Below are 108,019 nucleotides of genomic sequence, written 5' to 3'. Positions count from 1 at the left end.
GACTAGTGTTCTGAGAGGGAATCTGTAATGTATAACGTCGCAAAGGTTATTGTGTCACGAGAAGGCATACGTCAATGAGAAGGTAACAATGTCATCGTATGTCGTTTCAAGCTTTTGAAATGACGATTTACGTCGACCGCATAGTATGTGTAGGTTTTAGAGCAAGAGATGACAAATTTAAATCTCCTTTAATAATAAGCTATTTTATACACAACATTCTAGTGGCCTGTCAAAATGAAGACGATGTTGATTTATATAAAATGAATTATATGAAAACATGACTTAAAAATCATTTCCTTATGAATAAAAGGGTGAGGAGGGACAACCGGTGTAAGTGACCCTCTCAGGGCATTTCCACGCCCCCTCGAGATGCTAGCGGGCCAGAGTGTCTCTCCATAAGAAGTATGTCACAACTACCCAACTTAACACGACGCGTTCGGTGACTTACTCACAACTCGATTCTCATCTCGTGGATGACAAGTAACTTCTTCACAATTAAGCCAACTGTCTCGATGGTCCACAACTCAACAGATTCACGAAAGGACAAGACCCTCCAACCTCGAAAGGCAAAATTAGGAAGTCCAAAAATTACCATGAACCGTTACTTGACAGCTTTGGGGATGCGTACCTAGTCACCGAGGCATTCAAATGCAAAGAACAGGCCAAACCCAGTCACCAAGGCATTCAAATGCAAAGAACCGGCCGTTGGCCCGTCGTTTCAGTGATGTGTACCAAGTCACCGGACAACTGTATTTACATCAGTCTTGAGTCCTTTCACTTGTTCATTGATGTCTCTAGCTTTTATCTCGTACAGGATGATTTAGGCTCAATTTGTGTTACGAAAAACGAACCATTTGAAAAGCATATTACTAAAAATGATCGCTTATATAACTTGAAATAGTTAGTCAATAAAGTATATTTTCATCATTAATAACAGTTTATATCTAAACATGTTTGTGCATGATGAAATATTTTCCGTTAATTCATTTTTGTAAACGATATAGGAAAATATTTTTTAAATTATTCATTTTTCGTAAAATGAACGCGCCTTTAATTGCTACGTTAACGTACCAAGCCAAGAGAAAATTGAAGAGAACGAAAATCTGTAAAGTTGCCCTGCGTTGTCATGCCAGTTCATCGGAAGTAATTCTCCTTTAAATTATGCAGGTCAAAATGAATTCACTGGTCATAAAACCAGAATGATCTGGCGCACGTATGTCAGAAGTTCACGTGAGAACCAAAACACAAGTTTAATTTCTATGGACTTCGTGGACGCGATGAAGTCCATGAAAATCACTCAGAATTTCCTGAGTTGTTGAATGCTGGCTTGATGAAGTGGGCATCATTGGTCGAATTCACTTGTCTGATTTCATTGGACCGTGTTGAGCAGGGAAATTGTCCAATAATCAGTACAAAATTACGGATGCCAATTCGATTCTATACTTTTTAAATTTATAGATTTAATTCTAAACCTTTATGTGAACTTCCAATGTAGTCATTCTGACTAATTTATGCAAGAAAATAACCGACGTGGTAGTGTGCCATATCGGACGGCCACCACGTCAACCATTTTCTGGCGAAAATTGGCTAGAAGAACTACATCGAAATTTAATCGACAAAATTAAAAAGTTTAGGAATTAATTGACATCCATACAGTAAGTTTAGGACCGATTGAGTAACTTTCTCGGCTGTTAAGTGCCCAGATTAAATAATTCACCCGACTAATCCAATCTGATCGCTACAGAAGGAGTCTCTTGTCTCGTTCGAATCGACAACTGTCGGGGCAAGATATCCCGAATATGCCGACTATAGTTCTGAAAGCGCAATACAATGTTACGTGCGAACCAACCCGGGTTGGTTAATTGAATTCATTAGCAGCAGGATGCTCTGTTTCGTTTGTGCATTATTGTTTCACTAGTTGCGTGACGAATTCTTGTGCACTTCTCAGTCCGCGCTATTCATGCCCAAATTACCACATGGGGGTCATAAAAGTCGATGACTTTCCACTGACTTTTAGGCACGACGTCAATTCGTGAGCTGGATGATTTCATCACTCCACTGACTTTCGGCCTCAATATTATCCCGAGCTTTTTTCTTTTTATCTCACGAGTATTAAATCTGCCCACAAATCCAAAAAGTCGCCATTAATTTACTCGAAATTCACGATCAAAACATACATTTTCATCGACACTCTCACCTTGTGATGTTAACAATATTGAAGAAGTCGATGGCAATTTTTGAACACGCCGGACTAGAGTTAAAGTTGGAAATTTTTTATGAGATAAAAAAAAAGTTCGGGAAAAAATTAGGACCAGACCTAAAGTTTAGGATTTTTTTTTAGGGAATTAACCCGTGTTCAAAGGGCATTGGCTTTAAGCCTACTATACGGCAAAAATTTCGATTTTCGATACTTCAATTATATATTTCAAGAGAATGATTGATGTATAGAGAATTGTAATAATTTTCTTAATTAGTCGCTTAATAAGTGTCCTGGAAATATCAGTCACAACGAATTCCAAAGTAGAGACGTGTCGGTCTCTTGAGCGTGCGATGACAATGCATGTTTCCCGAGTCATTCACCGCTAGCTCGACGAAGTGGGCATTGATGGGTGAATTCACTAGTACGATGTTACTGGAAGGCATCGAGTGTGCGGGACTAATCACATCACCTGAGTAATCCGATCCAATCACGACAACGCCTCTCGTCCCGTCTCAATCGATGATTTTACGGGGCAAGAGACTCTTGAAAAGATTGCGGATACATATTGCTGTTGTACCTCGACTAAACTTTTGAAAGCGCAATCCGATGGTATGCCTCAGACCGACCTGGAAGGGTTCAATGAATTCATCAGTTGCAGGCTGCTTTATTTCGTTTTGGCATTATTGTTTCACTAATTGCACGACGGAACCTAGTAGTGTACTACCATCGTTATTCATATGCCCAATTACCACAAGCGGCCCATAAAAGTTCAGTGACTTTCCATTTACCTCACCTCTTCCCTTGCGAATGCATGGCTTCAATTCACGTGCCCGATTGATTTCGTCACTCCCTTCTCGATCTGGCTCGGCGCCATCCATAAAACAAAAAGGGTCTAGTTAACGAGCAACTTTTAGGGTATTGTTAAGCATACTTTGTTGGATATTTTAGCAGTTATGAAATATTTGAAAATAACGATTTTGATAGTAATTATGACCGTCATGAAAGCCAATAATTTTTTAACGGTTTTGCCTTCTAATGGCTTTATAATGGTTTTTTGACATTTGATTTATTTCTTCATAAACTCTTCATTATTTTATAATGGTAATATAACGGCCATCTTCTCCTTCAATAATTACCAATTTATTTATGACGGTTTCCTAACGGTTCTCTCTTTCATCTGATATAAAATTAAAAATTTCAAACCACAATCAAAAGAGAGAAAAGAGAGAGACATCAAAATAAAATAGAATTTCCTTGTCTACTCATATCTTTTCTTTCATTGTTGGGTTATACACATAACATTGTGCTTGCTTTTTCTATTATTCTGTGCGGAGTATCTTATGAGGATAGCCACCAGAGTCCTATCGTACTGAGTTTCGTACTTTGAGGAGAAAATATTGTCCCTAAGGACAGTACTTGCACGCCTCAGATGTTTTGATCTTATTTTCTCATCTTTTCTAACAGATTTTCAACGATTCTTATTTTTTTCATATTATCTAATTTTTTTCAACAGTATTAAAGATAATTTTTTAGCGTGCTTTACAACGTGTGAGCCCCAACGCGATTCAGTGATGTCTCAACATGAGAAGTGATGCGGCGAGCTTGGGCATGGTTCGTGTTAGGTGGAGGTGAGGCTGAGCAATAGCATGTGGGCGACAGATTATGAGAGTTTACCGAATGGAGTTCAAGGCAGCCACCTCGATTCTCCGTGTAGTATCGGGATTATCAGTACTGCTTGGAAGATTTTCGATGAATTGTCTTAGAGAAGAACTAGTGATGGTGTCTCGTGGAATTTGATGGTGCTCAAGTAGGGATTATAGGAACATGCTCATCTCGCTTGAAGGATTTCGTCTCCAACAAATAAGCTAAGTCCAACATTTCGCTCTTTGGATTTTCAGTAACCTTACGTGTGTATATTTCTGGTTTACACCCATCATCCATTTTTTTATCGCAGTGGCATGGGCCGCTGAGACAGTCTAAGCACCATACATCGTCCCCGTTGATTTTCTCAGCAAAATATTTCAAGCTATGTTAATGTTGCAGTAAATTCTATTTGTGGTTGCTCTTTGCATTTATTGTCGCGTGAATGCCATGTGGAAATAAATATTCCGTAATTTCATTACAAAAGCACCTAAAAATAGACTAGAAATCACTCGTAAGGATTACGGGAGTAGTTAAGTTATTTCCAACCCAAACATTTGTAGTTCATTATGTTTCCCCCTTCTTCAGTTGGTTCGCTCGTTTTAAATTTTGCTATTATTGTCGAAGTAAGATTTCAACTATTTGTGTCTTGTTTGATTAGATTCATATGAGAGGAATTTGCCCTTCAATTTTTCTTTGGCTCCACCTCCACGTAATCTTATCTGAAAGTTAAGGGTGAGGAGAGCTTGTCCATGTTGGACCAGGCTATGTATAATTGTTTTCAGTGAAACAATGGATGCTGTCTATGTGTAATTTCGGTGTTTTACCACTGAAATTAACACAGAAATTGTCCTCTCTTTACCTTTCATTGTGCCTATAAATTCTGAAATAGGTGTTATTTGACTTTAGGAGTATACTGATAATTTGCTTGTTTCTTCTTGTTTACCTTCTGTTATTCTGCCTAAAATATCTAAAGTAGTCATTAATTTTTTAGAACTCTTTTGAAGGTGTGAATCAAGATTTTTTTACCGCATTTTTGGTAATGTATTGATATTGTGAATGAAACAATATGTTTTGACTTCTAAATTCGATACGAAGGACTTGGGAGAAGCTAATCTTATTTTGGGTCTTAAATTCATAAGAAGTGATAGTGGCCTAATACTTACTCGAGAGCATATGTGGAGAGGTTACTTTAAAAAAAAAAACTATAAATAGTGGATATCCCACTGTAATAGAAGGATATGGTGATGCGAACTAGATCTTAAATTCAAAAGAGACAAAATTCACTAGTGGATATGTGCTCAGTGGTGAATGTGTTGTAACTTGGAAATCAACCAACCAAAATTGTGGGGGAAATGGCAATCCTGCTAAATCAAAATTCGACATGGTTGAAGCATATGATTCTAAAGACATAATTGCTGTGGTCATTTCCCAAGTCAATATTGTGGCTAATGTGAAAGAATGGGCGGTAGACTCAAAAGTTACTAGACATACATGTACAGACAAAATGCTTTATCCTCCTACACTCTAGTAGGGGAAGGAGAAAGAAATATTTATCTTAATGATTGAGAACTGCTCAAGTTCTTAGGAAATAGAATGTCCTTATCAAACTCACATTTGAAAAAAGGCCGAGTAGTCGAGAAACTTCTTAGTAGATGTCCCTTTGGGAATGAAACTGACACCTTTCGTGTCTATGCATTGTGATTGTGAAGTGGTAATAGGCATTGTAAAGAATAAATTTTTTAATGGTAAAAAGAGACACGTCTGATTGAGATGTGATGTGGTAAAGCGATTGCTTAAAGATGGAATTATGGCCATTGATTATGTAAAGTCAGAAGTGATTTTAGCCGATCCTCTGACTATACATCGAGGGGAATGGGACTTAAGCCAGTTGAAGAAAATCAACAATAATGGTAACCCGACCCATGTGATCAGCAATCCCGTGAATTAGGTTCAAATGGGTAATAACAAGTCACTTGTTGATCTAGTGATGCACTATTAAAATTTTCTGTCTAATCTAAGGTGAGCATAGTGCAAGACTGCAAGGAAAAAGAGGCTGAGCTAAGCTCTTAATGAATTCCTTAGCTATTTGGTAGTGTCTTAAACTACAGAATATACTTGATGGAATCACCTATAAAAGTATGGAGTGGGGCCGCTCCTATGAGAATTACTAGCAATAATCTCTAAAGCACTTATGAATAAACTAAGCACATGCATGGCTTATTATCGCAAAACCGCGTTGAATTACAAAATTTATGGGAGTGTAATGTGATTGGTGAAAATTATAATTCACAAAAAGAAATTCTTGGTCCATAGAAGTTTCAAACGTCACCAATGATTTTGTGAATTATATTTTATTAATTCTAGGTTTGGTTCATAGTCTAACAAGCACCAATTACTATGCATCACACTCCAATAACCTAGTATTATTCTATTTTTTCTTTTCAAAACTTTTTTAAATATGTGGAGGATTGTTGCATATTTCAGCAATTTTAAAATATTTGAAAGTCTCGGCTTTGATAGTAGTTATGACCGTCATGAAAGCTAATATTTTGTAATGGTTTTGCAATGACCGTATATTGGCCTTCTAACGGCCATGTAACGGTTTTGTGACATTTGATTTATTTCTTCATAAACTCTTCATTATAAATGTAACATTTGATTTATTTCTTCATAAACTCTTCATTATTTTATAACTGCTATATAACGATCATCTTATCCTTCAATAATTCCCAATTTATTTATAACGGTTTCTATCGGCTCTCTTTTCTCATATCTTTCCTTTACTTGATGGGTTATACATATAAGGTTGTCTTGTTCCTTCTATTATTCTGTGCGGAATAAAGAAGAATGTCTATTGTATCTTGGGAGGATAGCAGCTGGAGCCTGTCACACCGAGTTTTGTACTCCGAGGGGCGGAATTATTCTTAAGGATAGTGCTTACACTCCTAAGATATTTTGATCTTGTTTTCTTATCTTTTCCAACAGATTTCCAATAATTCTTATTTTTTATAATATCTAATATTTTTCCAACATATTATACGACAAAAGTCAATGATCTCCATTGACCTATTATAAACGCTTCCCAGACGAGTGCATGACTTGAATTCACGAGCCTCATGATGTCGTCACCCCAATTTTACATCTCCTGCTCGGCACCACCATAAGATAAAAAAGGTCTTATCAACGAGTGCTCTTAGTGACAATGGTTAAGCATACAATACGACGAAAGTTCTGCTTTTCATTACACTGATTGTAAATTCGCCAGAACGACTAATGTGTCGAGAACCACAAAAAATTTCTTCGAATCGGTTGGTTAATAAGTGCTCCGGAAACACCCGGCCGTAGCAAGATCCCGAAATGGAAATGTGTCGATCTCTTAATTGCGAGATGACAATGCGTGCTTCCTCATACATGTGAAGACAAAAAACAAGAGACCTAAGGAGGAAGTGCCCACCACGTCGCGGGAGGGGTCACAATAAATTACATTGAACTCAATGATTTGAAAGAGCTCCAACGGCCCTTCTTCCCCCCTCTTTCCATCAACCACATGGGCTCCGACATGCATTGGAATTTAATATCTTTTGTTCCACACTTTTGGTTGCGCCGCACCGTCCGCACTCACTTTGAAAAATCTTGTACGATTTGATTCTTCTAGGGAAATGCAAGAACTCAAAATTTTGCTCATGCATCGAGATGACACTTCATAGTTTAAGCACCCAAAAACTATTGCGGAGGGGTGATTTTTTCACGTATTTTTAGCAAAAGAAAAAAAACAGATGCACTTGTTTGTTATTAAACTCCCGAAAAAAAAGAATTTGATATGGCATGAAATACTTCGCCGCAGATCGTGCACGTGACCCAGATCCAACTGTCCATCCAAACTAGAAGGTTAAGTGGATGTACTCGGAAAAGAGCCTTGCATAACGAGCCTAGCCAGAATTGACTTTTCTTGAGTTCGACTCGACCTGACAAAGCCCCCCGTATACACAAGTTTGTTATAGGGTGGGTTTGAATATAAGGAATAATTACCAAAACAGTCCTAAATCTATTGTATAGATATCAATTCAATCATAAACCAATCAATTTTGCCAATTGAGTCATAAAATTTTTTACCATTTACCAATGTAGTCCTTCTGGCCAATTTTGGCCGAAAATCGCTAATGTAGATGTTGACCGTCCTATGTTATGTGGTCGGCATTGACATATACTATTTTTATAAATTTTTAACATTTTTTTGGCTTTTTTATTTTTATTTTTCTTTCTTTTTTTTCCTTTTTTTTCCTACCAAGTCTGGTGAGGGTTGTTGGTAATTTCCGACCAAAATTGACCAGAAGGACTACGTTGGCCAAAAATAAAATGTTTAGGATTGAATTGACAACCGTATAATAGATTTAGAAATTGCACCATGATTCCATTGTCTGCTACACCGTCCTTGAGATTAACTTATAGTAAGATTTTTTTATTGGTCGAAAAGCTTATGGTAAGATGAGTCGGGTGTGTTTGTATTATTCAAACCGAGTAACAAGTCACTAGGGATAATTACCCAATCAGTCATAAGTCTATTGTACAGGAAAAATTGTCCAAAAAGTCTTCAACGTAATACACTTTTGCCAATTCAGTCTAAACCTTTCAATTTGCCAGTTAATTTCTAAACATTTTCACATTTTGTCAGTTTAGTCCATTCGGTCAATTTAGCTGGAAATTGCTGACTTGTATGCCGGCCGTCTTATGTGACACGACCTTACGTGGCATGACCGGCGCTAACGTTGCCATTTTTTTATAATATTTTTCAATTTTTTTATCATTTTTTTCTTTCTTTTCTTTTTCTTTTTCTTTTTCTTCTTCCAAGTCTAGCGCCGGACTTGGAAGAAGAAAAGGAAAAGAAAGGAAAACAAAATTTTAAAAAATTTTAAAAATCATCCACATCAGCGCCAACCGTCCTACGTGGCATTACTGGTGTCCACGTCAGTGATTTCCGGTTAAAATTAATCGGATGGATTCAGTTAGCAAAATGTGAAAATATTTAGGAATCAATTGGCAAAATTGAAATGTTTAGGACTGAATTGACAAAAGTGCAATGGGTTTATGACTTTTTGGACAATTTTTCCTTAATGTACAGATTCCGATTTAATTCTAAACTTTTCAATTTTTGCCAATGTAATATTAAACCTTTGCGCGAAATCCCTATGTAATGCTTTTGGCCAATTGCCTCTGGGAATTACTTACATGGTGTCAACGTCAGCGATTTTCAGCGGCAATTAGAAGACTGTATTGAAATTTCAAGTAAAAGCTTAAGACTACAATGGCAAAATTGAAAAATTTTAGAACTGAATTGATACTTATACAATAGATTTAGAATTGAATTGGTAATTTTCCCCATATCATTATCCGCTCATGATCCAATCTCCGTCTCCTACGCCCATCAAGTTCATCTTTCAATGGATGCAGCGTGTGCAACTTAAACCTAATCACGCCACACCTCTCTCACTTCTCTATATACTAGAATATCATCTTCAAACTCGACCATAGTAATTGTTGGATGGCCTCCGTTGCGCTCTTCTAGTAGCTACCATCATCTATCTATTTATCTATCTATCGATCTATCTCTCTCTCTCTCTCTCTCTAGACAACAATGGCGGTGAGTCTCTAATTCGAGATAGACTTCCAACTATTTAAAGAAATACAATAAAATTATACCATAAATCCTAAACGTTTTGAAAAAGTGTAATTAAGTCCCAAACATTTTAAATCCGATCCACTGAAGTTCCTTTGACAGTTATCAAACATTTTGCTGACATGACATTTTGAAAACGTGACGTGTTTATTTTTAATGTGACATTAGCGAGGTGGGGCCGCCCCTACCCCCCTTGGATTTCTGTCCAACTTTTTTTGTTAAGTTTTTTGTTTAATTTTGCTTTTTTTACACGGCCCCGCTTCAGACCACATCACCGTTGCACATTGTAAAAACTTACTTAAAAAGCCACACCGATTTTCAACATGTCACGTCAACAGAATTAATTAAATAATGTCGAAAGGATCTGATTGAGCTGGATTTAAATTATTTGGAATTTGATTGTACTTTTTCAAACGTTTACAACTTGATTATGCATTTCACCTAATGTTTTAGGTCTTCCGGTACAATTTCCTTTTAAAAAAGGGAAAAAATCATCAAAAACCCTAAACTTTACCATTTGTGACACATTTATCCCGAACTTTTTTTTGTGTCATGAAAAACCCCAAACTATGCAACTTGTGACACATTTACCCCAATATACTATAGCCTAGGGCATTTTAGTCTTTTCCCTTTTTCTATTTTTTTCTGCTTTTTTTTTTCTTTTTTCCGGTAGGGGCTGCCCTCGCCGTGCCCAAGCGAGGTTTGCCCTCGCCGGCGTTGGGCGAGGGCAGCCCTCGCCTCGCGGCGGCTGTCGGGCGAGGGACCCTCGCCCGCCCAGTGCAAGGCGAGGCGCCCTCGCCCGGGCGGGGCGAGGTCGCCGCCGGCGCCTGGGCGAGGGCTTCCCTCGCCCGGCCGAGCGAGGGCATCCTCGCCCGCCAGTGCGAGGCATCCTCGCCGGCGTCGGCGAGGGCTTCCTCGCCCGGGCGGGCGAGGTCCCTCGCCCTCGCCCGAGCGAGGCGAGGGCCGCCCTCGTCGGCGCTGCGGGCGAGGCTTCCTCGCCCGCCCAGCGAGGGCGAGGACCCTTGCCGACGCCGGCGAGGGCCCTCGCTCGGGCGGGGCAAGGGAAGCCTCGCCCGACGCCGGCGGCAACCCACTCCCGCCCAGGCGAGGGCGGCCATCGCCTCGCTCGGGCGTGGCGAGGGTCCTCGCCGACGCCGGCGAGGCGAGGGGCTGCCCTCGCCCCGCCCAAAGTGCGAGGGCGCCTCGCCCTCGCTGGGCGGGGCGAGGGTCCTCGCCTCGCCGGCGAGGTCGCCGGAGACCTCGCCGGCGACCTCAGCCCCCGCCGGAAAAAAGAAAAAAAAACAGAAAAAAATAGAAAAGGGGAAAAGACTAAAATGCCCTAGGTTACAGGATATTGGGGTAAATGTGTCACAAGTTGCATAGTTTGGGATTTTTCTTGGCACAAAAAAAAGTTCGGGGTAAATGTGTCACAAATGGTAAAGTTTGGGGTTTTTGGTGGTTTTTTCCCTTTAAAAAAAGAATCTAAACTAAGGCTTAAATTGTTGTCGATAATGGAAATATTTTCTATTGACTAATTATTTTAAGAGATATAAGTGATCATTTTTAAGAAAATATTTTCCAATTCGTTTTCGTTTCCTGAAACAAACGGATCATTAGTGGTTGCTCGATTTTTGTTGTTGTTGTTGTTAGAGATTGGGTTGACTTTATGTAGTCGAGATCGAAAGAGAAAGAGAGAGAAGTAGCTGGAGATGGCCATGGCGAGCGGCAATCCAAATGGGGTGGGAACGAGACATAGGTTCAAGTGGCGAGGGCGACGTTCAAGGGTCCTAACTTGGATATCTTCTTTACAAGTTACGCACATGCAATTATGTTGAGCAATGTAGTTACATAACCGACGTAGAGCTATCTGACAATTGCCATTGAAATTTACACCCTGTGCAAGAAAATATTACCCTAACAACCTTCGAGGAAAACCCGAAGTTACCAACGATCCCAGTCGCAATTCTTTGCACGCGCGACCGAAATGGAATCGCGATGCTATTCTGCAACTCGACGTGAACATTCCAAAAGCTTCTTCTTTAGTCCAGTAAGGACCCCTGAAATCGCCACTTTGACCCCTGAAACTGCCGTGATTTCCGATTTGATCCCGGAACTTAAGATTTCTTCTTAGTTGAGGAAGGACCTTAAACGGGAAAACATCGATAAAGTGCAAAGCGAATTGACTAACACGAAGTTTCCTCCACGCTGGTTCGAACACATTTTAAAGAGACAAACGCAAAAGAGACTATGACGTCGGGATTGGTATGGAAAGAGAGGAGAATGCTTTGTTTTGCTACATCCTTACTACTCCCGGATCCCGAAGAATGCGACCGACCCGATGGTGATTCCTCAATGTCTGCAACAAGCCTTCCAATTTGTCCTTCGATAAAATTGTCTTAAAGCGATATGATCCAAGATGCGAAATCGACTAATAATTCGCATTGGATCGCGACTCGTTACTCCCTGTCGAACCTACACTTCTCATAACAGCTAGAGATATAAATCATTGAGCCAACCTTTCTCATGATCCGACCAACATGATAAAAACAACACAATCCAAAAGCAAAATGGGGTCGACTGACGGAGAACTCCCTGTGCCCAAAAAGGGCCGCAGTTGCTACTATAAGTAAAGAAACGGTTAAGAGAGTCGAAGAGCGCATAAGAGAAATAACCCAAAATCTAAAGCTTCATCAATTGACCTAAACGTTAATGATGAAGCCATGACAAAAAACTAAAGCCCCGAGATGATAAAAGAGTTCAGAACATCCGGAAGTTGCGGTGGAATTTAATCGACTTCCTCCATCTTGCTGCCCTCAGCGTCAGCGTCAGCATCCGCATCCTCCAAAGGAGGCATGTCCGCATCACCATCACCTGCTTCCTCGTCGATGCTCAGGCCGAGCTTCAACATCCTGTGGATTCTGCTGCCGAATGTGTTGGGGTCGTCGAGGCTGAAGCCGGAGGTCAGGAGTGCGGTCTCAAAGAGCAAAAGGACGAGGTCCTTCACCGACTTGTCGTTCTTGTCCGCATCTGCCCTCTTCCTGAGCTCGTCCATGATGGCGTTCTCGGGGTTGATTTCCATGGTCTTCTTGCTCGACATGTAACCAGCCATGCTATTGTCTCTCAATGCTTGTGCCTTCATGATCCTCTCCATATTGGCAGTCCACCCGTACTCGCCAGTAACCAAGCAGCATGGTGAGTCGACCACACGATCGGAGACGACGACTTTCTCGACCCTGTCGCCCAAAACATCCTTGATAACCTTGCACAGGCCCTCAAACTTGGCCTTCAGCTCTTCCTTCTTCTTCATCTCGTCCTCACTCTCATCGAGCTTCAAACCTTCCTTGGTCGCTGAAACAAGCTTCTTACCCTCAAATTCCTTGAGCTGGCCAACAGCATACTCGTCAATGGCATCAACCATGAACAGCACCTCATAGCCCTTCTTCTTAAGCTTCTCCAAGAATGGGGAGTTCTCAACAGCCTTCTTGCTCTCACCAGTGATGTAGTAGATGTCACTCTGGCCCTCCTTCATTCTAGTCACATAGTCCTTGAGACTGGTCATCTCATCACCACTCTTGGTGGAGTGATAACGAAGCAACTCAGCTAGCTTTCCCTTGTTCTGAGAATCCTCGTGAATACCGAGCTTGAGGTTCTTCGAGAATGACTCGTAGAATTTGTTGTAGTCCTCCTTGTTCTCAGCAATCTCAAAGAAGAGTTCAACACATTTCTTGACAAGATTTTTCCTGATAACCTTCAGGATCTTATTCTGTTGGAGCATTTCTCTGGAAATGTTGAGAGGAAGGTCCTCAGAGTCTACGATACCCTTCACAAAGCTAAGATACTCAGGAATGATCTCCTCACAGTTGTCCATGATAAAGACACGGCGAACATAGAGCTTGATGTTGTTGGGTTTCTTGCGGGTATCGAAGAGATCAAAAGGAGCCCTCTTCGGAACAAAAAGGATGGCCTTGAATTCAAGCTGACCTTCAACTGAAAAATGCTTCACAGCCAGATGCTCCTCCCAATCGTTGGTCAGGCTCTTGTAGAAGGCACTGTACTCTTCCTTCGTGATCTCGTCAGGCTTCCTCATCCAGATGGGCTTCTGCTTGTTCACCAGAGACCACTCATTAGAAACTTCCTTGATCTTCTTCTTTTTCTTCTCTTCCTTCTCTTTTTCTTCATCAACATCCTCAACCTTTCCTTCCTCATCCTTCTTGTCTTCCTCATCATCTTCATCATCAGAAATTTCCTTCTCAGTGGTCTTCTCAACCCAGAGGGAAATAGGGTAGCTAATGAATTCAGAGTGCTTCTTGATTAGATCCTTCAGACGACGCTCTTCAAGGTACTCAAGCTGGTCTTCTTTAAGGTGAAGAGTGATCTTAGTTCCCCTGCCAAGATTCTCACCAGAAGTGTCCCTGGTGACAGTAAAAGATCCACCAGCTTGGGATTCCCACACATACTGCTCATCGTCATTGTGCTTAGTAGTGACGATCACCTTTTCAGCAACAAGGTAAGCGGAGTAGAAACCAACACCAAACTGCCCAATCATGCTCACATCAGCACCAGCAGCTAGTGCTTCCATAAATTCCTTGGTTCCTGATCTGGCAATGGTACCAAGATTGTTCACCAAATCTGAAGAAACAAATTCAACAATTAGCAAACAACTATACATTAGGTAAGGGTGAAATCAGGACTCTATGTCGGGAACCAAGCACCAAATTACTGACCTGCTTTGGTCATCCCAATCCCACTATCAATGATGGACAGTGTGTTGTTTGCTTTGTCAGGGATAATGTGGATAAAGAGCTCTGGTTGACCATCGAGCTTGCTCTTGTCAGTCAAGCTCTCAAAGCGGATTTTGTCAAGAGCCTGAAGAAATTTGAGTTTATATTCAGTTCCAAGAAAGAGACAGAGAACTAGATGAGCCACATCATTCTACTTACACCGTATTCTGTTGGCCCCAGTAAAGAATTTTCAAATATAAAATCAAATGAATACAATAAATCAACAGGTTCATACGAACAATCATCTTTACGTACAATTTAGATTTAGACAAGAGCAGACGATCCCCAAAAACCAGCATACAGAAGAACGATTTCTCAACCTTCAGTTTAATAAATCACTACGGTCATAAGAGGAATTCTCAGAAGCTAATCTTATTCCCACATGAAGACCTTCCCATCGTGTTCCACTACAAACTTACCACAAGCACCAACCTAAAAGTTTACCCCAATAACGAGCAGCAACATGTACAATAGATTTCATCAGCTTTCCAAACAAAGCACAAGCGGGCAATTCCACGCCATCCTCAACCATCACTATACCCTCGCGATCAAACCTTCGACACGCTACGATTTCCAAAACCACAGCGAAAAATGTATACTGACTTCCTACGCAGTCAACAGGACATGCTCTATCCAGCAGCAAGCATCGCAAACTAAAGCACACGTTTTCCACCGAAAGACCTCACGGAACACTAACACGCCCCTAAACGCGAGCGTCAGATCACATCACAATCACGACAACAGCGAGCGATCCTCGCTCGCGCGCACACTCCAACAGGCTAAATCCAAACACAAAGCGACGCGATCTCGCGAACGAAAAAGAAGGAAACACTCAAACACGAGCGGAGCTCCCCTTAAAAACGAAACGGAAACGGATCACGGGAGGAAGAAACAACTCACGTCGGAAGAGTTGCTGATGAGCTCGCGGAGGAAGATCTCCTTGTTGCTGTAGAAGGTGTTGATGATCAGGCTCAGGAGCTGGTTGATCTCGGCCTGGAAAGCGAACGTCTCCGTCTCCGCCATCGCCGCCCTCGATTCTTCGCCGGCGCAACGCAGGAAGCAGGGGTGCTCACGGCAGATCGGCAGGAGGAGATTAGGGTTTTTGGTGGGGGGGGGACTGAAGAGTTGCGGAGCGAGGACTGAGGAGGAGCTTATATAGTGGTGCTCGCCCTAGGGTTCTAGATCCTTCTTCGACCCGAGCTTTCGTCACCGGGGGTTTCATTTTGTCGAATTTTCAAAAAGAGGGGACGAGGATTTACGCTTTCGACCACTGCATTTTCGCGTGTTTTCTAGTTTTGGCGTGTCGTGGGTTTGCTTTTTTTCAATTTGGTCCCTGCACGAGCTTGTTTTGTTTCACTCTAGTCCAACTCAGGCTCCGTTTGCTTCGTAAAAATTAAAATGATTAACAATTATGGGCAACAGATTATGTTTCAATATTTTCGTGAACGGTAAAAATATTTTTCATCTCTTTATTTTTATACGCGATAGAAACGATTGTTTGTGATGGGGAGTGACGAATTTTCTTGCCACGCATGCAGTAGGGCCGGAGGTGGTCGGTCTGGCCCCCACGAATCCGCCCCGTCCTATGTTTAATTTTTGGAGATTTCTAGTATTACGCTAGTCTTTTTCTATATACGTCGTAATATTTTGGTAATATAAAGTTCCTTATTTTTCACATAGATTCCAATATTAATGTGGATACTTCCAATGATTTTTTTTTTCACTTTTCTCATCAATTGGTCATGGGAATTTTCTATACCATACTTTATGCTGATAGACCAAAGGATTCCAAATTCTACTTTTTTGCACATAATTTAAGTTATGTTTGCCGAATAATTTAACTTGAAACTTTTAAGTTTGAAATTATTATAGAGCGGGGGTAAGTGGGGCGGAAAAATTGGTCACATCCGCTAGGGTTGTGATGGATTACAGATCAAACATTGATCTAATTTTTATTATAGTATGACAAATCAACAACTGCGTTTAGATAGTCCTGTGATCTTAGTTCATCGGATTATCATATATGCCGGACTCACATTGGACGTCAAAGTATAATATTGAAATGCTAAGTATAAACAGACCGATTTGCAAAATAAGTATATCAAATGATGTCGCGATCTGTCGTTAGACGTTGAATATGCTTTACTCGTTAGAATACGAACTTGGAATCAATCACTTATCTCCATATACCGATTTTATAGACAAAAATACTTATCTAGCATTTTAAGAAGAGCATTCTCACATGTTTCATTGTGTCAATCCTATTCCTAACCTCTTTTTGGCATGTCCAACGAGATAGTAATATTTTCACTATACATTGCAAATCGGGATTCCACCATAAATACTCGTAGCTAGTAGACTAGATCATGGGTTGGATGACGCGACGGCCCGCCTAGAAAATGGTCGGACTTAGTCATGAATTTAGGATCTCTTGGGTGAGCCCGGTGCTTCCTTTAGGCCCGATCGATGTTTAAGCCGAGCCTAGGCATAGGGTTTGAGGCCCCGCCCAGCCCGGGCGGCCCATACAAGTTTTAGTTTAAATAAGGTTTTGTGTGGTTTCTGTAATGCTAGAATATTAGTTTGTAGTGTACTTTCATTGCTTGAAGGTTGCATCATTACTTCAAAAGAACAGAAATCCTTTTCGAGCGGCACTATCATCATGTGATGCGATTGGCATTGAGTAGCGCTATCATTACTTAAAAAAGAAACTGATTGTTTGCTAAGAAACAAGCTTTTGGTGCTTAGCAGCTCTGCTGTAGTAGTTTTTATATTTAAAGAGACCTTTAAAATTTGATAATGTCCTTCCAAACAAACATTTTCGTGGTGCAATGGCACACGTCACTATCCGTGAGGTCAGGCCCATGACCCTAGTGTCCGTGCCTTGGCCCCCAACACCCGTGCTTGGATCCATCAAGGCCGGGCATGAGGCCCTAATGCCCTGGCACTTGGGCCGGGGTCCATAAAGGTTGAGCGCAGGATCCAAGTACCTGTGCCTGTATCCCCGGCGCTCAGGTTCGCATCCTCAATGCCTAAGCCAGTTTCTATTGAGGTTGAGGACCCCGGTGCCCATGCCCCTATCCTAATGCTAGGTTCCCCGATGCCCAAACCAATGTCTATCAAGGCCGAAGCTTGAGACCCTCGTGCCTCGGTCCATCAAGGCCGAGCTTGGGACCCCGGCACCTGTACCCGTCTCCTCGACACCTACGCCAAGTCCCACTGAGGCCGGAATCGAGACTCCGGAGTCGGTGTCGAGGACACGAGGCCATCCTTGGGACCTGGGTCCAACCTCAAGGAACCCCGGTGGTGCCAAGGTCCTAGGCCCGAGTATTAGGGACTCGGGAACGTGCGCAGGGGATTCAGGCCGAGCCTTGGGGGACCCGAGACCAATTGCGGGCCATCCTTGCCCGACCTCAAGGGTCCTAGGTTCGAGCTCCAAAATCTACTCATAATTTTGAAAAATCACTTATTACTTTTAGAAACTAAACCATTTTCCTGAGTTTAAATATAAGGCTCCGTTCGTTTGGCGGAAAATATTCTCCCGGAAAATATTTTCCTTTCCGGTGTTCGGGGGGCAGAAAATGTTTTCCGTGGGAAAATATTTTCCTTCCCCCCCTCACAAAATAGCCTAAGTCTACGGAAAATGACTTCCGCTTCTTCAAAAGCGGAAATCATTTTCCTGAGCTTCTTCTTCTTCTTCTTCTTCTTCACTAAGGTCGCGGGCCGCCGCCATGCCGCCACCGAATCGGCCATTGCCGGCCGGTCAGCCGGCCGCCACCGGACGCCGGGCGTTGGTCGTCGATCGCCGCCGCCGCCGGGTCCACCGGCCGCCGCCGGTTGCCGGCCGCCGGACGCCGCCCTGATCGCTGCCGCCGACCGCCGCCGGTCGCGGCGAAAAATATTTTCCGAAATTTTTCATATTGATCGCCAAACACCGAAAAATTATGTTCCGGGAAAACATTTTCTAAGAAAATGACTTCCGGGAAAATATTTTCCAAAAGGAGAATATTTTCCGCCAAACGAACGGAGCCTAAGTTTCCCGTTAACTTATTTTTCTAAGCGGTCCAAATGCCAAAAAAATGAGACGAGTTTCTTCGAATAGTTAATTTTCCGCGAAGCAATTATGAAGCTTTGAGCGTGTTCTCTTATGGCACCGTCATGCTTGGGTCGGCATACAGAAAATTAGACTCAAGTGGACAAAGTAAAAGCTGTGGCGATATGCGAGGACGAGAAGCAAATTGCTTGCATATAGTTTTATAAATTAAAAATCAATATATTCAACAACAAAAAAATTGAACCGAACATTGAAAAAAAATTTATCTTAAAATCCAGACAAATGTTTGGGCCTTCTGCGCTTGTACATGGGGAACCACCACAGCAATCCGCAGGTGTTCCCGTGCGGCGTGGGCGGAAAGACTTACCATTCAACCGTTAACTACCAGTCTCCTCCTCCCGCTCTCCCAACACCCCCAACGAAAAGCAACACCAAACTCTCTGAGTTCGTCCCGGCGTCAACCTCCTCTGCAACCCCTCTTCCCCTGGGGACAAAGGAAAGAAAACCCTTCATCACACTCAAACCCTCCAATGCAAGTACAGAGAAGCCCCCACCGATCGTTCTGAAACTCAGTAACCGTCCTATTTTCAAGCCCTGTTGTCCACTCGGTCCCCCCCATGCTCAAGAACAAGCTCAAGATCCCCGACAAGACCCGGAAGCCGTTCCCCGACCGGCTGGGGAGCTTGGTCGCGGGTTTCGACGGCAGGGACGGCGAGAATGGGGTGTCCGATGCGGCCCTCGAGTTCGGGGAAGAGCTCGAGACGATCCAGCCCAATGGGTTCGGGTCGGATCGGGAGTTCGAGGAACCGGATGGCGGGGTGGAAGAGGAGTGTGCGCAGGGTGAGGACCCGACTGCCAGAGCTGGCGGCGGCGGCGGCGAGCCGGATTTTCGGGCCCGGCAGAGACCCGCGAGAGAAGGGTCGGGTCCTGTTTCGGTGTTGGAGGTGATTGCAGCTGATGAGAAGAGGTCTGATGTTGAGTACGAGGTATGACAGATTGATGTGAATTGATGACTTTTGTCTTCGGAGAAATGTGCGGTCATTTTGCATGCTTGAGGCTCACGTTGTTACTTTGTGTGAACTGATGCAGCATTGTGTGCGCAGTTGATTGGAAGTTCTTGATTTGTCGGTTCAGTTCTTGGATTCTTTATGCAGATATCGCAGGAAGAAATAAATTTGGAGAAGTTGCAGAGAATTGCGAGTAAGGGGCTTCCTGACAAGGGGGGTTTGCGTGCCACGACTTGGAAGGTTAGAACTTAATTTTCTTCCTTGTTCAAGCACTTTGCTGGTTCATAGTAATGATGTGTGTGCAGTAAGGAAACACGTTATAAAAAATCGAATTGCATCGTTTGAGGGAAGAAGGATAACTCATTTTTCAGCTTCTTGTGCGTACTTAAATTGCCTAAGTCTAGGGGAAGTGCTAGTTTTGTATATATGGTTTGTCACTGAGATTGTTATACTGCATACCCCATTCCCAACTGCTTTCTGGGTACATTATTCCAATTTTGCGTGCTTTTACATACGAGTTCACCAAAAGGGCAATTCGATGGACACTGCCTTGAATATGTGCGACAAAGGATATTGCCATCAATCTAATCTTGTTAACTTATTCTAAAACAATATAGGGCAAATCCATTACCTGATTTAGGCTTTTGAAATTATAGATACTAGCTTGGAGCCATAATCCTTTTACCCTATATGATTTTTTTTTTGGGTCAAAACCCTATATGATTGAAAGGTGATAATATTGCAGTTTGTTTGTGACCTTGAAACAAAGACTCTCAGCAAGGACTATTCCATTCTTATGGTTCATATATATAACTCAAAAGGAATGCCTTGAACTGTATCATAACCCAAATAAAGAACCAAGTAAGCCTACCCTAACATACACACTTTTCATAAGCAGCTCATCCGATTCTATTTACTTGTACCTGAGATTTTCAAGATCATCTGTGAACTCGATCTGTAATTGAGTGAGAACCTTTGGAAGGATAAACAAGGATAGGCACTCTGAAGATGTGCATTTTGTGAAATCTTTCGTTTAATCTGCTCTATTTTAAGCAGCTGCTCCTTGGCTATCTTCCCCCTTCTCGCAACTTGTGGGAAAAGGAGTTATCAGAGAACCGACTTAAGTATGCCAAGCTGAAGGCAGAGCTTCTTATAAGTCCTGTAAGCTGCTTTCTTCCTTTCTTCTCTTATCAACTTGTATCACCAGAATCATGATTCTGAAGTTCATGATGTATGAAAATCTTGACTCTAGGCAGTCAGAGTTTGCTAGAAGGAAAAATTTAGATTTCAGTCCTTGTGAATCGGAAGCGGGGAGTGATGTTGATGGGCCACTTCACCGGCACCAAATCTCTCAGGAGGATCACCCTCTGAGTCTTGGTAAAGCTAGCGTTTGGAATCAGTACTTTGAGGTGCATATCTTTTTGGTTATGTGGGGTTCACTTTGTCCTTCCTTGCCCTATTTTTGAGCTGATGTTTACCACAATAGAGATGTGTGTTTCTAGAATACAGAAGTTGCAGAGCAGATAGACCGTGATTTACAGCGTACCCACCCAGATATGAAGTTCTTTTCTGGGGAAACGGCGATCAGTAGAAGACGCAGGGTATGGTATCTTTTATGTTGTTCTATAGGAGATTACTGCTCCTTGCTTTTCTTGTGAAGGGGAGCTGAAGTTTTTTTTGTATGTCTACAGGAAGCAATGAGAAATATTCTCCTCCTGTTTGCAAAACTGAATCCTGCTATCCGCTATGTGCAAGGAATGAACGAGGTCTTGGCACCCATATATTACGTCTTCAGTACTGATCCTAATGAGCAAAATGCTGTAAGAGTTACTGAATCTTCTCGTCTTCGGAAGTATGTCATTTGCCCTTGGATGATCGTATTTTCATGTTTGCAAATTGTCCAAGTTTATGCTTACATGGCTTGGAATTTCTCAGATGTCATGTTATTCTAATGCTCAAGCTGTATATATGTTCAGATCACTTTTCAATCTTACATCAGCTGAGTTTTTGCAGAATCTCAATCTCTTATTGTGCTCCAATATGCAATGAAATGTGTAGAGGTCTTTGACGTGTTTTACTATGCATGTTTTCACATTAGTGTCTATCAAACTTGTGCTAATGAATTGAGATGGAAGATTCTTTTTCATTAGGGAAAAAGCTGCCAAAAACCCGAAATTATGCCCATCGTGACATATTTACCGTAAACTTTTTTCCGTGACACCAGAAATCTCAAAGTTGTACTTGTGTGACATATTTACCCTCCATCAAAGTTCTGTCAATGAGAACCGTTAAAAATCTGCCTACATGGATGCCAGAAAACAAACGGCGTTGACATGACACCCACGTGACTTAAGTGAAATAAAAATGACGTTGTTTTGGCTAAAAAATCATTTAACAGAATCTTGACGGAAGGTAAATGTGTCATAGGTACAAGTTTGGGGTTTTTTATGTCATAAGAAAAATTTTATGGTAACTGTGTCACAGTGGGTATAACTTTTGGGGTTTTTGATGTTACAAAAAAAAGTTCAGGGTAAGTAAATAGTTTGAAGTTTTTTGTAACTTTTTCCCTTTTGTTAACATGGTATTGTAAAGATAATTTCAAATCCAGTTTTTCCCCACTAGTAAGCTATAATTTCATTCTATAAATGGTCTCTCTCTGATCTGATTCTTGCTCATACACTGCTGCTTGTATTCTTACTATTGTTTTTACTTGCTCCCTGAGGACATATGTTCGTTTTGATATCTGTTGATAAGTCTGTCAAGTCTAAAAATCTTGAAATACAGTGCCAAATGTACATCTAATTTCTGCTTCTTTTCGTAAATTGATGCATTCACTCCATGTTCTGTATCTTGTACCCTCTAAGGTCATTTGTTTGCTTTAACATCTGTATGATAGTCTCTCATGTCTCAAAATCATGACAGTCTGCCAAGTGTGATCGTGATTTCGCCCTCTTTTAAAGAATTGACGTGTTCACTCCACGTTGTCCAGCTTGTACTCTTTTTTCCATCAATGAACTTGTTATCTTTTCGCATCTAATGTGGAGATGTTGTCTTAAATCTGTGCAGGCAAATGCAGAAGCAGATAGTTTTTCATGTTTTGTCAGGCTCTTGGGTGACTCAGTGGACCACTTCTGTCAACAGTTAGACAATAGTTCAGTGGGAATACTCTCCACCCTTTCCCGCTTATCTGACTTGTTAAAGACCAATGATGAGGAACTGTGGCGGCATCTTGAATTCACAACCAGGGTAATCTCAAATGGCTCAAGTTACAATTCCATACATTTGCCTTTTTGTGGTTGCGCATCTTCTTCAGCTCTGCTTTCTGACCTCACAATTTTGAAATTTTTTGGTCAGCTAATGTCATGATTATTATGAGCAGGTTGAACCACAATTCTATGCATTTAGATGGATCACACTGCTTCTTACCCAAGAATTTAGCTTCCAATCCATCTTGAGAATATGGGATTCTCTTTTGGGCAACCCTTTTGGTGTTCAGGTCTTTTCGCTCTCTCTGCGCTCTCCACTTCTACGGTTGTGCATGCTATCTATGTTATTAATATCCATGAAAACAAGCCAGCACCAATATGGGTTAGTTTGGAATGGTTTGGTCTGACTGGGTTACTTGTTCTACCAGGACTCACCGAGCACATCTTCTGGGAAAGATGTTAGATATTATCGGATGAGAAGCCTGTTTTATTAGGAAAATGATCTATTTATTTATTGGCATAACTTCATGATGTAGAAATGTAATGCCTGATAAGTAGAGAAAAAACTACTAGCCAATTTAGGATGGTATTTCTGATGCATGCTTCTTGCTAATGTATAGCATTGGTAGACATAGGATGATAATATGAGAAGCTCAAATTTTGGGAGGAACTTTTGAATCCTTATATTTCTTTTTAAGTTTAGTAAAGCTAGAAATTCAAATGAAGCAGTGGGAAGAATCAGAGATCGTAAGTTTTGGTGATCATAATCTTGGATTGTTTTTGCAAAAGAGATGGGAAATTGATCTAAATCAATCAAGATTTCTCCCACAGGATATGCGCATGATAGGTGAAATAGAGAAGTGTGCTTATCATATATTTTATGGAACACAAGAATGCTGCTTAAATATAAGGGTAAATTCTATGTGAAGTCATTATGGCCAACAACGGTTTATTCAACGTAATGGGTACACCAGATATGTGTACCAGACATGAGCATAGTTTCTATGGGAAATCAAGAAGAGGAGATTGAAAATGTCCTACCTGAAGAAAAGTTGGTGCGACACCAATCGAGGACAAGATCGGCAAGTGAAATAAAAAATTGTGGATTGAAAAGGATGGAGAAAGACATAAAAAGACATGTGAGAAGCATTTGAATGTTACTGAAATCTGTAACATTTGAAAGCATATTAATCCAGGGCTGAATCCACTTATTAGGATAAGGCCTGCATGTTCTTGTTGTCATTTTTGTTCACTTTATCTGTTCATTATTTTCTCAATACTCATGCTGTTCAGATCACTTCCGTCTAACCGGTGAGTAATGCTTTTTGGGTTGAAACAGTCGTTTTACTCTTCTGCATAGAGCTAGAGCATTTAGATTTCACTTTGCCTCCTGCTGGTAATTGAACATACACTTTAGCATTACGCTCATGGTGGACAAAATTCTTTTGCGAATTCCTCTCTCTTCAATCGAACAACTTGTTGGCAACTTTTTTAAATGACAATGACATACTGTCTGGTGGCACAGGATATGCTGCTGCGAGTTTGTTGCGCGATGTTGTTATGCATGAAGAGCAGACTGCTGAGTGGCGACTTCATAGCGAACTTGAAGCTTCTACAGCACTACCCGGATATCAACATCGAACACCTACTCCAGGTCGCGATGGATTTGACTCCCGACACATCTTCCTATCGTCTGTCTCTGTAATTACTCTGTAAACTGTGAACATTTGCCAATCTCTGTACAAAATCAATCTCTCTCTCTCTCTGTAATGCAAATTTTTTCGGCAAGGATGAAGCGGGTTTTGATATTGGTTGAGGTGATCTGACCCGTCGACTTCTCTACAATATTCACTGCGAAATGCGTCGACCTGGGCATCAGTTCATGTTTCGAAATACTTTGCTTTTGTGAACAGATGCCGTTTTCGAGGAGGCAAAAAGATTCCATCAGTACAAAATTGTCCACGTGAACACCATGATTCCATAATGTTTCGTTAACAGGGTGGCTTTACTTGACCGGCAGATGCCTTCTTGTCTGGATTTTGGGGAGGCTTTTCTGGGCAATGTTTCTTGTCCGACAGGAATCTGCCAATGTCTATTGTCCTATTTTTTCCTGTATTAAGGACGAGGCGCTCATTAGTCCAAGGTGAATTATTAAGCATAGATTTGTCAGTGTTCTGAAGGATTATTACTCAAATGGCACGCGCGTTCGGTTTCCACGCGAAAGCCTTATTGAATTCAGAATATGGTAAAGTAACTCCTGGATGGGGAACTACTCCACTGATGGGTGTCGCAATGGTTCCAAACTCAACGGCGGCAGATAAACACGAGGGCTGCGCTCGTTATGAGGCTTGACCCGACACCTTACGGCAGTCTTTCGGGCCATATTTTAATACGAAAGGTTAAGTGAATTAAAGGGAAAATAAAATAAATACGGCTCCGTCTTTAACGTACCGTGAAATGTTAAAGATTGACTAACTAAGCCTAAATAAAATTGTTCTAATGTCAGTTCACACGAAACAAGATGCAAATGAGAAAATCAATGCAGTTTTGAACTTTTACTTCTTAGCCAAGAATTAAAATGGAAAATCGCCACTTGCCAAATTTAGGAGAAAATGACTTCTTTTGCCTAGTGGATGAGGGTGATCTGATCAAAGTTTGGACCTTACAACAGACAAAAGCTGAGAAAACGAAAGGCTATACCAAAGCCAAAGTAGTCCTCCCCTTCCCCTCCACCAAAGAAATTTGTGGCAGCGTTGCGTGCTCGTACATACTGGAAATTTGATTTTTATTGGACTTATTCATCAACACGACTCGAGATCCAAAGAACCCGTTTTTTTTTTTCTATTTATTTTCTCTATACTTCAAATTATTCTCGACTCTATCCACATTCTGGGTCAATGGTCATACTCCATGTTCTTCAAAGGGGAAGGTTGCGTGACATACATGGGACACTACAATGTGAACCAATTATTGATTTTATAAAGCTGTTGTTTTGAAATGCTTCTGCACATGTTGCTTGCACTGTCGCTTTATTTATAAACAAGAGGGAGAAAAGAAAAAAAATTGAAAGATTGGCCCTTGGAACCTAACAAGGTCGCTTGGGAGAAACCTAAACAAAGACCATTAGGGTTTCGAGGCAGGTTCATTGTACGCATGCGTGTGAAAAGAGTGTGTTAAGTGCATAATAATCACATTCATACGTGCAAAATGTGCATTTCTTCAACGGGTCTAAAGGGGATTAAGATCTGATTATGTTTTCCATTAGGGAAATCTTGATTTTTGGTCATGGTCGTTGTGCCATCTTCGAGACATTACATTTTTCGAGTATGCAGACAATCAACTATTTACACATGGTGTTTTTGTTTCGCGAAAAATGAGTGATTTGAAAAACGTTTTCTGAAAAATGATATCGATTATATCGTTTAGAAAAATAAATGAATGGAAAAATTTGTCATCGTCCATGAAAATAGTTGGGCATAGATTGCTAACGATGATAAAAATATTTTCCGTTGACTAATTTTTTTAAACGATATAAGCAAATATTTTTCGGAAAATATTTTTTGATTCACTTATTTTCCGCAAAATGAACGCATCCTAAAGAATGCTGGGTCTTCGATTCATTTGTTACTTCGAGTCATTTAATATTATTTTCTTAATCCGTTATATATTACACGATAATCTTTTCCACAAATTTCACAATCTTGACGTGAATTGGTGCTACAGAGTGATAAAGCTAGTCCGACGTGTGGAATTCCTTTCGTGGCACCTTATTAATTAAAATTGATAAAAACTTAGAACCATCATGCGCGGACTATCTCCAAACCTCTTGCACGGGGTGGTCCAAAAAAACAGAGAAAAAAGAATCATACTGTCGGTAGACCGTGTAAAACCAAGTTCATCTTAATCGCTCATCATGCGGTCCCCGTGGTGCGAAAGAAGCTTTGCTAATGTTCTCGAGATTAACTTTAATTAATCTTGATTGGCCTTTGGACTAATTTGCGTCACTCGTGCAAAAAGTAAACACCGGGAGCTTTTTCTTTATCTGATGTAATTTAGAGGCATTTTTCACTTTAGACTGGAATAAGTTAATCGATGTCGCGGTTCTTGCTTTTGTTTGTTCCATGTTGTCCCCATTTTCCTTTTTCTAAAACAACAATTATGATGCAAGTTGCGTCCATTTTCTTCAAATGCTTTTGATGCTCAGCGACGTCTTTGTCTGTATAGGAATGGCTGGATGCATCAGTATTGGTGGATGAGGTTTCAATTCCTGTCTGAAAGTAAGTGAAAAGACAATGATGTAATGATTTGCATATACCTACGGAGAAAAAAAAAAAACATTCCGTAGCAAATTTTGATCATTTTTCCATATTTTTATATGGTTTCATCGTGAGAATTATCAAAGCTTTAATTTTTTTTTTGAAATGAAAAGGGGCTTTTGGATATGATAAAATGAAAATGTTAGTTAATTCTCCGACACTAGAATTTGCGCAGGCGCAAATTACATAAATCCGTAGATATAAATTCTTAAATTAAATGTGAAGGGAAAACATTATCTTTATTATTGTAAAATAACATTATGGTAATTCGTGCAAAAGATATACCTTATTTAATCTCTAAATGAGATGTTTTTCTTTTTGTTTTTTTCTTCAAAATTTAGTGAGGGTTATTTATTTATATTTTTTCCTTTTGGGCGGTTAGTGGGCTGGCTTTTTGGTAGTGTATTAAAAACATAAATACACCTAATCCCATGGATAATGGAGAAGCTCTATCTACTCATCCTATATCCGATTTTTGCCCTATTTTGGCCACCATTAAAAGCATAAATCGAACGCTTAGCCTGATAAATGTAAAGCTTAACCAAAGCATCTAAACTTTCCCAAATCTAATGATGAACATTTCCTAAGTATCTCTCCTAAATATTCTAAGTCAGTCAATTAAGTTACATGCCTGCTGATTTTGGATTCATGGACACCCTAAGCCTTAGGATATATATTGGAAATGATATTAATTAAGATGGATAAAGATTAGGTGCCAAACAAGGATTAAGTGCAAAATTCAAGTACAAAAGTCACATTTTATTGTAATGAAGAGTTGTATTTTGAAAACCTTGTGAACGGTTTACATCTCGCACTAAATCGAAAAGTCCGCCCAAATTTAATTTCCTCCGAGCATATGCTAAATTGCATCGAGATCAGGTAAACCGACGTCATGCCCGTAAAAATCCAAAACTTTCTTTAGACATTCCTCTCATTCAGTACTATAAAAATATATATTTTTTTCAACAAAGAAAATAAAAGCCACCAATCCCACTCTTCCTTTTCCCAATTTGCTACTACTACTGGTCTCATTCGAATAAAAAAATGCCAATTTGAGGCCCTTACTTTTGTTCTATGTCACCATATCATATGGCCTATTATTATTTATTGCCACATTGTTTAGCTTCCATTGCAACCACCTTACCATTCTCTCTCTCTCCTTCTCTCTCTCTCTCTCTCTCCATGTGAAGACCAGACCAGACCAGACCAACTAACCCACAAGAAGGCAACCATCATCTTCTTCCTCTGCTCAAAGCAGCCAATTCACTAATCTCTCTCTTTCTCTCTCTCTGTTCTTTTGCTTGTCCTTCTTCATCAAATTCACCATGTCTTCCATCTTGACCCCTCAAGGGATGGCCTTCGCCACCGCCATGGCGGTCTCCGGCACCGTAATCCTCCTCGCCTTCCTCCTCCAGAAGCCCGTCGACGATCATGTCTCGCAGCCTTCGCCCCGGGCCCTCCGCTCTTGCATGTCATCCGGTACGAGAACCCTTTTTTCTTTTCTTCAATCATTCCCAAGTACCCATGTCACAAAATCCTTCCTTTCTTCCAAGTTATGATCGTGGGTGTCTTTCTTTTTTACCTTTTCAAAAGACGGGAAGCAGAGAGAGAAGAACAAGAAGAAGAGAGTTCACTTCGCGGAGGACGTGGTGGATCCGAGCGGGTACAGTGCGGAGTTCAGGAGACAGCACGGGATCGCCACCAGTTCCCCTCCTCCCTCTCCCCCGTCAAGTCCGACCAAGTTCAAGAAGAATGCAAGCAGCAAAGTCAGAGGAATGCCTGCCAATAGGATGGCTCTGTACAACGGAATTCTCAGGGACCGTGTCGTCCACAGATTGGCCTGTTCCTACTGATGGGATTCCCCAGTTTCCTCTCATTTTTCCCCCAAATTGCAGGTGTCGATATTTTAATCAGTTCTCACCAATTTGCAGTATATTCTCGTACAGATTCCCTCTTTCGACCCTTTTCTTGATTTTCTTTTGCCCTTTGTCGGAAATTTTAGTTTAATTAGCCTAGGAAGATGTTCAGCGGTTCTGGTTTTAGGCCCATAAAGTTGAAGGAATTTAGAGCTTGATGGGCCCTGAAGCCTTCTTGAGGGAAGGTAATTTCAATGGCAGAAACTGCGAATTCAGGTGTCCTGTTTTGCCCTTTAAAGAAGCTTTTACTGATCGGGTGCAGTGAATGCATACAGCTGTTCTGTGTGTGTGTTGATATCGCAATCACGGTCTCAAGATACGTGATGGCGACATCTGAAGAGATTGGCTGATCCTTTGCTTTCTCTTCTCTTGATTGTATCAGTTTGCGTGAAGCAAAGATTCGTCAATTATTGGAGGTGATAACTACAGGGTTTTTCCCCTTGGTTTGCTTGACATTACCCTGGCAATCACGCACTTTAACAATCATGGAGCTCCTACGGTCGTTTTAGATACCGATCTGTCGGTCTTTGTCCATCGTGGTCATGCGTAATATGATGTCGCTTCTATGTTGACCCGACCCGATTCCCAGTTTTCTGTGAGATTTGGAGTGCCGTAAACTCTCCTATCTAAGGCACCGATGTCCTCGTTGGTGTCAGCCTATGTCGAACAACGATAGTCCCTCGCGCTTCGTCCACGCCGTCATCGAAGGATGCCAGAAGTCTCGCCTTGTTTGAACACTCTTACCCCAGTCATCACACCTACCCTTCTCTAATAGATCAGAGTCCGTCCTTGAACCCCATTTTTACAGGTTCATATCTTATCCTACGACTTATAACAACTTGATCTGTTCTGTGCAAGTCAAGCCCGCAAAAGGAGTACGTGCCAACCACACAAGTCGCAAGTGACGACCTTCAGCGACGAGTTTTCCTTACGAGTTGCTGAAGAAGATCTTTCTCATCCAATAAAGAATTGGATGAGAAAATATCATAATAGGCACAAAATCGAAAAGAGAGATCTATTATTTTGCGGTCCAAACAACTACTAACCCCCAAACTGACCTCAAAGAACAGTTCTTGGAGGAATTACTGTAGAGATAAGTAAAAAATAGGTGCAGCTATGAGCTTTGAGCTTCCTCTTTGCTTCAACCAAAATCAAAACAATTTATGTCATCTCAAAAAATCTACGTAACCATTAACCCATTTGAGAATGTGAGACCATTGACCCACTTCAACATAAAAAAATTGCAGGATGTCTGTTAGGATTAGGCGTACAAACATAACGAAATAGAGAGTAAATGCGAGAAAGAGAATTCGAGACGCAATGTTTTATTTTTATTCATTCTTAAAACAGAACTACATCTAGTAGAGAATTTCACTATAATTAACACATCTTATCTCTCTGTTACAACTTTCAATTACAAAAGAAAGATATTTTATATATATCTATGTCACATTAGATATTCATGTATCCAAACTCAAACCATCAATAAAATACGAGCTCAAACTATATAATATCGTGCCTTCTTGTCAATAGAGAGCATGGACCACACTCCAATAATATCTCCCAATGATTATGACTCTTTTTTCCTTTTTATTTTAAACTTTATGTTCTGGTGATTGTTCCTATAACGATTATTAACTCAAATCTTCGAAAATGTCTGTTCAAAAGAAAAGAAATAATCCTTTGTGCCTTGTCCCGCCATTTTGAGTACTTCGTATAATCGCGGATTTTCGATTCGATTTTTTCGACGAAAAAAATCGAAAGCGGAAAATTGTATATACTTCCTCGGGGATCACGGGTGAAGAAAATAGAGGGGCATCGATGCGACTTGCTCTGTCCCAAATTTGGTCATTAGAAGGACCGGTGGGAGAAGTGCTACTTGCGACAACAAAGGACGAGAACCATTATTTTTTTCTTGTGGCTGGCGTGTGAACACAGGCATGTTCCTCGAACCTTCCTCTCCATCGAAAGCAAACCGATGAATGACATCAAAGACTTTGCACATTGACTTAGGCAGAACGTGTGCAGCACGCCTACGGTACATATTAAAATCGATTATTGATGAAGGTCGCAATAATTGAAGCGTGATAGATAGCTTTTCCAAGTAGTCCTAGCTTTTGGAAAATACAAAGAAAGTAGTTACAACTATATAGTTACAGCTAGGTGCCTATAATTTTCGCTCGGATAAGAGCCTGTCCTGCGTATTGAGTCGCATTTGCGTGGACTGACCCCCCGGAGGTGTTCCCTCCCGACCCACGAAGGGGAAGCCCTCAAAGTTCCCCTCCTACCTTTTTCTTCCGGGAGGAGCCGGAATACATATCCCCTTTTAACCTCCGGGAACAGACCCGAGTGGGCCCTTAGGGAGCCTTTTAAGGACTTCCTCCGGTCCAAACTCTCCCATAATGTTGGCATAAGAATTGCACGCCTTGTATAGAAATATATGATTCGAGTGTCGTAACTAGTGCTTGCGAGATATAAATTTGAAGAGAGGCCATCGAGAGTCTAAAACTTGAGATGAGCGAGCCAGCAACTCCGCTAAGATTGTGGCGGAATAGAACTCCGCTCAACGGTGTGTGGTCACGAGTACCGCTATCCCGAGTAAACTCCCGATCATGAACCTAGCGACCTGTCGGGCCTGCCCACGTCAAAAGCACGATTTGGGGGGACTCAGTTAACCAATTTCCTTCTTAAACTAGTGCATGCAACCGAGGATTGGTTAGACTTGCCTGGATGCGATCATTTTGAGAAGAAAAATTAGTACTTTGTATTGGCGGAAGGATTTGACAAGGACCCTTAGGCACTTACATCGACTCGATCATCCAAGACCCGCGCCTAGGTCTGACATTAATTAGGCCTAGTGGTAAGCAAGTTTCGAGCTGGCGATCACTTAAAAATGGAAAGAATAAAGAATCCTCTACCTTGATCCACCAGGTCAATCACCTCGGGAGTGAGCTTCTAGGCTTTACTTAGCAGTCGCCTAAAGGCAGTGAACATCTCGTTCATGCATGGAAATGTCCAGATCGACTTTATGCCCAAAACTCCGATTCAAATAGCCATTTATTTGGTACCTCTCAAAGTTTACCGTTCATGTTTAGAATGCCAACTGCGAGAGCTTATGAGAATGAAAACACTAGAAACCTAAGTTTTCCATTCTCATTTCTTACTTGAATACTCAAGGTCAACAACTATCGATTAGAACGTGTAATTTGATTCGGGATCGTTCAAGCTCTACTCCCTAGCAAACCATTGGCTTAATCTAGTAAACCAATCAAGCGTGCACAATAATTTCTCGTTTCTTCACGAGAGAACAACGGGAACCCTCCCAAATTCTTTTCTGTGTACACCTGTCGAGGATGTGTTGGTGACAAGTGATTGAAGCAAACACCTCAATTGAGCAGCATAGGCAGCTGAGAGGAACTGCTGGGGAATCGCTGCATAGATTCTAGCAAACAGAATCCACACGCATTTACGTATAATTGCTGCCCCTTTTGATTGCTTTTGTCACGTTCTAACATCATGGGTCATCACCAGGATGTTGTTGCTTGTGGGGCTCGTTCTAGGTCATTGTTTAATCTCCTGTCTTGTTGGTTTCGTCAGTGTCCAAACATGGCCGAATACGTACTGAAAGATGCCAAAAGTTTGGTTGCTCGGCGAATGGTTTGGGCGTTTTGAGTGTTTTGACCAAATCATTACAAACAATGGCAAAAGTGGAGATGGCTTGACGCATAGGAAGGTGATCTACTTTGCTAACTTCCCCCAGGAAATGGTAATTTTATTACTTATTTGGAGTGGGTACATCCAAATGTATACGGACCGTTCAATTATGTGGGGTTGACCCACTATATACAAGAAAAGAAATGGCCTTCTATTTGCCCTGTTAACAATTCAACCATATAATAAAATTGATATCTGTGAATGTACCAAATATCCAAGCAATGATTGAAGCCCGGAGTTAAGGTTAAGGTGAAAAAGATATATATATATATATATATATATATATATATTTTTTTGACGAGGCGCTCGAGGTGCGTTGAGATGATTTGGCCCTTGAGGATATGAGATCGAGCTGTTGGGCCATGACCTACGGGGAAGGGCTAGGCATCTGGTTACATAGTCCCAGGCTGCCGGCCATTGGCTTGGAATGGCCTGTGGCTACTGGGCACATGCCGAGCACCCAAACACGCGCCAAGGCGGCCAAGTGGGCGCCCGGCCAGGTGATTGCGTTTGTCCAGGCACAATGGGCATGAAGTGAGCGCCTGGCTAGACTCGGCAAGTGCCATAAACTCGGCCTGACTCTCATTTTGAAAGCCTGTTTGAAGGTACTTTGCGGCGTTATGTGTTAAAGTCCATTGAGAATGTTTCAAGGCTTTCTCTTTTATGAGTTTTGATACGAAACATTGAAAGATTATGTAAAATACTAAGGTAAGGATTAATTAAGTTTAATCGGGGCTTGGAACTGAGAGTGACATCGATTCAAGCTTGTAATCTTTCGTTCATAGGGGATTATTTTCGCTCTCTCCGTGGATGTAGGTCTTAATTCCAGACCGAAGCACATTTCATTATCTCTCTATTTCTTATATATTACCATATTGATCTCATGATTGTGGTGGACGACACGTTCCTATACCTAATAATCGAAACAAATAAATCATCGCTCATTGAGCTCAATGCAAACTTAAAATAACTTTCCCCTTTAAAAAAGAGCCAAAGAAGGATTTGCCAAAAGAAACAATGTCATGCTGTGGCTGAGTGGAAAATGACGCATGCATGCACAATTTTCCAGTCAAGAATCTTCAAATCAAATAAAGGTTTGGTGACATCTCTTGCTTTCCTAGATCCACTTTCTCTATAACCGCAGCCACTTTATCCAATTATTTAACCAAAAGTAAATTTGACTTTCTGTAAAATGGGGGGAAAAACCAGGTTTTCTAGCTGATGCAAGTGGTCCAAGGCCTCCACTAAGTGGCTTATATTGCTTTAGTTATGAATTAATAAGAGAGCCAATGCTGTTGCTCGATTCTAGTCACTCAAGCATACATGTTCATGGATAGAATTCACCTAATAATGTTGCCATTCTCATCTCATTATTTCACACCTGTGTTTGTGGATATAATTCACCTAACAATGTGTCCATTCTAATCTCATCATTACACACATGTTTGTTTAATGGATCATACTAAAAGAATCACTTGCGAACTTTAGTTATGGGTAGAATGAAGATGCTCGCTAGCATGAAATGTGACCAGGACATGCCTGCCAAAATCATTTGCTTCACACCATGTGTTATGAAGTGAAAAACCGTGCGTTAATTGAAGTCGATTTCGATTTCAATTTCAATTTTGAACTATACTTAAAAATAGAAGTGGAAGAAAGGAAGTAACCCTAATCAATGATAATTACTATTTTTTAATCAAGTAATCGTTTGTGCTCTTTATACACCAAACAAAAGGACCGACAATGACTCATATGGCGGCTTAGGTGGGAAAACAACGGTGATGAAAGGCATTGTATTTCCCAATGCATGGTAAGTGTTAGAAAGTCCAACCCATGTGGGACACGTGTAAGGGGAATTATGAGAGGCATTGTCTCTAATACCATGTTAGAGAGTCCAATCCAAAACTTTAAGCTGATAGATGGAGGGAGACCACATAAATATAAAGAGTATTTAGGACCCGTTGTCGAGCGATGTGGGACGATACTTCAAGAGTAAGTTTGAATCCATTACACATTAAGAAGTTCGAGAAAGGTGATTTCAAGATAAGGATTAGCAATAATTAATCATATATTGAGTTTAAGTGGGCGTGACGTAGGTTGAGGCATCTTCACGAGATGTTGGGAAGATCCAGGACAGAAGTATTTGCGGTAACAACTGACTTTCACATGCTGCAAAAGTTGATCATATATAGCAAGCAACGTCTTTCTATTGAATCAATTTGTTAGCGAAAAATTGGGAGTCACTTTCAGCAATAAGCATTAATCTCCCATTGGTAATGAATTTATTAGAGATTGCATATTTTTCAAAAGAAAATGGAAAAAGTTAAGGAGAGGATTAAGACAAGATTTCCAATAAGAAGAGCATCTGCTGTTTGTGCAAAGAAAAATACATTAGATACTCCACAACAGTAGAAACTCTATGTATATGACCTAGCCTGCTCCTTTTGGAGAAAGGGATTATCCTACTATTGGAATGATTAGAAAGATACTCGCGCGTGTCACGGGAAATAATTTACTGAATTACTACATCAACTAGTGAAAAAGAGATGTTTCATGATTCATAGTGAGAATTAAACATGAAAGATCTAATTGTGTTTGTAGTGAGAATTGGTTAAATCATTAATATAGCCTAAGGTCCATCTATATATATAATAAGAAAGATCGATAGAATAGCCTTCTATAGTTCAATACGTCTCAAAATCTAGGTAATTCTCACCTTTCATATGAAGAGACTTAATTGATGCATGTAATATGCGGAGAGCTCATAAATAATTACTCAATTATAAGTTGTGCCACTTACTCTTAGGGATGAGCATGGTTCCAAGTCCCAAGATATGCATAGTAAGTTGTGGGTTCCAAAAATTGGGGAACCAGTTCTAACGGATTGGAACTTAGAACAAGTCTTTGTGTTTTTCTTGTTCTATGTCTTCGTGCAATATTGTGGTATTCCATGGCAATCGGTGATGAATGTGTAATCTAGAATTATTAGTCTGAGCTTCCATTTCTGACGATATCCATAATTGAGACTTTTACTTTGTTAATATTTCATATTTTTTTGTGTATCTGAATAATGTAATGAGTGTTTGGCCAATTGGAGTTGCAACCAAGAGGACTGGACTCCCCGTCGTCAACTATGAGATTTACGCACAAAATCACTTAGCTAACAAGAGATTTGTCATGAGTTATAGAAAAAAGTTATAGACCAAGTCTTTGATTGTCAACTCGAACTAGAAAAGACCGAGCAAGGCATGGTGGAGCTAAAAGCTACTAAGTGTTGGGAGTTCTTAGTCAGCAAACACGGATGCTTGACAAGGTGATTAGATATTGCCAACAATAGATCTGTCAAACAGGTTGGTCGGGTTGAGTTGAAAATGGTTCGATTCAAATTGACCCATTTTCATGCAATACAAATCTAGTGACCCATACCCAACTCATACCCGATTCGAACCATATTATTAAAATATTTTTATATTTAAGACAACATGCAAAAACTCAAACCCAAACTAAGGTGAGAGGACAGAGTGAACGAACTTGAAATCGAGTGAGGGAGAGAGAGAGAGTCATAGAGGTGAGTTGGGTTCAAGTAAGTTGTGAACCCATTTACCTTACCATTTTAAATTCATTTATGATCCATTTACTAAATATAACAAACTCATTTATGATTCATTCACTTGAAAGAGTCAATGTGGTTGTTAGGTTGACATGATTCCAAGGTAGTGGAGCCGTAAATCTTGAAAGCCACTAACTATAGAGGCCAAGAAACGTGGGCTTTTATAATTGTCAGGAAGAGGTGTTGTAAGTTGCAGAAGAAACCGTTAACATGGGGCGAGTAATGAAACCATGATCTTCGACCAAAAAAAAATAAAATTGAAACCATGATCGTCGACAGTGGATCTTTGGTAACCGTTTCTAGATACATGTTGAATTCTAATAGTCACGTAAAATGTTATTTGCTTTCCTTAAAATTGCTGATAATCGTACGTCGCTAGTAGCTTTAAATATTGAAATTGTAATTTGAGCAAGTGACAGTTTATCGAGCAGTGAACACTAGTTGTTTAATTTTGTCCTGTTATTTTACCTTTTAGTGCCTTTTTACATGACTGATCACAATTGCCTTCAATTTTCGTACATTTAATTTTTTCGTCAATATGCATTTCCTATTCAAGAATTGACAAATGACCCTTCATATGCTTTGTCGATTTCCATCTCAATCCATATTTTGAAAGGTGCTTTGTTGACGCTTTTCGGCGAAACAATCACCCATAAACTGATTTCCACAAAACAAACTCTGTTCTTGGGTTGAATTAGAAGATGTCAGCTGGGGCGGGCTGGTTCCAAATGTAACTAGTTCAATTTTGGGTTCCGATTCTTTGGAACTACAAGGTCAATTCTATGTTCTGCCTTTGGAACCGATCACTCTCACTCGTGCATATAAAATCACTACATAAGATCGTCTTAAGCTAATATTCGATGGTAAGGTGTAAATATTTAAAGCAAAAAATATTTTTTTCCCACAAAATGGAATTTGCAAGCTCGAAAGTTGCATGTATTAGCATCTGCAAGTTAATTAATAATGTGTTTGATCAATAGAGAATGAGATTATCACAGATCATAAAAAAAAAAAGTTCCAAAAAATAAAAAAATCAAGAGTGAGAAAATGCAAAGAAAAGTGGAAGATTGAGAGACTCGTGAATTAAAGAAGATGCGTGAAGTACTACTAGACCCAGCCCCTTTAAAATATTGATACGAACAAGAGCCCAAAGGGCCCAAAACAAGTGAGGTAGTCTTCGTCTTCCTTGGCTAGCGTTTCGAATCAGTTTCCTCCATTACTATCGACTGCTTCTCCGTTCGGCAGCGACCACGAAGTCACATTCCTCGGTGAAGAAGATGTGCGAGTTCTGCAAGACGGTTGTACGTCGTTTGCAAGGCCAATCCTAAGCACAAGCAGTGAGAGGGGATGGTGATGTTCGCCGGTGAAGGCCAGCTCCCTCCTGCGAACGGCTTCTCTCGAACCCTACAAGATTTGCGATTTTTTGTGTGGTTGGTGCTTTGAAATTAGTCTGCAATGTTGTGGGAGCTGCATAACTACATGCGATAAAACCCTATGATCGCACGATGGCGTTTTTACAGCTATATAGTTACAAATAGGTGCCAAATATTTTCACTCGGATAACAAAGACCTAGAGCGTGTAAGATCGACCAATGTAGACAGCCCCTAGTTAACGTTAGCATAAGAATTGCATCCTCGGTACAAGAATTTAAGATTTGAGTGTCATAACAGCTGCGTGCGAGGTATCGATCTCAAGAGAGGCTATCAAGAGTCTAAAACTTGAGATGAGTAAGCCCGCAACTCCGCCAAGATTCTCGCAGAATAAAAATCTGCTCAACGGCATGCGGTCATGAGTACCACTGTCCCAAGTAAACTCCCGATCATGGACCTAACGACTTGTTGGGCGTGCCCATGCCAAAAGCATAATTTGGCAGGACTTAGTTAACCAATTTCCTTTGTAAACCAGTGCATGAAACCGAGGGTTGGTTAGGCTTGTCCGGACGCGATCATTTTGAGAAGAAAAATTAGTACATTGAATTGGTGGATGGATTTGGACAAGGTCTCTTAGGTGCTAACGTCGACTCGACCATCCGAGATCTACAGCTAGGTCTGCCATCAATTAGGACTAGTCGTAAACAAGTTCGAGTTTGCAATCACTTAAAAAGGGGAAAGAAGAACGATCCTCCACCTTGATCCACTGCCTCAATCACCTAGGGAAATAAGCTTTAGGCTTACTTAGTAGTCACTTAAAGGTAGTGAACATCTCATTCATGCATGGTAATGTCTAGATTGACTACTTGCAAGTACCCGTTTACGTTTAAAATACCGACTTCGAGAGCTTTCGAGAATAAAAACACTAGAAACCTAGGTTTTCCATTCTTCTTTCTTACTTGAATACTCAAGCTCAACAACTATCGACTAAAACATGTAATTTGATGCGGGATCGTTCAAGTTCTACTCCCTAACCAACAATTGGTTTAATCTAGTAAACCAATCAAGGGTGTAATTTGTCGTTTCTTTAAGAGAGAACAACAGGAACCTGTAAAATACTTTCTGTGGACACTTGTCGAGCATGTGTTGGTGACAAGTGAAAGAAGCAAACACCTTAATCGAACAGCATGGCCAGTTGAGAGAAACTGCTGGGGAATCACTGCATTGATTCTAACATCAGAATCCACACGCATTTACCTGTAAGTGCTGTCGCTTTTAATTTCTTTTGTCACGTTCTAACATCATGGGTCATCACCAGTATGTTGCTTGTGGGTCTCGTTCGAGTCTTTTTAATCTCCTGTCTTGTTGGTTTTAATGTTATTACATCTTTGTTGGAGTGGAAACCTCTAAATGTGTAGGGACCGTTCAATTATGCGGGGTTGACCCACTATATGCAAGAAAAGATATGGCCTTCTATTGCCTCGTTAACAATTCGACCATCAAATTGATATTGTGAATGTCTTGAGTTATGACCAAATATCTGAGCGATGATCGAAGCCTGGAGTTAAGGTTAAGGTCAAGGTGGATTTTTTCACGAGGTGCCAGAAGTGCGCCAAGAGGGTTGGGCCCTTGGCATGAAAGACCGAGCTAGCCCCAACCTAGGAAAAGGGTTTGGCATCCGGTCACATAGTCCCGGGCTGCCGATCACAGGCTTCGAATGGCTTGTGGCTACTGGGCATATGCCGAGCACCCAAACACAAAAGGGCCAGACGCCAAGGCGGCAAGTGGGCGCTCGGCCAGGTGTTTGCATTTTGTCTAGGCACGCTGGGCATGAAGTGAGCGCCCGGCTAGACCTGGAAAGTGCCATAAAATCAGCCCGACTCACATTTTAAAAGCCTGTTTGAAGGGACCCTACGGCGTTACATGTTAGAGTCCATCGAGAATGTTATTAGACTCTCTTTATGAGTTTTGATACAAAAACACTGTGAGAGATTATGTAAAACATTAGGTGATCATTAATTAAGTGTAACTGGGGTTTGGGATTGGAAGACACATCAATTCAAACTTGTACTCTTTCAGCCGCACTAAATTACTTCCGCTCTCTTCATGGATGTATATCTTAACTCCGGATCGAAACACGGAAATCCTAATGTATTGTGTCTCTATTTCTTGTATGTTTCTCTATTAATCTTGCGATTGTGGTGGATGACTTGATCCTATTCCAAACAATTGAAATAATTAAACTATCGCTCATCGACATTAATGGAAAATTAAAACAACTTTCCCTTTAAGAAAAGAGCCGGAGCGAAATTTGCCAAAACAAAACTGTCATGATGTTGCTGAGTGGAAAATGACACATGCGTGCACAATTTTCCAGTCAATAATCTACACATCAATAAAGGTTACGTGACATCTCTAGATCTCATCTCATAGATGCTTTCCTAGATCCACTTTCTCTATAACCTCAGCCACTTTATCCAAATTTTTAACCAAAAGAAAATTTGACTTTCTGTAAAATGGGGGGAAAGCCCTTGGTTTTCTTGCTGATGCAGGTGGTCCACGCTCCCCACTTAGTATTCTGTACTTCTTCAGTTATTAATTAATAAAAGAGCCAATGCTTTTGTTCGACTCTAGTCCTCAAGTGATTCAAGTTTATAAGTAGAATTCAGCTAACAATGTTGCCATTCCTATCTCATCCTTATAGAGATGTGTTTGTTCAAAGGATCATACTAAAGAATGAAGATTCCTACTAACAATAAAATAGTATCTTAACATGCTACTTCCGGTTAATCCAAGTTGATTTCAAGTTCAAACTATACTAAAACAAAAGTGATGAAAAAAAAAGGACGTAACCCCAATGAACGATAATCAAGTTGGTGACATCTTTCGGTGTTTTCACGGAAAGATTAGTATTTTTTTAATCAGTATGTGTTTGTGCTCTTTGTATACCTGAAAGATGAACTGACAATGCCTAGGGGTGAGCGGTTCCAGGTTCGGCCTGGAATATAGAACCTACCCTCGGGTACAGGTTCCTCATTTTTTGGAACCTAGAACCTACCCGTCCGAACGTGGAACCTAGCACCTACCCTGTCACAGGTTCCAGGGTTAGTTCCAGGTTCCAACAGGTTCTTTTTTTTTTTTTTTGGGTGGTGACACAGATAATTCGAATCCTTCTCGCCTCATATACTCTATCAAGATACCTCCTCTAAACAGAAAAAAGAAAGATTAACTGGATCTTTCAAATTAGTTTTGCCCAAGAATCATAATCCACAGTTGCATATGTCCAAACATTTCTGAACACTATCTGAAAATAATATTCCAAAGCTAGAAGGTTGAAAAGAAATCATTAAAAAATAATTGGGAACAAACCTAATTGGAGTTCTCCTGTTCCTTGAACTTCAAACGACTCTGATAACCCCAGAAGCACATTTATTGCAAGATTTGTTTCTGCTTCAGCCATAAGCCGGTCCCCAATTCTTCCACCAGTCAACTACGAAAAAGCATAATCATCTAGTTAACGTTCAAAAATGCAAGGGTGTAAAATCTGGATAATCAACATCTAGCCCATAACTTAGAGAGTCCTGAAGAGGCTATCACCATAATATAACTATACACAAGAAAATGAGACAACAAAGTCCTCAAAGGGGAAAAGAAGCATCTACAGCCTCACCTTCCACTTCACAAAGAAACATGTATGACAGTTCACACAAAGAACAAGATATAAAGCATCTTTTTTTAAAAAGCAGCTTAACTTCTCTAGTCACCCCAGGTAGTACTTAACATTGTGGCAATCTCTGCATGACATCGTGTCGTATTAGAGTTGATCTATTCAAGCCACACATGGATATTTGTTATTCAATGTGTTTCAATACACAAATAGTTATTTAACTTTCTAGATGTGGAAACTAAGGCCATTTTCCGGGACAGTGAAAACAGTTTATTACTGGACCTTTTTCTTTATGGATCTCTCAGCAATAAAGACTAACAAAGCGAAGAGATGATGATTGAAGGAACCAGTCATTCTTTTGACAATAAATACAGAAATTTTGATGCAAAATACTAAATAATACACTTCACATAAGCAGCCCAAACAAATTGTTTCATATCTGCTCATTTTTATTTCTGCCCAAACACAATGGCTTCAAGTTGTTGTACCTAATTCAAAATCCAAACTTGGTGAAAGATTGCAGAATGGCTTTTTTACTAGAATAAGCTAGCACCATTAAATTTATGTTGGCATCTCTTAATTGCTTGATTAATTGGCTTCCTAGCTGAGTTGGGACGTAGGGCACCCAGAATCACAATACTGACCTCAACAGATCCTTTGAGTATGCCGCATATGCAATGACATTCTTCAGCAAGTGCAAGCAAAAAGAAAGTACCTCTCATTGCGGTTAAGTCGAGCACCAAAGTAGAAGGCCACAGAGAGCAACCAACAGTCATTATGCACAGCCACCAAAGACAGCCAGTCCTTGCGTTTCATTCCATCTCTAGAAAAGGAGCTTTAACATTTGGAGTCCGTAATCACAACTGAAATACCCATTAAGATATCAAAGCAAAAAATAAAGAATTTCCTTTCAGATCATGAATAAAAAGAACCAACAATAACCTAAAGCACACTTAGCCCCTTTCTTATCAACCCACCACAGCCACTTCCCCAATCAAATTGACCATAGTTTCATAGAAAAATCACCTAACAGCAGTTACCCATTTCCCACATACCTCATCCCGCTTCTCCAAAATTGCAGCACAAGCTAAAGTCAAAACCTTTTTCTCTAAAAGGCGCAATCTTGCATTTGCCCTTTAATTCGAAGGAAAAACAACAACGAACAAGAAACCCAAAGTACATGGAGCCTCACCTGGATCGCAGAGCGAGTAGAATTCATCCACATCTGAAACAAATTCACCCCAACACCAACAACGACGTCAAGCCAGAAACAAAGAACTAAAAAGAAACACCGCCGGCGCACACACTGGAACTCGGACCCAGGAAAAAAAGAGAAAAAACACATGCATGTGAAGATCCAAAGAGGGGGGCGACGGCCCAACGATCGGTACCATAGGTGAGGGCGCGGATGAGGGCAGTGCGTCGGGCGCTGTAGCCCTTGAAGATCTCTTCTACAGTGCGAGGACTAGAGAGGAACCACGTCTGGCGAGAAGCGGCGCCGATCTTGTGGAAAGACGAGAGGAGGAAGAGCCGAGGCAGCGAGCTCAAGAGGGTGCGCGTGCGGAGCCCGAACGAAGACGAAGACCGAGGATGTCGCTTGAAGCCTTGAAGCGAAGCCCACCTCCGCTGCGGACGAGCCGGACCGCGGTTGATGAAGACAGAGGAAGAGCCGAGGTGGACGCCGAACGGAGTGAGGAGAGGCAAGAGGGTCTCGTCGAGTCGTGGGTGTGGGGAGTGGGAGAGAGAGCGCAATGGAGGAGCAGCCGAATGAGGGGAAATTTGAGAAGAAACTCAGAAGGTTAGGGTTTGTAGCAGGAGAGAGAGCATCGGTTCCGGTTCCGGTTCGGTTCCGGGTCCGGTTCCTACAGGAATCGGGAACAGGAACCGGAACCGGCGGTACCGGGAACCGGAACCGGAACCGGCGGTACCGGGAACCGGAACCTCTCACCCTAGAACCGGGAACCGAATTGGACCCACCGGTTCGGTTCTTCGGTTCCCGGTTCTACTCTGGAACCGTGCTCATCCCTAACAATGACCTCATATGGCAGTGTAGGTGGGCAAAAGGTGGAGATGACAGGCATTGTTTCTCTCTCTCTCTCTCCATGCATGGTAAGCCAGAATTCATTACACATTAAGAGGTTCAAAAAAGGTGATTTCAAGATAAGGATTGGCAATAATTTATCATTAATTGAGTTGTAAATTTGCTTCAAGTGGGTGTGACGTGGGTTGATGCATCTTCTCGAAATGTGGGGGAATGTCCAGGACAAAAGTATTTGCGGTGATAACTGACCTTCATATACTGTAAAAGTTGATCATAAATAATTATTTAGCAAAATTTGGCAGTCACTTTCAGCAATATGCATCAATCTCCCATTGGTAATGAGTTTATTGGAGTTGCATACTTTTCAAAAGTGAAAAAAAAAAGGAAAAGTTAAGGAGAGGATTAAAATAAAACACCCCCATAAGAAGAGCATCTTCTTTTCGTTCAAAGGAAAATAAATTAGATACACCATGACATTATAAACTCTATTATCACCTAGTATTCTCATTTTGGAGAAAGATTTTATACTTGTATTGGAATTACCAGGAAGATAGTCGCGCTATGTTACGAGGAAAATGAATAACTAAAATACTACATCGATTAATGAAAAAGAGATATTTCATACTTCATAGTAAGAATTAAACATCAAAGATCTAATTATGTTTGTAGTGAGAATTAGTTATATCAGAATATAGCCTAAGGTCCATCTATCATAAGAGAGATCGCTAGAATAGCCTTCCGTATTTCAACCACGTGTCGAAATCCCAGTAATTCTAATCTTTCAGATGAATGGACTTGAATGATGCATGTCAGCTCATACATAATTACTCAATGATATGGGGAAAATTACCCAAAAAGCCCTAAACATATTTCATTTATGTCAATTTAGTCATAAACCTTTTAAGGTGCGAGGTGCGTTTGCTCTCAATTGGCCGACTTGTAAAAAGTTTATAAGACCGAGATGTTTTCTATTGGGTACAACAAGAGTGTTTGGCGAATTGAAGTTACAACCAAGAGGATTGGACCTCCTGACCTCGAGTATGAGATTGACGCTCAAGACCACTTTGTGAACCGAGGGTTAGAAGGAGGAAAAAAATTCTAGGCTTTTTTAAAACTTAATATGAAAAAGGCGTATGATAGAATTGAATGGGATTTCTTGGAAACTTGTTTGCGTAAATTGGGTTTTGGTGAAAAATGGGTTGCATGGGTAATGCGATGTGTGTCTACGATCTCTTTCAGCATAAAATTTAATGACGAACCTCTTCCTTATTTCCAACCTTCCAGAGGGCTTCGACAAGGTGTTCCTCTTTCCCCTTGTTTATTTGTTTTTGTTACAAATGTTCTATCTTTTAGAGGAAAGCAGTCGAGGAAGGCAGCATAAAGGGGATAGAGCTCAATACATTATGTCCCACCTCATCGCACCATCTATTTGCAGATGATTCCATCTTTTCCCTAGATGGAAGAATCCAGGATTGCCTTTCTTTGGCAGAAGTGTTGCATCAGTATTTATTTGCTACTAGACAGGAAATCAATCTAAACAAATTAGGAATCTTTTTCGGTTTAGGTTGTCCATAATCTCTGAGAGCTAACATAACACATGGCTTATGAACTACGTGTTCTTGAATTAGAAAAGACAGGGAAATATCTTGGAATACCATCAGATTGGGGGGTGGGCGGGGCGCGGCGAGACAAAGAAACAAATGTTTGCCTAGATCCTAGGACAAGTGAAAAAGAAACTGGAGGATTGGAAGGAAAAATCAATTTCAAAAGCTGGAAAGGAGATTTTACTAAAAACAGTGGTTCAGGCTGGATCCTAGGACAAGTGAAAAAGAAACTGGAGGATTGGAAGGAAAAATCAATTTCAAAAGCTGGAAATGAGATTTTACTAAAAACAGTGGTTCAGGCCTTACCTCAATATGCTATGTCCATTTTTAAAATTCATGTTTTCATTTGTAAGGTGATAGAACAGAGAATGGCAGCATTCCGGTGGAAAAATAGTGAATCTCACTCAGGGATACACTAGAAGAGATAGGAAATCTTGAAGCAAAGGAAGGATAATGGAGGCATGGGTTTTACAGAGTTACTGTGAACAAAGCTTTCTTAGGGAATCAAGCCTGGAGATTAATGAAAAACCCTTGTTCCCTATGGAGTCAAATTCTTAATTACTTCCCTCGTAGAGATTTCTGGCACACAGAACTTCATGGGGCTGGCAAAGCTTACTAGTGGGAAGAGATGCTATTTCAAATTCAACTATGTGGATTGTTGGATCAGGGGAAGCCATTAGCATTCGAGAGGACAGAAAATTAAAAAGTGGAGTAATAGGAGGGCCAGCAAATAAAGGCGAACCAGTGCAAGTAGCATAGCTTATAAACAAGGAGGAGAATACATGAAACGAATCTCTTCTGCAGAACCGATTCGAAGAAGACACTGTTAAGGAAATTCTCACTATCCCACTGAGAACCCAATCAGTTCGAGACCAAAGGTGGGGCCTAATTCATTAACAGGTAAAGTACACGGTGAAGAGTGGCTATAACTCTCTCAGACTCGAAGAGGACAATCTGAAATCAAGTATGGCTTCTTCCTCCTTCGTGGTTCCTCGGGTTCTATGGAACAGAATTTGGAATCTGCAAACTGCTCCTAAAGTCAGGATCTTTATATGGAATGTATGCCAGAACGGACTCCCCTACCATGGAAAACTTATATAAGCGAAAAATCGTACCCGAAACCTTTTGCTCGCTGTGTAAGAACCATGTGGAAACGAGTGAGCATCTTTTTCTACTACTTCCATGGATGCGAGATGCATGGGCTAATCTGAACCTAAACATTCAAATCTCTCCTTAGGGTTTGAGCAGAATGGAAAACTGGCTTACCCAATTTTTACGGTACTCAGGAAACTTTCCTTCGCTGGAATTGGTGGCCACCACCCTCTAGTTTATGTGGACGTCTCGAAATAATTTCATTTTCAGACATAAAACCCCAAATTCGGAACCAGTACTGCGAGGAGCACTCGCTTCACAAAGCAATTACTGGAGATGATATTCAAAGCAAAATTCGAAACCAATTGAGCTTACCTCTCCACAGATCTGGAAGCCAATTACTGATGGACATGCTTTGTAATGAAGCCTAGTTTATGGGCCCTTCGGTTTTCTCTTAGAAATAAAGAGCGTCAGTTTTGAGAGACCCCCCCCCAAAAAAAAAATAGTGATTTGAATCGGATTGAGATCAAAGCTTGACCTCGTCGGTTCTCCACTGGCGATTGGAATGCGGGTAATGTAAAGCAAAGTGCGACTAATTTTAACTTTGCCAAACTTGCATGAAATTAAAGTTGATTGTGTTTCTGTGGTCCAAAGGGAATTGAAAATCTCTCTCGGCATGTAGAGCTCTTCTCTAGCCTCTGGTGGTAGCTATTGCCCTAACCTATTTGACCCTAAAACCCAGCTGATTAACGAACGTGAATTATGGTTTTCGTGTCCATGCCATACTTCATTTAAATTAATTAATGAAAGAATGATAGGAATCTAATTGGATAAATTATAAGTTTCGGGACGACATCGTACATTAGTCAAAAATCGACCTGATTGAACCACTTAAAAGTGCAAGTATGACCCTACACATCGATAAAAGTTCACAGACAACTAGTATTATTGTGTCTTTCAGCAACAGAAACTACATGTTGTTTACAGTCCGTTTCAAAGAAGGGAAGATATGTCGATCCAATACATCTTGCAAATTCAATTCCTCTTCGCTACGCAAAAAGTTGATAATAGTCGTGAAATGAGATCTTCCCAAAAGCCTTCCTGTAATTATTTTTGGTGCCGCGATTCCAAACTATGAACATCGCACTATTCCTATTACGTTCACAGTGAAGCTAGCTCTGTAGTGAAAATCATAAATCACACGGTTGGGATTAGTGAGAACTAAGAAGATATTCAAAAGGCAATCATCATCATCATTAAAAACAAAACACAATACCACATGAAAAAGTAACTTTAAAACTTACCATTTCTCGTGAATGCTCCAAATTTCGTGACATTGAGATTGCGAAGTTGCTCTAAGCTGACTGCAGAGAATGGCATTTCCATGGGTACATGAACGCGAAGCTCACGCGAGACTTGTCCCATAGTTGGTCGAAGCTGTGGATCGGCTTGCAAGCATGCGAACACTAGCTTGGCGATCAAGACCACGTTTTGCGCATCTCGAAGACGAAGTCTAGAAGGCGAGAGACGTTGATCCAACACATCCTTCAACATCATTAGCGACTCAAATTGGGTAGACGATGAACATTCCCAAGAGATGTGATATCCTGGATGCTTTCCCATGATTGTTTCCAATGCGACGACTCCAAAGCTATACACATCGCATTTTTCGGTACGAATTGTAGAATAAGCCAGCTCTGCAAGTAGAGAATTCACAATTTTTTATAACCTCGATGATAAGCTGTATTCAAGTTAACAACATTGCTTCCCATGACGTGACGATTACAAGTACAAATTTCTACGTAATCTACACTTACAACACTGATTTGATGATAGGAGTTTATGCTTTGACGGAGTTCAAAGAATTTTGTTCGACGCTTAAAGTAAGAGCATATTTAGGTAACACAAACTTAATATCCTTGAAATGGATCGATTATGATGTTTTTCCTCATTTGCCAATTCTTATTTATCGGGGAAATAAAAAAGCTTTCTATCTACACTGAACTTGAAAACTTTGATGGCGTAAACAAATTTCCTTAAGAAGATTAAATGACTAAAGAACTGCACCAAACTAGCAAAATTTCAATTATAAAAGAGATGACTAACACCGAATGTCATTAAAATTGCAAAAATTACGAAGTACCTGGAGCAATATACCCGATGGTGCCAGCGATAGAAGTCCAGTTTGATGAATCCGGCCTCAATAGTCTTGCAGTGCCAAAATCGGAAACATGAGCCTCATAATCGCAATCCAATAGAATGTTGTTACTCGTCAAGTCTCGATGAATCAATGGAGGCGAACATTCATGATGCATATAGGACAATGCATCCGCAACTCCTCGGACCACATTTACTCTCTTGTCCCATTGAAATTCTATTGCTCTTGTGTCATCGTTCAAAGTTGTTCTCAAGCTCCCTCTTTCCATGTACTCATACACCAAAAAACAACGTTGGGCATGAGAGCAGAACCCATAAAATTTCACGATGTTACAATGGCGTATATTTCTTAAGGCTTGAATTTCCCTTCCAAATGGTATCAAATTGACGATTTCACTCTTCCTGAGATGATGAGGTTTGCTTGACAGCAACCGTTTGACCTTCTGATATATCGGCTTTATAAACAATTCCATATGCTCCTTCACCCACATAGTACTTGGAGTCAAATCCTTCCGTGGCCTCGATGATTCGATCATAGAAAACCTTGCCATCATAACTCAAAATACACATAAAATCCAAATCATTTGCCCGTTCATTGTTCTCTCTCTTGATAATCCTTCTTCGGCGGTGATTGATGATTACAAGAACAGTCAAGGTGCAAGAGAGAAGGAGAAACCCCAAGAAGGAGAGAACGAGGACAACTGTGATTCTAGTTCCAATGCATTTCTTGCTCACGGTAGAATTGCATTTCGGTAAACCAACAACATTTCCATATAGCCCTTTGTTATGCTGAATCGCCTCGAATGGAGCCTCAATGAAAGCCTTCACGTTTGGGAGAGGACCTTCCGGGTCATTGTAGGATACATCAATGGAAGTCAAGGCCGACATATCAACAAAAATATGTGCAATAGAACCGGAGAGACTGTTGTGGGAGATATTTAGAACTCGCAGCATTCTTAACTTTCCAAGCTCTCCTGGTATGTTTTCAGTCAACATATTATGACTCAAGTCAAGAACCTCAAGGAATTGTGCGTTGCCTATCTCAAAAGGGATGCTTCTCTGAAATTTGTTTCTGCTCAAGTTCAAGCCCAACAAATTTTGGCATGAGCCTAGCTGCACCAGTATCAATCCGCTCAAATTGTTTGATGCCAAGTTCAGATGTGCCAAATGAGATAAAAGTCCAATCTCAGCCGGGACATTTCCCGTGATTGCGTTGTTGCTTAGATCGAGTTCTAACAACAACGATAGGCTTCCCAATTCCGCTAGAATCTCCCCGCTTAAATTATTTAATGAAAGGTCCAGTCTCTGTAATTGAGCCATCCTTCCAAATATTGCGGGTATCTCACCAGAAATGCTGTTGTTTGATATCATTAAGCTCGTCAAATTATGACAACCCTTCCATTTCCACGAAATTTCACCGTTCAAATGATTGTGGCTCAAGTCCATATAATATAGATGTGGATATACTCCAAAAGCTTCTGTAATGTTTCCAGTAAGTTGGTTTCCTTCTAGCCTCAATCTGATTAATGTGCTACAGTTCTCTAAGCTTGTTGGGATGGGACCCTCGAAATGATTATTGAAGACGGAGAAATATTGTAATGATCCCTCGAGGCATACATCGTCTGGCATTCCCCCTCTAATTCATTATTAGATAGTTCCAACTGAACCAAACGTGTTAACTTATTAAATTCAAAAGGCAAGGAACCAATGAATTTATTGCCACGAAGCCATAATCCTGTCAGATTTGCCAAGCTTCCAATTGATGCAGGGATCCGACCGGTCAAATTATTAAAGGATACATCCAATTGTCTAAGAGATATCAATTTCCCCAACTCTTGTGGAATCGAGCCTGAAAGATTATTTGAGTAAAGGTATAAAATCTTTAGATTGCTCAAGTTCAGCAAAGACGATGGTATTGGACCGACCAAATTGTTCTCTGACAAATCCAATCGTTCGAGATGTACCAATCTCCCAATTTCTTGAGGGATCGAGGATGAGATTGCATTTCCATTGAGGTTAAGAAAAGATAAACTTGTCAGGTTTCGTATTTCTGAAGGAATGGATCCTGACAATCTATTATCAGCTAAGCTAAGAAACTTCAAACTCCTCAAGTCGCATATTTCGTGTGGAATAGAACCAAAGAGGGCATTCCTTGTGATGGCTAATTGGGTCAAGTTGCCCAATTTTGTAAGAGAAGTGGGGATTTGGACCGATCAAATTATGTTGGAAGAGGTTAAGAATAGATAAACTTGTCAAGTTTCCAACAGAAGGAGGTATTGAGCCAGTGAGATTGTTGGATGATAGGTCAAGTTCAACAAGGGAAGTGAGCTTTCCGATTTCTGAGGGTATGGGTCCTGAAAATCCATTTTGCCATAATCAAAGAGCCTTCAAATTCCTCAAGTCACTTATCTCTCTCGGAATTGAACCAGAAATGTTATTCTGCGAAATGTCGAATTCGATTAAATTGCCTAATTTTCCAAGAGAAATAGGAATGAATCCTGAAAGTTGATTTTTCCACAGATAAAGATAATTAAGGCTGCTCAAGTTCCCTAGTGAAGCAGGGATAGAACCGGTGAGAGCGTTTATGGAAAGATCAAGTTTCAAAAGAGAATCCAACCGTCCGATCTCCTGAAGGATGTGACCACTCAGGTTGTTTGCACATAGGGACAAAGAATGAAGACTCTCTAGCATACCAATACTTGGAGGAATGTCCCCGGACAGTTCATTGCCACAAAGGTCAAGAGAGTTGAGTTTGGAAAGGTTACCGACACTTGAGGGTATGGAGCCATAGATCGAGTTGTTGCCAAGTTCCAAGCTAACCACATTGGTTAAGCGGGAGAAGTCAAGGCCGTCCAGAGTACCTCTCAAACCAAGATAGGAAAGATTTAGATGGGCGACGACTCCGTAGTCGTTGCAAGAGACACCAGTAAAGCCGCAAGGACTGTTGCCGTGCCATGAAGAGAGGAGAGATTGGCTATGGTTGTCAAGAGCAGATTTCCAATTCAAGAGAGCTTCTGCTTCATCCTTATTCTCAATCACTTTGACAGTGAAAGAAGAAGTGGATGACGCAAAAACGCCTGCACCATAAAATAAAGTGGTGTCCACCAAGAAAAGCGAGAAGAACAAGAAGGCACCTAAAGGAGAGTGGTGGGACAGCGATAAGGAAGAAACCATGATTTGGGGGATGGTTGGTTTATGAGAGGTAAGATGGTTGAGGTCTCCATGTGGTTAACCAGATTGATGACATACTTATAGATGGAAGATCACTCCTAAAACCTCAGTCGGAGCCAATGCCTTTTACAGCTGTACAACGTTTTCCAAGCAAATGGGGCCTTGCTTATTGACGATAAATTGCAAAATAAAAAATCTCTTCTTTTTTCAATCAGTTTAACTGGGAAATTTGGAAATTCAATTCTGACCATTTCGGGTAGAAATTAAGAAAATCTGGATCTTTGACATCAGCTTCTTCTCTGCTATTTCCAGAAACTCCGTTGATGATCTTCATGGACAGAATAAATAAGTAGATATTGTTTTTTTTTTGGGGGTAATGAAATAAGTAGATATTGTTTGTACTCACATAAGGCAATCACTTAACCAACGCCTTGAATTTAAATCTCCATATAATTGTAATGCCCATATGAGGATCGTGTAGTTTAATTAAAACCACTTGAATAATAGATATTTATGTTTTACTATTTACTTTTGAGCCGAACGCACTTTCACCTTTTCTTGATCTCAAACTTAGGAACTTTCCCATTTTATGAATATTGATACGTGAATTCACATATAACCTTTTCATAATTTTCATAATATATGGTTAATGCTGGCAGCCACCACTAGCGATGATGGTTGGAAAACGTGAAGAACTTGTAACAAGGTTGACCTTTAGAGGAGCGATGATCAACGATCGGTGATGGTTGGACTCCGGCCATTCATCAAAGTAGTAATGACTTGCTGTCTCGAGGATCCAATCGCACAAACATTATAAGTTAGAATGGGAAAATTGTCCCAAAAAGTCTTAAATTTATTGCACTTTTGCCAATTTAATCTTAAATCTTTCAATTGTGTCAATTGAGTCCTAAATATTTTCATGTTTTGTCAATTAAGCCCATCTCGTCAATTTTGGCCGGAAATTGCTTATGTGAATGTCAACCGTCTTACGTGGCATGACCAATGCTAACGTAGATACTTTTTTTTAATAATTTTTTTGGTTATTTTATTTTATTTTCTTTTCTTTACTTTTTTTTCTGAGTGCCGACGACGCTTGCCCCACATTGGCGAGGGTGTGCAAGCCCTCGCCAACTCTGGGCGAGAGTTGCCCTTGCCAGATTTGGCGATGGCCGCCCTTACCAGATCTGGTGATGGCCACCCTTGCTAGCTGTGGGCGTGGTCGGCCCTTCCCTGATCGTGGCTATCGAGGGCGACCTCGCCCAGTCCTCTCTGGCCATCGCCTAAGACCAGGGCCAAAAGGAAAGAAAAAAAAGAAATAAAACTTAGAAAAATTTTAAAAAGTTGTCCACGTTAGTGTTGGTACGCCGCCACGTCAACGTTTTCCGATTAAAATTGGTCAGATGGACTCAATCGGTAACACATGAAAAAGTTTATGACTCAATTAGCACACTTGAAATGTTTAGGACTAAATTGATAAAAATACAATTGCTTTAGGATGTTTTTAGTAAATTTTCCATTAGAGGATTGAAAGTTGATTTAACCCCATTCGAAGAGAAAACTCAACTAGAACGAGATACATGAGGCTCAAGATTGAAACGATTAGACACTTTACCAACAATTCTCACATGCTTCTTCAAAATCAAGTTTTAACTGCTTCTTAATGTGCATACTACATCGGCTTGACTCAATTACACCACTCTTTTAAGTAACCGCCGAAAAAATATTCCAAACGCTGCTTAGAAGTCAGTCTCGGTCAGCACTGGGCATTTTTCAAAGAGAATCTTGCCCATGGTCGGGACTTTCTGCAAGATGACATTACTTAGGGCAAAAGTACACTAGAAGTGCCATAACTTGTGTACGGCGATTACTTTGGTGTCATAACTTTTTTTCGGATCACTTTGGTGTCAACTTTTTTTGAAAATCGATCACTTTAGTGCCAATGCTGACGTGGCTCGTCGGAAATCCGATGTGGTGCTAACATGGCTCACCGGAGAGGTCCAGTCAGCATTAAAAACAAAAAACGACACCGTTTAGCCCGCTGACGTGTACTTTTTTAAAAAAAAAATTAAATTATATAAATAAATAAAAAAAACCTGCAGCAGTGGCGAGGAAGCGGCAGGCTTCCTCGCATTCTGCTGCCGCAAACCCACCACCGCCGGAAGGGCCGGCGGTGGTGGGCGCATGGTCGGCGAGGGTCGCCGGCCCCGGCGGGGCCCGGCGACCCTCGCCGAGCCTAGCGAGGGCCAAATCCGGCGGGCGAGACCTCGCCGTCGCCTGGTCGCGACGGCGAGGTCTCGCCTCGCCGGACGAGGCGAGGCCGACCTCGCCGTCGCCTGGGTCGCGACGGCGCGAGGCGTGGCCTCGCCTTCACTGGAGCCGACAGATACGAACGCGTTCTTGCTCCTGTTTTCTACACATGGGTCCACAGACAAAGTAACATCATCAATCCCCCCACCGGACGGGCGTTTACTATTGACTGCTGCTCCCTGTTTCCAAGCTGAAACATCCCCTGTTTTTCCTTGTCCTCGTGGCTGCAATCCTCTGTTCTTGAATTTGCCCATTTCACCCGAAATTTTCCAGATCATCATGCTTATGGGCTCCTTTTGTTTTAAGTGTATTTGTTGATATTTGAGAAATCCCTATCAGAGACTATTGTTAGAGATATTATTAGGTATTATTTGATCTTTCGCTATTTTTCAGAACAGATAGTTTCCTTGTTAGACTAAGATAACTAATTTTATCGTTAAATCATATTGCTTCCTTTCGTGTACATACTATTCGGGTATAAATACCCCTTGATCTCTCCCTCTCTTTTTTTAAAGATCCTAGAATTATTTACAAAATCAAAATGTTATATAATATTTGGAAAAGTTATATAATTTTTTTATCCTTTTCTTTTCTTTTCTTTTCTTTTTATCGAGTGCTGGTGACCCTTGCCCGGCACTGGCAAGGGCATCGCAGCCCTCGCCGGCTCTGGGTGAGAGTCGCCCTTGCCGGCTATGGGTGAGGCCAGTCCTTGCCTGATCGTGTCTGTCGAGGGCGACCTCGCCCAGCCCTCTCTAGCCATTGCCGGTGGTCGGCCATTGCCTGACCAACCATTGGCCAAAAGGAAAGAAATAAAAGAAAAAAGAAATCATAAAAATTTTAAAAACTTGTCCACGTCAGTGTCGATACGGCACGTCAGCGTTTTCCGGTTAAAATTAGCCAGATGGACTCAATTAGTAACACATGAAAAGGTTTAGAACTCAATTGGCATAATTGAAAGGTTTAAGACTGAATTGACAAAAGTATAATAGGTGTAAGATTTTTTTAGTAATTTTCCCATTAGAGGATTGAAAGTGGATTTAACCCATTGGAAGAGAAAACTCAACTAGAATGAGATATACGAGGCTCAAGATTGAAACGATTGCACACGTCACATACAATTCTCGCATGCTTCTTCAAAATTAGGTTTTAACTACTTCTTAACGTGCAAACTACGTCGACTCAACTCGACTCGATTACACCACTCTTTTGAGTAACCGCTGAAAAATATTCCAAACACTACTTAGAAGTCTGTCTTGGTCAGCAATGGACATTTTTCAAAGAGAATCTTGCACATGGTCGGGACTTTCTGCAAGATGACATAACTTAGTGGGGACAAAGAAAGAAAATTGGGACATGGTAATTTACCTTACATCTACCATGGAAGTCCCGCCCAGCAGTAAGATTCCCCTTACAGAACCACAATACAATTAAAACGTAACTGATCCGAAGGTGCTTTATTTTAGACATCAGGTGATATTTTCAACAACCTTCTAATTCATCCTCAATCCAATAAAAAAAAAAGAAAGGGTCCATTCACATGAAGACCAAAATCTATCTTCCAATTCAATCTTGGCGCCAATGGCTGGGACGATTATGGACCAAACTTAAAAACTCGCTGCATCTCGACGCGCAGAATCTCGATCATTCTAACGCTAAACCACACTTTGGATTCGGGCACTATCTAACCATCTCTATTTTCATCATTGACTAGCTTTGCTAGATTCCAATTCCTGAAGCGGTCATATCCAATCGGATCGGAGTTTGATTTTTCGTGGTTTGGCCAGCGTCTGGAATTTAAGAAAAAATTGGCGCCAAGAAATCCGCGAACAAATACAGAGCCGACAAATACGAACGCGTTCTTGCTCCTATTTTCTACACATGAGAACACAGAGAAAGTAACATCATCAATACCACAAACTAACATTAAACATTAGACAAAGATCGTCCCCCACCAAGGGGCGTTTACTATTGACCGCTGTTCCCAGTTTTCAAGCTGTACCATCCCCCGTTTTTCTCCTCCTCCTGCCTGTAATTCTCTGTTCTTGAGTTGCCCATTTCACCCGAAATTTTCCAGTCATCATGTTTATGGGCTTTTTTTTTTTTTGTTTTTAAGTGTATTTATTGATATTTGAGAAATTCCTATTAAAGATTATTGTTAGAGATATTATTAGGTATTATTTGATCTTTCGTTATTTTTCAGAACAGATAGTTTCCTCATTAGACTGAGATAACTAATTTTATGTTGATCAGATTACTTCCTCTCCTGTTCATACTATTCGGGTATAAATACCCTTTGATCTCTCCCTCTCTTTTTTTGAAGATCCTAGAATTATTTGTAAAATCAAAATGTTATAAATATTTGGAAAAGTTATATAGTTTTTAGGGATAACGACACAAACAGTCCATGAACTTTGGTCAATGTGCAATGTGGTCCATGAACTTTTAATATGTTTAATGTCACCCCTGAATTTTAGCCCGATATTCAATGTGGTCCTTGACTTTCAATTTGTTCAATGTAAATCTGGACTTTTGGTACATGTTCAATGTAGTCCTTTGACTATATGAAAATGTTCATTGTAGTCCCTGAACTTGAATTAATGGAAGGACGACATTGAGCATTTTCATATAGTCCAGGGACTGAATTGAACATGTACCAAAAGTTTATGAATGACACCGAATAAACAAAAAGATCAGGGACCACGTTGCGCATTGGGGTTAAAATTCATGGACCACATCGAACAAATTAAAATTTTATAGACCACATTATATATTGAATTAAAGTTCAAGGACCATTTGTGTCATCTTCCCTAGTTTTAATCTTTATCCTTTCGTCAGTCTTGAAAAACCAAAAGCCTTGTCTCGGGCCATCATTTTGTTTCCATCTTGGCACTATTGAGTTTTCTGGAAAATTTGGCCCAGCCTTTTTCAACAATAGGCTTGAGCTTGCAAGGAGCCCGAACGGGCCCAAAACACGTGATGTGGTGGTAGCCTTCGTGTTCCTCGCCTCGCCTCGGGTTAGGGTTTCGAACCAGTTTTCCTCCGTCACCGTTGTCGATCGCTTGCTTCCTCCGTCGGGCAGCGACCATGAAGATCCGCTCCTCGGTGAAGAAGATGTGCGAGTTCTGCAAGACGGTGAAGCGCCGCGGGCGCGTGTACGTCGTCTGCTCGGCTAACCCCAAGCACAAGCAGCGGCAGGGGATGGTGACGTTCGCCGGCGATGGCCAGCTCCCTCCCGCGTACGGCTTTTCTCGAACCTACCCCTCACGAAATTTTCGATTTTTTTTTTTTGTGTGTGGTTCGTGCTTTGAAGTTAGTCTGCAAATGTTATGGGAGCTGCGTAGCTACACGGGGAGGGAGCATAAGAGAAAGAGAGGATTTAGTTGGTGCTGTGTTGTTTAGGCGTCGAAAGAGGATTATGTCTTGTTGGGCATCTTTCTCGTACTGTGCAGATTCATGGGATTCTCTTCTAGTTGATTAGTTGGTGTTGTGTTTAGCTAATTCATGCTCTCGTTCATGGGGCTTCTCTTCTGGTCAACCTTAACTCGATTGCTTGGAATAGCCTTCTTGCATTCCAGATGTCCCTACCATGGTGATTTTGATCTCCCATTTACGCATTTGCCGTCTTCGCGACTGCTTTATTACCAAGAGTTCGAATTAGTTACTTTCAACCACTCCCCTTTACTGGTTCTTCTTGTAGCTGAACCTCAATGGCTTGTGCTGCCTTACATTCCATTGCTTTGCGCTCTCCATGAACTGGGATCGACTTTGCCGTCTCTCAATCACCCAATCCCAGCTTTCTTCCCTTGGGTATCCACCGCTCCTTTACAATTTTCAACAGAACTTCCAATGATATATCATCTATTGCTCCGCTATTATAGTGTCTAGCATGGGTACTTACTCTTAAATCTGCATCAGAGTTGCTTGGCAAAACAATATTGAATCTTCACTTGTAATGCAAAGTTACGATTGAGTTTTGATTGTAGTTTTCTCGTATTTTCTGAATAAATGTATGATTTTGTCAGTTGAAGCAATCCAGAACATTGCTAATTACAATCAATTTGATGGCAACTGGTAAAATTGTAATAGGATCCCTAAGTATTCCCTCCATTCGGAGGAGATCAATCACATTAGCCACCCGGTGTCTTAGTGTGTTCCTCAAAGTTGCTAATGGGTGGAGTATGCAAATATTAAGCGTTAAGCGTCATGAAAGCACCTGTTTTAGGCAAACCGTGCCATTTTATATTTGCGCACTATACTCAAAAGCAACTGTTTCTGTTGATCTTGAGTGCCTCAGGTTTTCCTTTTTCCTTTTCTTGGAGCTTACACGAGTAAAAGCTACATTGGGCACTCGAATGAAATTTCATTGAACATACCTCTGCGTGTTTTGATTATATTTCATTTGCATTTTTCCTACTTATCTGTAAAAGCATATATTTTTTCTAATTACAGGTCATCAGAGACAGGCTTGAAGCAGTTAATTTCGCCTACCTCCAATGCGCAGACCAGCATTATGGCTCTTATGCCCAAGAAGCCTGAGCCCTCCATGTTGTTTGGATGGCGGTCGAGCCTGGCATCCCTCCTATTCAAGTAGGGCATTTTGTTTCAGATACCTTTTGCTTGGGGTTTACGAACATATAGCTGTCGTAGGCAACAGACGATGCTCTGCTTATGCCTCGAGAGATATTGGGTTTATTTGCTATCGGTGATTGGCACATTTGCTTCATAACATGTATTCCTGGTATAATTTGTCCTTGTCCTACCATGTAATGCCAGGGTTCTCACTGTAATACTTTTTAAACTGGGGAGATCCACTGTAGATAGAATCAACTGCTGGATATAGTGCCTAACTCTCTCCCTGTCACCGCAGAGTCGGACTAAGCTCAAAAGTTTAGTACAGCTTTAGTAATTAACAAGGCTTTTGAATCCGGTTTTCAACGGTGGTTTAGCTCATAGCTACGTTACAACCTGAGAACTGTGCAGAATTTGTCGCAACAGGTTTATTACCTTCATAGAAAAGGGAAGGGAAAACTTCACAAAAAAGGGTTTTCCAGAGGGAGATGGACCACTGGCAGCAACTCCAGCGGACCTTTCAAGATTGAACATCGCGAGCTGCCTCGTCTTCTTGGGGATTTCTTTCCAGAAAGACATTCCATGCTTTTGGAAAATCTCACTTTAGGTGTGTGCAATTTCTTTCAACTACGGATGTTAAATCTTTTCACGGGATGTCGCTGCAAAATCTTTATTCATGGATATTGGTGTCCGGTAGCAGCAGGATTATTGATCCGATACTGATGAAACCTTAAGTTGTCCTTGAACGGCTCTCTTCTTTTCTTTTTTGGTTCAGAATTTGACTGAAATACAAAAATAAACTGAAAAATATTTTCCATCGTTTGTCAGATTTTTCTTAAATACACAAGCAATTTGGTGTTAGTGACTTGCGCATGGGCTGGGCAATTAGGGAATCGGGCATGGACATCGGGGTTTTGGGCCCGAATCCTCAACTCCCAATCACAAGCACATGCACTAGTCTCGGGTTTATAGAGGCCCGTTATGGGTCCCAAGCGGTTACGCCTAGGTCCATCAAGGTTGGCCCTCGAACCCCAATGCTAGGGACCAAGTCCCCAATGCCCAAGACACAAGTCCATCGAGGCGAGGTCGGGACCCGACACTGGTGCTAGGGATTCAAGCCCAGTCTTGATGGATCCGGGCCCAGCCTCGATAGAACCAAGCTCGACATCAATGGTCCCGGGCTCGAGGGTTGGGGATCCAGGTTCGGGCATGGAAATATTGATCCAAGTGCTAGGAACCCGAACATGGGCACTGGGGTCTTAGGCTCGGCCTTAATGGACTTGAGCACAGGTGTCGGGGACTCGGGCAAAAGCATGAGGGTCCTAGGCCCAGCCTTGATGTATCCGGGCCCGTCCTCAATGGACTTAGGGCGGGGTGCTTAGAACTTGGGCACAGACACTGGGATTTTGGGCACAACCTCGATGGCCTCGAATGTGGGCCTCGAGAAGTCGAGCTTGGCCTCGATGGACCCGGGCAAGAGCGTTAGGATCCTGGCACTGGCGTTGAGAACTTGGTCCCGAGCACAAGGGTCTCAAGTTAGGCTTCGATAGACTAGGATGTCAGCATTAGGGACCTTGGTCCAAGCACGAGGGTCCTGAGCTCAGCCTTGATGTACTCAGGCTCGGCTTAGATGGACCTAGGCTGGTGGGGTCATGAGCACGGGAGTCCCTATGCAACCTCACTCGAGCGCCAAGGTCTTGGGCCTTGCCTCGATGAACTCGAGCTTGCCCTTGATAGACCTCGGTAGACTTGACTAGACCTCTGAATGCAGCCCTATTGCCAAGGGCCCGAGAACTAGCGTTGGGGTTCCTGTGTCCAAATCCAGAGTTTCTGGTCCAAAAGTCGATATCGAGTCATATTTTGAAAAATGATTTCCAATTCTTTAAAGATGGAATCATTTTTCTGAACTTAAGTACAGGTTTTTCGTTGACTGGGACAATGTTCCTAAGCGATTCAAATACCGGAAAATGTTTTTCCAAAATTTTTTTCCATGAAATAAATGAAACCATTGTGTCACATGTAGGAAGTGGCCAATTTTATGCACATTTTCTTCTATATTCCCCGTTTATGAAAATCAATTGCACATTCTGATTTTTAGAATAGAACGGGCTGTGCTATTACTGTGGGCCGTGCAGGGCCCAATGCGCCAACATCCCAATATGCGATCATTGCTCATGGACATCTCATTTTATTCTTCTCGCTTTAGTTTTTGGCATAGAGTTCAGTCCATGAGAAAAGTGGGGAATTCCACCACATTATAACCAGCAATTGTAACCCCATTTATAAATCTTAACGCAAAAAGGAAGCACATCCTCTCAGAAAATGGGCTGATCCTTTTACCTCAACAAGTGGGGGAGATTTGGAACACCATACTTTTACCCCAATATTTTAAAATATTATTTAAAATTCAGAAAATTTTGTGTAAACTCATAAGTGCATCTATGTGTCACCATTTTACTGTTATGAAAGTTTAGCGGAAAGTAAAAAGTAAAAATTATCTAGATAGGTAAATGTTCCTCGGCAAGCACGCGGTCCATTCTCGATTTAGAAAACCATCATCACATTGCCATGCCTTCAAGCAACCACCTTGCGGCGGTCGCATGGATGCCGGGCGGTTCGTGCATGGCTTGACCATAGTTCAATAAATAGTGTCAATCTCATGAGATTTTTCTTTTCCAAATCTTGTATCTTGTTTAGTCACTTAACTTGGTCTCACATGCCAGGTAGTTTACATCTACAAGCAATATCATATCCATTTATCAAAGATCACACGTGACTTAAAAAATTCCGTTTCATCTGGCCTTATTCTTGTCGGCATAAAAGATCATATGTGTGTATGGTCTAGTTGATGTAGAGCAAGGTAGGATACAGATAGAAAGAGACGGAGAGGAGAGAGGGAGAGAGATGGTGACCGCGAAGGGAGTGGTTATGGAGATGGAGAAGATGAGCGTGGAACTGTTGAAGGCGATCCCTCTGGGACAGCCCCATCGATATCGGTGGTAGTGGTTTTCTTTTTTTTGGAGATGGAGAAGATAGAGGGTGTTCCTTGTGCCACACATGGAAATGGAGGGAAAAAGTGTTAGAAAAATGCTAAATTTTTTGCATTTGTACCAATTTAGTCTTAAATTTTTTTTTTTGTCAATTCGGTCTTAAACCTTTTGTCTTTGTACCAATTCAGTCATTTCGGCTAATTTTGGCTAAATATGGCTAACGTGGACGCCAGTCGGCCTACATGGCACCACCAGCGATGATGCGGATAACTTTTTAATAATATTTTTTGATTTTTTTTCTTTTTTTTTCTTTCCCTTTCTTCTTCCTCACCGGCCTTTGGCGAGGCACAACCTCGCTAGATTTAGCAATGTCGTGCCTTAGGGCTTGAGCCTCGCGCTGGGCTGGGCGAGGCTTGCTAAAGGCCGATGGGGCTTGCCGGCCCTAGGCTCCAACCGGTTGTTGGACCGGCAACCGACTGGAGGAAGAAGAAAGGGAAAGAAAATAAAAAGAAAAAGAAAGAAAATAATAATAATAATAATAAAATTGAAAAATATTAAAATATTATTAAAAGTTGTCCATGTTATCGCCGGTGGTCGTAGGCCGGCCGGCGTCCACGTCAACAATATCCGACCAAATTTAACCGGAAGGAATGAATTGGCATAAAGATAAAAAGTTTAAAACTGAATTGATACTAAAAAAAGGTTTATGATTAAATTGACATCAATATAAAAGGTTTAGGAATTTTCTGACAAAAATGGAGGATAACGACCGATTAGGGGGATGGGCAAGGAAAACAACACAACAAATTTAAAATCCATTTATTAACTAAAAAAGTAATTATGTAATATTAATAATAAAAAGGGTACCTTCGGTGTGTCAGATATCATTTGGCATCAGGTCTCTCTCTCCACACTTGGTTAAGTTAAGGAATATTTTGGTTCGATTAAAAAAAGAGGGAATATCTTTGGTTGTTTCGTGGATCCCACGAAGATTAAGAAAGAAAGTTGCTGGTTGGTGGTCAAACATCTTTCTTCCTAGTCCTTTTTCAAATAAATGAGAGTTAATATCACGAAAATTTTTAAATTAATATATATGTGATAAACTTACGATAAATTGTTTTTTCAATCACGAAAAATTTTAAATTAACACACTTATGATAAATTTATCTCAAACTAATTTTTTGACCATAAAAAATATTGAGCTGGTACATTTATATCAAATTTACCCTTCATTAGTTTCTGTTAAATTGGATTAATAACACAAAAAATCACAACTTGGTACACTTATAACAAATGGGGGATAAAACCCCAAACTGGTATACCCGTTAATTGCCACGTGTCATCCAGCTTAGTAATCTAATAATCAAATTTAATAAAAACTAACAGATGGTAAATTTATCGCAGGTGTACCAATTTGAGGTTTTTGATGGTCGAAAAATTAGTACGGGATAAAATTGTCATAGGTGTATCAATTTGAAGTTTTTCGTGATATTAACCCAATAAATTAATAAAAAATGTTTAATTAATGGTGTTGACACTCAACTCTTGACCACAAAGCATTTCCTTTCCATTGAAGTGGCATTCTTTAAAATAACATATGAAGGATTATTTACCCAAGATTACGTGTAATTAAACCAAAAGAAAAGAAACCTTGCTAGATTGTAGCTAATCCTCCTGCGAGCTAAAGAAATATTATTCTGCTCAATAAACATCAGATTAGAATTCCTATGGTTTTTTCCATTATTGCTAAATCATTATAATGTATAAAAAGGCACAATAATCGTATACATGACTGCTATAGCATATTGTGTAAATATCCCCTTTCAAACCCATCACTAGCAAAATATTATTTAGGGCCCGTTTGGTAACGTGCCAAATAGTGAAAATTTCTGTTCTTTTGTTCCCAGAAATAGTTTGGGAACAGAAATGCGTTTGGTAAACTTTTTGTTCCTGGGCACATTTTTGCAAAAATTTGTGCCGAGAAACAGTTTTGGAAGAGAAACAAGAAGTAAAAAAAAGTTGCTTCTTGTTTCTCGGCACAATTTTGAGAATCAGTTTTTTTTCTTCTTTTTTCTTTTTTTTCTTTTCTTATTTTTGTGTTGTTCTTCCCCGGCGGCCGGCGACCGGCCACAGCCCAGGGCCTGCGAGGGCGTCACGGCCCTCGCCGGCCGCCGGCGGAGGCGAGGTCGCCCTCGCCGGCGAGGGCGAGGGCCGGACCCGCCGCCCGGGCGAGGCGGCCTTGCCGTGGGTCACGACGGCGAGGCTCGGCCTCGCCTGGATCCGGGCGAGGCCGCCCGCCTGGCAAACCGAGGGTCCAGCCTCAGCCTCGCCGGCGAGGGCGACCTCGCCGGCCACTGGGCGTGGCCGGTCAGCCGGCGACGGCGGCCATGGCCAAAGAAGAAAATGGGTAAAAAGAAAAAAAAATTAAACAATTCAAAATATTATTAAAATATTATTTGAGAACAGAAATTTTGTGTAGTTACCAAACGCATTTATGTTCTTTTCTACTCTAGGAATAGAAATGTTGGACAGTTTATCAAACGCCTTCAAATACTCAGAAATTGTTTCCGGGCACAGAATAAAAAAAAATCATTTCTGTTCAGAAATAGCTCCCGGGCACAGAATGGTATTCATGCGCACCCTTACTCTAGTCATGATCGCCTCATATGTACAGTTTTAAAACGTGTTACTAGTCTACAAAAGTAACAACTCAAACATGAGAAATATGGAATCAAAGACATGACATGGAATCAAAGAAGAATCTGACTCGTTATATTATGCAATTTTACTTGAATAAATGTTATCTTTTACTAAGTTTCTATGAATTTTCTCATATTTCACTTTAGAATTGAAGTTTACAAAATGTTTGGTCTCATTCTTTGTGATTCTGCAGCATAAGGGCCGTTTTTGACAATTAATTTCGGACATTTTGTACTCCGGTTGCCCAAATGAGTCCAACTGGCATAATGGAAGATTTGTGGCTATAAAAGCATCGTTACAAATTCAGTGTAACCATACGGTTAGCCTAGCTGGACCCTAAATTAATAAACCATTTACATAAGAAAATGAGAAATAGTCATGATTGTGCTTTGGCCCGGTTCCTGGGAACCACAAAGTAGGTTTCAGGTTCTAGGACGGGTCTCATCCTAGAACCGATTACCCCGAGAAAGTACAATCGCTGGTTCTCAATGCGAAGTCAACCTTGGCTCTCGTAGTGTTGCTTCTGTTTTGCAAGCTTTTTCAAGACTATTTACTTGCCCAGCTTATCAAAACATGCAAAGCTTGCTAATTGCAGACTCTGAATCGAATCCGTCGTCGTCATTAAGCTTGTTGAACGCACAAACACACGACTTAATGGCGTAACTTGAAAGTGCAAGCAGATGTTAGTGTTGAAAAATTAACACGAAAACGATAGTATCTTGTAAATCAAGTCAATGCGAAATCACCATAGAAATAACGAGGAATAATAAAGAACACAAGCGATTTACATGATTCGGTTCGAGTATCGGTAGTTATGTTCATGGAAAGAATCAGCAACAAATAATCCACTATAAGAGGAGAATTAGAGTTATAATCGCTCATATACTCGAGTGTTTTCAACAGTTAGATTACATCCAAATTTAAATACTTGCAAATAAATAATTCAATTGAACGTGAAACTCAGCTACTCAAGAACGTCAATGTATCCTTCTTTGGAGTTTTCCCGAGTTTTCTCTCTGAGTGGCTCTGTCGCGAAGGACTTCTTTGTACGTAACCCTAGGAAACGTCCTCCTTGCGGCTACCATTCAAGCAGAAGGAAACCCACTCTCTTTTGGGTGCCCTTTCGGGACTTTCCTTTGACTCTGGCTCGGCCCCACGCAGCTGTTCTTTCCTACGGCCAAACAAAGAAGGAGTCCCAGTTCGGTAAATTAGAGTCGACGAAGTCAACTTGATCAAATCTTTCGTATTTTCAAGATTTTCTTTTTTTTTAACATACCGATCTATATCCGTGAACGGTTCAAATTCGAAATATAAATTTAACAATTAGCATATAAATATGTGATTTATTTGCCTGATTATCCTTATGCGCTCTTTCGATCAGCACTTTTTTAAAGTGAAGAGAAGCATCTTTGTTATGTTTTGGCTATCTAAAGGGGGGATTAGTTATGTTTGCCTGATTATGTTTGACGTTGTCAGCTTGGGCTGTTAGGGTCGAATTGAAATTTTTTGTTTTGTTTTAAACTATAGGGATAGGAACCGGTCTAGAACCGAGAACTGATCCTATGGCTCCTGATTCCACAACTATATTTCCTTTTCTTCTTTAAATGATTTATAAATTTATTCAAAAAAATTAAAAAGAAAGATATTTGACATATTACTTTCTTTGAGTCTCCGTGTCCATTGACGAACCTCTTTCACTTTGGTTTCCACATTATGAGCTTTACTTTTGCCTAGCTTCGTTGTGGTGGTGATTGCACGAGAGAAGGAGGCGAGAGTGTGAAGTGAGAGGCTGGGGTGTAAAAGAGAGAGAGAGCCCTAATTTTAATTTAGAGTTGTCTTTGGCGGATACCATCGGTTCATTCCGCCAATTCGGTTACACACAAGGAATTGGAAGCCGGATCGGTTGTTTCTGGTTTAAAAATTTTGAGAACCACCTAAAATTGGGCCGTTCAGTTTGGTTCCAATTCAATCCGGATCCGGTGGTCACCCCCGCCTGGGTCAATTTAAACAACAGCAAGCCAATGAAACTCGACAACCAAAAAACACAAAAACCAGGAGCGGATATTCAGAAGTTGCAGGGCAGACAACTTCTGAGTAGGACAGGCGCCGCTCGTCTTTCATCTTCTCTGCCAAATATTAAATCAAAATCCCCACCTTTCGCTTTACATGAGATCCCACATAGAACTGTTCCTTTTTTCTTTTGTTGGGTGAAAACTGAGTACCGCATTTTTGGTGTCGTGTTCAAAAATGGAACCGTCACCATTCATCAAGAGGGAAGTGGCGATCGTGTAATAAGAACTATCGCATCACGCGACATCACTATCCCTAGTCCATGCAAACAAAAATTGATTGCGAGTGCTCACAGAATCGTGCTCAATATGCATCGCGAGCTCGTTTCCGGACAATTTATAAACTTCTTGAGTTACTTCGCAGGATGAGGAAAGTTTCGAATTATCCTCTCGTCATTGGTATTCTACATGCCAAATCCATTACCGTGTTTCTTCCTCTACAGTTCTATATGGGAATGCGAACACGTTTTACAAGTGAAAAGAAGGCTCATTCTCATAAAGAGGAATATAACACCATTAACGTTTGTTGTCGTCATCCTGGTTTCTCATCCAATTATTTCTGGGCCCAGATTGGACCTTCTCTGCTTCATGGAGCTCGTCTTCTTCTGGTTCAACCGAGCTTTGAACGTCGCAATGAACTTGCCAGCCCTCTTGTTCACGTCCGAGCTAGGACAGAACGCCGGCGACGTCGCTTCTGATGATGAGTATGAAGCGCTCTCAGTCGTCTCCGAGACGCTGTCCTCATAATCTTCAGCATCTGGTGATTTATGGCGCCAGGCGTTTGGGCTCTTGATCCACACGTGGTGGCCGCGCATGGCAAACCTCCATGATGGCACCTTGAAAGGTGGCCGCGGTGGAGGCATCGGCGACAAGCCACCCATGTTGTCGCTGTCACCTGAAGACTCATAGTTTGGTGGCATTGTCACCGGAGTATGAGATTTCTTCTTGTGCAGGGCTGCCGGCGGCAGCGGAACTGGCGGCGGAGCAGAGAGATCTACCCTTGTCTTGCCCTTTTTGGATGCAAGTTGAGTGTGGAACACAGGTGGCGGCAGCGGCTGAGGCACCTGCAGCGCTGCTGGCGGTTTGTGAACGTCATCCTTAGGCTTGTACAGAATAGTCTGAAATGTCCTCCTGGCCTTTCGTTCTTTTGGAGCTGCCCGCGCCCCTGGCAGAGCAGACGGCGGAAGGGTGACTGCAACTTCCATTTCCTCGACTGCAGCATTATGATCGCAACTATCATTAGCAACTACATGCTCCCTCTGGAGCTTCTTCTCTTCGTCGTCGCAGTCTCCCTTCAATATTCTCCTGGAATGAACAGGTTTCGACCCAAAACCCTGACCCGCGTCCGGATTGGTATGGTCATAGAGTCTCCACCGTCCTTCATCCTGCGCCCACAAATCCGGGCACCGTCCGCTGCCTATCGTCCTCCCAAACGAACCCAAGGAGAACCGATATTCCCTCCCAAGGTCATAGCTGTAATAGCACTCGTCCAGCGTTATCGGGTACGACAATGACGACTTCTGCGTGTCTGATCTCCGGTACGAACCCGACGACCTCAGGAATCCGCAGGCAATGGCAAAGAGGACAAGGGCAAGGATGAGACAGTCCCAGCTCTTCTTGACGGCGTGGGCTGGGAAGATCTGAGAAGTGAGGTTGGGGAAGGACGGAAAAACAAAGGATGTAAAGGCGAGGGAGGTGGCGAGGAGGAGGAGGAAGACGTTGGAGCTGGAGTGAACTTCTTCCATGTTTGTTGGTGAGCTGGTTCGGTTTTCGGCAAAGGTATTTATAAGAGAAAATGGCGCAAATGATCCTTCAATTTAGATATAATGCGCAATGTGGTCCCAAACTTTTAATTTGTTCAAGGTAGTTCATAAACTTTCGTTACATATTCAATTTAGTTAATGGATTAAATAATCCGGTCCAGAGGCTAGACTGAACCTTGGGATATAATAATCCAGAAACTATATTGAACTTTCACCATAAATTCAAGGACCATATTGAACGAATTACAAGTTTAGGGACAAATCATTCAAGTGACTTAACCTATTTATAATGTTAGAATGTTACCGGGTTTTCTCACGAGGCACGTGAAATTCGATCGTATGTATACAAGCAGCATATAAAATCCGTTATACGTCGGAGAATATGGATGATTGCAATCATCAAACCCGTATAATAGATTGAGGACATTTTTTTATAATTAGTTTTCCTCGTTATTTTCCACGTGCGGCCAGAGATTACTTGGTTGCGTAGTGGCAAGGCCTTGTGATTAAAGAGGCATTGATCTCTGCCGACAGAGAAAATAATGGGTGGTCCGGGACCTCCACATCAGCATTGTCCCGAACCACTCATGAAGCGCCACATGGTCCATGTGTCCGGGTGAGGCCGGCGGGCTAGGATGTGTTTTTTGCACCAAAAACTCATATTTTCTTTACATTGATATAAAGGTCCCGAATCACCCAATATTTTCTCCCGCCGACGACGAGATAACCTCGAAGCTATGAGTTGTGATTTTCGTCTTCTTGCGGAGATCGATTCCTTGTGCCCCCTTATTGTCCTTTGTGGACAGGAGCTTTTGTATGCCCCGTCATTTCGAAGCTAAAAAAAAAAATAACACAGCTTGAATGATTGAGCTGGAAAAATAAAAACAGGTGTGAGGCAATATTCCGACATCCACTTTCGTTTTCTCCGCGGACCCCCCCTCCCCGCCGGGGTGAAGTGACCTAGTAATTGAAGAACGCCTCAAGTCCGGATCCGTGCACGAAATCCGATACGAATTGGACGAGGCAGATCGAAGTTCTCGACCGAATACTTATTGGAGTCTTGTCGGAAGAGTTCAATCAAGGTAAGGGCCGTTAATTTGCTTTATCTATCTCCTTAACCATAAATCAGAATAGAAGAACTTGCCTCACCCATAAGTAAGTATTTCATGGTAGCCTCGTTAGACCAGAACGGTGGTAATTTCCATGAATATCCAAGGTTGACCATTGATCAAGACTTGGACTTCTTTTTACCCTAAAGGGAAAAAGTGAAGGACTTTGATTTTGTCCGTACAAAAAGGTATATATATACATATACATATACATAATATTCCTTAGTTACCACGTTCTGCGGATCTCAAACGACATCTATATATATATATATAGAGAGAGTTAATACCATTGAAGATCTCAAACTGGTATACATATAATAAATTTACCTCAAATTATTTTTTTAATTACTAAAAACTCCAAACTAATAAACCTGTGACAAATTTACCTTCCGTTAGTTTCGATCAAATTTTACTGTCAAATTGTTTTGTTAAATGACATGTGACAGTTGACGGACGTACATATTTTGGATTTTACCCTTTGTTTGTCATAGGTGTACTTATTTGTGATTTTTTGTGATATTAATCAAATTTAACAGAAACTAACAAAGGGTAAATTTGTCACAAATATACCGATTTAATATTTTTTGTGATAAAAAAATTAGTTTATGATAGATTTATCATAGGTATATCAGTTTGGAGTTTTTAATGGTCAAAAAATTAATTTGAGACAAATTTATTGTAAATATATAAATTCAAAATTTTTCGTAATATTAATCTATATATATATATGTATGCATTTTTTGTCATAGGAAGAGGACGTGGTGATAGTGGATGTCTTCGTCGCTACATCCATCTAGGGTTAGGTCAGGAGGAGTACCTCCAGATCTCAGGCGGCATATCTCACTCTCTCTCTCTCTGTATATATGATATTTGCGGGGTATCTCACTCTCCTTTCATGATTTGCCCCGCAAAGAAAAGACAAGGCGAATCCTATCCTTAGACGTACGAAGACCTCTGATCACCGCACGTGAACATTGTACTGAACATGGAAGACATCGAGGCTGGGAATAGAAAACTGAGTGAGCGATGGTAAATAACGCCTCTCCATCTATTAATGAATTATTTGCTGTCCATTCTTTTCGTAAAATAGATATTGATATTTGGACCGAATTATTTAAATCTCCGACATCCTTGTGCGTTTTATTTCTTAGGTGACCTTGCGTCGATTTAAATTATAAGATTTCATCAGTTTCCGCGCTAAATTGCAAGGAATGGTAAGAAAAAATCGTGCTCGTGAATAATGACCACAGGGCTCCTTGAGCTACGTGATGGACTGTTTAGACAATTTTACCGTAATTTATTCGGAATTGGGAACCGTCTCCCTTGAAGGAGAGGGCAAAGCAATGGGGTGTGAGGCATTTGTTCCTTAATGAAGATTTCAGGCCCAATGGCCAGCCCTAAAACCCATACCTAACAACCATCAAGATACGATTCAGCAAATAGTAATGATCGAATGAGTGGGGTCGGGTCCTTCTATAAGTTTTTTTTTCTAGGGTTCCTCTATAAGTTCGAAAGGTAATTTAATTGGGTTAGACGTGGCGCAATGTGGAACATTGCGAGATAGACATGTGCTCTAGTTTGATCCAGAAGATCTCGCGCTGGCTTTAGCTATTGAGTCCCAAAACTACATGAATTGACATGTGACGATTTCGTATCTAACCATACGTCCTCTTGTGATAAAAACGGCAGTTGCCTCGGTGGTGATTCCTTCCTTCTTTGAAAGGTGAGAGGTCAACTATTTGAACCCTAGATTTCAAGGTGAGGAGCAAAATGAAAATAATTCTTACAAAAATATATGAATGTTGTTCGGGATAAAAAAAGTGGGAAAATTACTAAAAAAATTTTAAATCTATTATTGCATTTGTGCCAATTCAGTCATGAATCTTTTATTTATGATAATTATGTCCTAAATATTTTCGCGTTTTGCTAATTGAGCCTATCAGACCAATTATGGTTGGAAATCATTGATATGAGCGTCGGAGCATTTTACATGACACGGCCGGTACTAACACAGATAATTTTTAATAATATTTTAATACATTTTTGAATTTTTTTATTAATTTTTTACTTTTTCTATTCTTTTCTCTTTTCCTTCCTTCTTTTCTTTTTTTTTTCTCCCACCGTGGCCGATGAGGGTTGCCGGAGCTCACCAACCACTGGGTGAGGGCCGTGATGCCTCGCCGGCCACGCCTGGATTTGGGTGAGGCCAGCCTTGCCGGCTGTGGGCTAAGGCGGCCTCACTTGTGGGCCGTGCCTTATGTTGCAATGGTCTAGGCAAGTGAAGGCAGCCATGGCCTCGCTAGCTGCGGGTGAGGCCACCTTCGCCCACGGCTGCGATGGCCTTACTCAGATCTGGGTGTGGCCGAGCGAGGGCCACGACACTCGCCTGCGAGCTTCGATGACCCTCGCCAGCCACGTTGGGAAAAAAATAGAAAAGAAGGAAGGAAAAGAGAAAAGGAAAAAGAAAGAAAAAATCAATGAAACCCTCTGACTTCTTAAAGCTTTTGGGAAAGGTGATTTTGCGTTAAAGGTGTCAAAGTTAATCCCAGTCCATGTAAATGTTTGTTAAGCTAATAAAGTAAAAATATCTGCCAATGTTAATGAGCGGAAAAAGTATCAGAAAAGTCCAAAACCTTTTGACATAGTGTCAATTCAGTCCTTCCGGCTAATTTTAGTCGGATATTATTGATATGGATGCTGATCGGCCTACGTGGCATTGTCAGTGCCGGCGTAGATAATTTTTTAATATATTTTTTAAGTTTTTAATTATTTTTTTCTGATTTTTTTTCTTTCTTTTCTTTTTTTCTTTCTTCTCCCTTTTGCCGGTGACCAGCCATGGTCGAACGTGCTGGCCTCGCCTGGGCGAGGGTTGCCGCTGGCCAAGCGAGGCCAGCCTAGGTGAGGGCGAGCCCCGGCAAGGGCTACCCTCACCAAGCGAGGCCGCCCTAGCCTAGGCGAGGGTCGGCCTCATCAGATCTAGCCTGGGCGAGGCCAACCCTCACCGGGCCTCGCCTAGGCTGGCCTCGTCGGGGCTCGCCCTCACCTAAATTGGCCTTGCCTGGCCGACGGCGACCCTTGCCTAGGCGAGGCTAGCCTGCTCGACCATGGTCGGTGGTTGGCCATCGCCTGTGGCCGGTGGTCGGTCATTGGCAAAAGGAAGAAGAAAGAAAAAAAGAAAACATACTAAAGAATCGAAAAAAATTAAAATATTATTAAAATTATCCACATTAGCATCGGCAATGTCACGTAGGTCGGCCAGCATTCACGTTAGTAATATTCAACCAAAACTATCCATAAAGACTGAATCGACACTTATGTGATTCTCACTATAAAGCCCGTCTCTCCTCGACCTTGGTTTCTCTCCTCGGCCGCGTGCGCACTCCCCTCCATCAATGGACAACACCGAAGCATCACCCACCGAGCCCAAGAAGTGGGCGAGGGAGAAGCTCAATGCCACCATCCATGTCCTCCACGACAATCCCGATTAGGCCCCTCCTCTCGTCGCCTACTTCCCCTCCGGCTTTGACCCTTCCTCCTGTCTCCGCGGTGGCTCTGCTGACCCCGGCGTGAGGGTCTACCACCACAGCAAGAGGCCCAATAGGCTCCAGCTCGTCAACAGACCACCGGAGTCCATCTTCGCCTGCATCGGCTCCAGCTTCTCTGGCGATCCCACGGTCAGCCTGTTCTATTGTCGGTTGATATGGTTCGGTTTGGTTCGAAAGGGGTAATAGAGGAGAAGTTATGCCTATGAAATTTCAGTAACGTTGTACGGAGTACTGGAAGCAATTTGAGGTTAATTTGTTTCAAACATATAGGAAAATTTTGTTTTATCAGCGAGCTTTTTCAACTAGAGAACAGATTAGAGCAACGTTTCTCTCTCTTTGGTCCCGAGCAAGATAGGTTTCTTTTGGAAAGAGAGTCGAGACTTTTGAGGGTGCTTCTCGTTGGCCAAGGGTTCAGCTGAGTAGACTGAATGGTGGCAGTGGAGAAACAATGCCAACCAGTTTTGTGGCGTGTGAGCGCCACGGAGTCAGCTATCAATCAAACCAGAGATGATCACAAGAATGAACAGTCTGACGCACAACGGATGTGGCTAAATGATGGTGATGGCAGTTGCCAGTCGGCTGTCGTTTTCAATTTTATCAAGAGTACATCTTCAGTTTGCATCTGTTCCTTATATTGCTTGTAACGACCCGGTTCTGCGAGCGATGAGAGTGCGGTTTCACCTCGAGGATGGTGAAAGGAGCAAGAATGAATCGAATCTCACATCGCTTGAGGAAGGTGAAGTAATATGCTATATAAGGTGTAGTACCAGTCTTAACTATCAATGAGGCCTTTTCTGGGCAAAATTGTGAGGCTGCGGCCCAAAACAGACAATATCGTTGGCAAGTGGGGCCAGAGGTAAGCCCTTACGTTGCTAAACATTGGAAAATGAGGGAAATATTTCCTTGCAGTGACTTTGCTGTGTTACAGACCAATGTGGAACTCTGTTTAATGTATTCTTTCATCTAAGCACGTCGGAAGTAGAGTCAATTGGAGATTTAACAGCACACATGGTCACAGAAAACCCTTTGCACTCAAAGATACTCATCTATCACTCCTCTACATGTTGCTTTTAAATATAGCCTTTTGTGATTTGAGTCCTTCGAATTTTTATGTGGCACTGTTGCAGATATTCAGATTAGAACCTAGAGTGGGATCAGATTTCGCTGACGAAGAGCACTCTGAATTGGTTAGGGGAGAGCTTTCAGCAAACGAGAAGGCTGATAAAGTTAGAGAACCTAATTTACTTTTTGGAACTAAGCGGTCAGTAACACAGGTATGATCCATGTTAACCTGGGCATTGGATCATGTTATGTGTTGTGCTATTGATTCGTGGAAGATAATTTTGTTGAGCTTCTTTACATTAAGATTCATGCTGATGTTCTTGGGAAGCTCTATTCGTGAAAGATAAAGGGCTTTCATTTGTTCCTCTGAACATGCATATTTATCAGTCGGTATTCTTGAAGGATTGCTTGTTAGTAATGGTTTATGCTTAGGCATGTGTGCATCTGTGTAGGAGTTAATCGGCACGTCTTGCACAAATAAGGAAGCTCTTGAAAGTACGGGCTCTCATACTGCTCGCAATCCCCTTACAACTCGTCTGCCACCGTCCCCAAAGGATGCCTTTTCTCCTATCCCATAGAGAAAATTATTTTCAAAGGAGAGTGGGATTACCTATGTGGCACGGACGGACACATTCAAGAGGCCGACGTGTCGGTGTCCGACACACGGTCAACAAGTGTCGGAAATCTGACACGCGGTCAACTGACACGTCGCTGACACGCGAGTCCGGGATCCCGACACGTGATTCCGACACGCATGGGTCAATTTTATAAATTTTCAAAAAATTAGGGGTCGAAATGTAAATCTATAAATAAAAAAAGGGAGAAAGAAGAAAGAAACCCTAGTCTTCTCAGCCCTTCCTCCGGCCCTCCCTCACTCCACGCCTCTTCTCATCTTCTCAGCCCTTCCTCCGGCCGTCCCTCACTCCACGCCTCTTCTCATCTTACGACAGCCTTGCCATCCGACGCAGCCACACATACTCTCGGCAATAGCCGCGAGCTATCTTGAACCGCCTTTCTTCCCTCTCGATCTTCACCCTCTTCGCTCAGCTCGCATCGCAGCTCCGTGTACCGAGAGCACATTTTTCTAGGGTTTTCGAGGCACGTGGAACAGCACCGGCAACAGCCAGATTGCTTCGCCAGGGGCCGGCGGCCCCTCCACGATCCCCCCGCCGCCCGCGCCGTAGCCCTCGTGCACCGTCCCGCCCTCGTCCCTTTTTAGTACTCTGGTGTTGTTTCTTTGGTTGGGTATGTGATTTTTGGGGGTTTCCGTGAATGATGTTTTCTGAGTTGTAGGGGTTGTATTTTTTTGTACGTTTGCATAGGGGTTAGGGCAAGGGGCTCGTCCTCTCTGCCCTTCTCTGTCGCTTTCATCTCATTATTTGCAATAAGGATAATTATCTATCTTTCCCGATGCTTACTTGCCAATTATGTTATTTCTAAGACGGCCTGCAAGTTTGATATGCGCGGTCTATTTAGTACGATGAGGATGATTATTGAAATGGAATGGAATGTAGTTGAATTTGTAAATTAGAACAATGAATGATATTAATAAATGGTGGATTAATGTTTTTAGTGTAAATTCATTCTAGGCTCTTTTATTATTATTTATTTATTTATTTGTGAATTTGAATCAAATTAATTTGATTGAAATAACCATAAAAATAATAATTTAATATATAACATGTCCCAACGTGTCGAAATTCTCTATTTTTGGTAAATGATGTGTCGCGTGTCGTGTCGCGTGTCGGTATCAGTTCTACGTAGGGGATTACATTAGGGATATTCCGCAACTTCTTGAAGCAGGAGAGAAAGTATCACCTGATGTTCTTACCCAACGTTTGTTTGCAATAGGATCCATAAACTGAGGGAGACACAGGTGATTGCCTTTACATTTTTTCACAAGTATTTGTATAATTGACATTATTTCCCATCGGTTCTTGTGGAAAATAATTATATTAGCTATCCACCAAACTGCGAAGATTACAATGCTTCATTTGTTTGTAGGACAAAATCATGCAGATGCTTTCCTCGTTCAAAAAACTAATGGTTTTTCTTCTATCACAGCCATCTATAAGTCGTATTTTTTCATTTTGATTTGCCGTGTGACAGTGCATGCTACTTAATGCATCACAACTGATTTTGTCAGGCACAATATAATTAAAAGGAAAAAGTAAAATGGCAGTTGCAATTGCAACAAAGGGATACCTACTACTTAGTCCGAGTAAATGGGGTAGCAAAGTTAACTTTCAATTTATTTTTCTTTTATGATTAGAAGCTACCTAATTCATCGTGATTCATTGCTGGATTAATCTGAGTTAACAAATATAGGAAAATACAGCTGCGGGCAGTGGAGGAAGTATCTGTTAATTGACTCGAGCAAACAAATTCATAAAGCATTTTCTGCCTGCTGTAGCTTTTATATGTTCACTTTAAGACTGCTGTGGCCAAATTCTTTGTTTAATGTTTGTACTGGTTTTCTTTGGTCAATATCTGATTAAATAGCATTTGCTTGTTGTTGACACCTAAATTTTGGCGATCCACTTAAGTATATATTGCATAGAAAAATTAGTGATCGATCCTAACCCCTAGGAAAAATAATAATTAAATTGCATATAGATATTTTGAGTATTTTCATTAATAGTTAATTAAGCCTATATAATTTGTATATTTATCGGACCGGTGGCGGATGAATTCGAGCGAATGGTTCTGAGCTTAATTGAATCGATTGAACCAAGCCCATGGCTGAAAATTGCCTCGCGCTTCGTATATTTTGGCCAAATTACACATGTAATATACACGTGGAGTGCTCAATTTAGAAAAATCAATTAAGCTACTTCATTACCAAAACTATGAGAGCTTGCAATCACCAGGCTCGTGTGTGAGAGATGGGAAGATTATTTTGATCATGAGTACATATTGGTGTATATACTTCGGTCAACAAAGAGGAAACATCGAAAGAAACAAAAGGAAAAATATAAAGAAGTGGTGGATCTTGAGGAAAGTGGACTACGGAAGAGTCGGTTAATATCAATGAGAATATTTGATTGAAGGAAAATATATGCTCGCTGGATGAGTGAAGTGTCGGTGTGCAGAGATCATAAATTGAGGTGTTTTACACAGAAGAAAGAGGCCACACATTGAATGCACGGCCACAATACAGAGAACATCGGCCACCATTAGAGAGAAAAGAGAGCAGCACACACAAGGGCGAGTGCGCCCACCTGCAGATCTCCAACGCTTGCACTCACGACTGGAGGAAGAAGACAAAGCTACCACTCCCACAGCAATCATCAAGGAGTCCAGGTGTTTAATAATTGTACCAGCAGATCTACGTGGTCTTCCGGTCAAGGTTTTGCAGTAAGGGTGAGCCATCTAGCATCTTGAGCGAGACATCCGGCAATTAATGAATTCAAGTTGATCTGGTGGCATTCCGGACTCCCATACCAGCAGATCCAGCGAGTTGTCCGAAGTGATTGCTGTCCATCGCTATTGCCCAACACGTGCTCGTAATCCATAACGTTCAGCAGCCTCCGGTCGCAACTACCCGTGAGCAGCTACAAGAGGTTCCCGGCGTTACGAGCCTTCTCGACGATTACTTTCCCAATTTTTTTAGCAGGTTTCCTGGAGCTCGAGAGACCCCTCCCTCGTCGACCGCCGCCTCTACGATCTATACAACTGGTGAACCACCGCGACTATCCTCGATCGTAAGTACTACCGCAGGCCGTCCAAACACCGCCGTAAATCCGAACAGCCAGGAGCCCTGTAGCGTGACGTCTACCAGCAAGCATCCGCACATCTTCGGTCCACCAATAGGAAGATCAACGAGTTCACTGCAACTTATTCATATGGCCAAATTTGAGCTTAATTTTGCAAGTTTCCCTAGGTGTTGTCGAACCAAGAAACCACCATCGGTCCCTCCTTGGCTGAGCTCATCGAGAAGCACCACCTTCGGCCGTGAGTCACTACGAGCAGCGCCAATCATCGTGAAGCACCGCGTCCAGTCGAACCATCCGTTGTTCAAATTCGGAAACGTCATCCGTGCAATATTTCAAATTAGGTAATATGTTATCCGATTCAATTTTGATATATTAAGGTTCCTAATTTGAGTTTATTGTGATCTCAATTAGATGCTGTGTTGATATTATCATATCCAAAAATCTTTTTGAAATTTGTTAATTGGGATATTTTCTTAATTTCACAACGTGCATATGATTGCCAATTTGATTTCATGCCCGAAATACGATTCACGATCGCGTGGAAAATCATCAATCCGTTCTCCTACCCGAGATACGACTCGCGATTGCACAGAAAATTGGTCGTCAATCTGATCTCATGCCCGAGATATGATTCGCGACTGCACGGAAAATTGGCCAATCCGATCCTCATGCTCAAGATATGATTTGTCAATTTATTTTCCAAATTTAAATGGATATGGATGATATCTTGGGTGATTGGATGCTATTTTTTATTTTGGTTTGAGCTTTGTTTTGATTTCATTTGATTTGATTCTCTGTTTAAAAAAAATCCCAAAAAGATTAGATAGGATCAAGGTAAATTTTAATTGGTAACATTGCATGTTGAAATAGATTTTAGATAATCTTTCAAAATATATTAGAATATAGGTTAGAATCTTTCCTCTCTAGATAGATTGCATGCTAGGATAGAGTTTATCTAGTTAGGATAACATTCTGATTTAAATTAGGATTTGGCCTAATTTAATTCCTAAAATGAATAGGATAATATCTTGCACTAGTTAATAAATTTTCATCATTTTATAATTTCCAATTTCAATGAAAAAAATACAAAAAAAAAGTATCATGTGCATGTCATATAGATTAATTGCACCGTGCTTGCATCATCATTGCCACATCATTACTACGTGTCATGTATGCTATGTCGCATTGCCATCTTACCACATCATTAATAACTTGCTGTGTCATTGCTTGCATGTCATTTAGTGAACGTATGTTAGACTCATGAAATTGTATGTCATGCTAAAATAGTTGCATATCAATTTTACCCGTCATTAGAAATTGCATGTTAGATCATTTAATTGCTGCGTGTCATGTCAGAATCGATTTTGTACGTCATCGCATTAGAGTAATTGCATTACATGCATTGCATGTAGGTTAGTTCTCATTAAATAAGAAAAATCCCTAAAAAAAAGATTTAAGTGAAATTGCATGTTAATTAGAAATCATATATAGGTTGAAGATGTGATTTTCTAGCTAACAATGCATATGCTTTTGTTGTTTCAAGGTAAGTCCCTATCTTGCAATTTATTTATTGCTTTGCTTTATTGGGCGTTTCATTAATGCTTGCGTACCCACATGATTACATCGTATGTTAGTGAATAGGTTTAAATTCAATCCAAGTCGTCTGAAAACGTTTTTTTTAAATAAAAGAGAAAGGTACAGAAATGACGTTAGAATAACTTAGCGTAATCAAGTCCCCGAATTCATAATCTCTTGTTCATAGGAGTAAAGTATAACTCCCGATACTTTACTTGGATTTCTAATCGACCCACAAAAAAAATTGATTAGTGGCGACTTCAAAATGAAAAGATTTTGCATGTTAAATAATTTGAACCTAAGGGCTTGGGGGAACCTGAGTTAAGTCTAGACTTAATAATCCATTAACCGAATCCCTAGGTGGTGCACTGCCAGGGTAGGTCGCGACACTTGTTTGAAGAAGACTAAACATCTTGAAATTGCATAATTATGTAAGCAACTCTGAGCGGCAGTTGACTCTAATCCTCATTTTGTTGATGGAACAAACACTCTTGATTCTCAGACTTTTTTTCGTCTCTTTCAAGTTTCTTTCCTCTTGAAACTGCATAACTATAGCTTTTGAATGTTTCACGACACCTACAGGATGAGATGGAGAAGGAAACGCTTGGTTGCATATTCTCGTATATCAACCCACCTAATTAAGTTTAAAGATCAGCATTCTGCCGATGGTGTGTCCTCTGAAAGAACCGCAAGACCCCAACCATATTGCGTCAGAAATTCTCAACCATGTTCTCCAACACCGAATCTAAATGGCTGCCGTCTGAGAAAATCCATCTTCAAATCAGCTGCGTCTTGTCTTAGTGCTCACTTTGTTTGCGGATGATTTTCGGACAGACCCGACAGATATCGCTAAGGATCTGAGGATGAGTTCAGTGACCATAAGAGCGTATGTACGTATATATAATATATATTTATGATGTCTCACTAGCTAAAATATCTTTGGATTTAATGTCAATTTTTATGTGAAAATGGATTACCATTGATCTTCAATGGCCCGTTTGTTTCATAGAAAGTGTAACATTTCTGAAAAAAAAATTCTAAGAATCATTTTTCAGGAAAATGACAATATTTTTCTGTATTTTGCTGAAATATGAAAATGTAGTGGAAATTATTTTCCGTCGTTTGGTAAGAAAGATCCGATTTAGACTTTTCTATATGCACATAAACTATTTGGGTGTTAGTGACTTGCGCATGGGCAGTTGGGGAATCGGGCTCGGATATCGAGGTCTAGGCCTAGATCCCTGACTCCCGGGCACAAGCATGGGCACCGAACTCGGCTCCATAGAGGCTCAGCCCGAGTCCCCAGTGCCTACGCTCGAGTCCATCGAGGCCAAGCCTCGAACCTCGACGCCAGGAATCAGGTCCCCAGCACCCGGGACACAGGTCCATCGAGGCGGGGTTGGGACCTCGATGCTAGTGCTAAGGATCCGGGCACGGGCACTAGGGTCCTAGGCCCGACCTTGATGGACCCAAGCCCAACTTCGATGGATCCGAGCCTGTCATTGATGGTCCAAGGCTCAAGGGTTGGGGATCCGAGTATGTGCGTCGAAATATCGAGCCCAAGTGCTAGGAACCAGGCACGGGCGCCGATGTCTTGGGCTCGACCTCGATGGACTCGGGTCCAGGTGTCGAGGTCTCAAGCCCAACTTCGATGGACCTAGGAGCAGGCGGTGGGGATTTGGGTAGGGGCACGAGGGTCCTGGGCCCAGCCTTGATGTATCTGGGCCCAACCATGATGGACCTAGGCTAGGGCGCTTGGTTCCTAGGCATAGGCACTAGGGTCCCGGGCCCAACCTCGACGAAATCAAGAGTGGGCTTTGGGAAGCCAGGCTCAGCCACAATGGACCCGAGCCCAAGCGTCGGGGACCCGAACACAGGCTTTGAGAACCCAAACCTAGCTACAAGTGTCTCGAGCCGAGCTTTGATGGACCAAGGAGCCGACGTCGGGGACCTGAGTTGAAGGCATGGGGGTCTTAGCCCGACATTAATGTACACAAGCTCGGCTTAGATGGACCCAGGTTGGAGCCTTGGGGTCACAAACACGGGCATGGGAGTCCTAGGCCCAGCCTCAATGGACTAGGGCCTGAGTGCTTGGATCATGGGCCTTGCCTTGATGGATCTGGGCTTGCCTTCAGTGGACCTCAGTAGACCCGGCCTCAACCTCTAGACGCATCCCCGCTACCAAGGGCCCAAGAACGAGTATTGGGGTTCCCATATCCAAACACAGAGTTTCTAGTCCAAAAGCTAATATCTAGTTATATTTTTAAAAATGATTTTTGATTCTTTAAAGAATAAATTATTTTCCTGAATTTAAGTGTAGGTTTTCTGTTGACTAGGAAAATCTTTTCTGTTGATTCATTTTCTTAAATGATCCAAATGTCGGAAAATGTTTTCTGTTAAACAAATGAAACCATTTGTGTCAGATGTGGGAATTGGCCAATTTTACGCACATTTTATTCTATATTCCCCGTTTATGAAAATCAATCGCACGTTCTGAGTTGTAGAATAGCCGATAGAACGGGCTGTGCCATCGTAACAGTGGGCCGTTCTGGGCCCTATGCGCCACATCTGATTGTGCGATCATTGCTCATGGACATCTCATTTTACTCTTCTTGCTTTTAGTTTTGGGCATTGAGTTCAGTTCATGAGAAAAGGGGGGAATTCCACCACATTATAACCAGCAATTGTAACCCAATTTAGAAATCCTAATACATAAAGGAAGTACATCCTCTCAGAAAATGGGCTGATCCTTTACCTCAACAAGTGGGGTAGATTTGGAACACCATACATTTGTCCCAATACTTAGAAATATTATTTAAATTTCAGAAAATTATGAATAAACTCGTGAGTGAATCTATGTGTTACCATTTGACCGTTATGAAAGTTTTATTGGTTTCAAGTTTTTTTTCTTTATAAAAAAATTCAAAAGTATGTGATTTTTAAGATGCAGATTATGAGAAAAGTAAAAAGTAAATGTTATCTAGGTAGGTTAATTAATGTTCCCTGGCAAACGCGCCTCCGATTCTCGATTTAGAAAACCATGACCACCTTCCTGTGTGTCCTCAAGCGAACCACCTTGTGGCGGAAAAGCTCAAATGCCGGGTGGTTCGTGTGTGACTTGACCGCGGCTCAATATACAGTGTCAATCTCACGAGATTTTTTTTTTTTTCAGTTTTTTTCAGATCTCGTAAGCCTGTTTATTTACTTAATTTGATCTCACAAGTACGAGGTAGTTTACATATATATGCAGTGTATGTGACTCGAAAAACTCAATCTTATCTAGCCTTCTTCTTGTCGGTATAAAAGTTTTATTCGTTCAAATGCATCGATAATGATTGACCTTAGGAGCATATATACGTATACATAATGTATATTCATGCTGTCTTAATCACTAAAATATCTTTGGATTTAATATCAATTTCTATATGAAAATGGGTTATGGTTGAGTTGTTATTCGACCGTCTATAATCGAACTAGGCGGCAAGCCCTCCGAAAGAGAAGTCCTAGTGTTAACCCACCAACTCACACCATCATTCGTTCCTATCTCGAACATGAACACAACGCAATACATAAAAAATAAACAAATGTCGATGCAATGAATATTCCACGGGAATGAAAAGAGGAATGCTTTCAACTTGGTAGATAAATGTCCAAAAGATCATGGGCAAGCTGCATTTGTTTATGCAGGCCAAACCCTAGATTCAAGGAATCGAAACGTGTATGTTATCTAATTGTCCAAACTTGAATTAATAAAGGGTCATCCACATACTTAAAGTTTAAAAAGAAAAAAAGGGGACAACATTGAACCTGGATTTCGTAAAAGTACCACGTTTTAACAAACCCATTTGACTAATCCACCATCCCCATTATTTATTTTTATGTAATTTTTTTTATGGTGGGCTGAAACTGTCGTGTACCAATTTTGCCCCAACATATTTATCATTTTCTTCAAAAAGATGGAGATGGTGACAAATCATTCGCACCCTTTTTAAATTGGATCTGGTTCGTTGGTGACTCTCAATCGAGGATTATGCATTGAACCGTGTGGATGCATGTTGTCAACAGGGCAAAAAGCTAATGTGGAAATTTCAGAACATTTTTTCAGTGGACTTCGAGGAGGAAGAAATGATGATGATGAGTCGTGGATTAGTCATTAATTTATGCATTTTTAGAGCCCACAAGCTTCTGATTAACGTGTCCATGTCCATCTAGACTATGATGACTTTGGTCTATATAAATAATCCCAAGTTGGTATGTCTTTTTGGGGTTAGTTGCCTAATGACAGATCGATCTAATATACAAAGCGGATGCATGCATGGATTGCTTCCTTTCATCGACAGTCTCGTGATCAAACAGAAATTAAAGTTCGAAATTAATTGAATAAACAGAAAATGAGCCAAAACAATTTGTCTAAAATAGCCCAAGAATAGAAGATAGTCCTGAAGGAACATGAAATCGATTGATTTTAACGCCGAAAATGACCTCAAAAGGTCCCCTGAGGGCGTCATATAGAACTCTGAAGGAGTTTTCCGGATTGATAATACGGATCTCGTAACTCTTCTCCGATCAAAAGTCACATTCACTAGTTGAACAATCACTCACAGTGAAGACACTCCACAATGCAGACTAAGAGCTTGTTAGTCATAACTTTCTAGCAACAATTACAGCTTTTGAAAAAAGGATGATAGAGTTTCTAGAAAATATTGGACAACTTCTCGGAGCTGCAAGAACTAGTAATTTTAAAACATGTATCATCACAAATGCAAATCATAACACTTCATGGCACAGTCAAACACAACCATAGTTATACCTAATGAACATTGAATCCGAAATAACAAAGATTTCGACACTTATAACAATGACCTAGTAGCTCCTAAAGAATTCTTGAAATCAGCTATTCAATTCCTTGATCTCCTCAGTTCAAAGAAAATACCACTCGGGTAACAACCTCTTGCCAAAGATTACATGCAGACGATGGGCTAACTTATACTATTCCTTCTACTTAGTATGGTGAATGTATAACACAGAACTTAGAGATTGATGAGCTATGTGCTTTAAATGCGGGGCAAGATTACTTTGATTTCAGAACTCGTAAACACTCTATTAGAACTTTAAATCTAATCGAACAAAGTTTGATGCTGTTCATAGAAATTAGATCAATCGGTCCACCGTTTTGAGACTAGTATAAATTGTTATGATCTTCAATAGTCCAACAACTTGACTATGGTTTAGCTGTAGCATCTTTTCATATCAGTGGGCAAAAACCCACAATATACATACATACATACATACATACATACATATATATATATATATATATATATATGGGTGTGTGTGAATTTACAACCTACATGGTCCTATATCTTTGCCATATTGTTGGCATGTCGAGGCTGTAAAACGTCTAGATTTGCGTGTTCTATGGATAAAGTGGAGTGAATTGGTTTTACTTTTGTAATAAGTTGACAGCATTTGCTTTGTTGTCTCAGAATTAGAGGGAACTGAATGTACCCAGGATTTGAGGTGCCAAGGGGATCGTCATGATGCTGATGAAATGAATTTTGATAATAGGAAAATCACATAAATTATCTTCGAACTTTGATCCAATGTGTAATATCATTCCCGAACTTTTAATTTGTTCAATATGATCCCTGAATTTTGGTCCAATGTTCGTTGTGATCCCTGAACTTAGGACTACATTGACATTTACGAATAATTTAGGGATCATATTGAAAAAAATTAAAAGTTCAGAGACGGCATTAAATCAAAGTTTAGGGTCTATTTATGCTATTATTCATTGATAAATATCCAAGTGGGTCATAAAATGAGTGCCTTGGCAATTAGAAAATTGAAAAAGAAAAAGGTACAAATACTTTTTGGTGATGGAGATTGGAAGAAATTAACCACTTGATCGAGAGTGATGACCGATCGCATGCTTTTGGACCAGGCGTTGCAAGTGCCCAGACATTCCGAGGGAGCCACGAGACAATAAACACACACCTCAAGTTGGTAAATTTTTTTTTATTAAGGGCTATATAATTTTGTGTTAATAGTAGAAAAAAATTGTTCTGCAAGTAGTGTTGATCGATCAATTACTGCGTTTACAAGCTTTAATTTAGCAAATTATTGTTCTATCATTAAACACTTGACTCGACCTCAATTGCGGAAAAAAGGATTTCGAAATTAAGAGTAAGAGCAAATTGTTATGGACTTTTATTGGGTATACCGATGGTGTAAAAAAAGTCATTACACAAGAAAAATTTAGGCGCTGACATATACACTGTTTCTAATTTTAATAGATGAATTCGTATTGTAAATATATGAGTTTCCATTTCATGACTATTTGTGTAAAAAGTATTTCACGCTGGCAATAGATCTTGTGTAAATTGTTGTGGCACCATTGCTAGCCTTTCTAAAAACCATTAGATGTAAGCGTGATATAATTTTAAAATATTTTACGCACTCCCCCCATGCGTAGATAGGACTTTCGTCTAAGGTTAAAGTGTGGAAATATGTAATAGGAGAGGCAAATGTGGGGAACCACCCAATTAGTTATAAACTTATTGTATAGATGCTAATTTAGTTATAAATTTTTTAATTTTGCCAATTTAATCCTAAGCCTTAAGCAAAATTTCAATATAATCCTTTTGGCTAATTTTCACTGGAAATTGCTCACGTGGAGGTATGTCATGTAGAACAGCCAGTAATGACTAAACTACTACGTCCCCATGAGATAAATTTATCTAGGCTATATTCCCTTATATCCGACTTAACCAAATAGAGGATATGATAATATCCTAACTTTTATCCTAACTACTAAACGTAATTTATGAGATTTTTGTGAGAACACTTAACTTTTAGAATGGTTTACAATGAACCACAGAATTTTACACCACATAAGCAGTCCGATCGTTGGACGGTGTTTCTGGAAACTTTTAAATTTCACAGGAAACACCGTCCAACGGACGTGGTCAGAAACCTGACCTTTCTCTGCTGGAAAGAAGACACAAGTGGGGTGGGATTGATCCTCAAAAGAGGAAAAGGACCTCAACTTGGACTGTGGTGAGGTCAAGTTGCAGGTTGTCTCACGCACACTTCCCATAATTGAATTCTCTAAAAACTTTGAAAGAGCATCTGCATTTCATGACAATACCTTATCATTCAATGCACATAATGCATTTTTCTTTTTATGATGTACCAGGAAATTGCAAATGCATGAACTTCAATTCGCGACCCTTTTCTTCCCCCCTACAATGTCAGCTCCTTTGACCCTCCCTCCATCTTTGACAAACCCCAAAACCCTAATTTCGCCTCTTCCTTTCAAATACTTTGATTGCGTAATCGCATGATCTTATTGTACACATATAAGACTTGTGAATCCACCAAGAATGGCTACTGTATTTCACTTCCTAAGCTGATCAAAACATTGGAAAAATCTTAGCATATTGGTCCAGAAAATTTATCTTGGCCTGGCTAATTATGAAGCCCATCTCATGTCATGCTATTCTGTGTTGCTATTGTTCTTTTGAAGACCAGCCACTTTGTAGCAGAATCGGAGCAAGTTGAGGAGTTTTTATTTTTTTTTGGTCGAAAAGCTGAGGAGTTGAACTGCAAAAGATTGTCTCACTCTTGTTGTGGGGTGTGTCAGTTGCTGTTCTGTCTGAATCTGAAGAATGTGACTGCACACCACCATCACCACCGAACATCATTATTGATTTTAGGGTATATTCATGGGAGGGGCTTGAGGGTCCCATAGGGGTTAATTTGAGAAAATTTAGATGTGCATGGGAGACAAATGAGAAATATAGAAAAATGATGTAGTTGATATTGTTTCTTTTATTAGCCACATTGTCAGTAGTACTTTAATTTCCTCACAACTTGGCATTTGATAATTTGGAAAAAGGTACCAATTTGCAGGTCCTTTTGTGCTCTTTTGCCCTTTTCGATTGGATATTTCCCAGTTTTTTTTGTCCAAATGATGTGATTCCTCTTGTTGAATCATCACAACTTGAATGGGGAGGTCAAACTAAATTATGGGGTATTGTTTTGGATTCATTTTTTTCTTTGACATATGCCCTTTTTCTAAACCATTCTCTCAGTTGATAATTATTATTATTTATAATTTTGAAAGAGGATTCAGAAAATCTAGTGGATGATATGTTGTTCATTATTAAGGACCACATTGAAAAAATTAAAAGTTTGGAAATCACATTACAAATTAGGGACTATTTGTATCATTTTCCCTTTTATCTACTAAAGTTATCTATCCTTTATTTTTTTTTAAAAAAGTTGTTTTACTTATAGTAGTTGCTAGCTTGGAAATGTGAATTATTAAAGATAATGTGAATCCTCGAACACTTCTCTCGCATATAGGTTGGAAACAGAATATGGTCTCGTGTTGAAGTTTAATGGCCCATCGTATTGTAGTTTTTTTTTTATCTGTCCTACTCTAATTCTCAACTCACTCTCAGACTTTTGTCCTGCCTCTTACAGAGCCTGGGAGTCGAAACTCACATCTGAAACTAATTGTCCCCACCCCTAACCCCCCAAAAAGGTGGGGAATCGAACTCCCCACCTCCCTCTTCCCAAGTAGGAAGGGTGGCCACTAGGGCAAATCCCAGTGGTTGTATTATAATTAATGAAGCAAATAAAAATGATCAAGAGATCTATATGTTAGACCTCCAATTTTGATATATCATGAAAAATCATGGACCTTTCATTTTTTTTAAAGTTTAAACGATCGAGTGATTAAAAATATTTTAAACGAGCTAATGAAAACAATGAAAAAATTTTGTAAAGACTGTAAAACTAATAGAGATCCTCTAAAGAATTTAAGCATCTTCAGTTTACCATTCAAAAGGACAAAGTGTGAATAATACAATAGCAATGGTTCGCGGAGGAAGAGCGGGAAAATGGAAAATAAAACGGCAAATGTACGTTAGCCATGTTACGCATGTTCAATGCATCACACCTCTAGATATTGGTAATATTCTTTGATAATCCAAGGTAGTGAGCACATAAAATTTAATCGAGCGAAAAAAAGAAGAGAAAATTTAATCCATTTCTCATGATTGTAAATTCAATGTTAAGTTTTTGGATGATTGTCCTCATGAATCATATCGCATATTCATGCAATACATAGCAGTTCATCTTATGCAAGCCCATGTTATAGCTAGCATCCCCATAAAAGATCATCTACCAAATAAAAATCCTTAATTAAACGCTCAAGGGTGGATAAAAGACTCATTCGATATTGCATGGAATTACTATTATTCCAAATTTCTCCCAATTTTAAACCGATATTTGAAATAAATAAATAAATAAATCACATCAAAATAACTAAGGAAACTTCATCTCATCAATCGATTTGGGTCAATTTTTCACGTCTATGCTCAAGTTGCATTTAGTGCATTGAACATTCATAGGAAAGAGCTTTTGTCTGTGTTTCGGAGTCGACAGGTTCTGACCATTCCATCTCATTCACTACAAAAGTGGTCCAAGTTGACTTGCCTCGTACGCTGCTCTGGCTGCAACAAAATGACAAATCCACTCCAGCTGTAGTTAGATGAACCTGTCATTAAAGTTAAACCCCATTAACATCTTCATTAACTAATGAATAAGAAAAAGAAAATTAATGCCAAAGCACATATGCTTAAAAGAAAATTCGTATTAATATTGTCTTGAAAACACTGGGTAAACATGAGACATTTGTTAAGGGTTCTTAATTGTGCTTTGGAAATATGAACATTTTTCATTTGAAGCGCGTCATTTTTTGAGATATATTCATTTTTAGTGTTTAAAATTTGTTGATATGTGTTTTTACAAATTTTTAGAAGTTTTAAGTGATGTGTCCTTAGGGCACTTGCTAACAAGATCCAACTTAGAAAAATTCAACTTTCAAAGTATTGATCATATGCAATGCAAGACGGATCGCTTTATTAGAAGTGCACGATTTCTTTGGTTACTCAATAATTGGCCCAGAGAAAGTTGCACATTCATTTCTTTTAAGTAATAATGTTTCGTATACTAAGAATAGTTTACAAATTTGATATTTTATGCGATATGTAATATTCAACTTAAATATCAAAGATGTTCTACTAGTGTAAATGCCCACTCATTACTTGTGATATGACATAACATAGTAATATTGTTAATAAATTTCAATTCTTGCCTAGCATTATCCTTTTTATTTTGTAGTATGGTTTTTCTTTTTCTTTTTTTTTAGAGTTCGTTGATCTTATTCCAGCGACAAATAGTTTGTCAAGAAGATCTTTGTGAAATTAAAAAGGTAACTATTTGTCGAAAAGTAATTTTCTCTACTTTTGTTAAGTTTTCCCCGAAACATTTAGATTTAAGGAGTTATGGTTTGCTTGATAATTTTCCTCTAACGATTCTGCTTCACCATACATTCGTGTTGCACTAAGAAAATAATAAAATTTTGAGAAAATTTCCTCAAATGTCCCTCAATATATATGTTGTGTATTATCAATTTATACTGCATAAAAAAAAATGATTGCAACTGCCAAGCCTCAGCGACAACAGGCGAGTTAGCGAGAGTCGCGCTCACCCAAATCTGGACAAGGGTGGCAAGGGTAGCCCTCACCAGATTTGGGTGAAGGATGGCCAGCGTGGGCGACCCTTGCTTGTGGCCAACAACTGGAGATGAACAATAGATTAAGGAAAAAAAAGTTAAAAAAAAGAAAGAAAAGAAAAGGAAGAAAAGAAAAAAATTCAGAAATTATTGAAAAAAAAAAGCAAAAATCGTTCATGTTGATTATGCCATGTAGGACGGTAATCAACATGGATGATTAGTGCCGACTGGACCGTCATGTTAGAAATTTCAGGCCTAAATTGGTTAGATAGACTACATTAGAAAATCGTTAAAATGTTTAGGATTAAATTGGTTAAATTAAAAAAATTTATGACTGAATTGATTCTCATAAAATAGCTTTAAAATTTTTTGGACAATTTTTCCGAGTAGGCAAGGTTGACTAGTGCTTAGTGACCCCAGTCTATTAGTTGACCTCATGAATGAATGTATGTATATAATATATATACTGTTGCAATAATTGAAATATCTTGGGATGTGTTTCATCGAAATTTCTTCTGGGACGAAATATCTTTCACCAAAAGTTATCTTTCGATTTTTTACTAAAGGAGACAGGTTCTATGTCGATTCCAAATAGGAAATATCACAGGTAAATAAAGAGATCAATAACTTCACTTTAGATAGAACTGTAGAAACACAAATCGTGCCAAAATTTAATCGACAACAAGGCCTGGAAATTTCAAACTTTACAACAGAACCGTGAGGTGGCTAGCAATGATCACCTATAGGGGGTGAATAGGTGATTTTAAATAACTCTTGGTAAATTTAAAGCGGAAGTAAAGGATCAAGAATAAAGTTTGAATAACGTTTAGATTTAAAACAGTTTTTTATAGCAATTGTGTAATGTAATAAATGAAAGGAGCTTTACGGAATAAGAAAATCTGAACACAAGACATATAGTGGTTCGGCTTAGATTAAGCATATGTCCACTCTCCCACGCTGACAGCTTACTGGTTGGATTCTACTATATGATCAATGAAGAGATTATAGATGTGAGTGATAGCATTCAATGAATAATAGGTCACACAATCTCGCTTAATCACTCTTACGGTACTTCTCTCAAGGATCACAAGTTTTAGCTCATGATAGATAAGTAGCAAAGATTGGAGTATACTCAGACCTTGGAATTTTAGATTATGGATTTCGTCTCTTGCTTCTACTGCTCGGCACTTGGTCTCCGTTTATCCATTGGACAGTTTTTAGAGGATCATCTTTCAATCTTCATCATTGATAGATTTATATTAAAAGGATTGAATAGCCATTGAGTGACAAAATCTGAATCCCGCTGAATCTGGTTGCCCATACAACCAAAGTTTTAGTTTCCATAATAGTAGAACTTCTCAATTTAATATGAAACTTGCCTCGATATTTATTGCCAATCAATTTACGATATTTTGCATTTGCAAAATAACTTTCTAGATTGAGTCAATCATATCTTTCTATATGTGAAATCCAATTCAGATTACTAGCCGTTAAGTACTTTCTGAATTTCAGCCAAAATCTGGATTTATATTGTCTAGTCATGTATTTAGAATTCATGTCAGGATGGATTGTTCTTTAAACTATGAACCCTTCATTTTCAGTGTAAAGTCTAAACATCTTTTGCTGAATAAAGTCCGGACCTTTTAGCTTAAAGTAATTTCCATAAATCTGAACTTGAATAAGATTGCCATACCTTCTTTTCCAAGAATAACTTCCTGAAATCAAAATACTTAAAAGTTTTTTTCAGGATTACAAGACACATATGGATAGTTTTGTCAACTTTAAAATCTATTAAGAGGTTTTCTCAACAAACCGAACATAATCAAATTATGTCGGAAGTTAATCGACGATAAAGTTTGAGAACGAAAAAATGTTACATTGGAATTTGATCGACAATGCGATACCCATGATAAAGATACACGCTGGAATTTAATCGATAACGCAAATCTGGAAACTACAGCTAAGAAATACGCTAGAATTTAATCGATAACATGAGTCTGAAATATAAAAGTAAAGTGCGGGAAAATAAAGATAATTGAAAGATAGCAAATTTGTTTGATTTGTGCGGGAGGCTCTTCGGTATGTGAGCAATGGTATTTATAGCGGTTGTGCCATAACCATCTCTTAGCATTTCTCTTGCAGTTGTAGCTATGTTCCTTTACCTCCGAAAGCTATGTACATGCCATGATCTTGCCTTCGGACGGTTGTTCCTTTAAAAATGCGTACCAGTTGCTCCACGACCTCGGTTACTTTGTTCCTCAGCAACTTCAAACTTGTTACCGCACCTCGATGCCCTTTACGCATTCAGCTTTCTTCTTGCACATTGATAGTTTATCAATCTTATTTATCAATACCCTTGTCCAATATCGTTAATCATATATCGCCATATATCGACAACCGATTAGTAACAATTATCGATGTGTGCCAATATCGATACATATCTTGATCGTCGACGATAGGTCACTTGCTTGATAATATTTGACGCTTTAATCACGTGTCTACTCATGTTGACGACCGGGTCACTTGCAAAGAGGATGTAATATCAATTTTCACTTCTTTGGACAAATTGTGAAATGCATTTTGAGTATGGTCGAGTTGTTATTCAACCGTCTCTAAGTGAAATAACGACAGGCCTTCCTACCAACTTACACCATTATTCGTTCCTATCTCGGCACTAATCATAAAATCCATAAAACAAATGTCTATGCAACGAATTATTCCCTGGGAATGAAAAGAGTTCACCTTTGGTATCTGAATGTCCATAAGATTATGGGCAAGCAGCATTTGTTTTCGCAGGCGTACCCCCTAGATTCAAGGAATCGAACATATATTATATCTAATTGTCCAAATTCGAATTAATAAACGGTCATCCACTTACTAAAGTTAAAAAAAAAAAGAAGGGGAAAACATTGAACCTGGATTTCGTAAAGAACCATGTTTTAACAAACCCATTTGACTAATCTACCAGCCCATTATAATTATAATTATTATTTTTGTAATTCTTTTTGTGGGCTGAAACTGTCGTGTGCCAATGGTGATGGTGACAAACGAGACTTAAATCGAGGATTATGCATTGAACCGTGTGTATACGCATTAGCCAACAAGGCAAAGGCATGTGTGGAAATTTCAGAGCAGTTTTGAGTAGTCATTGATGAGTCATTAGTCATAATCTTATGCATTTACTGGCAATAAACTTCTGATTAACGTATTCATATCCATCTAGACTTTGATGACATTCGTCTATAAAATAATCCAAGTTGGTGTTTCTTTAGTTGCCTCCTTACGGATCTATATAATATAGATAGGGGATGCCATGGATGGATTGCTTCCTTTCATTTGACAGGCTCGTAATTAACCCTCAATAGAAATTGAAAATTCAAAATTAACTCAATAAAAAAGAAAATGAGCTAAAAACATTTTTCTAAAATAGCCCGAACATAGAAAATGGTCCTGCGATACATCAAATCGATAGATTTTGAGGGCGAAAACGACTTCAAAGGTACAGTAGGGGCATAATATACGACACTTGAAAGGGCTTTCCGAATTGATATTATGGATCTCATGACTCTTTTCTAATCGAAAGTTGTAATTGACTGATTAAACAATGTACAAATCCTATTCTCCAACTAGACACTTGAACATTTATTTTTCTAAATGTTAGAAAAACTCATTAATAACCTGAAAGATCATGTTTTCATTGGTGTAAAAGTCCACTCATTTATTAGCATCACTAGTCTCTTTAGGTTAGCCTTACTTTTATTCATTTTTTGACGAATTTGATTGAAGATTATGTTTTCGTCACATCATGTTTTTGCCACGTCAGCAATTTCTATTTAAAATTGGTTTATTGGACTACATTGAAAAATCGTAAAAAAATGTAAGACTATACTAAATTTAGAACTGAATTGGCAATCGTACTAAACAATAGATTTAGGATATTTTAGATAATTTTTTGGTCAAACCTTAATTTTGACATGAAGCTGAAAAGTTTTGGGAAATTATGGGGTCCTCAATTACCCATAGGGGAAGACACTCAATGATGCAGACTATGAGCTTGTTTGTCATCACATTCCAGGAATAATTGCAGCTCTAAGAAAGTAGGGTATTTCAATTTCTAGAAGTTATTTGACAACTTCTCATAGTTGCAGGAGTTTCTAGGAATAGTTATCTCATCGTATTTTTAGATGTAGTAGGTTTAAAATATGTATTATCAAGTATTCAAATCATGATACTTCACGACACAGTTACGTACAATCTTGGCTATATATAAGGAACATTGAATCCGATATAACATCTAGTGACAAGAAGGCCTTAGAATAAGGATGAAAATGTATGCAAACATTTTGTCGCGTATAACATAGAACTTGGAAGCCAATTGGCGGCATGCTTTAAATGCGGGGCAAGACATCTTTGATTTCGGAACTCATAAATGTTTGCAACTTTAAATTGAATTGAACAAAGTACTATACCGTTCTTGGAAATTAGATTGATCAATCCATCGTTTCGTCATGGAAATTAGATTGATCAATCCATCGTTTCGAGACGAGCGGAAATTATTTTCATCTCCAATTATCCAAACAATTTGACAATACTTTAGAAGGAGAATCTTCTTACATCAGTGGGCAAAAAAACCCACAAAATGATAACCACACGGTCCTATGCCATTATCGCATAGTTGCCATGTTGAGGCTATAAAAACATCTAGAATTGCGTGTTCTAAGGACATAGTGGGAGTGGGCTGAATTTAACCCATGATTTGAGGTGCCAAGTTGATCATCATGATGCTGACGCATTGTATTTTTCTAGAGATGGGGATTGTGAGAGATTAACCACTTTGCACGTGCACTGACATTCCGAAGGAGTCAAGGAAATATATATACATCTCAAGTTGGTTAAAAAAAAAAATTTAATGAAGGGCTACAATTTTATTGGAGATGCTGATGGTATAAAAGATTATCAACATTCCATGACAATTGCCCTATCGTTCAATGCATATCACGCATTTTTCTTTCCATGATTTATCAAGAATTGCAAATGCATGAACTTCAATTCGTGACCCTTTTCTTCCCCCCTACAATGTCAGCTCTTTTGACCCTCCAATCTTTGACTTTTAAAGACTTGTGAATCCAATCCACCAAGATTTTGTTAAATTTGACTTCACTACTTAAATTGATCAAGACATTGGGAAAGTATGGAGCCCATCTTCTGTCGTGCTACCCAAGCAGAAAAAACATGACAATAATTCGAGGCGAAATTCTTCACGTATTCCTTTTGAAAATCAGCCACTTTTGTAAGAGGAAAAGGAGCAAGTTGAGTAGTTGAACTGCGAAGGTTGTCCGGCTCTTGGTGTGGCCTGTGGGGTGTGTTTAGTTGCTGTTCCGTCTTGAATCTGAAGAACATGACTGCACACACCACCACCAAACATTATGATTAGTTTTGGTGTATATTCATGGGGTGGGATCGAGGGTCCCGTAGGGGTTGATTTGAGAAAATTTTAGATGTCAGTGGGAGACAAATGAAAAATTAAGAAAAATATGTAGTTGATCCTTTTTTTATTAGCCATATTGTTGGTAGTAGCCATACTGTTGGGAGTACTTTAATTTCCTCACAACTTGGCTTTTGGTAATTTGGGAAAATGTACCAATTTGCAGGTCTTTTTGCACTTTTTTCCTTTTTGGATTGCATACATATATAAATTGTCAAATTGATGTGATTCCTCTTGTTGAATCCTCACAACTTGAACGAGGAGGTTCAACTAGGTTATGGGTATTGTTTTGAATAAGTTCATTTTTTTCCTTTGATATGTGCCCTCTTGGAGATGGAAAATACGATTGTATCCGACTGTATGTGTATCTATACTTGCTTTGGATATGAATTTCACATACAGAAATTTTTATACATTATATATTTTGATACAAATTAAATGTAGATATACTGCTAGTAGTATTATGAATTCTTTTTCATTATCAGTAAATGTGATAAAAAATGGTCACCATATAAATTGTGCACTATCAAAAGTGGACATGCTTTCTATCCGGAAAGAGATAACAATTCTTTAATTTTGGAAGACACTAAGTTTTTGAGCATTGGTCTATTTAGGAAAATGAACTTAACTTTTTGGCAAAAATAGAAAGTGTTTGAAATTCAAAAGAATCATATTTAACGAGTTAGAGATTTCATTCACTTCTGAAGTACCATTTTGTCTATGATAAGAAAATTGGATGATATATAGGAGCCTTTCAAGAAATTTATAAAGAGATATTATATGTATAAATATGATTTAAAGGGGCCCTTTCATGAAATTTATAAAGAGATATTATACATATAAATATGTGATTCATGCTAACCCTAAGAGTTATTTTTACAAAAATAGAATTGACTGTTTTTTTTTTCTGGGTGTAGAATCAACTATGTTGGATTCAAATGCATGCGTGCGATAAAAAGTAAGGACGAAAGATACCGATCAATGGGGATCGAACATATCTCAACCCAACACCATCACGAGCCTCAATTCTCTACTAATTGTTAGATCATCCAGCATCGCTTGTTTGTAGTATACCACGCGCATGGGAGTAGCTCAAACAAAGAAAGAAGAGTTCAGTCTGAATTTAGGCCTGTCTCACCCGTCCGCTGTTAGGTTCAAGAACACAAGGGGCTCAAAAATCTCTACATGGTCGATTAATGAGTATCACATTTTGATCAATCAACCAATCCGCTGATTATTAAGGCAATAATCACTGTTCACCGATGGGAAGCGAAGCAAGACGACTAACTAACCGGTAGAGGCCGTACGCCGACAGAGCCCGATCGATCCAACGGCGGGAAGCCTCCAACTTTGCCTAACCCCTGCCATCACTTTTTCTCCATTTTTGGTCGAAGCCCTCCCATCACTTAAACATGGACTTTCCAACATGGTAGCGGAATTAGGTTCCGCTCCAGTTTCTTCCGCACGTGGCGGCCCTCCATTGGTCAAGCTTCCCGAGTCGTTCCCAATCCGGCTTGCACATCAAGGCAAAAAAGGAATAAAAAAAGAAGCGAGATTCATGGACGTGTTTGAAGGTCTCATCACAAAAAAGGAAAGAATCCATTGATCCTAACCCTGTTTTTACTTTTCCTCTGAGACGACCTCATAAGTCAGTCTCGTCGTTCTAGCTTTCTTGGCTGTATAATGACACCGACTTAAATGTACAATGGATCTGCATGGGGAACGGCATGCAATGGCAAGGGTGGGGGGCCCCACCCTAATTCCCAAATTCATTGTATTGTCCCCCTCAACTCAACGTGCGGTGTCCAACGCAAGCGAACCGAGAAGTGCTTACGCACATTTGTGGGGGGCCCCCGCGCCACGTGGGCCCATCTCCTGCCGTTCATCCATCTACGTCCGCGATGCTTCTCGAAATATCTTCTCAGCACCTGCGTCACGTTTGGTAAGACGTGATTCATGCTCTTTATCGACAGAAAGAATCAGACAGTTGCGAGGGAAAGCTGGACCCGATAAATCATTTGGTAGTGTAAAGTAGCAGTTATAAAATCAGAAGTCTTAAGAGTTTCGGTGAGCTGTAGCTAAACTTTAAGAGCAGAAAGAAATTTTGAGCCATCATAGGGCTTTTACAATTTGGGTTCGTATTTTATTGATAATTTGGATTGTGCCCATGAATAGATATTGTTTTCTTTGTAACCGAGAGTTGTAATTAGAAGGGTGAAATGTTCTAATTATAGTGAAATCCTCTTGTGGATATAGCACTAATTTAACAGTGAATAGGGATAAATATTTGCATCTCGATTTCTTGTTCTCGTCTTTCTTTTCTATTTCGTTGTATTTGTACGCCTAATTCTAACAACGTTTACATCGGTAATTTTATTTTTGTTCTCGAAAAGAAAAAAAAAAAGGCGAAGAGCTCTCCAACTGAAGCAGCTACAAAAAAAGACGAATCCAGATTAGTTAAGGGGGGGAGGGGGCAGAACTGACTTTTCCCCCTTCAGATTGACCAAAAGACGGAAAGGGACGATAAAAAGGAAAGGTCAATCTTCAAACGGAGAAGGCTCCTGGTGTCATCATCCCACGGGGGTAAAACGGGCATTTCACCTTTTCAACTATCTATTAATGTTGTCTATCATTAATAAACAAAAAATGTTGTTTCACAACTAATAACAATTGCTAACACGGAGCATTACAGGATCACTCTCAATTTATTTGAAAATATTTTCAATTATTACAAATGATTTCTAATAAAAGGATGGAGAGATCAAAATGTAACCCCTCCTATTTTGATATAACGTAAAAATCACGGACCTTCCGTCTTATTCGAAAAGTCTATTCTGTAGGTGAACACGATTTAAATATTTAAACGAGCTAACGAAAGACGATGCAAAAAAAAATTATGTCAAGACAGTGAAACTGATACATATCCTCTCAAATTAGATGGTGAATAGACATTTTCCGGTTTAGCTATAGTGTATATCAACCATGTTACATATGTTTCGTGCATCATCCTCTCGCCGCTATAAATTTTCTTTTATAATCTAGGGCGACGAGTACTGTTAATCAAATGAAAAAGAAGAGAAAAACATGATTGATTCATCAAGATAGTAGGCTGAATAATAGTTTCTGTGAAGATTTTGGTTATATTACATAGTTACCATCCCAATCAACAGAGACGAGATCGCCAAAAGATAGCGTACCAAATAAAAGTCCTTAATCAAATATTCTCGGGTCGATAAAAGACTTGATGGGCATCGCATAAAATTACCATTTTGCCCGGATTTCTCATGAATTTAAATCTATATTTAGATTAAAAAAATTATGCCGCAATAACTAATAAAACTTCATTTCATCAATTAAATTTGGTCAATTTTTCACGTCCATTTCATGTTGTGGATTCCGTCTCCGAGTGCATTGGACATTCATAGGAAAGAGCTTGGAAAAGTGTCAAAAAAGATCCAGCTTAAAAAAATTTTAACTTTCAAAGACTGATCGCTTTATCGAAACTGCCTAATTGTTTTATTTGGTTAACTCAACGACTGCCTTGAAAAAGTTGGGCCTTTATTTTTATTTTTAACTTAACAAGGTTACATATGATAAAAATGATCTATGGATCTAACATTTTATGTGGTATAAGACTCAATTTAAATATTGAATATTCTACTCGTATAAATGCTCACTCATTTGGTTAAGAAATTTCAATTCATGCCCTAGCATTATTCTTTTTGTTTTTGTAGCATGTTTTCTTCTTCTTGTTAATTTAAATACTGAATAGGATCACACAACCTAATACATCACATCAATAAGAGATAATATATGTGTGCGTCCTCTCAGAACAATGGGCTGATCCTTGACCTCGACAAGTGGGGTAGATTTGGAACACCATACTTTTGGCCCAATATTTATAAATATTATTTAAATTTCAGAAAATTATGAATAAACTTATTAGTGCATCTATGTGTTACCATTTGACTGTTATGAAAGATTTAGCGGTTTCGAGTTCTTTTTTTTTATTTATAAAAAAGGGTAAAAAGTATGTGATTTTTAAGATTTAGATCATGCGAAAAGTAAAAAGTAAAAGTTATCTACTTAGGTCAATATTTCCGAGCAAGCACCCGATCGATTCTCGATTCAGAAAACCATGATCACTTTCCCATGTCCTCAAGCAACCACCTTGCGGGGCGGTTGGTGCGTGGCTAGACCACAGTTCAATAAATAGTGTCAATCTCACGAGATTTTTCTTTTTCAAATGTCGTTAGCTTAATTATTTACTTAATTTGATCTCACTGATGTGAGGTAGTTTACATATGTATGTAGTGTTATATTCGTTTATCGAAGACCATACACGACTCAAAAAATTTTATCTTATCTTGCCTTATTCTTGTCTTTATAAAAGTTTTATTTGTTCAAATGCATCCATAATGATTGGCCTTATGAGCGTATGTACATATTCATAATATATATTGACGATGTCTCAGTCACTTAAATATATTTGGATTTAATATCAATTCGTATGTGAAAATAGATTATGGTCGAGTGTTATTCGACCGTCTATAATCGAACTAGGCGACAAGCCCTCCGAAAGAGAAGTCCAAGTGTTAACCCACCAACTCACACCATCCTTCGTTCCTATCTCGAACATGAACACAACGCAATACATAAAAACAAATGTCGATGCAATGAATATCCCAAGGGAATGAAAAGAGGAATCCTTTCAACTTGGTAGACAAATGTCCATAACATCATGGGCAAGCTGCATTTGTTTATGCAGGCCAAACCCTAGATTGAATCGAAGGAATCGAAACGTGCATGTTATCTAATTTGTCCAAATTTTGAATTAATAAAAGGGTCATCCACATACTAAAGTTTAAAAAGAAAAGGGAAAATTCCAAAAAGGGACCCAAAGTGGAGTCATTTTATCAAATAAGGGTCCGAAATAAAACCTGTCTCAAATAAAGACCTGAAGTGCCCTCATTTTCTCAAATAAAGGCCTGAGATGGCCGTTTCAGTCTTAAATAAGGACATGACCTCACCGGCTAAAAGGTATTTTCGTCTTTTTACTTTTTGAATTTTTTTTCTTTTTTCCTTTTTCTGTTTTTTTCTTTTCCTTTTCCTTTCCTTTTCCTTTTTCTGTTTTTTCTTTTCCTTTTCCTTTTCTGCTTTTTTTTTTCTCTCTTTCCTCCACCGGCCATCGCCGGGGCCACCTCCTCCGGCCTTAGGCGGAGGCCGCCCTCGCCTGGGCAGGCGAGGGTTGACCTTGCCGGTGTCGGGCAAGGGCCGCCCTCACCCGACATCGGCAAGGGTGAGGGTGGTGAGGCGACGGTTGCCCTCGCCTGACTCCGACGAGGGCGAGGGTTGCCCTTGCCAGATCTGGCAAGGGTTGCCCTCGCCCACCCAACCCAAGCGAGGTGACCCTCACCCGATGCCGGCAAGGGCGACCCTCGCCCAATGCCGGCAAGGGCGGCCTTAGGCAAAGTGACCGCTAGGGAAAAAGAAAAAAGGAAAAGGAAAAGAAAAAGAAAGTGACAAAAAAATTTAAAAAATATACTTATAATTTTTTTGACTAAAATACCCTTTTTCAGCGACAAAATAATCACCGGCCAGCTAAAAGTCCTTATTTAAAACGATTTAGCCACTTTAGATCGTTATTTGAGACGATTTGACCATTTCATGCCCTTATTTGAGATAATGTTCACTTTAAGCTCTTATTTAAGAAAATGATTCCATTTCGAGACCCTTTTTAGAATTTTCTCAAAAGAAAAAGAAGGGGACAACATTGAACCTGGATTTCGTAAAAGTACCACGTTTCAACAAACCCATTTGACTATTCCACCATCCCCATTATTTTTTTTAAAATTTTTTTTATGGTGGGCTGAAACTGTCGTGTACCAATTTTGTCCCAACATGTTATCATTTTCTTCAAAAAGATGGAGATGGTGACAAACCATTCGCACCCTTTTTAAATTGGATCGGGTTCGTTGGCGACTCTCAATCGAGGATTATGCATTGAACCGTGTGGATGCGTGTTGTCAACAGGGCAAAAAGCGGGTGTGGAAATTTCAGAGCATTTTTTCAGTGGACTTTGAGGAGGAAGAGATGATGATGATGAGTCGTGGATTTGTCATTAATTTACGCATTTTTAGCGGCCACAAACTTCGGATTAACGTGTCCATGTCCATCTAGACTATGATGACTTTGGTCTATATAAATAATCCCAAGTTGGTATGTCTTTTTTGGGGTTAGTTGCCTAATGACAGATCGATATAATGTACAGAATGGATGCAAGGATGGATTGCTTCCTTTCATCGACAGCCCCGTGATCAAACAGAAATTGAATTTCGAAATTAATTGAATAAACAGCAAATGAGCCAAAACAATTTGCCTAAGCTAGCCTGAAAATAGAAAATAGTCCCGAAATAACACAAAATCGATTGGTTTCAAGGTTGAAAATGACCTCACAAGGTCCCCCGGGGGCATAATATAGAACTCCAAAAGAGTTTTTCGGATTGATAATATGGGTCTCGTAACTCTTTCTCTGATCGAAAGTCATATTCACTAGTTGAATAATCACCCGCATTGAAGACACTCCACATTGTCATAACTTTCCAGCAACAATTACAGTTTGAAGAAAAGGATAATATAGTTTCTAAAAACATATTCGGTAACTTCTCGTAGCTGCAAGAACTAGTAGGAATAGTTATCTATGTGTGTTTTGAGATGCAGTAGATTTAAAAGATGTATTATCGCCAATGCAAATCATAACACTTCATGTCGGAGTTAAACACAATCATGATTATACCTATGAATACTGAATCTGAGATTACATCTAGAGACAAGAAGGCCTTAGGATGAGGATGAGAATGTATAGAAAGATTTCGACACGTATAACAATGACCTAGTAGCTACTAGAAGAAATCCATCGCACGCTTCATCTTGAAATCCACTATTCAATTGCTTGATCTCCCCCAATTCAAGGAAAATACCACTCGTGTAACAACCTCTTGTCAAGATCACATGCAGATGATGGAATTACTTAGACACTTTCTGAAATCTTTACTTAGAATGGTGAATGTATAACACAGAACTTAAAGATCGATGAGTTATGTGCTTTAAATGTGGGGCAAGATTATTTTGATTTCGGAACTCATAAATGCTCTATCAGAACTTTAAATCGAATCGAACAAAGCTGGATGCTGTTCATGGAAATTAGATCAATCGATCCACCGTTTTAAAACTAGCATAAATTGTTACGATCTTCAATAGTCCAACAACTTGACTATGGTTTAGCTGGAGAATCTTCTAATATCAGTGGGCAAAAACCCACAATGATAACCACATTATATTTATTATGGTCCTCTATCTTTATCACATATTTGCCGTGTTGAGGTTGTAAAACGTCTAGATTTGCGTGTTCTATGGATAAAGTGGAGTGAATTGGTTTTACCTTTGTAATAAGTTGACAGCATTTGCTATGTTATCTTAGAATTAGAGGGGACTGAATCTACCCAGGATTTGAGGTGCCAAGGGGATCATCATGATGCGATGAATGAATTTTGATAATAGGGATAATTGACACAAATAATTTCTGAACTTTGATCCAATAAACAATGTCGTTTATCAATTTTTAATTTATTCAATACAGTCCTTGAACTTTAGTTCAATGTTCTTTGTGATTCATGAATTTTTAAACATTTCATATAGTTTAGAGATTACATTAAACATTAACTAATAGTTTAAGAATCATATTGAACAACTGAAAGGTCTATGGATGACATTGCGTATTTGGCCAAAGTTCAGACGCCACATTGCACAATTAAAAGTTCAGGAATGATATTACAAATTGAACCAAAGTTTAGGGATTATTTATACTATTATTGCTTGAAAATACCCAAGTGGGTCATAAGTTTTTTTCTTTTTGGTCGAACAAGTGGGTCATAAGTTCAATTTGCGAAAATGAGTGTCTTGGCAATTAGAAAATTCGAAAAAGAAAAAGGTACAAATACTTTTTGGAGATGGAGATTGGATGAAATTAACCACTTGATCGAGAGTGACGATCGATCACATGCTTTTGGACCACGCTTTGCATGTGCACACTGCACAGACATTCCGAGGGAGCCACGGGACAATAAACACACACCTCAAGTTGGTAATTTGTCTTTGTTAAGGGCTATAATTTGGTGAGCTTAATTCCCTGAAAAACCCCCAATTTTAGGTCAAGTTTCAAATTTTTTTCGAATTTTTTTATCTCAAAAAAAAACTCCAAATTTTAGGTCCAGTCCCAAATCTGCCCTAATTTTTTTTGTTTCATAAAAAACCCCAAACTTTAAGTCTAGTCTCAAATTTAACCCCAATTTTGTTTTATGTAAAAAAAATCACCAAAATTCAATTTATTTTCAAAATTACACCTCCATGATCCAGTCTCAACTTGACGTGGCACTTCCACGTCGATAATAAATCCACATTAACAAAGTAATGAGGCTTCTTTTTAGACAATGAAAAGTTCGGGGCAAATTTGGATTGAACCTAAAAATTGGGTTTTTTTAAAATTAAAAAAAGTTTTTTTGGGGTTTTGTTATCGTCCCTAACTTTCATATCCTAGAACAGAAATTATTTTGGAGAATTTCAACAATTTTTATTGGGTTGGATTTGTTATTGAAGTGAAAATGCAACATCGGTCTGTCCCTATCGCCCCATTACTTTGCTGATGTGGATTTGTTATTGACGTGAAAGCGCCACGTCAAGTTGGGACTGGATTACAGGGATATACTTTTGAAAATAATTTGAAATTAGCTGATTTTTTTTACACAAAACAAAATTTGGGGTAGATTTGGGATTGGACTTAAAGTTTGAGGTTTTTTCCAAGAAAAAAAACTTCGGGGCAGATTTGGGACTAGACCTAAAGTTTTGGGTTTTTTCTAAGACAAAAAAAAGTTCGGGGCAAATTTGAGACTTGACCTAAAGTTGGGGATTTTTTACAAAATTCACCCTAATTTCGTGTTGATAGTAAAATAATTGTTTTTATTGGGTTGGATTTGTTATCGAAGTGGAAATGCGATATCGATCTGTACCTATCACCCCATTACTTTGCCGATTTGGATTTGTTATTGACGTGAAAGCGCCACGTCAAGTCGGGACTGGATCACAGGGGTATACTTTTGAAAATAATTTGAAATTTGCTGATTTTTTTTACAAGAAACAAAATTTGGGGTAGATTTGGGATTGGACTTAAAGTTTGAGGTTTTTTCCAAGAAAAAAAAAGTTCGAGGCAGACCGGACCTAAAGTTTGGGGTTTCTTCTAAGACAAAAAAAAAAGTTCATGGCAAATTTGGGACTTGACCTAAAGTTGGGGATTTTTTACGAAATTCACCCTAATTTCGTGTTGATAGTAAAATAATTGTTCTGCAAATAGTGTTGATCGATCAATTAATACGTTTGCAAGCTTTGATTTAGCAAATTATTGTTCCATCATTAAACTCCACCTCAATTGTGGAAGAAAAAATTTCTCAAAAATTAAGAGTTAGGGAAAATTATTCTGGACTTTTATTGGATGTGATGCTGTAAAAAAAATCATTACACAAGGAAAGTTTAGGTGCTGACATATACACTGTTTTTAATTTTAATAAATGAATTCGTTCTATAAATACACAAAAGTTTTCATTTCATGACTATTTGTGTAAAAAGTATTTCACGCTGGCAATAGATCTTGTGTAAATTGTTGTGGCACCACTGCTAACCTTTAATGTACGTGTGATATAATTTTAAAATATTCTAAGCATTTACCCCCAAGTGTAGATTGGACTTTTGTCTAAATTTAAAGCGTGAAAATATATAATAGGATAGACAAATGGGGGGATTACCAAATTAGTCATAAACATACTGTATGGATGCTAATTTAGTCATAAACTTTTCAATTTTGTCAATTTAATCCTAAACCTTAACACAAAATTTCAATGTAGTCCTTTCAGCTAATTTTCACTGGAAATCGTTCACGTGGAGGTGTGCCATGTAGAATAGCCGATAATGACTGAACTGCTAGGTCAGTGATTTATAATAAAAATTGACCAGAAAGATTACATTGAAATTTCGCGCAAAGATTTAGAACTAAATAAGTTTAGGGCTTAATTGACATCCGTACAATAGGTTTATGACTAATTGGGTAATTTTCCTTAAATAGGGGGCTGGAAAAATGTGAAACTAGGGCCTCCTACTTTAATATTATGTGAGGTTTTTGTAGAAATACTTAACTTTTAGAACGATTGACAATTAATCATAGAATATTTGACTGTGTTTCTGGAAACTTTAAAATTTCACAGGAAAAATGGTCCAGCGAACGTGGTCAGAAACCTCACCTTTCTCTACTGGAAGGAAGACACAAGTGGGATTAAACCTCAAAAGAGAAAAAGGACTTCAACTTGGACTATGGTTAGGTCAAGTTGTAGGTTGTCTCACGCCAACTTCCCATATTTGAATTCTCTAAAAACTTTGAAAGATCATCTGCATTTCATGACAATACCTTAACATTCAATGCACATAATGCATTTTTCATTTTATGATGTACCAGGAAATTGCAAATGCACGAACTTCAATACGCGACCCTTTTCTTACCCCCTACAATGTCAGATCCTTTGACCCTCCCTCCATCTTTGACAAACCCCAAAACCCTAATTTCACCTTTAACTCTAAAATAATTCGATTGCGTAATCGCAGGATCTCATTGTCCGCATATAAGACTTGTGAATCCACCAAGATTGGTTAGCTTAATTCGACTTCCTAAACTGATCAAAACATTGGAAAAATCTTGGCATCTTGGCCTGGCTAAGTATGGAGCCCATCTTTATGTCATGCTATTCTGTGCTGCTGTTATTGTTCTTTTGAAGATCCGCCACTTTGTAGCGGAATAGTAGCAAGTTGAGAAGTTGAACTGCAAAAGACTGTCTCACGCTTGTTGTGGGGTGTGCTAGTTGCCGTTCTGTCTGAATCTGAATAATGTGACCGCACACCACCACTACCACCACCACCACCAAACATCATCATTGAATTTAGGGTATATTCATGCGATGGACCTGAGGGTTCCCATAGGGGTTAACTTGGGAAAATTTAGATGTGCATGGGAGACAAATGAGAAATTAAAAAAAAAGATGTAGTTGATCTTTTTCTTTTCTATTAGCCACATTGTTGGTAGTACTTTAATTTCCTCACAACTCGGCATTTGATAATTTGGAAAAAGGGTACCAAATTGCAGGTCCTTTTTGTTAGATGTATGCACTAAAGTCATCATGTAATAGTTACATATTACGGATTTAAGTTGTATTTTCAATTTTATTATTTATTTAATGGCAATGACGTATTCATTCATTTGTCCAGTTATTTAAATATATGAATAATTCCATAAGATTAGTTGTGACTGGACTTATTCTTGAGACGTTAAGAATATGTATGACAGGTTCATAGTTAGACTGAATCTTTAAATTGTTCCCGGTCGATGGATTATTGAGTGGATATCAATAATCCTATTGAGACCAGTGTTTTCTTAGCTTCACCGTTAAGTATTAGATATTTAAGGGAATGACGAGTCACGAGTCATTGGGTATTGTGATGCCCGAGTTAGAACATAAGTGCTTGAACCAGACAAGTTCACTGAACGTGACACGCATTTAACGATTAGCAATATGGAAGCTTTTAGCATGGTCAATGCCTAATCGTTCATGCTCTGGTCTTGTGTAAATAATCCTTAGACCTGAGGCACAGTGTTGACTTGTGTGTTGGGTGGCTATGGTTCACAAGTGCGTATATTGCCGGTTCGTTGATCTGTCTCTGTACTTGATGGGCATAGTTCGTTGACATACGAAGTTACACGTGTGCGCAAAATGGAATCTGTTTCCTTGTTATACACAAGGTACAATAATTATGTCATATGCAATCTAATCTTGACATTGCATGAAAAATCCTCGGCCGGGGTTGTAACTGAGAATGAACTGTTCATGTCTCATATAAAATGCATGTCAATTAGGTTTGTGCATATGATCGAATTGGTGGCTTGACAACTATTCCATGGTCTTTGTTCGATTGGAACATAGTAAGGCAGAAGGATTGAATTACACTGTAGTCAAAGCTGACAGGTTCATTATGTTCTTAAAGCATTCACACTGTCTGGGTAGCCATGACATATTGCTAAATGTCAGTCATGGCTTGTAAGACCTAGAGGTTGATCGGGACAATCTATTCTCTTGGGAGTACTAATATGTTAGTGCAAGTCTTACTACCAGCTCAGTGATGAACCTAGGGATGTCACACACCATAACCAATTTAGGATGACGTTGTACGGAAGAGACGATATTGCAAATATGTTTGCAATCGAATTGAGTTGGACTGAAATTAAATTAAATGAGATTTAATTTAATTCAATTTTTGTCATAGGCGTGTGTGCATATGATGCTCACAAAATACACATATGTTGATCATGCACTTCTATGTTTATATATATATATATATATATATATATATATATATATTTATATTTATATGCACACACGATCAGCAACGGTTGATGATCGTGTGAAGGCTGGCGATCAGCAACCGTTGCTGATCCCACTAATAAAGTGCAATCAGCAACGGTTACTGAAAAGTGACGATGAAGAAAATAAGTATGCAATTATTATGTATTCGTGAGAGTTAAGAAAACACGTTTTCTCTCTTCCAACGCCGTGACTGAAATATCAAGAGTGCGAAGAATTGTCACCACAAGATTGCTAACACAATTCTATTGGTGATTATCTGCAAGTTCTTCCTTCCGTTCGTCGTGCGATTGGTAGTGTATTTGAACTAGAGGTTCGACGGTTGTGGGGCTCGAACTGAAGAACATCCGAACCGAAATCGTTTTGGGCACGCTACGAGAGGTAATCCGTTTAATCCCCTATTGTCTTTCGATTTTTGATTGAAACGCATGAATAACACCTTTGGAGATACACGTGTGGTTATATCTTTCCGCTGCGTTTATATTTTTTAACTATGCATGTTCAGTAGAAAACCATCACTTTTATGCTCTTTTACCCTTTTTGATTGGATATTTCCTAGTTTTTTTCGTCAAATTGATGTGATTCCTCTTGTTGAATCATCACAACTCGAATGGGGAGGTCAGACTAAATTGTGGGGGTGTTGTTTTGGAATAAGTTCATTTTTTTTCTTTGACATATACCCTTTTGCTAAAACCATTCTCTTAGTTGCTAATTATTATTATTTATAATTTTGAAAGAGGATTCATAAAATCTAGTGGATGATATGACGTTCATTATTGACGATCGCATTGAAAAAATTAAAAATTT

At 39.9% G+C, this 108,019-nt stretch overlaps 6 protein-coding genes, 2 long non-coding RNA genes and 2 pseudogenes across 8 annotated transcripts; 4 read left to right on the top strand and 6 right to left on the bottom strand.

The window, feature by feature from the left end:
* Nucleotides 1–12,015: 12,015 nt before the first annotated feature.
* LOC130136074 (heat shock cognate protein 80) lies at nucleotides 12,016–15,410 on the bottom strand. The gene is made up of 3 exons (XM_056306100.1): nucleotides 15,200–15,410; nucleotides 14,243–14,384; nucleotides 12,016–14,147 (listed from the first exon to the last, which is right to left on the bottom strand). Exons 1-3 carry the CDS (start codon nucleotides 15,320–15,322, stop codon nucleotides 12,304–12,306), a joined length of 2,109 nt encoding a protein of 702 aa, XP_056162075.1. The 5' UTR covers nucleotides 15,323–15,410; the 3' UTR covers nucleotides 12,016–12,303.
* Nucleotides 15,411–18,761: 3,351 nt separating this feature from the next.
* On the top strand, nucleotides 18,762–24,382 carry LOC115692907 (TBC domain-containing protein C1952.17c-like). The gene is made up of 9 exons (XM_056306101.1): nucleotides 18,762–19,336; nucleotides 19,505–19,597; nucleotides 20,414–20,518; nucleotides 20,614–20,766; nucleotides 20,860–20,958; nucleotides 21,049–21,177; nucleotides 22,424–22,603; nucleotides 22,737–22,853; nucleotides 24,089–24,382. The coding sequence occupies exons 1-9, from the start codon at nucleotides 18,968–18,970 to the stop codon at nucleotides 24,266–24,268; spliced, it is 1,425 nt and encodes a 474-aa protein (XP_056162076.1). The 5' UTR covers nucleotides 18,762–18,967; the 3' UTR covers nucleotides 24,269–24,382.
* Nucleotides 24,383–28,008: 3,626 nt separating this feature from the next.
* Nucleotides 28,009–29,248, top strand: LOC115692908 (uncharacterized). Its single transcript, XM_056306103.1, has 2 exons — nucleotides 28,009–28,358; nucleotides 28,473–29,248. Exons 1-2 carry the CDS (start codon nucleotides 28,205–28,207, stop codon nucleotides 28,730–28,732), a joined length of 414 nt encoding a protein of 137 aa, XP_056162078.1. The 5' UTR covers nucleotides 28,009–28,204; the 3' UTR covers nucleotides 28,733–29,248.
* Nucleotides 29,249–40,696: 11,448 nt separating this feature from the next.
* Nucleotides 40,697–42,928, bottom strand: LOC130136023 (uncharacterized). The gene is made up of 2 exons (XR_008815106.1): nucleotides 41,873–42,928; nucleotides 40,697–40,980 (listed from the first exon to the last, which is right to left on the bottom strand). It is a non-coding gene; the product is annotated as an uncharacterized LOC130136023 (long non-coding RNA).
* Nucleotides 42,929–45,533: 2,605 nt separating this feature from the next.
* On the bottom strand, nucleotides 45,534–46,341 carry LOC130136092 (uncharacterized). Its single transcript, XR_008815152.1, has 2 exons — nucleotides 46,270–46,341; nucleotides 45,534–46,192 (listed from the first exon to the last, which is right to left on the bottom strand). It is a non-coding gene; the product is annotated as an uncharacterized LOC130136092 (long non-coding RNA).
* Nucleotides 46,342–46,889: 548 nt separating this feature from the next.
* On the bottom strand, nucleotides 46,890–50,085 carry LOC115666595 (MDIS1-interacting receptor like kinase 2-like; annotated as a pseudogene).
* A 342-nt stretch (nucleotides 50,086–50,427) lies between these two features.
* Nucleotides 50,428–51,225, bottom strand: LOC130136035 (probable leucine-rich repeat receptor-like protein kinase At1g35710). The gene has a single exon (XM_056306014.1). The coding sequence runs from the start codon at nucleotides 51,223–51,225 to the stop codon at nucleotides 50,428–50,430; it is 798 nt and encodes a 265-aa protein (XP_056161989.1).
* A 5,290-nt stretch (nucleotides 51,226–56,515) lies between these two features.
* Nucleotides 56,516–58,376, top strand: LOC130136024 (uncharacterized). Its single transcript, XM_056306001.1, has 2 exons — nucleotides 56,516–56,765; nucleotides 57,979–58,376. The coding sequence occupies exons 1-2, from the start codon at nucleotides 56,614–56,616 to the stop codon at nucleotides 58,118–58,120; spliced, it is 294 nt and encodes a 97-aa protein (XP_056161976.1). The 5' UTR covers nucleotides 56,516–56,613; the 3' UTR covers nucleotides 58,121–58,376.
* Nucleotides 58,377–66,402: 8,026 nt separating this feature from the next.
* LOC115692903 (uncharacterized) lies at nucleotides 66,403–67,602 on the bottom strand. Its single transcript, XM_030619878.2, has one exon. The coding sequence runs from the start codon at nucleotides 67,600–67,602 to the stop codon at nucleotides 66,403–66,405; it is 1,200 nt and encodes a 399-aa protein (XP_030475738.1).
* A 5,227-nt stretch (nucleotides 67,603–72,829) lies between these two features.
* LOC115692925 (uncharacterized) lies at nucleotides 72,830–79,645 on the top strand (annotated as a pseudogene).
* Nucleotides 79,646–108,019: the final 28,374 nt, after the last annotated feature.

The sequence above is a fragment of the Syzygium oleosum genome, unplaced genomic scaffold (genome assembly GCF_021117445.2).
Source record: "Syzygium oleosum isolate NSW1041296 unplaced genomic scaffold, Sole_v2.1 Sole_v2.41, whole genome shotgun sequence".
Lineage (NCBI taxonomy): Eukaryota > Viridiplantae > Streptophyta > Magnoliopsida > Myrtales > Myrtaceae > Syzygium > Syzygium oleosum.
Note: the sequence above shows the minus strand (reverse complement) of the source record. Positions and strands in the feature narration are given on the sequence as shown.

What these genes read in the sequence shown, in the direction of transcription:
- LOC130136024 (XM_056306001.1), top strand. Translation starts at nt 56,614, where the DNA reads ATGAAGATCCGCTCCTCGGTGAAGAAGATGTGCGAGTTCTGCAAGACG. An exon ending in GATGGCCAGCTCCCTCCCGC is followed by an intron (nt 56,766 to 57,978) that starts GTACGGCTTTTC and finishes TTCTAATTACAG; the next exon opens with GTCATCAGAGACAGGCTTGA.
- LOC130136074 (XM_056306100.1), bottom strand. Translation starts at nt 15,322, where the DNA reads ATGGCGGAGACGGAGACGTTCGCTTTCCAGGCCGAGATCAACCAGCTC. An exon ending in TCATCAGCAACTCTTCCGAC is followed by an intron (nt 14,385 to 15,199) that starts GTGAGTTGTTTC and finishes AAATTTCTTCAG; the next exon opens with GCTCTTGACAAAATCCGCTT. An exon ending in GATTGGGATGACCAAAGCAG is followed by an intron (nt 14,148 to 14,242) that starts GTCAGTAATTTG and finishes TTGTTTCTTCAG; the next exon opens with ATTTGGTGAACAATCTTGGT.
- LOC115692907 (XM_056306101.1), top strand. Translation starts at nt 18,968, where the DNA reads ATGCTCAAGAACAAGCTCAAGATCCCCGACAAGACCCGGAAGCCGTTC. An exon ending in TTTGGAATCAGTACTTTGAG is followed by an intron (nt 20,767 to 20,859) that starts GTGCATATCTTT and finishes GTGTGTTTCTAG; the next exon opens with AATACAGAAGTTGCAGAGCA. An exon ending in ATCTTGAATTCACAACCAGG is followed by an intron (nt 22,604 to 22,736) that starts GTAATCTCAAAT and finishes TATTATGAGCAG; the next exon opens with GTTGAACCACAATTCTATGC.
- LOC130136035 (XM_056306014.1), bottom strand. Translation starts at nt 51,225, where the DNA reads ATGGTTTCTTCCTTATCGCTGTCCCACCACTCTCCTTTAGGTGCCTTC.
- LOC115692903 (XM_030619878.2), bottom strand. Translation starts at nt 67,602, where the DNA reads ATGGAAGAAGTTCACTCCAGCTCCAACGTCTTCCTCCTCCTCCTCGCC.
- LOC115692908 (XM_056306103.1), top strand. Translation starts at nt 28,205, where the DNA reads ATGTCTTCCATCTTGACCCCTCAAGGGATGGCCTTCGCCACCGCCATG. An exon ending in CCGCTCTTGCATGTCATCCG is followed by an intron (nt 28,359 to 28,472) that starts GTACGAGAACCC and finishes CCTTTTCAAAAG; the next exon opens with ACGGGAAGCAGAGAGAGAAG.